This window comes from Hemiscyllium ocellatum, chromosome 1 (assembly GCF_020745735.1).
Source record: "Hemiscyllium ocellatum isolate sHemOce1 chromosome 1, sHemOce1.pat.X.cur, whole genome shotgun sequence".
NCBI lineage: Eukaryota > Metazoa > Chordata > Chondrichthyes > Orectolobiformes > Hemiscylliidae > Hemiscyllium > Hemiscyllium ocellatum.
In genome coordinates, this window is record NC_083401.1 from 107,532,845 (window position 1) to 107,677,023 (window position 144,179).

Genomic DNA, 144,179 nt, shown 5'->3' on the forward strand with positions numbered 1-144,179 from the left:
TATAAATAGAGAAGCGAGACATACCACCAGCACTTCACCGGAGACTCTCACTGATGGTGTTACCTAGTATGGTGAGCTACAAATCTTTTCAAAAATCACTAACAGAGTTAACGTTTCACATTTAAAACTTTTAATTTTGTTTTTAGTTAAGATTTCTAGCATCTGGAGCATTTGCTTTTATAAATAGAATAACATTTTGAAGTCCAATGACTGTTTGTGCAAATGCAAAAGAAAAGCATTCCAAGGGAACTATCCACTTTAATCTGAATAATATCGAGATCATTCCCAACTATCTGAATCACTAGACAAAATGGATGTGACCTTGATTTACTTTTGAATCTTATAGGGGTCTGGATGATATGTGCTCTGGCAGGAAATCTGATAGCGTCATGTGAGAAATCCAATGAGACCTTTCTTGACGCCAAGAGAAACTCATTACATTTTTTCAACTAAGTGCTGAATGTCATGACAAACTTATCAGGCAGTAGTATTAAGGGATGTTGCTTGTTATAAATTTGACTAGAATTAGACTAGGGGCGCACTGTAGGGGCAGGGTAAGTCATTAATGAGGCGAATTTGGTAAGCTATAGCAACTAAACTCACCTCTCAGGGAAAATTCCTCCATGAAACTCCACAAAATCGACAGTTAGCCAAAGAAAGTAAGATTCAGCCCTTCGGAATCAGCTGATCCAGCGTCTGAGCTGTGACAGAGATTTTCTTAACATAAAATTTAGGAACACAATCAAGGGTAAAAAATGGTAATGAATAAAATGAAATTGAGATTGTAGCTGTGGTACAGTGAGTGGCATCATTATGTGGTTAAATAGAATCACTTGACTATAAATATTTTAAAAATCATGGTACCCATCCCTTACATTGCAACTTATTCAAAGGCAATGGTTGAAATTAAAACCAATCCCTTTGTAAGATACATGTGGAAGACCAAGCAAAAAATTGATTTCAAAAATATTGTTACATTGAATATGTCTGGAGATGCAGTTGGAAAAAACATCCACCTTCTGAGTAGAAATTGAGAGATGGACAATGTAAATTTTTGTCATCCCTGTTTAGGCAGCAACCTGGCAAAGCAATTATTCCCCATTACATTCATGTCCAATTTTTATCCCATTGAAAACAGTATACTTCTTTCCAATATTTTACCTTTTTTGTTTTCATTCATTCACAGGATTTAGACCCGGCTTGTTCAGCCTACATTTGTTCCCCATCCCTAATTACCTATGAGAAGGTGATGGCAAGTTGCCTTTTTGAAACCCTGCAGCATATCTGGTGTGGTACACCATATGTGCCATTTTGGATGGAGTTCCAGTATTTTGATCTGGTGATAATGAAAGGATGATAGTGAAGTTCCATGTCAGGACCATGTTTCTTAGATGGGATTCTGCAGTTGTTGGTGGTGGTGTTCTCATGTACTTGCTATTCTTGTTCTTCAAGATAGTAGAGGTCGTAGATTTGGAAGGCATTGTTGAAGAAGACTTAATGAATTGTCAAAGTTCATTTGGCAAATGGTACACAATATTTTCACTGTGGTGGAGGAAGTAAATGTTTAAAATGATGGATGGGCATGCCAAATAAACAGGCTGAATTTTTTCCAGATTGAAGAATGAAAAGCTTATTTCCAAGATTTTATTGAATAAAGAAAGATGACTTTTTTAAAAATCACTTTCGTGTTATGTATGTGTTTGGGTGTATGCTGCCACTTTAAGAGGGCAGGTCAGGTAACTCTGGGGTAGGAGCTGAAGGGAACAGTCCAAAACCGGGTGGGGAACTGAGTCCTAAGTAAAGTATTCCTTATTCAAGTTTCTCCTCATTATCTATTTAAGGTTCTACCAAACCTCAAACATAATAAAAAATAGTCACAAATAAATTATTTTGTGATAAATCTCTTTAAACAGAAAGCTGGAATGATAAACTCACTGCTGTGGAACAAATTGAATGGTTGGGAGAAATTGTGTCGACACGTTTAAAAAGAAGCTAGATGAAAATATGAGAAGGTCCTTGATATTTATTTGGAAGCAGGGAGGAAGAAGAGGCGTGACATAAGGAAACTCAAAAGATTGGATAGCCAACAATTCCTGACATTTTCAATTACAGATTGCTTTTTAATTTTGATCCTTGTTCATAAACAGGCTGTCGGGCTTTTGACACCACACATGCATTCAGAGAGTGGAGAGTCAGGAGGGAGAGCGAGGTTGGAGGTCTTTGGATGAGAGGGGAGAGATTGGAAGAGCCTTCCAGAGATTAGACAGGCTGTGAACAGATCAGAAAATTGCACGATATTCTGTGCTGAGGAAATACAAATGCTTTGAGGGAGTGGTTAGGAGGATCTGAGATCAGAGGATCTTAATGACTCTTAACAATGTCAGAAATGACATTTTAGAGTCATGGAGTCATTGAACTAGTTTCATTTGCTTGTGTTTGGCCCATATCCCTCTAAACCTTTCCAATCCATGTACTGTCTGTGTCCAAATGTCTTTTAAATGGTTAAAAATCACACAACACCAGGTTATAGACCAGCTAGTTGATTTGGAAGCACTAGCTTTCGAAATGCCACTTCTTCAGTTGGTTAGAACATAGAACACAGAAAAATTCAGCACAGTACTGGCCCTTCGGCCCTCGATGTTGCGCCGACCGAAGCCTACCTAACCTACACTAGCCCAATAACCTCCATATGCTTATCTAATGCCCGCTTGAATGACCGTAAAGAGGGAGAGTCCACCACTGATACTGGCAGGGCATTCCATGAACTCACAACCTGCTGAGTAAAGAATCTACCCCTAACATCTGTCCTATACCAACCCCCCCCTTAATTTAAAGCTGTGTCCCCTAGTAACAGCTGACTCCATACACGGAAAAAGGTTCTCACTGTCAACCCTATCTAAACCCCTAATCATCTTGTACACCTCTATCAAATCTCCCCTGAACCTTCTTTTCTCCAATGAAAACAGCCCCAAGTGCCTCAGCCTTTCCTCATACGATCTTCCTACCATGCCAGGCAACATCCTGGTAAACCTCCTCTGCACCCATTCCAGTGCCTCCACATCCTATAGTATGGCGACCAAAACTGCACACAATACTCCAGATAAGGCCGCACCAGAGTCTTATACAACTGCAACATGACCTCAGGACTCTAGAACTCAATTCCTCTACCAATAAAGCCCAGCACGCCATATGCCTTCTTCACAGCACTATTTACCTGGGTGGCAACTTTCAGAGATCTGTGTACATGGACACCAAGATCCCTCTGCTCATCCACACTACCAAGTAGCCTACCATTAGCCCAGTAATCCATCTTCTTGTTACTCCTACCAAAGTGAATGACTTCACACTTAGCTACATTGAACTCCATTTGCCACCTTTCTGCCCAGCTCTGCAACTTATCTATATCCCGCTGTAACCTGCCACATCCTTCTTCGCTGTCCACCACTCCACCGACTTTCGTGGAGGTTAAGATCATGCTCACAGAATTTATAGGAGAAAGTGAGGACTGCAAATGCTGGAGATCAGAGCTGAAAATGTGTTGTTGGAAAGGCGCAGCAGGTCAGGCAGCATCCAAGGAGCAGGAGAATCCATGTTTCGGGCATGAGCCCTTCTTCCTGAAACGTCGATTCTCCTGCTCCTTGGATGCTGCCTCATGGAATTTATAGCAAAGGAGTCGGCCTTGGACCTTTGGGTGATCATCCTCCTAGACATTCTTTGGGACAAACAACAACGCAGAGTAACTGAGCAGAAGCTGATAGCACAGTTCGGTACCCATGGGAATGGCCTCAACTGGGACCTTGGGTTCATGTCAAACAATAGGTGACCCCATTGCATGAGGTACTCTCTCTCACTCTCACACATACATCCATGCAGGCCCTCCCTCACATACACGCTCTGTCTCATATGCGCACACACACACGCCCCACACTCAACACCAACACAGTACCCTCTCACACATACCCCATCATACTCAGACATACACTTGACCAAACTTACACACTATCATGTGCACTCACACCCACACGCACACACTTGCACACATACTCAATCTGTCACTCCTGCATACACACACAATAGCTTATGGGGTGAATTTGTTTTTGCAGGATTACATTTTATTTTGCTCAAAAACTACATGAATCCATGTAAATCTCTGTAAAACTATATAGAGAGCTTGTCAGTTTGACATAGCATTGGAACACAGTCAGACTTCACACCTATTGTTTGAAAAGCTGAAAAATGCAGAAAAAAAGTATTAAAAAAGATGAAAGTTTTAATCTAAGATTGTTTACTGTATCATGTCTCGATAACACTGGACTCCTTTGGCTATAAATTCTGTAATTATGATCTTAACCTCCACAATCACCTGATGAAGGAGCGGTGCTCCAAAAGCTAGTGCTTCCAAATAAACTTGTTGGACTATCACCTGGTATTGTGTCCACCCCAGTCCAACACAGGCAGCTCCAAGTAATGGCGACTTTTAAATAGTGTAATTGTAGCCACCTACACCACTTCCTCTGGCAGCTCATTCCATATATGCACCACCCTCTATGAGAAAAAGTTGCCCCTCAGATTCTTCTTAAATCTTTCTCTCACCATTAAACCTATGCACTATAGATTTGGACTGCCTACTCTGGGGAAAAGGCCTTGGCTAATCACTTCATCGATTTTATAAAACTCAATAAAGTCACCCGCTCAGTCTCTGATGCTCCAGGGAAAAAAGTCCCAGCCTATACTTATAGTTCAAATCTTCCAGTCTAAGGTACATCCTTGTAAATCTTTGTAGAACCCTTCCTGGTTCAAAAACATCCATACTGTAGCAGGGCGACCAGAATTGTTCGGAGTACTACAGAGGTGGCCTTACCAATGTCTTGTACACCTACAACATGATGTTCCAACTCCTGCACTTTGTGCTCTGACCAATGAAGGCAAGAATGCCAAACATCTTTAACACCCTATCTATCTGTCACAACAATTTTATGTGATTGTGAGTCAGTCAGTCTACAACTTCTAATACAGTTGAGTGTACTAACCTCATCCAAAACCTTTCCACTGTTATCTAGCTGGTGGCTCTGCACTCACCTGGTTCAATGCTCATCCATCTAGTTGGAGCTAGATTATCAACTGCAATGGCTTTTCTTCTTGTTCCTGCACAACTACCTGTGGTGCCTAATTTTTTCCTCTTATTTCTCATTTACATCTTCCTCCTGATGGTGTTATCTGTCAACATAACATCAGCTTTCATATGAATGTTGATGACACCTAGCTCTACCAAACCTAAGTAGAAACCTCAATAGCTTTTTTTTGCATAATATCTCATTATGTAATTAAATATCCCAAGCTACCTCACAGGAGTTTTATAAAGTAAAATATGACAAAAACGAAATAAACTTAATCTAACTAAATATTATGAAGTTTTGCCACAAACTGTTTCTGAAATGCTGACTCTATTCCTCAGCCTGATAGCTGTCTCCATCTGCGGTCCATACTGTTTGGAATCTTGTGATCACATTTGTGCCCACAATTTACTAGATACTCTTGCCATCAGTAAAATTATGTAGTTCCACCTCTGTAGCATTGCCCAATGTGTCTTTGTCTCAATTCACCTGCTGCAGAAATTCTCAATCATGTTTTCGTTAACTTCACAGTCCAGGCTTGATTATTCCAACTTGTCGTCCGCAGTTTACCTTCCTTAAACTTGAAATCATCCAAACTCTGTGTACTGAGTCCTAACTTACAGAAAGCCTTGTTCCCCAGTCATCCTGTATACGTCCTGACCTCCCTTTGATTGCACGTTTCGATTTTGAAATTCTCACCACCGTTTTCGAAACCTTATATTGCATCATCCATCCTATGTTTACAATTCCCTGTCGTCCTACAACCCTCCGGGAGAAATACATTAACTCCTCCAATTCTAATCTTTTATGCATGCCCCAATGTACAGTTGTGCCATCGGTGGGGTGGGCTTGACTTCAGCTGCCTGGAAGTCCCACCCGAAATCACTCTTCCCTCCTGGAAAGATGCTGTTTTTAAAAGCTAGCCCTTCCGGATACCTGACCTTTTATGCGGTTCAGTCGTGTTGAATCTCGACCGATGAGGCTCCTGTTGAGTGTCCGGGAAACCTTTTGAGCAACCTGCTGATGTTGTGAGGAGGAGACGCTGCTGGGTTGCAGGAGGAGTCGGGAGAGTGTAACCCCGCCTCTGGTGGATCCTCACTTTCCGGCTGCTCTCCCTGGGAGGGAGGCGCGAGCGGGATCCGTTGGAGTTTGTAAAGAGAGGAGCGCGTGCGGCTGTGGTCCGGGCGCGCGTGGAGATGGGTGAGTAGTTGGGGGGGAGGCCGTGGTCACTGTTTCCGGGAAGCTGCAGGGGATCGGGCCGGTAGTGCCCCCATCCCGGTCGGTTTGCTGCTCCCTTTTAAATGGATTACCGTCAGGAACGGGATGGTGCTCGCGGCTCCGGACGGGGAGGGAGTGGGGAATGTCCCTGGCGCGACTTCTGCTCACCCGGGTTTAACTCGGTGGCGGCGGCGGCGAACCCGGAGTGTGGCCCTTTAACTGCGCGGGAGGGGATAGGACGCCTCCCACTTTCAGATCAACACCAACGTTTGCCAAATGGTTATCTTGGAGTTTGCTGCAGCGTTTGTTATTACTCCGGACTTTTACATGCAGCATCCGCAAAGTAAAAGGACAGTATTTTATAAATTCTTAACTCAGTTTGTGATCACGTTTCTGGTTTGGAACAAAAACAGAAATTACTGGAGAAACTCAGCAAGTTTGGCACCAAACGTACGGAGAGAAACAGACCTGCAGAATTAGACCCGAAATGTAAACTATGCGCGCACCCGCAGTTACTTTCGGGTTGTTTTCTGGTTTGGAGTACTGAGGGGATGAAAGCAGCAATGTTCATTTTATCCTGTTAGCAGAGTTTTACAGGTCTGGATATAAATTTGTCGGAAAATTAATGTATAATTTATGTAACTTGGGTAGGCTGGGATTTAAGGGAGCAGTAGGGAACAAACTGGAAGTTTCTAAAGTAAATGTTTCTCATCGTGCTAGAAGGGCCAAAATCACAAGTTTTAGTTTTTTATGTTTTGCAAGTTTCCACAGGTTGATAAAGTGAAATGTCTGTCATCTACCTTTGGTTTATTCCAAAAGTTTGATGCATTAGGTCTGAATCTTTGGTTTTATTGCTCATGATTATATTTAATAGTTTGAAAATGTATTAGCTGTGCAGTCCAGGTAATGACAGTTGAAAATAAAAGTTGCTGTTTGTAATCTTAGGTCCAGCTGTGTGTTTTGGGGAATATTTAGCTGTTTAACAATTAATGCTCCATAATGATCTGTTTTACTGAGGGATGCCAGTAGTGTCAGCTGCTGAGTAATTGTTGAGGAGGAGAGACAATAGAGATGTTCATATTGATTTTCTGCTTGGAGAGATTAAAAAGCTAGTCAGAGTCTATGGTTGTGATAAATTAGTCATTGCCCATTGCTTGGAACTGCGCATTTATGGATATCTGATAATGGCATTTTATTAGGTTTGGCTGTAGTGATGCTTATCTATACAATCAGATGACGCACTGCCAACTTTTATACTTCTGTGAAGATTTAATGTCCGTACCATGAATCCGTAAATTTGAAAATGGACTTCAGTCATGGCAAAAATAAATAAATGACTGAATCAAGATTCAGTGCATGTAATTTAACCTGATTTTATTTTTGTACACAATTCAGTGCATAATAACGTGCATAAATGCAAACCAAAGCAGTTTTAGTTGCATTGCTTTTTCTACAGTTGATTTGCCAGCTTAATCGAGATTGTGTTCTGTAATTTAAAATATAAATTAGTCTGACCGAATACGTATATAACAGTCAGATGTCTGTCATTTTCCTTATGTGACAACACTTAGTTCACGCTGAAAGTTCTAGTTGTATAACGTAGAATCATAATCACAATTACAGTTATAGGTTAAACAGCTTAAAATGATTCCTATGGGAAGCCAAATGATATATATTAAAGCTGGGTTCCTTTGGATGTTTCTGACCAGAAACAAAATACTGTATGTGTATAATACTGTTATTCTTACTGAAATAACTTACAAAGCAATGAATATAAAAGAGATAAGATATTTTAAAAAAAATTTTTACTGTTCAGTCAGAGTCATGGAGATGTACAGCGCAGAAACAGGCCCTTCGGTCCAACTCGTCCATGCCGACCAGATATCCTAACCCAATCTGGTCCCATCTGCCAGTACCTGGCTCGTATCCCTCCAAACCCTTCCCATTCATACACCCATCCAGATGCCTTTTAAATGTTGCAATTGTACTCGCCTCCACCACTTCCTCTGGCAGCTCATCCCATTCACGTACCACCCTCTGAGTGAAAGAGTTGCCCTTAAGTCTCTTTTGTATCTTTCTCCTCTCACCCTAAACCTATGCCCCCTAGTTGGGACACCCCCAACCCAGGGAAAATACTTTGTCTATTTATCCTATCCATGCCCCTCATGATTTTATAAACCTCAACAAGGTCACCCCTCAGCTTCCGACAATCCAGGGAAAACAGCTCCAGCCTATACAACCTCTCCCTATAGCTCAAATCCTCCAAACCTGGCAGCATCCTTGTAGATATTTTCTGAAACCTTTCAAGTTTCACAACATCTTTGCGATGGGAAGGAGACGAGAATTAAATACAATATTCCAACAGTGGCCTAACCAATGTCCTGTACAGTCTCAACATGACCTCTCGACTCCTGTACTCAATACTCTGACCAATAAAGGAAAGCATACCAAACGCCGCCTTCATTATCCTATCTGCCTGCGACCCTGTTTTCAAGCAGCTATGAACCTGCACTCCAAGGTTTCTTCAGCAACACTCCCCAGGACCTTACCATTAAGTGTATAAGTCCTGCTAAGATTTGCTTTCCCAAAATGCAGCACCTTCCATGTATCTAAATTAAACTCTATCTGCCACTTCTCAGCCCATTGGCCCATCTGATCAAGATCCCATCGTAATCGGAGATAACCTTCTTCACTGTCCACTATACCTTCAATTTTGGTGTCATAAGTAAACTTACTAACTTACATCTCTAATGCTCACATGCAAATTATTTACATAAATGATGAAAAGTAGTGGACCCAGCAGCGATCCTTGTGGCACTGCACTGGTCACAGGCCTCCAGTTTGAAAAGCAACCTTCCACCACCACCGTTTGTCTTCTACCTTTGAACCAGCTCTGTATTCAAATGGCGAGTTCTCCCTGTATTCCATGAGATCTAACCTTGCTCACCAGTCTCCCATGGGGAATCTTGTTGAATGCCGTATTGAAGTCCATATAGGTCACATCTACCACTCTGCCCTTTATCAAACCTCTGAGTTTTTTGAAGTAGTAACAATCAAGTTTTATGAGACATGATTTCCCACACACAAGGCCATGTTGACGTTCCCGAATCAGTCCTTGCCTTTCCAAATACATGTACATTCTGTCCCTCAGGATTCTCTCCAACAACTTGCCCACCACCGATGCCAGGCTCACTGGTCTATAGTTCCCTGGCTTGTCCTTACCACCCTTCTTAAACAGTGGTTAGCCAACCTCCAGTCTTCCAGCACCTCACCTGTGACTATCGATGATACAAATATCTCAGTAAGAGGCGCAGCAAACACTTCCCTAGCTTCCCACAGAGTTCTAGGGTACACCTGATCAGGTCTTGGGATTTATCCACTTTTATTTATTTCAAGACATCCAGCACTTCCTCCTCTGTAATTTGGACTTCTTCCAAGATGTCATCATCTACTTCCCTACATTCTATATCGTCCATATACTTTCTCACAGTAAATACTGATGCAAAATACTTACTTAGTATCTGCCCCATCTCCTGCGGCTCCACACAAAATTTGCCTTGCTGAATTCTGGTGGACCCTGTTCTCTCCCTAGTTACCCATTTTTGTCCTTAATGTATTTGTTAAAACCCTTTGGCAAATAGAGTTAAGGAGAATACAAAGTAATGTCATGTCCCCTTTTTACCCTCCTAATTTTTCTCGAGTATACTGCTGCTGCCTTTATGCTCTTCTTAAGGATTCATTCGATCTCTCTTGTCTATACCTGACATATGCTTTCTTCGTTTTCTTAACCAAACCCTCAATTTCTTTAGTCATCAATCATTCCCTATACCTACCAGCCTTTCCTTTCAACCTAACAGGAATATACTTTCTCTGGATTCTTGTTCTCTCATTTCTGAAGGCTTCCCATTTTCCAGCCATTCCTTTACCTGTGAACATCTGCGCTCAATCAGCTTTTGAAAGTTCTTGCCTAATACCGTCAAAATTGGCCTTCCTCCAATTTAGAACTTCAGCTTTTAGATCTGGTCAATCCTTTTCCATCACTATTTTAAAACTAATAGAATTATTGTCACTGGCCCCAAAGTGTTCCCCCACTGACACCACAGTCACCTGCCCTGCCTTAATTCCCAAAAGTAGGTCAAGTTTTGCAACTTCTCTAGTAGGTGCATCCACATACTGAATCAGAAAATTTTCTTGTATGCACTTAACAAATTCCTCTCCATCTAAACCCTTAACAGTATGGCAGTCCCAGTCTATGTTTGAAATGTTAAAATCCCCTACCATAACCACCCTATTATTTGTACAGATAGCTGGGATCTCCTGACAAGTTTGTTTCTCAGTTTCCTTCTGACTGTTAGGAGGTCTATAATACAATCCCAATAAGGTAATCATCCCTTTCTTATTTTTCCGTTCCACCCAAATAGAACATAGAACAATATAGCACAGAACAGGCCCTTTGGCCCACGATGGTGTGCCGAACATTTGTCCAAGCTTAAGCACCAATCCATGTACTTATCCAATTGCTGCTTAAAGGTCACCAATGATTCTGACTCTGCTTTTCCCACAGGCAGCGCATTTCATGCCCCCACCACTCTCTGGGTAAAGAACCTACCCCTGACATCCCCCCATACCTTCCACCCTTCACCTTAAATTTATGTCCCCTTGTAACACTGTGTTGTACCCGGGGAAAAAGTCTCTGACTGTCTACTCTATCTATTCCCCTGATCATCTTATAAACCTCTATCAAATCACCCCTCATCCTTCGCCGTTCCAATGAGAAAAGGCCCAGCACACTCAACCTATCCTCGTACGACCTATTGTCCATTCCAGGCAACATCCTGGTAAATCTCCTCTGCACTCTCTCCAAAGCTTCCACATCTTTCCTAAAGTGAGGTGACCAGAACTGCACACAGTACTCCAAACGTGGCCTTACCAAGGTCCTGTAAAGCTGCAACATCACCTCACGACTCTTGAATTCAATCCCTCTGCTAATGAACACTAATACACCATAGGCCTTCTTACAAGCTCTATCCACCTGAGTGGCAACTTTCAAAGAGCTATGAACATAGACCCCAAAATCCCTCTGCTCCTCCACCTTACTAAGAACCCTACTGTTAACCCTGTATTCCGCATTCTTATTTGTACTTCTAAAATGGACAACCTCACACTTGACAGGATTGAATTCCATCTGCCACTCCTCAGCCCAGCTCTGCATCATATCTATGTCCCTTTGCAGCTGACAACAGCCCTCCTCACTATCCACAACTCCACCAATCTTTGTATCATCTGCAAATTTACTGGCCCACCCTTCGACACCCTCTTCCAAGTCATTAATAAAAATTACAAACAGCAGAGGACCCAGAACTGATCCCTGTGGAAGTCCACTTGTAACTGGGGTCCAGGCTGAATATTTACAATCTACCACCACTCACTGACTTCGATCGGTTAGCCACTTCTCTATCCAACTGGCCAAATTTCCCACTATCCCATGCCTCCTGACTTTCCACATAAGCCTACCATGGCGAACCTTATCAAATGCCTTACTAAAATCCATGTACACTACATCCACTGCTCTACCCTCATCCACATGCTTGGTCACCTCCTCAAAGAATTCAGTAAGACTTGTAAGGCAAGACCTACCCCTCACAAATCCGTGCTGGCTGTCCGTAATCAAGCAGCATCTTTCCAGATACTCATAAATCCTATCCCTCAGTACCCTTTCTATTACTTTGCCTACCACCAAAGTAAGACTAACTGGCCTGTAATTCCTGGGGTTATCCCTATTCCCTTTTTTGAACAGGGGCACAACATTCGCCACTCTCCAGTCCCCTGGTACCACCCCCGTTGACAGTGAAGACGAAAAGATCATTGCCGACTGTTTTGCAATTTCCTCTCTTGCTTCCCACATAATCCTAGGATATATCCCGTCAGGCCCGGGGGCCTTGTCTATCCTCAAGTTTTCCAAAATGCCCAACACATCTTCCTTCCTAACAAATATCTCCTCTAGTTTACCAGTCCATTTCATACTCTTCTCTTCAACAATACGGTCCCTCTCATTTGTAAATACTGAAGAAAAGTACTCATTCGAGACCTCTCCTATCTCTTCTGACTCAATACACAGTCTCCCACTACTGTCCTTGATCGGACTCTCGTTCTCGTCATTCTCATGTTTCTCACGTACGCATAAAAGGCCTTGGGGTTATCCTTGATCCTACCCGCCAAAGATTTTTCATGCACTCTCTTAGCTCTCCTAATCTCTTTCTTCAGCTCCCTCCTGGCTATCCTGTATCCCTCCAACATTCTGTCTGAACTTGTTTCCTCAACCTTATGTAAGCCTCCTTCTTCCTCTTTACTAGACATTCAACCTCCCTCGTCAACCAAGGTTCCCTCACACGACCATCTCTTTCCTGCCTGACAGGTACATACATAGCTTCCCTGGATGTATTTTCAGGAATATCCTCCCTGCTATCCCTTATCAAAAACGCCACTTCCCCCTCCTCTCTTGCTTCCCTTCCTGTCCTTCCTGTAGCATTTGTATCCTGGAACATTAAGCTGCCAGTCCTGTCCATCCCTGAGCTACGTTTCTGTAATTGCTATGATATCCCAGTCCCACGTTCCAAACCATGCCTCGAGTTCATCTGCCTTCCCCGTTAGATCTCTTGCATTGAAATAAATGCTGTTTAAATGATCAATACTACCTTATTCTCTGCTTTGTCTCTGCCTGCCCTGACTGTTTGACTCACCTTTATTCTCAACTGTACCAGTCTCGGACTGAAATCTTTCCTCACTATCTCCCAGAGCCCCACCTAAATTGCACCAATTTAGGTGCAATCTGTTCTTCTTGTACAGGTCACTTATACCCCAAAACAGCTTCCAATGATCCAAAAATGTGAATCCTTCTCCCATATACCAGCTCCTCAACCATGTATTCATCTGATCTATCCTCCTATTCATGCCCTCACTAGCTCGTAGTATCGAGAGTAATCCAGATATTACTACTCTTGAGGACCTCCTTTTTCAATTCCTGCATAACTCTCTCTCATCTCCCTTCAGAATGTCATCCTTTTCCCTTCCTATGTTGTTAGTTCCAATGTGTACAATGAACTGCTGGCCCCTCTTTCCTCCTTGGGAATAGTCTGCACCCTCTCCTTGATCCTGGCACCAGGGAAGCAACCCACCATTCTGATTTTTTTGCTGCTGGCCACAGAAACGTCTGTCTGTACCTCGGACTAGAGAGTTTGCTAATGCAATCAATTGCTTGGAACCCGACGTACCTCTCATTACATTAGAGCCAGTCTCAATATCAGAAACTTGGCTGTTCATGATACATTCCCCTGAGAATCCGTCACCCCCTACATTTTCCAAAATAGTATACTTGTTTGAAATGGGGATAGCCACAGAAGACCCCTGCACTGCCTACTTACCTACCTACCTTACCTTTGGTGGAGTTAACCCATCTATGTGACTGTATCTGAGACTTTTTTTCTCCTCTTCCTATAATTGCTATCCATTACATCCCCTTGCTCTTGTAAATTCCTCATGACCCGTATCTGCGTCTCCAACTGATCCATTCAATCTGATAGGATTCACAACCGTCAGCGTTTATTGCAGGTATAATCTTCAGTACCCTGTAAACTCCCCCTAATCTCCCACATCAGACAAGAAGAGCTTATCACTCTACTGAGGGCCATTTTTGCTTCTTTCAGTTTACAGATCCAGAAAATAACACTCTCTTATTCCTCTACAAAACACTGTGCCAGGTTAAATTAATACTGATGGCTTATATGTAGCGCCGCGACATACGAATGACCCGGTTCATGAACAAATTGGTTTACGAACAGGATTGTAGGTAAAATTTTGCTTCAACGTACGTATGAAATTCAAGGTACGAGTGAAGGTACGAATGCAAAAAGCCCGTGTGCGACCACGTGGTTTCATTGTTCTGCTTTGCTACGCGTTTGTTGAACGCAAAAGCTCTCGGGGCCCCGCATGATCTCATGCAGTTCGTCTTTGGCGCGTGCGCTGTGAGCAGCGTTCGTTGCTGCGTCCAAGCATTCTTACATTATCCGAACAATGGGAAAAACTGATTCAGTTCGCGAGCTTTTCGGTTCGTGAACTGGGTCCCGGAACAGATTGAGTTCATAAGTTGAGGCGCTACTGTATTTAAAGTTTAATCAAGAGACATATCTCAAAAGACATATAATCAAGAAAGAACCCACTCTACTCACTACTGCAGACTTATTTTAAGGTCACACTTAAAATCCATTTATCTGTTTCTGTGTTGTGACCGCTCCCAGACTGGTTCCTCCAAGATCAGTTGTGAAGTTTAGTGTTTTTTAATTTTCCCAGATGTACTCCGATATCCAGCGATACACGAGTCCTGTTAAGTTCACTGGTTTCAATCTAATGGCAAGAGTTGGTGCAAAGAGCAATTGGACTCCCAGACTGACTTGGACCCTACTTTTATTACTAGATGGAGCCCAAAGTATCAATGAGCGTTTGGGAGGGGAGCTGGTAAACATGAAAACATTAAAGTCTAGCCATGATTTGGAGATGCTGGTGTTGGACTGGGGTGTACAAAGTTAAAAATCGCACAACACCAGGTTATAGTCCAACAGGTTTAATTGGAAGCACACTAGCTTTCGGAGCGTCACTCCTGATGAAGACAATCTCCTGATGAAGGAGCGTCACTCCGAAAGCTAGTGTGCTTCCAATTAAACCTGTTGGATTATAACCTGGTGTTGTGTGATTTTTAACTTAAAGTCTAGCATAGGAATAGTGAATGAGAAGCAAGACCATGGTTGAAAGGGAAAGCAAGACCCAAGGTGAGACATAGCCAGGATTCAAAGCTGGGTGAGAAGCTAAAATCCGTGCCCGATGCAAGGGTGGGATTGTGGTAACTTTCAGTGAGGACTTGGTGTAAATGTCTAGTCTCAGGCAAGTAAAACTGTCCTGTCATGTATTTGAATGTTCATTGTGCAATGATATTATGACTTTAAACGTATTTTGTTATAGGTTTTATTTTAATGAAGAAAGGTTGAGATCAGCGGTACTGAGAAGTCTGCTTCAAAGCTCATAAAGTCATCAGTTTGTGAGGCCTTGGGGTTTGTTTTCTAAGGTTGAGACAATAGAAACGGCCTGATTGGGTGGGGTCCAGCTACCCTAGACCTAAGATTTTTAGCTTTAATTTTTCAGTAGTACCTATTGGAGTTGTGAACCTGCAGTACGTTATTCCCTATTACTGAGTTTTCTCTTAATGTTTTTCCTCCTGGACTGGAGACTTGTATGTAAGATAATTTATTTTTCTGAACTTGTTTTTGCTAAGTGTGTGTTTATGGGATGTTAGCATATTGGTACAATTATTGTTTAGTAGTTAAGTAATCTATTACTTTGTTCAGTTTTCCAAAAACGTAGTTGAACCAATTTTTTTCTTTTGTTATATTTTAGCTGTAGTGTATAAATAAAGTATATTTTGCTTCAAATCTGATAGCTTGACCAATTGAATTGCATCTTACACACCTTTAAAATAAGAAACAATAGGGTTTAGACTATCTTAATATGTTTTTGGGTGTTTGGTCTGGTCCATAACAACTGATTTTTCTACTGCAGTGGTACACGTTTAAAAAAATGCAAGGTGTATTTTATCACACTACAAACTTAAAAACATTTTGCTTTCCCTCCTGGGAAAGGGGAACTGAGTTGAATGCCCCCAAACCCTGTAATTATACAAGGAATTGTGAGGATTGCAGTATTCCCCCAAAATATTTTCACATTTCAGAACATCAATGCAAGATTGTTAAGTGCACAATTTAAAACTTGATCTCAAAATCAATAGCCTGGCTAAACGGGTATTTTTATCACTGAAATTGTAGCCAAGCGCGAGTATCTTTTGAAAGCAGGGAAATTTGGGAGAGTGGGTGCAGCTTAGGAATAAAGTTGGATAAGAAATGTACTTCGTAATTGCTTGTGGAATGCATTGTCATTTTCCAGTATTGAAATATTGAGATTGCTGTATTAATCATTCAGACACAATGTTTTTGATTGTTTATGCCTATTTGTGTGCAAGATGAAATGCAAGTACTTTCTTTTGCACTTTAATATGGTGTCTTCTAACAACTTTAGGGTGTTTAAAATTGCTTTGCATATGATACATGTTTTAATCAGGTGTGAGCAGTCAGAGGATTCCACCTTGTTTGCAAAAGATGGTATCCGTTTATTTACCTGAGCTGACTATTTTGTGTCGTTATGACTGATAAAAGAACTGTCACAACCATGCAAGGATAGCTGAGGGGGATAAGTTGCTGAAACACTAAATTAAGGTCTGCATTTATGTAATGGTAATTAATGTTTTTTGCTTTATACAAAATGTGTTTCGCAATATATGGCTTCCAGGGGATGATTTTAGCTTTGTGCTGATTTAACGAGATCCATAGAATTTAAGAACTTTCTTGGTCAAGCTGTACCCTGCTTATGGGTGTTTACGCAATTCAAATACTGCATATTTGCTAGTCATTATTCCATTAAAGCCAGATTCATGATTTAAAAACTATATTAAAGACAATTGAGAGGACACAGCATTTTAAACTTCATTTAACGTATACTTGTCTAATATGGTAAGGTCCTAGGGAGTGTTGCTGAACAAAGAGACCTTGGAGTGCAGGTTCATAGCTCCTTGAAAATGGAGTTGCAGGTAGATAGGATAGTGAAGAAGGCATTTGGTATGCTTTCCTTTATTGGTCAGAGTATTGAGTACAGGAGTTGGGAGGTCATGTTGCGGCTGTACAGGACATTGGTTAGGCCACTGTTGGAATATTGCGTGCAGTTCTGGTCTCCTTCCTATCGGAAAGATGTTGTGAAACTTGAAAGGGTTCAGAAAAGATTTACAAGGATGTTGCCAGGGTTGGAGAATTTGAGTTATAGGGAGAGGCTGAACAGGCTGGAGCTGTTTTCCCTGGAATATCGGATGTTGAGGGGTGAGCTTATAGAAGTTTACAAAATTATGAGGGGCATGGATAGAATAAATAGACAAAGTCTTTTCCCTGCTATTGGGGAATCCAGAACTAGAGGGCCTAGGTTTACGGTGAGAGGAGAAGGATATAAAAGAGACCTAAGGGGCAACCTTTTCATGCAGAGGGTGGTACATGTATGAAACGAGCTGCCAGAGGATGTGGTGGAGGCTGGTACAATTGCAACATTTAAGAGGCATTTGGATGGGTATATGAATAGGAAGGGTTTGGAGGGATATGGGCCGTGTGCTGGCCGGGACTAGGCTGGGTTGGGATATCTGGTCGGTGTGGACAGGTTGGACCGAAGGGTCTGTTTCCATGCTGTACGTCTCTGTGACTCTTTTGAACTTTTGCCTTAAATTTTAATTATGTGGTTAGAACAACAGTTACAAGGTGGGCTGTAATTGAAGAAAACTCTGTGCGCTGTTATTCATCACTAGGGTCATGCACTGGAAATCAGACTAATCACAAAAATTAAATTTTGAAAAGCATTCCAAATTCCTCCAGTTTACCTTTCTTTCGGATCCATAAAATTCTGACCCCTATAGCCCCCCCCTTACTCATATATATGGACATAGACCTACTCAACAAAATGAAAAAGATTTTATGGTTGGGGTGAACGACTGGGCAGCTATTTAATGGTTCTTGTTCATTGGGTTTGCTGTACTTATCCTTTTAGCTTGTCAAGACATGCGGCTGGATGATCTTTCTCCTCTAGCCATTTACTTGAAGGAAATAGTTCGTGGCTGGTTCACACTTGTAAAATCTCTGGTTTACTGGTTAAAAGCCACAGCTTGCATAGCAGCTTGCTTTGGATGTTTTTCACTGCAGAGGAGAGTAAGTTTTTTGGAGATCTGATGACATCTCTCTACTCGTTTACAGCCATAGCCTAGTCAACTACCCCACAATCACATGCTTATTGTAGGGCTGAAAGCCTTTGTTGTTAAGACAGTAATTGGTCACTTGTCCACAGACTAATCAGCTACTTGTTGCTGACCAAAGCTGCATTCATGTACGCCCTGTGGTTTCAACTCACCTGTGATTGAACAAGAAGTTGTGTAAACAATGAGTGTCAGCTTACTTGATTGTATAAAGTGCAGTGTAATAGTGTTTCATAACAGAGTCTTTTTCCTATTTCAGTCCATGATCAAAAATACAGAAAAATGAAAAAACACAGTCTTTATAGGCATTTTATTGTCTGCTTTAATGCTTAAGTTTCTAGTCAAAATGGTTAGTATTTGTAATTGTGTTGTTGAATGTTTACGTAACAGACCAAATGCACATTAGAAGCTAAAATGGAGCCAGGATGAAGGATTTTAAAGTCAAGATGCTAATTATTTTCATGAGCTTCCATTTTCTGTCTGTTGCTTACTTAAGCTTCATGCTTTAATTATAGTTGGTAAATTGTTAACATTGTATAACTAGCAATTTATCAAACTGCACAATGGAAATAAAAACAAAGTTATGTGAATCACAAATTCATTCCCGGGATGAGGGCATTGTTGGGCAAGCCAGCATTTATCGCCTATTGCTAATCACCCAGAGGATTTTTTCCAACGATCAACAGTGGATTCACGGTCACCATTAAATTTTCCAGATTTTACTGAGTTCACATGATACCAACTGCTGTAGTGGGGTTCGAACCTGGGTCCCTAGACCATTACCTGGGTCTCTAGATTAACAGTTCAGCAATTATACCACGATTCCATTGCCTCCCTGTCTTTTGAAGAGAAATGGTTATGACATGTTTGTATTTTTAGCTTCAAGATCTCAAGGCATGATAATTGGTCTTTTCTCATTGCACACCTCTTCATCTCTAGCATCAGTTCATCTAATGACAACTGCATGCTAAAGTGAGGTGTTATCAACTCGATCCATGCTAGAATTGGGTTAATTGAGAGAATATGGGTTCATTTATGTTAGTAAGTTTATCTGAAAAAAGGTATGTAAACAACCACCCATGACCATCAGCTGCTTGTATGTTCAGTTTTATGGTAAAACACTTAAAACTCCCCCTCCCACTCTGCTAAAGACATGCAAATCCTGTGCCTTCTGTTGAGACGGAAACCGAATGGTCTCGTCTCTACGTGTTTGTTGGAAGGAGAGATCAAACCGGCTAGAGTTTGGAGCAAAAACACCGTTTATTACAGAATCAAGACTGGCAAACTGTACAACGAATTCAAAAGCATGCAAATTCGTTGGAGAAGGCGTTCTGTCTCTCCCTTCGGATCTGGTGCAGTTATACTTCGCGCTCCCTCGAGTTCCCGGTCAGGTTCCCCTTGTTCGGCTCTTTCATTGGTCGGTTCACCTGTCTGTGAAGGGATTAGTGTCTCTATTGGCTGCCCCGAGATACCTGTCCCACTCCTGCTGTGCCGAACAATGGGTAGACATCCTGGGTTCGGCAGTTTCTGATCTTGTAAATTAAAAGTTTATTGTTGGAAGGGTTTCCTCATTGCCATGCGTCTGGCTGTCTGGGCGTTCACAATAGTTCTCCATAGTTGAATATACAGATATTATCATTTAACATAGGACCCGAATGAGTTTGACGTCAGCGGAGGCATTAGCAAGTACTTTATCAATCAAGTGTGGTATCGGTGCGATTTACACTATCCGATAGTTACCGGTTTCCTTTATTAACAATGAGATTGTAACAGGATGATCTGAAACTGACGGACATGTTCTAATCCCCAAGGAATGTGGCCTCAGGCAGTCAGTCCTGCAGTGGCTGGGTTTACTTTACATGGCTGTGTTTTAGCTGGTACCTGACAGTGTCTGCTTTAATAATGGTGCTCCCCTCCCTAGCCCCAATGTAGGTACCCCGATAGCAGATTATCCCCAACACTTCTCCACTGCAAAATCTTAGCTACCTGACAACTGGAGGAAAAACACCTCATCTTCCACCTTGGGACCCTCCAACCATATGGAATCAATGTTGATTTTCACCAGTTTCCTCATCTTCCCTCCCCTTCGACCTTATCCCAGATCCAACCCTCCAACTCGGCACCGCCCTCTTGAACTGTCCTACCTGTCCATCTTCCTTCCTACCTATCCACTCCACCCTCCACTCAGACCTATCACCTTCATCCACCTATTGCATTTCCTAGCTATTCCCTCCCACCTTCAGCCCCACCCCACTCCCATTTATAAGCCACCCCCCTTGAGCAACCCCCCAATTCTTGATGAAGAGCTTATGCTCGAAATGTCGAGTCTCTCGCTCTTTGGATGCTGCCTGACTGGCTGTGCTTTTCCAGCACCATATGTTTTGACTCTGATCTCCAACATCTGCAGTCCTCACTGTCTCCTGGTAAAACATTGGTGGTCTGTGAAAATCCGATTTTTGTTTTCAACTGTTGTTTCTTTGATTATTTGTAATGTCTTCTAACTGTGGTCTTATGCAAATTAGGCATCTCTACATGAATGCTTCACATGCCTTAGCACCTTCTGAGCTATCCTGTGTAAAGTTTGCATGTAGTATTCTGGTTTGGGAGCTATACTTCAAAACATTACTGTCTAAAACTCATTAACTGCACAACAGCCCAAATCATTACATTTTTCTTTATTTTGTGCTTTTGATTCAAGGTGATTTGATGTCATCTTGGTTTGGTGAGTTCTGAGTTGTTTGATAACTCTAATTTGTAATCTCCAGACTCTGCTATGCGTGTCACATTCTGTTTGAAGGATCAGTTAGGTAGTTTGTTTCGATGTATGTGCACTTACTTCAACAGCTTACTTCACTTCTATACATTCTTGGCAAAGCCCTTCATTGTATTTGGTGCTTTTCCTGAATGAGCTTTATCCATTTTGGTTGGTCGTAAGCCAGAGACTGGTGTGTAAGTTTGAAGTTTATCCCACTTCTTGTAAAATTTGAAATCTCAAATGTAAACAGATTTTGGAGGAATGAACAGCCTGTTTTTGTTGTTTTGATATGCAGATCACCAAATAAGCACATTAGATGCCTGAGTAAATTTAAGAAGGAGTTAGACAGATTTTTAATTGTTCATGGGTTGAAGGGTTGAATGGCCTAATTCTACTCCTATGTCTTTTGAACAGGAAGAGGCCATTATTGCTCCTTTAAATTATCTTTACCATTCATCCAACTTATTTAAGTTTCTTACAAAATAAAGTTGATGTCATCATACAATGTATTGTGATTTAATTAAATGATTTATCCTGAAAGCGCTTCTTCAAAATACAGGTAGTATACATTTGAAGTTGTGATTGCAAAGATGATGTAGCAAGGATGATACTAGAAATGCATGGGTGCACGTACCAGAAATGGATTGATTGATAGGTTTGGGTTCTTTCTTCTCTTGGGTGTGGGAGTGTGTGTTGTGCGGTGGAACAAATGGCTGCAAAGTGACCTTCAAACTTATGGAAGGTTTAATAGAGTCAACACAGAATGATTCCTCTTGTGTGGGAGAGCATAACTAGAGGTCATTGTCATAAGATAATTACCACCAAAATGTCGAATAGTGAATTCAGGAGAAATTTATTTGCCTAATGGTGGCGAAGGTATCAAACCCACCACGACTGGGAAGAAAATAGTGTATTCAACGGGAAAATAGACAGATAGTCATGAAGGTTTAAATAAAAAATGATGGGAGGAGGCTCAAGTGGAGCATGGACTAGTTATAACAAGTGGGCTGTTTCTGTGCCATACTTGCTGTATAGTCCTAAACACGTGGGTGGCACAGTGGTTAGCACTGTTGCCTAACAGCGCCAGAGACCCGGGTTCAATGCCCGCCTCAGGCAACTCTCTGTGTGGAGTGTGCACATTCTCCCCGTGTCTACGTGGGTTTCTTCCGGGTGCTCCGGTTTCCTCCCATAATCCAAAAATATGCAGGTTAGGTGAATTGGCCATGCTAAATTGTTCGTAGTGTTAGGTGAAGGGGTAAATGTAGGGGACTGGGTCTGGGTGGGTTGCGCTTCAGCGGGTCGGTGTGGACTAGTTGGGCCGAAGGGCCTGTTTCCACGTTGTAAGTTATCTAATCTAATCACTTAGATTCAAGTGGCGCATAAGTAGCTATGCAGTGATTTCAATGCATAAAGCACAACAGTATGATTTAGCCATCTCAAGATATTTTTTGATGATTTGACCTGTCAGTCCACTGTGATGTTTTGTGCCTCGTAACATTTAAGCTTGCTATTGTTGCATGTAACTGCTGTGGTCTCTTCCCATTACTACTTACCAGTGATTGTGATGGAGAGAAAAAAGAATGAAAAGCAAGTCAAGTGTCATGACTCTGCATCATCTATATTGCACTATTAATCATGACAACAGGGCAGACAGCTAAAATGGCTGAGAATGTGAATTCTGAGCAATGTGATTCAATGACCATCTGGAATGAGAGTGTGAATTATCCTCTGCCTCAAGACGGACCTAGGAATGTAACACCTGATTTGAAAAAAAGCTTCAATGAAAGGGCTTCAGAAGGAAGAAATGCACTGCACTGCAAACTGAATTATAATATCTGGTGAATATGTGCTTTGAACACATAGGGTGAAAAGAGAGCAGTCTGGGAGAGAGACAGGTTGGATTTTCTCCTTTTTTAAAGAATGCTTAACAATTTAAAAGCCAGTTCAGCTTCTGTCTGTGTGCTCGTGGTTGAAGGTGTGTGCTCGTGGGTCACGGATGAGAAAACCCATGTTCTACTTGAGAAAAGAAAGAAAGTCACACTCTTTTTCTGGAAACTAGGAAGCAAATAGAGCTGCAGTTGAACAGGACAAAGACCCAAACCCAAAACCAGATCTTGAAATCAATAGTTACTGACCAAAGTCAGTGCAACCGCTATCACCCAAGAAACCAATCACAGCATCCCATTATGTGCATTTTACTGAACCCTTTTTTTTAGCTTTCGTCTTTTTAACTCATCTTTTGTTTCTAATCTGCGTAAGTGTTTTATTATTATTTCTTCTCACATTTAGTAACTAGTAAACTCACTTGTTAACTCAAGCCTGGTTAAAACGTAAACTTGGTCTGGGAGAAAGGATCCATAAAGGAAGGGATACTTTTAAAAAGTAAGTGTTAGGACTAACCAGTTCATTCTGTCTCCTGGGACCTTAGCAATGTTGGGTATTGTGCCTGGAATTGTAATAAGTTGGGGAACCTTGGGTGGATGGGTGGTAGTTGAAAATGTGTTGCTGGTTAAAGCACAGCAGGTCAGGCAGCATCCAAGGAACAGGAAATTCGACGTTTCGGGCATAAGCCCTTCATCAGGAATGAGGAGAGGGTGCCAGGCAGGCTAAGATAAAAGGTAGGGAGGAGGGACTTGGGGGAGGGGCGATGGAGATGTGATAGGTGGAAGGAGGTCGAGGTGAGGGTGATAGGCCGGAGTGGGGTGGGGGCGGGGCGGAGAGGTTAGGAAGAAGATTGCAGGTTAGGATGGGTGGTATGCTGGTTGCAACACAAGCTTCCTATAGCTTGATATCAGAGGTTCAAAATGTGCAATGATTAGTAAGAAACTAATCTACTTCCTACTGCTGTGGTACGTTGCATGGGATATAGCATGGATGCTCACCGTGTTTTTCTGGCTGCTCCAAAATGTGCTAAATATCATCCTATTGGATTATCACATTCAGCTAATAAACACGCTTATGTATAAATTAATTGTCCCAAGAAACGAGCCTCCAACTGTTCGCACCCGGTAAGGTTATGACTTGAACAACCAGCCTGTGCTTGCATAACTGCAGAGTCCAACAGTGATTCTGCAATTGGACAACATTTGATCAACATTTCTGAATGTGCAAAAAGCCACTTTGGGATTATCAGTCTGGCTTGCAATGAAACGCACTTCTGTTTGCATAGGAACCTGTTCTTTGCATGCAGAAATAACATACACGTGCAGTATGTTTCAACTAGACGAGTGGCAGCCTATGTTAACTATCTGTTTCTTAGTGCCATGCTCAGACCAAACTAATCAGTCAATCTGGTTGGCTTAAAATTTAAACAAACCTGTCAGTTAAATATCAAGCAGCATTAATGGGCAAATTCTCCATGGCAACAAAGTGGAAGCCAATTTCCAACCAAATAGCACTTCCTGAATTTCTGGAAATATAGGCAATCCTGAGTTGCAAAGCGTTCTATTCTTAAATATGTTTGCAAGTCTATTTGGATACAAATCTGTCACAATGCTGAACTATATAAAATAGCCATTCGTAAACACAGGAAATGTTCATATATTGGATCTTTAAAATTGCACCCTGTATGAGATGCATTTGTAAATATGAGCGTTCATGTGTCAGATGTTTCTAAATTTGGTGCCCTCTGCCTAATCCATGATGATTTTCAGTTTATAGTATATTTTTACTTTATTTTTTTAGTTTGTAATAGACAAATAGCTTTTCCCTTTGAACAAAACACTAGATTTAACTAACTAACTAATCACACCAATTGTAACAAAAACTAGATTTAAATTGAAGATTGGGGCCACAGCTGTTCACGTTATATATTAATGATCTGGATGAAGGGACTGGGGGCATTCTCGCGAAGTTTGCCGATGATACGAAGTTAGGTGGACTGGCAGGTAGTACTGAGGAAGTGGGGAGGCTGCAGAAGGATCTAGACCGTTTGGGAGAGTGGTCTAGGAAATGGCTGATGGAATTCAACGTGAGCAAATGCAGGGTCTTGCACTTTTGGGAAAAAAGAATAAAAGCATAGACTGTAGGGAAAGCATACGTTCTAAACGGTGAAGAAATTCGTAAAGCCAAAGTACAAAGGGATCTGGGAGTGCTAGTCGAGGATTCTCTAAAGGTAAACATGCAGGTTGAGTCCATGATTAAGAAAGCGAATGCAATGTTGTCACTTATCTCAAGAGGGTTGGAATGTAAAAGCACCGTTGTGTTGCTAAGACTTTATAAAGCTCTGGTTAGGCCCCATTTAGAGTACTGTGTCCAGTTTTGGGCCCCACACCTCAGGAAGGACATACTGGCACTGGAGCGTGTCCAGCGGAGATTCACACGGATGATCCCTGGAATGGTTGGTTTAACATACGAGGAATGGCTGATGATCCTGGGATTGTATTCATTGGAGTTTAGAAGATTTAAGGGGAGACTTAATAGAAACTTACAAGATAATACATGGCTTGGAAAGGGTGGATGCTAGGAAATTGTTTCCGTTAGGTGAGGAGACTAGGACCCGTGGACACAGCCTTAGAATTAGAGGGGTCAATTCAGAACAGAAATGAGACATTTCTTCAGCCAGAGGGTGGTGGGCCTGTGGAATTCATTGCCGCAGAGTGCAGTGGAGGCTGGGACGCTAAATGTCTTCAAGGCAGAGATTGATAGATTCTTGATGTCACAAGGAATTAAGGGCTACGGGGAGAATGTGGGTAAGTGGAGTTGAAATACCCATCAGCCATGATTGAATGGTGGAGTGGACTCGATGGGTGAATGGCCTTACTTCCACTCCTGTGTCTGATGGTCTTATGGTCTTATGACTTGTCTTTACCGCCCTTCTTAAATAGTGGCACCACGTTTGCCAACCTCCAGTCTACCGGCACCTCACTTGTGACTATCGATGATACAAATATCTCAGCAAGAGGCCCAGCAATAATTTCTTTAGCTTCGCACAGAGTTCTTGGGTACACCTGATCAGGTCCTGGGGATTTATCCACCCTTAACCGTTTCAAGGCATCCAGCAATTCCTCTTCTGTAATATGGACATTTTGCAAGATGTCACCATCTGTTTCCCTACAGTCTATATCTTCCATATCCTTTTCCACAGTAAATACTGATGCAAAAAAGTCATTTAATATCTTCCCCCATTTTCTGTGGCTCCACACAAAGGCTGCCTTGCTGATCTTTGAGGGGTCCTATCTCTCCTAGTTACCCTTTTGTCCTTAATATATTTGTAAAAGCCCTTTGGATTCTCCTTGATTGTATTTGCCAATGCTATCTCATGTCCTTGTTTGCCCTCCTGATTTCTCTCTTAAGTATACTCCTACTTCCTTTGTACTCTTCTAAGGATTCACTCAATCTATCCTGTCTATACCTGACATATGCTTCCTTGCTTTTCTTAACCAAACCCTCAATTTCTTTAGTCATCCAGCATTCCCCATATCTACCAGCCTTCCCTTTAACCCTGACAGGAATATACTTTCTCTGGATTCTTGTTATCTCATTTCTGAAGGCGTCCCATTTTCTAGCTGTCCCTTTACCTGTGAACATCTGCGTCCAATCAGCTTTTGAAAGTTCTTGCCTAATACCATCAAAATTGGCCTTTCTCCAATTTAGAACTTCAACTTTTAGATCTGGTCTATCCTTTTTCATCACTATTTTAAAACGAATAGAATTATTGTTGCTGGCCCCAAAGTGCTCTCCCACTGACACCTCAGTCACCTGCCTTCTTTCCCAAGAGTAGGTCAAGTTTTGCACCTTCTCTAGTAGGTACATCCACATACTGAATCAGAAAATTGTCTTGCATGCACTTAAGAAATTCCTCTCCGTATAAACCTTTAACATTATTGCAGTCCCAGTCAATGTTTGGAAAGTTAAAATCGCTTACCATAACTACCCTATTATTCTTACAGCTAGCTGAGATCTCCTGACAAGTTTGTTTCTCAATTTCCCTCTGACTATTGGGGCATCTATAATACAATCCCAATAAGGTGATCATCCCTTTCTTATTTTCCAGTTCTACCCAAATAACTTCCCTGGATGTATTTCCGGGAATATCCTCCCTCAGCACAGCTGTAAAGCTATTCCTTATCAAAAATGTCACTCCCCCTCCTCTCTTACCTCTCTTTCTATCCTTCCTGCAGCATTTGTATACTGGAACATTAAGCTGCCAGTGCTGCCCATCCCTGAGCCATGTTTCCGTAATTGCTATGATATCCCAGTCCCATGTTCCTAACTGTGTCCTGAGTTCATCTGCCTTCCCTGTTAAGCCCCTTGCATTAAAACAAATGCAGTTCAATTTGTTAGTTCCACCTTGTCCCTGCCTGCCCTGACTGTTTGAGTCACTTCTGTTCTCAACTGTACCTGCCTCAGATTGATCTTTTTCCTCACCATGTCCCTGGCTCGCTCTCTCTCTCCTCCCTCCTGCCCCCCCCCCCTCCCCCACCTTACTCGTTTAAATCCTCCCAAACAGCTCTAGCAAATTTCCCTCCCAGTATATTGTTCCCCTTCCAATTTAGGTGCAATCCATCCTTCTTGTACAGGTCACTTTTACCCCAAAAGAGATACCAATGATCCAAAAATGTGAATCCTTCTCCCATACACCAACTCCTCAGCCATGCATTCATTTGCTCTATCCTCCTATTCCTGCCCTCACTAGCTCGTAGCACTGGGAGTAATCCAGATATTACTACCCTTGAGGACCTCCTTTTAAAATTTCTGCCTAACTCTCTCTAATCTACCTTCAGAGTCTCAACCTTTTCCCTTCCAATGTCGTTGGTTCCAGTATGGACAATGACCTCCTGCTGGATCCTCTCCCTGGTGAGAACATTCCGAACCCTCGCTGAGACATCCTTGATCCTGGCACCAGGGAAACAACACACCATTCTGCTCTCTCTCTGCTGGCCACAGAAACGTCTGTCTGTACCTCGGACTACAGAATCCCCTAACACAATTGATCTCTTGGAAGCCGACGTACCCTTCGTTGCATTAAAGCTAATCTCAATACTAGAAACTTGGCTGTTTGTGCTACATTCTCCTGAGTATCCATCGACCCCTACAATTTCCAAAACAGCATACCTGTTTGAAATGGGTATATCCACAAAAGACTCCTGCACTAGCTGCCTACCTCTCTTACCCTTTCTGGAGTTAACCCATCCATGTGACTGTATCTGAGACTTTCCTCCCTTCCTATAACAGCCATCCATCACATGCTGTTGCAAATTCCTCATCGCTTCTATCTGACTTTCCAACCGATCCACTCAATCTGATAAGATTCGCATTCTAACAGATTTATGGCAGATATAATCCGCAGTGACCCTTAAACTCTCTTTAAACTCCCACATCTGAAAAGAAACACTTGCAATAAGTGAGGGAGGGTAAGGACTGGATGGTCCAAAAGACATTTCGCTGTGCTGTAGATCTCTGTGACTTTTAAGTAATGGGTTAGCTGCACAGTGCTTTGAGGTAGTATGAGGATTCATAAAGCACAATCTGATTGCTTTAATATTTTCCTGCTGTCGGTGGTCTACAGACTTCTGGATGACTCTCGGCCAAACTCAGTAGACAAGGAAGTGAATCAGATTTCTATTTACTGACTATGGAGATTTATTTCTTGGATTGCTTAGTAATGTTAATGTTGAGGTGGATATTGATAGTCTAAGTGTGTGATCATGCTGTATCAGGTGTTACAGAGTCCTCTTCAGTATTCATTAACGGAGAAAAATTGAAACTGCTGAAAGTAGATCTGTAATTGAGTTGGTAAAAACAATGACTGCAGATGCTGGAAACCAGATTCTGGATTAGTGGTGCTGGAAGAGCACAGCAGTTCGGGCAGCATCCGAGGAGCAGTAAAATCAATGTTTCGGGCAAAAACCCTTCATCAGGAATAAAGGCAGAGAGTCTGAAGCGTGGAGAGATAAGCTAGAGGAGGCGGGGGTGGGGAGAAAGTAGCATAGAGTACTATAGGTGAATGGAGGAGGGGATGAAGGTGATTGGTCAGGGAGGAGGGTGGAGTGGATAGGTGGAAAAGAAGATAGGCAGGTAGGACAAGTCATGGGGACAGTGCTGAGCTGGAAGTTTGGAACTAGGGTGAGGTGGGGGAAGGGGAAATGAGGAAACTGTTGAAGTCCACATTGATGCCCTGGGGTTGAAGTGTTATGAGGCGGAAGATGAGGTGTTCTTCCTCCAGGCGTCTGGTGGTGAGGGAGCAGCGTTGAAGGAGGCCCAGGACCTCCCTGTCCTTGGCACAGTGGGAGGGGGAGTTGAAATGTTGGGCCACATGGTGTTGTGGTTGATTGTTGCGGGTGTCCCGGAGATGTTCCCTAATGTGCTCTGCTAGGAGGCGTCCAGTCTCCCCAATGTAGAGGAGACTGCATCGGGAGCAACGGATACAATAAATGATATTAGTGGATGTGCAGGTAAAACTTTGATGGATGTGGAAGGCTCCTTTAGGGCCTTGGATGGAGGTGAGGGAGGAGGTGTGGGTGCAGGTTTTGCAGTTCCTGCAGTGGCAGGGGAAGGTGCCAGGATGGGAGAGTGGGTTGTAGGGGGGCATGGACCTGACCAGGTAGTCACGGTCAGAAAGGTCTTTGCGGAAGGCGGAAAGGGGTGGGGAGGGAAATATATCCCTGGTGGTGGGGTCTTTTTGGAGGTGGCGGAAATGTTGGCATGTGATTTGGTTTATACGAAGGTTTGTAGGGTGGAAGGTGAGCACCAGGGGCGTTCTGTCCCTGTTACAGTTGGAGGGGTGGGGTCTGAGGGCAGAGGTGTGAGATGTAGACGAGATGCGTTGGAAGGCATCTTTAACCACGTGGGAAGGGAAATTGCGGTCTCTAAAGAAGGAGGCCATCTGGCGTGTTCTGTGGTAGAACTGGTCCTTCTGGTAGCAGATACGGCGGAGGCGGAGGAATTGGGAATACGGGATGGCATTTTTGCAAGAGGTAGGGTGGGAAGAGGTGTAATCTAGATAGCTGTGGGAGTTGGTGGGTTTGTGAAAAATGTGTGTCAAGTTGGTCGTCATTAATGGAGATGGAGGGGTCCAGGAAGGGGAGGGAGGTGTCCGAGATGGTCCAGGTAAATTTAAGGTCAGGGTGCAATATGTTGGTGAAGTTGATGAATTGCTCAACTTCTTTGCGGGAGCACAAGGTGGCGCCAATGCAGTCATCAATGTAGCGAGGGAAGAGGTGGGGAGTGGTGCCAGTGTAATTACAGAAGATCGACTGGTCTATGTAGCCAACAAAGAGACGGGCATAGCTGGAGCCCATATGTGTGACCATGGCTACCCCTTTTGGTCTGGAGCAAGTTGGAGGATTCAAAGGAGAAGTAAGGGTGAGGACCAGTTTGGCCACTGTTGGGGACTTCGGGAGAGGCAAAAACGGAGGGCATGGAGGCCCTGGTCATGGTGGATGGAGGTGTGGAGGGATTGGATATCCATGGTGAAGATGAGGCATTGGGGGCCGGGGAAACGGAAGTCTTGGAGGAGGTGGAGGGTGTGAATGGTGTCTTGAACGTATGTGGGGAGTTCCTGGACTGGGGGGGTTAGGACAGTGTCGAGGTAGGTAGAGATGAGTTCAGTGGGGCAGGAGCATGCTGAGACAATGGGTCGGCCAGGGCCGTCAGGCTTGTGGATCTTGGGAAGGAGATAGAACCAGGCAGTGCGGGGTTTCCGGACGATTAGGTTGGAAGCTGTGGGTGGGAGATCTCCTGAGGTGATGTATGGTCTGGGAGGTGATGGTTTGGTGATGGGGTGGGGTCATGGTCGAGGGGGGCGGTAGGAAGAGGTGTCCTCGAGTTGGCATTTGGCTTCAGTGGTGTAGATGTCAGTGCGCCAGACTACCACTGCGCCCCTTTTATCTGCTGGCTTGATGGTGAGATTGGGATTGGAGCAGAGGGATTGGAGGGCTGCGTATTGTGAGGGTGAGAGGTTGGAGTGGGGGAAGGGGGTAGACAGGTTGAGGCGGTTAATGTCCCGGCGGCAGTTGGAAATGAAGAGGTCGAGGGCAGCTACTCGGCCAGCGCGGGGGTGTCCAGGTGGATGCATTGTGTTGGAGGTGGGCGACGTTATTGAGTTGGTCATATGGAGTGAAACAACAAGTTCCTAAACTGACTTGTCACCTGATCTGATCATTTCAGTGCCACACACCCAAGTGTTAATTGTTCATATAAGGTAGATTATTTCATAGAAATTTCATAGAATCCCTACATTGTAGAAACATGCAACTTGGCCCAACAAGTCCACACCGAACCTCTGAAGAGTTACCCACCCAGATGCATTCCTCTGACTAATTCTCCTACACATCCCTGTACATTGTGGGCAATTTAGCATGACCAATTCATCTAACCTGCACATCTTTGGACAATGGGCAGAAAGCTGAGCACCCGGAGCAAACCCATTCAGACACTGGGGGAATGTATAAACTTCGCACAGATCGTCGCCTATGTATTGGTGAAAACTTGGCACACTGTTAGGACCATATTTATTGTCTTAACAAAATCTTGTTTCTTGAGCATGACTTTCTTTGGATATCGTAGGAATGATCATAAGAGGGACCAAGATAATTTTATTTTGTTGGTTCCTTTTGATTTTCAGGAGCTCCTGATTAAAACTATTTCTAGCTCATGCAGTCACGCCGTAACATTGTCTTCTACATTTATGTTGATTTTTATTTGGCATTTCCTTCTTTAAATGGCACGAATATCAAATACAACATTGAAAGACTTGTATCCAATCCTGAACGAAGGATTAATCAGATCAAAGTATTATTGGTGTAATACTTTAAAGAAATAAGAATGTGTAGAGTAACAATAAATGTCAAATATCTAGTCATGCTGTATCACTATGACTCTGACTCTATATCGTATCAGTGATTTGAGCTCTTGTGACTTTTTCCTTTCAACCTTGAAATCAATTGAAACCTAAATGAGGGAGTTGTGTAGAGATGAGATGTTTCGCACTTGATTGTCTGCCAAACTCAAATGTGAGTAGCCAAGTGCATGAAAAATATAACTGCAAGAAATTAAGTATCAAATTCCGAGACTTTGAGAGTGATGAGTTGGGGCAAAGCAGGCCTGTGGAAAGGGAGAAAGACTGTTTCCCTAAAATTAATACTTCATTTAGCTGATTTGGTCAGGTGTTGGCATTGCTTTTAAAATTAGCAAGATAAAGTTTATATTGTGTTATCAGGTATCATGGTGTACATTCAACTGACCAACTATGATAAATGTTAGTATACAATATTGAATTTCAGCGCCAACAAAAAAAAGAGTTCAGCTTATCATTTACTACTTTAAGGAAGCTCTGTATATGATTTTAAAAATGGCATAATAAACTTTTCCATTCGATTGCCTAACTTCAGTCCTATTAGAAATCTGAATAGCATAGTTTAGGCATGCTCTCTTGAGTTGCGACTAATTGTGACACCACCCAACATGGCAGAAGGCTGAGTCACTTCCCCTTTGTAAACAAGGTGGAGCTTGTAAGGATCATATTACTTGCACTATTTGAAAGATTGTGATTTGCTGTCTTTTTTTTAAGATTACTATATTTGTTATATTGTGGCTCAATATTTGAAATGAGATTTTCATATTGTTACATGAATACTAATTACAATCGGAAATACAAGTCATGTTCCATGTATGATGAATAACTGGAGCATTTCGATATTCTGCTTTTTTTGTTTTCCATGTGGAAATATTATCTCTTACTGGATGAATGTGATATATTTATATTTGAGGCCCCACTTGTTTCTGCCCATTACATGTGTAGAATGTGATTATCTCGCAAAGATTTTGCCTTGTTTTTGCAGATTATTGACTAGCTACAAATTACAACTCCAAATCAATGTATAAATCTTATACCAAGTTAAAGTTGTTATTTGATAAGTTTGATTACTTTCCTTAAAATTAATTAAAACCTTAATTGCACAAATGAGATTAAACAGATGAAAAACATACATGTATAGGCTGTTCATAAGTAAATTAACATTGTTTTGTCTATTTTAACTTGCAGCTTTTGATTTTAAATATCAATTGTGAATTGACCTGCTTATGAATGTCATTGAGTATGTGACAAGCATTTGCTCAGGTATCAGCAATGTAATAGGTAAATGCTGAAGCATAGGGACCATCCGTTCAGTCTCTTTTTGTCTTTTTAGCTGATGCCTCAGCTGCCATAAATAGAAACCTGTCCCCTGTCCATGTTACATCTCCAATGCTTTGGAACCTCCTGTGAAGTGCTGCTGTACTGAGTCTTGAGGAATTTATTTGATTCCGTTCCTGCTGCTTCTGGTTGCTGATCCTAATTATTTGTTGTAATGGTGTGTATATTGGGTCTAGGTCAGTGTGTTTGTTGATGGAGTCCATGGATGAGTGCCATGCTCCTAGAAATTCTCTGGCTGTCCCCTGTTTATTTTATCCTGTTATTGTTGTATTGTCTCAGTTGAAGTTGTGGTCCTGGATGTGATGGTGTGAAGATACAACAAGAGCGTACAGAAAAGCTACACATGGACCAGATCCTGAACTACAAACACAACCACCCAAACACACAAGAGAAGCTGCATTAGGACCTTGTTCGAAAAGCCTAGGACATACTTCAGCACTCTCGACCTGTGAAAAGAAGAATACAAAGTCTTTGCCAAGAATGGATATCCCCACAACCTCATCCACAAATGCCTGCTAGACAAACAACGCAACGGGAACATGTCACGACCTAACACACTGGCCACACTACCTGATGTAAAATAAAGCTCTGACTGGACAGCCATACTTCTCCCAGCATTCAGATTCATGACAGCCCATAAACCGACAGCCATATTCAGACGACAACTCACCAGGCCAAAAGACCCAACAGTCATCGCGTGCAACACAAACGTAGTTTACAAGATTCCATGCAAAGACTGCATGAACCACTGTGTAGGGCAAACAGGCAGACAGCTAGCAATCCCCATTCATGAAAACCAACTAGCCATTAAATGCCACAGCCAGCTGTCCTTAGTAGCCATATGCACTGATGGCAAGGACCACAAATTTGACTGAGACAACACAATGACAATAGGACAAGCTAAACAGAGGACAGCCAGAGAATTCTTAGAAGCATGGCACTCATCCATAGACTCCATCAACAAACACATTGATCTAAACCCAATATACTGACCACAACAATGAACAACCGGAACTGGCAACCAGAAACAGCAGGAACAGAACTAAATACATTCCAGAAGACGCAGTGCTTCACAGGACACTCAAAGCATGGAAGATGTCACCTAGACGGGTTAAAACGTCTGCAGGTCAGCCAACATACCCACAACTACGGCACCTGAGCTACAAATCTTTAAACAAGGTTTGCATATAAACTCTTCCAGACCTTTTACACGCATTTAATTGGCATGTTGGTGATCTATGATAATCTTCTTCATCTGAGTGAGCTGTTTCAAATACATGCCAGAAACAAATAGGCAGATGATGTGAGCCATTCTAGTTTGATGTAAGCATCTGTTACCTAGGGCAATATATGGATAGATCCTCCATGGGAGACTTTGCATCCCATAAAGTTTATTTAATGCTGTTAATGAATCGATTTTAAGCTGTAACAACATTATAGCAAAGTACTCTTTGAAAATGCACGGTCTAGAGATTCTTATGATGTGGAGCAAGATAGATACAGAAAAAAAAATTTGTATTCATGGATGACCTTCGATCACTGGTTGCCCCAAAGTGGTTTTCAACAACTGAAGTACCTTGGAAATATAGTTGTTGTTGTCATATGAGGAAATATGGCAGCTAATTTGCACATAGCAAGCTCCCAGTAATGGTAATGTGGTACTGATTTTATTTCTGATAAATGTCATAAACAACTTATCCTATTTTGTTTGTAAAATGGCACCATGGGATCTTTTACATCCCTCTGAGGGGGCAAACTGGGCATCTGTTCAACATCTTGCCTGAAAGATAGTGTTATGGCCAGACCCCCTCCAAACATTACAAGAAGATAACCCAGATCCTAATGTTTTTGAACAGGTGTACAGTGGATATTCTAGGAGTGATGCAGCTGGTCGAAATCCTTCAGTTTTAAGCTAAGCAGAATTTATTTACAATGTATTGAATGAAACACAAATAAAAGAGAACAGAATAACTTAACTAATCCGAAAACCCAACAGACTACCCAACTTAATGATGCTGTTCCAAATTCCTACAACAATCCCCATAAATGCCCCTTGGCAAAAAAGGTAAAATCAAACACAGAGTCTGACAGGAGAGAGAGAGGTGGCAGAGAGATTCAGCATGGAACACCTTCTTCCATTTAGCTGTTTTTTTTGGATTCCCAGCTAACCACTGACAAGCAGCTCTGAACAGTCAGCCTGCTAAAAACCAAACCAAACTAAACCAAACCAGACCAGAGTAAGGCTGAGCTGGGAGCACTGGCCACTTCCCTTTCATTATACAAGTTTTTTTTAAAACTTGAAAGCCTTTTTGCCTGAGGCAGTGTCTGTAAACAATAAACAAATTGGCCCTAAAACCCATCTGAACTAGACCCCCGGAACGTCTGTTTTTGTTTGAGGGCTTGTAAATGCAAAGATAACATAACCTTCGTCACGATAGTAGTATCTCTGGTGCCAAATTAAGTACATCACTGAAGCATGAGCATAGATTTTGTGCTGAAGTCATGAAGTGGGATTTGAAACCTCAGCATTCTGACTTGCAGGAGAGAGCATCTATTGTGCCAACTAATAAACATACCAGGTAAAAATAAAACTGTTGAATTGGAAAGTGAGCACTTACTAGACTATAATGCACTCTAAGCTTAATTCCTTTTGCTATAAAAGATCGCATGTAATTTGACATTGTTTGTGGAAAGGAATGTTATTGTTTGGAGATCAATAATTTAAGCCCAAGGGCACCTCTGCAGATATTCCTAAGGTTAGTAGGCCCAACCGCCTTCAGCTGCTTCATCAATGGCCTTCCCTCCATCATAGGGTCAGAAGTGGAGATATTTGATGATTTCACAATGTTCAGCAAATCCTCAAGATACCGAAATGATCCATAGCCATATGCAGCAACATCTGGACAGTCATGGCCACTGATTCAGAACCTCAAAGTACTCGTGGATGTTTTTAATTTGTACTTCCACGATGTGTTTTTTAAAAGAGGGTTGATAAAGCCAAAAATAGCTGCAGATGCAAATTCGATGGCTTTCTGGGAAGAGAGAACCACCTACTGATGCAAATGGAATTTCAAGCGACAGCTTTCCAAAGGGGTATTGTAGGGAAGGGATGGTAGTGGTTGGGGTGGGGGGGGGTGCTAGGGAGAGGCAAGAGAATAGACTAGGCTATGATCTCTTGTTGGCAGAAGTGGGTACTGCAGATGCTGGAGATTAGAGTCAAGATTAGAGTGATGCTGGAAAGGCTCAGCACATCTGGCAACGTCTGAGGAGCAGGAAAATTGATGTTTCGGGCAAAAGCCCTTTATCAAGAATGAGGCTGAGACTCTCGGAGGTGGAGAGATAAATGGCAGGGGTGGGGCTGAGTAGAAGATAGCTGAGTGTGCAATAGGTGGATGGAGGTGGGGGTAAAGGTGATAGGTCGGAGAGGAGGATGGAGCAGGTAGGTGGGAAAGAAGATTGACAGGTGGGACAGATCACGAGGACCGTGTTGAGCTAGAGGGTTGGAACTGGGGTAAGGTTGGGGGAGGGGAAATGAGGAAACTGGTGAAGTCCACATTGATACCATGGGGTTGAAGAGTCCCAAGGCGGAAGGTGAGGCATTCTTCCTTCAGGCATTGGGTGGTGAGGGAGTGGCAGTGGAGGAGGTCCAGGACCTGCATGTCCTCTGCAGAGTGGGAGGGGGAATTGAAATGTTCGGCTATGGGGCGGTGGGGTTGATTAGCGCGGGTGTCCTGGAGATAGCATCCATCGAAGTTTCACCTATACTTTCACACATTATTTATCGTATCTGTTGCTCCCGATGTGGTCCCTTTACATTGGGGATACTGGACGCCTTCTCACAGAGCGCTTCAGAGAACATCTGTATAGAATTAAGTTTTACTTTGCTCAAAAACTGCATGAATCCATGTAAGATTCTGTAAATCCATTTTTTTAGATTTAGAATCAGTCTGAACATTGTGGCACAGCCCACACAGGGAAGCTAACACCTTCAATACATTATCTCGGCCGACATGACGACAACAATTGTTAATGTTCACTTGGCAATGTAACTTTTAAAAAAAGGTTTTTCAATTTACATATGAAAGAACTGAAACCAACATGGTCATTCTAAAAGATGAGTGACTTAATAAACAATCCACGTCTTTTTCAAAATATAATTTCAGTTATGTCGCACTGTAAACTTTTGCTATAAATTCTGTGTCTTGCAATCTTATGTTCACAACCACACGATGAAGAAGCAGCACTCCGAAAGCTAATGCTTCCAAATAAACCTGTTGGACTATAACCTGGCGTTGTGTGTTTGCGAACACTCTTATTTATGATCTCTGACAGAAGATTTTAAATACAAATACTTAGGAATAGCAGTTTTATGTTGTCCTGCTTGTGTTCTGACTTGTGTGAAAATTGACTTGTGAACAGAGCCTGTTTAACAATCCCTCCCCACCCCTTTCCGCCTTCCGCAAAGACCGTTCCCTCCATGACTACCTGGTCAGGTCCATGCCCCCCTACGACCCACCCTCCCACTTTCCCCTGCCACCGCTGGAACTGTAAAACCTGTGCCCACACCTCCTCCCTCACCTCTATCCATGCCCTAAAGGAGCCTTCCACATCCATCAAAGTTTTACCTGCACATCCACTAATGTCATTTATTGTATCCGTTGCTCCCCGATGCGGTCTCCTCTACATTGGGGAGACTGGGCGCCTCCTAGCAGAGCGCTTTAGGGAACATCTCCGAGTCGCCCGCACCAATCAACCACACCGCCCCATGGCCCAACATTTCAACTCCCCCTCCCACTCTGCCGAGGACATGGAGGTCCTGGGTCTCCTTCACCGCCGCTCCCTCACCACCAGACGCCTGGAGGAAGAACACCTCATCTTCCGCCTCGGAACACTTCAACCCCAGGGCATCAATGTGGACTTCAACAGCTTCCTCATTTCCCCTTCCCCCACCTCATCCTAGTTTCAAACTTCCAGCTCAGCACTGTCCCCATGACTTGTTCGACCTACCTAGCTCCTTTTCCACCTATCCACTCCACCCTCTCCTCCCTGACCTATCACCTTCATCTCCTCCCCCACTCACCCATTGTACTCTATGCTACTCTCTCCCCACCCCCACCCTCCCCTAGCTTTTCTCTCCATGCTTCCGGCTCACTGCCTTTATTCCTGATGAAGGGCTTTTGCCCGAAACGTCGATTTCGCTGCTCGTTGGATGCTGCCTGTCTTTCAGCACCACTGATCCAGAATCTAACAATCCCCAGGGACTGCTTGCATACTGACAGCAAATAACCTCGCTGCTGAACTTTGTCCAGAGCTTTTATAGTCTGTATGCAGGGAAAAAGTACAAATGCAAATGTTTTGGCATTATGTCTCATTGCGTTGTCTGTCATGTTATGTAACAATTTTAAATGCACTGATTTTTTTTATCTCGATAAACTTATATTGAGCAATGCATGGCAGTGATGGCTTATGTCAAAAGTATTGATCAACTGAGCCAATCCGACTTTGCAGGACCCGATGTAGTTCTGTTAAATTGTTTTCAGTTGTTGCATTATCTTGCTCCTGCTCCTGCTTCTTTGTTCCTTACTTACAATATCTTGACTTAAAACATTCTCACTCAGCCTTCCAAATCGCACTGTGGTCTTGCTCCTCTCTATCTCTAATCTCCTCCAACCCCCACGTGACATTGGAGATATCCGCATTTCTCTAATACTGGCCTCTTATGCATTCCCAATTAAATTTGCTGTGCCATTGGTGTCCATGTCATCAGTTGCCTAAGCTCCGATCCCTGGAATTTCCTCTGTGTAACACTTCATCTCCCTACTTCGCTTTCTACCTATATGGCACTACTTGAAAACTACTCCTTTGATTAAATTTTTAGCTTGTATCCCTTAGTATCCTCCAAGGTTCCTTGAAACATTTTGTTATATTAAAAGTGCTATATAAATATGTTGTTGAATAGTTAAATGATATAATTACCACCATTATGTTGCACAACAACATTTCAGCTCTGGGAATTGGATCTTGCTCAATGTGATGAGGATGGCTGATGGGAAGTGGGAACTTTTCTGTCATTGAGGATAGCAACTTGCTTCTCGTACACTAATGACTACATCAACGTCACTTCCTACTCTCATCTGGAACCGGATAATCAATTTTACATCCAACTTCTACCCTTCTCTCATCTTCACCTGGCTCATCTGCATCTTTTCCCTTTCTTGAATTTTCTGTCTTTAATTGCAGGGATGGCCTATGTATTAATATCCACTAAAAACTTATCAATTTCTATAGCCACCTCAACTACACTTCCTCCCCCACCCTCCTCTAGCTTATCTCTCCACGCTTCAGGCTCACTGCCTTTATTCCCGATGAAGGCTTTTGCCCGAAACGTTGATTTCGCTGCACTTGGGATGTTGCCTGAACTGCTGTGCTCTTCCAGTAACACTAATCGGGAATACACTTCCTCATACTCTGTTTCCATAAGAATGCAATTCCATTCTTCCCATTTCTGTAAGTCCATCACATTTGCTATGATATTACTTTTTATAGTTGTGTTTCTGACATGTTTTCCTTTTTTTCAAATTTGGAATTTCCTCCCATTGTGGTGGACAGAGTCCTCAACAATTTCTGACCTAATTCTCTCATTCCTGCCTTTATCCTTTTCTCACAAAACTGTGATTAGTATTACATTTATCCTCAGTTCCCACTCCACTAGATTCCAATTTCAAAGGTCAAAGTGAGAACTGCAGATGCTGGAGATGAGTCGAGAGTGTGGTTACAGGGAGAAATGCCCTAATGAAGGGCTTTTGCCCAAAACGTCAATTTTCCTGCTCCTTGGATGCTGCCTGACCTGCTGTGCTTTTCCAGCATCACACTCTCTACTCCAATTTCAAAGGATCATGCTCCATCATTTCTGCCAGCTCCAGCATGATGTCATCACTAAACATGTCCTCTCCACCCCGTCAGCATTCCAGAGAGGCCATTCTCTATTCATGACAACTTGGTCAATTAAGGTGCCCCAGAACCTCATCCCTCTTCCATAGCACATTCCCATTCCCATAAAGGAGGTATAATGCTTGCCCTCTTTGCCCCTTCACGCTCCATGGCAAGAAACACCTCTTCCAGGTGAATCAATGTATTTCTTTCAATCTAGTCAAATGTATTTGTACTCTTAATGTGATCTCCTCAACACTGGGGAGACAAAACACAAGCTGGCTGACCATTTTGTGTAGCGCCCCTGCTCATTCTGTGCACGTGAGCTGGACCTGCCAGTCATTTGCTATTTCAAGACAATATCTTGGTCTCATGCTCACATTACTGTCCTAATCTCGCTGCAGTATTCCAGTGAAACCCAATACAAGCTGGAGGAACAATAATTAATTTTCCTTCTAGGAAATTTAGAGTCTTCTAGTATTAACACCGAAGTCATCAACTTCAGATCAGGAATTCTGTCCTCCATTTTGCTTCATGCCCAGCAACTGTGGTTTGCTTGGTTTTGTTTTGGTAGACTGACAGACTGTTAGTAGCTACTGTTAAAACGTACTCTGGATTTGTTTCTCCTCTAAAATTTTCACACAAGCCTCTTTTTAACATTTTCCAAAGATGAAAAAAAACTGCCTACAGTGTCATTGGCAATGCAGCCAATAACTTTGTCAATCAAGCCTATTTGATATTTTAAATATCGCCTACTTTTTAAAAACAATTCAGCAAGTTTGAAAATACTGAGTAAAAACAATAAGCAATGCAGTCGGAACAGAAACCGATTGGGTCTAAAATGGAATCACTTGGAATCAAATATAAGCTCAGAAGATATAGAAAGCAGAAAGTAGGCCATTCAGCCCATCGTGTCTGCTCTGCTATTCAATCATGGCTGATGGGGTTGAAAAGTCTATTTTCCCACTTTCTCCCTGTAACCTTGGATCCCTTTGACAATCAAGTACTTAACTATCTCTGTTTTAAGTCTACTCAATGACCTGGCCTGGACAGCCTTCTTTGGCAATGAATTCCACAGATTCACCACTCTCTGGCTAAAGAAATCTCTTCTTATCTCCATTCTAAAAAGTCTTCCCTTTACTGTAAGACTGTACCCTCAGGTCTTTGTTTCTCCTGCCAATGGAAATATTTTCCCAATGTCCACTCTGTCCAGGCCATTCAGTATTCTGAAAGTTTCATCAGATCTGCCCCTCATCCTTCTCAACTCCAGTCCCAGCATCCTCCAATGCTCCTCATGTTAAGCCTTTCATTTGAGTGATTATCAGGAAATGTGAGATTGCCAACTTTGAAATGAAGGCAGACAACTGGAATATTTCTATCTGATGAAAACTGTGAATAAGTAAAGAAAGATTTCTGATCTGGGCACCAAACGTCGTGAAGATTACTTTGTCCTTTTGTGGGGGTGTTCGGTCCAGACTGACTTAAGTTTTAACTGTTATATATGAGGACAGGTTATGCACTAAGCTGATTGTGTTCCATTGAGTATAGAAAAGAGAGACATTATCTAACCAAGGGTTTTAAAAATTATAAAAGAATTTGATGGCAATAGGTAAAGAGAAACCATTTCCTCTGGTGAGAGGATTCAATTCAAGAAGTATGAATCAACAAATTAAAGCAGGCAGGTAAGGGTTGAAAATTTGGAACCAGTAAATACATATCTCACAGTGGCAGAAATCTGAAACTTTTTTCCAGTCTCTCCCCTTTTGGAGCTTGAGTCAGTTGTTAGTTTCAAGACTAATCGCTAGGTTTTCTTCTTTACTTTAGGCATTGAAAGATATAAAGCAGAGTTGTAGATGAGTTCAGATTCTAATCTGTTTCCAAGATCTAATTGAAGAAAGTTAAAATCTTGCAGACTCTAACCTTACACCTTTAATGCATTGTCTGAGCTGAAATATCACTTTTATGAAATTTTAAGTTATCTCAGGAATGTGATTTGAAAGAAATTCTGGGATTTACTTATTAATGAATCGACATCTGCAACCCATTCTAAAAATTGAAAAACTTAACAGCAATCTAGGTTTGTTCAATATATCGCATCAGTTGTGTGACACTATGATCTTTTGCTATAAACTTTGTGTCCTATGATCCTACTCCACCAGCTACCTGATGAAGGAGCAGTGCTCCGAAAGCTTGTACTTCCAAATAAACCTGTTTGGCTGGTGTTGTCTTTTTTAACTTTGTCCACCCCAGTCCAACACTGGCACCTCCACATCATAATTGGTGAAGCAAGCTTGAGGGGCAAATTTTTACATTTTTTTAAATGTAACCTCACTTTTGATCCATATCCAAGACCACAGTTCAAAAATACATGAATCCCTCAGTGAGAACAGCATGTTGTTTGGCTGTTTTTTTTCCCCTAAATTGTATTTCTCCCTTTTCTTCTTGTAGCTAAGCTGCTTCCAGCGTAGGTTGTCTTTACTAATAGCTGAATGAGATAAAAGGATCAAGGGAAGAGGTAATGGTGAAATAAGATATTTAACTCAATGATTAGGGATGGTCATAATGAATGGTGAAGCAGGCTTGTGGGACCTACTTGTGCTCCTATCTTTGTTCCATGGATTAGACATTTGGTGGAGGAAGAGAAAAAAGGGCAGACATGGATAATACAACAGAGATGAAAGAAGTTGATCAGAATGAATGATACCCACACAAGCCTATCCAGCCGCAGGTGGGAAAGCAGTTGTGGAACACCGAGGATAGGAAGAAAATAGGCAACTTAATCATAGAAATAATATTTGATATTTTACTGAGATACTTGCCCCTTTTTTTTGTAGAATCCCAAAGCTCTGGGCAAGGGATGAACCAAACTGGATCAAACAATATACATCCAGAGTACATCGCACTTGGATTGGTACCTGTCTTCTTTCTCACAGGACTTCTGGGAATATTTATCTGCCACATTCTGACCAAAAAAGGTTATCGATGTACAACAGATAGAGAGTCAGAATGTGGTGAAAAGGTTGCTGACACTCAGATGGGTAAGAGTAGCAATTTATAAGGTAACTACTAAAACTCGTTAGTCTTGGACTAAGTAGTTCAACAATGTAAAATATATTGGTTATTAATGGACACTTCATTTGAACTGTTTTGTCTTTCAATGAAAGTGAAAAGATAATTTCTTCCATCCAGTCATTATGTTTAGATGGGAACTTTAAGACGGACTCTGGGATTTAAAGTAAACTATGGAAACTGTTTCTGACAGTATGTCGTGACTTCAGCATTGGAGTGATGGGCTATTTCCTTTTATATATTTACAAGTTATAGTGGGCAACATCATGAAGCAGATTTAGTGGAATTGAAATTAATATTTAGAAATATTTGGAAAGGCAAATCAGAGCAGAACTTGTACACTTAATGGCAAGGTCCTGGGAAGTGTTGCTGCACAAAGAGACCTTGTAGCACAGGTTCATTGTTCCTTGAAAATGGAGTTGCAGCGAGATAGGATGGTGAAGAAGGCATTTGGTATGCTTACTTTTATTGGTCAGTGCGTTGTATATAGGAGTTAGGAGATCATGTTGAGGACGTTGGTTAGGCCACCTTTTGGAGTACTATGTGCAGTTTTGATCTCCTACTTTAAGATGGATGTTGTGAAACTTGAAAGGATTCAGAAAAAATTTACAAGTCTCTTGCCAGGGTTGGAGGGTTTGCGCTATAGGGGGCGGCTAATTATGCTGAGGCTATTTTCCCTGGAGCGTTGGAGGCTGAGGTGTGACCTTTATAGAGATTTGTAAAATTGTGGAGGGAATGGATAGGCTAAATAGACAAGGTCTTTTCACCAGGGTAGGGCAGTCCAAAACTAGAGGGCATAGATTTAAATGAGAAGGGAAAGATCTAAAAGGGACCATAGGGGCAACTTTTAAAGAGGGTGGTGTGTATATGGAATGAGCTGCCACAGGAAATGGTGTAGATAGCTACAATTACACTATTTAAAAGGCATCTGGATGGGTAAATGGTTTAGAGGGATGTGGACCAATGCTGGCAAATGGGACTAGATTAATTTAGCCTAAATTCTAGTCAGCCTGGATGACTTGGACTGAAGAATCAGTTTCTATGCTGTACATCTCTTTAGCTCTATGACTCTAAATGCATACAGATCATCCAAACTGGGAAAGGCATACAGAAAATCTGTAATTAGCTTAGAAAAATTATTGCTGTGGACAATTTTAAATTGTTCACTTTAAGCAGTGAGCAAGTAGGGAACAGGGATTGAACTACCTAATATAAAAACATGAAGAGCTAGAGAAACTCAGCAGTCTGACGTTCATGTTATTTTACTTATCTTTGTTTTCTATTATATTGGTCCTTAGATTTCTGTGATAGTAATGAGTGCAATGCTGACACAGTTGGACAAATGGTGCATTATATTATGAAAAATCCAGGTAAGCCTTTGTTATAAAAATGTATTTGTTACATACAAGCAGAAGTGAACTATCATGGTCCTGTAGACTATATTCATTTGAGATTGTGGTTGGACTGCAGCAATTCTACAGGGGGAAAGATGAAATATTTCTTGATGGGATCACTAATAGGAATATGCCAAAGGCTGTTCTAGTGGTGCTCAAAATGTCAAAGAGAAACCTGGTAATAAGGCATTTCTCTGTTGAAATGCTTCCTACCATGCCTTACCAAGAAGAGTGAATATCCCCACCTTTAGCCCATTTCTCTTAATATCTTTAGTTAGCAAAACTGTACTGATGACTGGCCTTGAAGCATTAACTATTTTTCTCTCTACAGATGCTGCCACACCTTCTGAGTTTCTCCAGCATTTTTTTTGGGATTTCCAGCACCTGCAGTTCTTTGTTTTATTTTGGAGTGACTACTCAAAAAGAAGCACCTCACTTTCTAATCTGTAAAAAAAAATTGTGAAAAGTGGTGTAACTCGCTTCTCAGCAACTTCTTGTTGGTTAAATAAAATAAATCCCTGACATTCACTTTAAAATCAACAAGTAACAATTTATTTATCTAGCTGTAACAATGAACAAATTAACTAAACTATTAACAAACCGAATAAATATTTTCTGACTACTACCTAGTCCTGAATACATCAAGATTCTAATGGTATGTTGTTCCAATAAATATAACTCCCACCTTCAACCTATTGTCTAGCTATCACCATTGTTAGCAGTTAACCCGAGAATGCAACTTTAAAAAGAAGGGTTTTGTGATTTACACACGAAAGAAGTGAAACTATCACTGTATTCTAACAGATGAAAGGCTTAACAGACAATTAGTTTTTCAATGTATAATTTCAGTTACATCACACTGCAAATTTTTGCTATAAATTCTGTGTTACGATCGAACCCTCCATAATCGCCTGATGAAGGAGTGTCGCTCCGAAAGCTCGTGTGCTTCCAATTAAACCTGTTGGACTATAACCTGGTGTTGTGATTTTTAACTTTGAACTCCCACTTATCTTTTAAAAAAAATAGAATTTAGTCTTTTGAAATTACAGCCATGTATTCACTTCCAGAATGTTCTGTGTCGCCTTCCGTCGAATCCTCCAGGAACAACACCTCCAATTCTTCTATCAAGAGCGCCTTTTTCCATAGTTTCTTTGTCATTGCTATCATTATTAATACATAGGTAACTATGAGAGCCATGTTCTCGAGAGAGAGCTGTTAACACTGACAGGATGGCAGTGAACTTTGCTGATTTTCCAGTTGCCCTCTTCTTTTATACCCTTGATAACATACCATTATTTTGACAATCCGATTGGTCCTAGGTTACCAAAACGATCTGATTTAAATTTGATAGGTTTTTGGTAGCTAAGGACCTGATTTAAATTGATTGGCCAAATTTAAAATCAGTTGTTTTGATAAAACAGCTGCTTGGCCTTGCAACTCAAAATGTTTCTATTCAGGTGCTCCGTGTACTTGCAAACTCTCGCTGCTGCCAGATATTCATTTTTAACTCTGAGCAGAGGAAAAAAAAAGTCCATCTTTCAAAGGCTCCACGCAATACTTTCCCCATTTTACAATTTTACAAAGACCAACAGGAGATTGAAGGGTGATCTGGTAGATAATGTAGATACAGATAGCCATTCTCATCAGCTGATCATCCAATTATTTAATATTCACAACCAGAAATACAGGGGAGATGAGAAGAATAACTGTTTTATAAGGTGTGACCAATGACTTGACTCTTGCTGCTTATGAGAGTGATGGAAATGTAGACAATTAACCATTCCAAAAATAAAATGGGTGATATTTGAGAGAATTTATGCTGCTGGGTCAGAGAGAGAGCGCCATGGAATGGACCTGTCTAGTTTGCTGTATGAAGAGCAAGCATGGGCTTGATGGACCAAATTACCCCCGCCCTTGCCATAATAATGACATTATAAAAGATTGGTGTTTGTGTCAAGTCACTAATTTTGTGATTGCATTTTCAAAATTTACACTGTGCAGCCTGTTTCACTGACGTCACCCTCCCAAGTTTGTGCGTTCTTGTCAATTTTATACAGTAACGACAGTAATTACAATTAATTTAATAATTACAGTTGCTATTTCAAGGCTTCTCTATTTGTGCAAACTATGTTTGGACTATGTGGCCCCGAAATAGTTTCTTTTCTTGATGCTGTCACTGTTTGTATTGTACATTTGAATTTCTCGCTCAAGCTTGTTTGAAATAAACCACCACTTCAAAAATGAGCACTCTTTCGCTCCCATTGTAGCCTTGTCTCTTTTTATACTTTAATCTAGGTTTTAATTTTCCTTTGTTAGGATTTTGTTCAATTTCAAAGTCAACTTTGTGATAAAATTTTGTAGTATTAGACTGAGAAAATGTAGATGAATTTGAGCAAGCCATCAAAAGTAATTAGATTTGAATTGTAAAGTTTCAAATATCCATAATTCAGTTTGGGACTGAATGTTGTTTTTACTCCCTTGCAGCTAATGCTGAAGCATTACACGCTATGTTAGACCATCATACAGAAAGGTAAGCTTGCCTTCAAAGGCTTTTTATTAATAATACAACAATAATACAATAATAGTGGAAGCTAAAACCATCAGTCCACACAGATGGTTGGCTTATGTAGTTTTAGAGGGACAAACCTAAATTTTATATTTGGGTGATGCTATATTTAAGAGCTAGGTTTCAGAGGACAAAACAGTTTGTCCTAGGAACTGATCAGATAACTAAATTACCTGGGAGATAAACAATAGAGAAGGAAATAGTGACTAAGAATCTTATTGTACGAAACATCTCATCAATGCAGTTTAGAACAAACTTAAATGCGTGGAATATTCTCTTTGGCAGAATTTAGCTGAAATTCTTTGCTGGCTAAAAGCATTTAAGATCCTCAGTAACTTAAGGATTTTATTAAGTGTGTTGGAATAGGTTAACTGAGAAAATAGACAATTGCCACATCATAGCTAAAGAACATTGGGACAAGGAAAGCTCTGACTCAAGGTGGCTCTGCTTAAGACTCCATCCACTGCATTGAATTGGCATCTATAACCATGGGAATGGTTGGAAGAAATTTGAAGGGAATATTTTGTTGGAAGTAAGTGACTGGCACAAGAAATCTCCATCTGCTGAATCTTTGATTCACCTTCCAGTTTCTGTTGAGTATCTGCCTTAGGTTTTTCTGGGGCATAAGCCAGATGAGTGTGGAAAGAGGCTTCAGTTGAGAAGTTTCGGTTACAGTTTAAATAATTATAATGTACCTTCCTTGTTAAGAACAGATATAATTATTATACTTCCATGTTCTTTTGATGTTTGGACATAAATTACTTTGGTTCTAAAAATGAACCTTGTAACTTCGTTCCTTCAGTAAATACTTGCATTTTCAGATTTCAGAAACATAGTAAATCACATTGGCATGTTTTGTGCCTGCCATTGCTTAGTTAGTAACGTTCTTGCTCCTGAGTCAGAAAGGAGTAGATTCATGTCCCACTTTCTGAGTGCAGTGTAGTTCTGAGGAGACATTGTACTGTTGGAGGCAGAGGTGCCTTTGGAGGAGAGATTAACTGCAGCCCCACACAACCTATTTGGATAGATGTGTCAGATCAAATGGCACTCTTTTGAAGAAGAGAGGGATGTTTTCCCTGGTAACTGTCCCATCAGCATTACAAACACAAATGATCTGATTGTCACTTGCAGTAAGATGGCAGTGGAGTAGGGCTTCTGAGCCCAGGGCTTGTCTACTTTTCTTTTTGTTTTGTTTCATCTCTTTTTTTTTCTCTCTCTCTCTTCTTCTATTTTGTTTTACTTACCTCTTGGTGAAGAATTCTATTGTAGGATGGCATTGGCAATGAGTAGGCCTAGCAGCGTGGACTTGTAGCAGCATTGGAGTTGAGTTTGGTTCTCAGCGACATCTGCATCCAGCACCGACACATGGAGGTGCTGGGAGTTTGAACCCAGTATGAGACCCGGTGGCATCAGCTGCAGCTGCATCAGTGATGTGGCCTGAAGCAGACTCGTGACTGTAGTGAAGTTTCATTTGGATTGATGTGGTACCCAGCAGCATTAGTGGTGCCTGCATTGTTGAGGTCCAATGAGGACTCGTAGTGGCAAGAGAGTCGGTGGTGTGAGAGTGCCAAATAGTGGTGACTTTCATTCCAGTGGCAGCACAGCAAAGGAGACTCATGCCTGGCTACCAGGGCTGTGGCCCATGATGGAGCACTTAACGAGAAGGACTGTAAACTTGGATACTCTCTTTATTTCTTCCTTTTTCTGCCTTTATAGTCTATGTTTTGGTTTATTTATCTGTGTTTTTAAGCTGGCGCCAGAAAGTGACGACACTATGCAACACTTTTCACTATTTTGTAACAAGATACACTTGACAATAAATATATCAAGCTAAATCAAATAATTCTGCTGTTTGTATGAACTTCCTGTGCACAAATTAACTGCTTTTCCACACTGTATCAATGACTATACTTCAGAAGTACTCCAGTGGCTGTATTGCTTCAGGACATCTGGCTGATGTGGAAGACTCAAATAACTGTCTGTTTTATGTTTTAGTGGGAATCTTAAGAAAGCATTGAAAATGAGGGTTATGGAGTCATACTGGATTCCGTGGATTTGTGAACTATGACTCTGTATTAGATAAAGGGGTTAGTGAAGTCCATCTGTAAAAGTTGACAAAGCAAAGGAACCTATGGCCTAAAATCCAGCATAGGGTAAGTATTCCTGGTGTTTTTGAGGGAGCATGTAAAGAACTATTTGGAGAATTGAGTCAGCATAGCTTATATTCGGCGTTCCTGATAGCCTTGTAGATAACATAGTTTAGGGAGCTGGGATGTGGATCACTCCCCTCATGTTTCCTGACATCTGAATTGCTTTTGTATCCACATGTTTGTTTATTTTATCATTGGAAAAGCCATTATTTATTGCCCACTCCTAATTGCACTTGCAAAGGTGGTAGTGAGTTGTTGCCTTGAATTGCTGGAGTCTGTTGGGAAGGTATCCCAAAGTAGTTTGTGCCCCAGTATTGAAGGTACAGTAATGTATTTCCATATCAGGCTGGTGTTAGACTTGGAGGAGAACTTGAAGGTAGTTTCTGTGGCCCTTGTTATGGGTATGGGAGATGAATTGTTGCAGTGTATCAAGCAGTTGGTACACAGTATACCAGTGTGTCAAGCAGTTGTCACCTAGGTGATATCCCACTCATTTCCTGTACCAAAGACAATCTGCAGGAGTGCTTTGTGCATGGTGTTGGAGCTGTGTGAATTTGGGCAAGTGGAGCATATCTCATCATACACCAAAACAAAAAGTGCTGCAGAATCTCAGCAGGTCTGGCAGTAACTGGGTAGTAACTGTTTCTCTCCACATGGATGCTGCCAGGCCTGCTGAGTTTCTCCGGTGCTTTGGTTAAAATTCAGATCTCGAGCATCTGCAGAACTTTGCTTGATGTTCCACCACATTCATGACTTGTGCTTTGCAGGTTTGGCAAGTCAGGTGATAAGTTACCACAGAATGTCAACCCTTAGACCTGATGTTGTGACCATTGTATTTATCTGGCTAGTCCAGCCAAGTTTCTAGATAATGCTATCTCCACGATGTTGATGGTGAGGGATTTGACCACAGCACTACTATTGAAGAAAGATGTCTAGTTTCCCTCCTTGTTCGAAATCATCATGAGTAGCAAATAACATCAGCACCACTACTTGGTAAAAGTTTGAAAATTATTGCACTTTTGCTGCATGCTCTGCTTCATTATGGGGAGTCGCAAATTGGGCTGAATGCCATTCAATCATCATGGAGCATCCAAAATTCTGACGTTGTATGATGGAGGAAGGTCCTTTTTTTTAATGAAGTAGCTGAAGATGGTTGTTATTGGGCTCTGTCCGCAATAATTTCCTGCACAATGTCCTCCTCAGAGGTTTCTTCTCAACTAATAGTATAGTTTAGTCAGCAAGGGATTTATTGATTCCGGTTGACTTAGATTTTACTGCAAATGATCGATGGTAGACTCTGTAAAGTGCTACTTTGGTAACAAGGACAGTCATTTTCACCACATCTCTGGAATTCAGCTCTTTGGCCAAACTTTAATATTTGATTTGGAAAGAGGAAACTATGATGCGATTGGACATGAGTTAGGAAGCGTGGACTGGGAGCAATTTTTCCATGATAAAGGCACGATAGTCATGTGGAGACTGTTTAAGGAACAGTTGTTGAGAGTGATGAATAAATATGTCCCTCTGAGACAGACAAGAAGGGGTAAGATAAAGGAACCATGGATGATGAGAGCGGTGGACTTCTCGCCAAAAGGAAGAAGGTAGCTTTCATAATGTGGAGGAAGCTAGGGTCAAGCTCCGCTCTAGAGGATTACAGGCAGGCGAGGAAGGAGCTCAAAAATGGTCTGAGGAGAGCCAGGAGAGGGCACGAGAAAGGCTTGGCAGAATGAATTAGGGAGAACACACTTGTGTGAGGAATAAGAGAATGGTCAAAGAAAGAGTAGGGCCGATCAGGGATAGCATAGGGAACTTGTGTGTGGAGTCTGAGGAAGTAGGGGAAGCTCTAAATGAGTTTTTTGCTTCTGTCTTTACAAAAGAAATAAACTTTGTAGTGAATGAAACCTTTGAAGAGCAGGTGTGCATGCTGGAATGGATAGAGATAGAGGAAGCTGATGTGCTGAAAATTTTGTCAAACATTAAGATTGACCAGTCGCCAGCCTGGACCAGATTTGTCCTCGGCTGCTTTGGGAAACGAGAAATGCAATTGCTCCGTCACTTGCGAAGATCTTTGCAACCTCGCTCCTCACTGGAGTCGTACCTGAGGACTGGAGAGAGGCAAATGTAATTCTTCTCTTCAAGAAAGGAAATAGGGAAATCCCCGACAATTACAGACCAGTAAGTCTTACGTCTGTCGTCTGCAAGGTATTAGAAAGGATTCTGAGGGGTAGGATTTCTGACCATCTGGAAGAGCATGGCTTGATTAAATGCAGTCAACACGGCTTTGTGAGGGGCAGGTCATGCCTTGCAAACCTTATCGAGTTCTTTGAGGGTGTGACCAGAAAAGTTGATGAGGGTCGAGCTGTGGATGTTCTGTATATGGAATTCAGTAAGGCATTTGATAAGGTTCCCCACGGTAAGCTCATTCAGAAGGTCAGGAGGAATGAGATACAGGGGAACTTAGCTGTCTGGATACAGAATTGGCTGGCCAACAGAAGACAGTGAGTGGTAGTAGAAGGAAAATATTCTGCCTGGAAGTCAGTGGTGAGTGGTGTTCCACAGGGTTCTGTCCTTGGGCCTCTACTGTTTGTAATTTTTATTAATGACTTGGATGGGTCAGCAAGTTTGCAGACGACACAAAGGTTGGAGGTGTCGTTGACAGTATAGAGGGCTGTTGTAGGCTGCAGTGGGACATTGACAGGATGCAGAGATGGGCTGAGAGGTGGCAGATGGAGTTCAACCTGGATAAATGTGAGGTGATGCATTTTGGAAGGTCGAATTTGAAAGCTGAGTACAGGATTAAGGATAGGATTCTTGGCAGTGTGGAGGAACAGACGGATCTTGATATGCAGGTACATAGATCCCTTAAAATGGCCACCCAAGTGGACAGGGTTGTTAAGGAAGCATATGGTGTTTTGGCTTTCATTAACAGGAGGATTGAGTTTGAGTCGTGAGACCTTGTTGCAGTTCTCTAAAACTTTGGTTAGACTGCACTTGGAATACTGTGTCCAGTTCTGGTCGCCCTATTATAGGAAAGATGTGGATACTTTGGAGAGGGTTCAGAGGAGGTTTAACAGGATGCTGCCTAGACTGGAGGGTTTATCTTATGAAGAGAGGTTGACTGAGCTTGGACTTTTTTCATTGGAGAAAAGGAGGAGGAGAGGGGTCCTAATTGAGGTATACAAGATAATGAGAGGCATAGATAGAGTCGATAGCCAGAGACTATTTCACAGGGCAGAAATGGCGAACACGAGGGGTCATAGTTTAAGCTGGTTGGAGGAAAGTATAGTGGGGATGTTGGGTTCTTTACACCGAGAGTTGTGAGACCATGGAATGCATTACCAGCAGCAGTTGTGGAAGCAAGGTCATTGGGGACACTTAAGAGACTGCTGGACATGCATATGGTCACAGAAATTTGAGGGTGCGTACATGAGGATCAATGGTCAGCACAACATTGTGGGCTGAAGGGCTTGTTCTATGCTGTACTGTTCTATGTTCTAACTTAAACTAATGAGACCTGGGTCCTGCCAACATTGAAGATGGTAATATGTTACAACTGAGAGGAGGAGTGTGATGTCAATCAATCCTTGCTATTTCATCAGTTGTACTGGTTGTGAAAATTAGTTGATTGAATTATCAAAATGGCAAATTGCTTCTCTTTAGTACTACTATCCAGAATGAGACATGTCCGCAGATGACTTTTTAAAAAAAAATTAATTATTTTGAGCCATGAAACAAAACTTGACTCTTAAAAAAGTTGCAAGTACTGATTAACATCTAAGATGAGATCCAAAATTGGAAAATATCCCTTTAATCCCATATGCACATGTGCCAACACAGTGCAAACAAGACAAGTCTTTGCAGAGATGAGAACTTTTCTTTTTAAAAAAGTAAAAGAGTAATAATGCCTGTGGGCCAAGGCTCCACTTTCCCTCATAACTGAAGTTCCTTGTCTCAGTTTTGAAGAGGGGTCTTGAAGCGTAAACTCTGAGTCTTCTCACCACAGATGCTGCCAGACCTGCTGCGTTTCTCTGGCAATTTCTGTTTTTGTATACTCATTCTTGGGAATGTTCTCAAGTCTAACTGTACCAACTCTTAAAATTTTATATCCTTCCCTAAGGTGTAGCATTTGACACACATTTTATGCCCCATTTGTGGTTTATAAATGTTGAGTAAAGGTTTTGCCTCCTTTTCTCATTAGCTTGTCAAAAATCTCAATGTCCACTTTTCAGTAAAGGACTTGGGTGTTTAGTTACCTTCAAAATCTCAATAAATGCAACCTGTTGAGGCTGAAATTACTTGGGTTCATCTACTTCCATCCATGAGCTTCTGCATCAACTGCTAACGGTTGACAAATACCCGAAGAATAGTTCGGTAATTAAAATTACAGACAACATGATGTCATTAATAAATCAAGTTGTGAAATTAGTTTGTCTCTAGGCTCAGTTTCCATATTTTAGATTACCACTGCAGTGTTAATTGGGAGAATGATGAATTGCAGCTTTGCATATTTATCAGAGTGTAGTCCTTGCATTCTTGGAACTAATCAGATATGATTCAGAGAAATTGCAGAAATGCTGACAATGGGAAAGAAATAAAAATGCAGAATGTGAGATCATGCTTTCAAACACAGTAAAAATTCACCCCATATTTTTACCTTTTGGAATTTGATTTTACTGCATCCTCAAATTAAGCTGAGTGGGTATTTTATTCATTTTGATTTACAATACTCCTAATTAGTTGACTTTAAATTCTCACTCTGCAACACACTTTTTGCAAAAGGTAGGTTTATTTTTATTCTTTAATGGGATGTGACCACTAATAGCAAGGCCAGTTACCCATCCTAATTGCTCTCGATTGGTTCTGGTGAGTGTTTCAGTGGCAAGATTGTACAGGTTGTTCAGGCCACTTCAAAGGATAATTGAATCCCACTCACCTTCACAAGGGAAAAATAACAGATTTCCTTCCACAGAGGACAGTAGTCAGATGTGTTTTTATGACAAATAATGTTCATTTCATGGTCGTTATTATGAAGATTAATTTTCAATTTCAGATTGTATAAATTACTTTTAACTTCACGAGCTATCATGGCAGTTTTTGAACCTATGTTATCAGGATACTGGCCCATGCCTCTGGATTATTGTAAAGAATCTAACTTGAACTAATGAGACCTGGGTCCTGCCAACATTGAAGATGGTAATATGTTACAACTGAGAGGAGGGGTGTGATGTCAATCAATCCTTGCTATTTCATCAGTTGTACTGGTTGTGAAAATTAGTTGATTGAATTATCAAAATGGCAAATTGCCATTATCAAAATGCTGGAGATCTGAAATACAAAGTAGCAGTGAAAAAACACAGCATGTCAAGCAGTATTTAAAAGGAGAGAAACAAAGTTGATAATTCCAATATGACTTCTTCAGTGGTATATTCATAGCCCACTGACATAACCAGGGAAGATGGTTGTGCGATGATAATGACCATATGGCATGACATTCTTGAATGTTCTGCTTGAAGGCCATAATCTCTACCATGGTTATAACGAGGTCCCATATCTACCCTTACTGGAAAGGAGACCTAACTCTTGCTGTTGGCACCAGAGTGATCACAAGACCATTCAACAACTCAACTAAGACCCCCTCCGTTTGTCTAAACTTCTGCGGCATGTTGTAGCCTGGATCTGTGGGTAGTGATGGTAAATCTTCCAATTTATTTCCATCACATGGCTAACCATCTTGTGGTTCCTTCCTGCTCCTTGGATGCTGCCTGACCTGCTGCGCTTTTCCACCAACACATTTTCAGCTCTAACCACGTTGTGCTCAAGCTGTTAAGATTTCAAGTCGATACCTGTTTGGCCACAATATAAACACACTTTCCTTGTTCATCAAGTCCAAGAGTGAGACCTGAAATCGGTGATCCTGTCTCAGACACAGGGATAGCGCTCACTATACCACAAGCTGTGAACAGAGATTGCAGTTTTACTAAACAGAAACTTAAAATGCTGGAGTTAGAATTTCCGATCAACAGTAAACACTAATTCCAATCAGCTGTAATTATTATGAGCACTTTAAATACAGTTGAATCGCTGTCAGCCTAGCCTTGTTACACTTAGCCAATCACTTGGATATCAGATGGTATTAACACAGCCTGAGGAGGACATTGCAGCAAAGAGCATGAGTCAAGGTGCTATGTTGTTTGCCTGGTGCTAGGATTCCAGGTATCTGCACTGGACTAGAGTTGCTGTGTGATGGTGCAGATCTATTGTTGTGGTCCATATAAGTGATATAGGTATAACTATGAAAAAGCGGAGTAAGGCACCAGAATAGAAAAGAACCATGATGAAGAGTCCGAGATGACTTAATTGAAGCATATAAGGTTCTGAGGGACTTGACATTGGTGGATGTGGAAAGGATGTTTCCTCTTGTGGGAGAATCCAGAACTAAGGATCATAGTTTAAAAACAAGGGAGCATGGATGTAAGACTGGAGAGTGTGGTGGGGAATAAAAATAAAGTGCACTCAGGAGGATTATGAGAGTTGCAGAATCTTAGATTCTTGATTATCAAGGGGATGAAAATATTTGATCAGGGATATACAGGAATACCAAGGGTAAAATCAGATGAGCTGTGACCTTATTGAACAACAGAGCAAGCTCGAAGGGCTGAATGGCCTACTTTTGTTCCTTGTATGTGTTTCCAGCCTGTACACTTAGTTAAATGAATAATTAATGTAGAGGATGTTTGTAAGAAAAATAGAACCTTTTAGAAGATTTATATTTTTTCTTCAGTTGGAGCTGTCCAAAAGGTTGATAGATTTTCCTTTTGCCTAAATACAAAAATAGTTGCATGTGAGTAGTTTTTCTGCAGCTTAATAGCCTAAATTTACAGTTTATTAGAATACAAAATGTGTTCTTGATTAACTTCCTGCTGCTTGTCCACCAAAAATTGCCACACCCAATATGACTTTGACTTGCATCTTTACTTCTGGGGTCAATTTCTAAGAATTTTCAAATTTCTTTGCACCCTGCTTCAATTGTTTTTACCAGTAAAGGGAGGTTGCCTTAATTGGAAGATTTGACTGATCAATGGTGCTTTGGAATTCTGCAAACTTAATTTATCTCACCAAGGAATAATCTGACACCCTTTCAATAATGCTCTAAGCCCCTAATGGTGGGCTGGGAAGCCCAGAGTGGAACACTTTCAGCGGCATGGTGTGGGCTGGGAATCTGGTGGCGCAATGCTGTAGCAGTGGAGAAGGAAAAGCTGGAATCTCTTAATTATCTTTGAAAAAAATTTATTCTAAGTTAATGTGAATGACGCCAATGTACAGAGACAGTATACAGTTTTCACTGTATTTTATATTTAATACACACTATAATATATTCTAACTAAAGCCCCAAATCCCATGCTCACTATGTTTTATTATCATATGTTTAACCTTCAATAATCTATGCTTGCATGCTCTCTGTTTTTCACATCCTTTAGAAGTGTACCATTTATTATTTTCTCATTCTCCTATCAAATGTATCACACCAGTTTGCTGAGTTGAAGCTCTTTGTTATATTGTCTTGTCTCTGTCTTGTTGGAGCCTCCTGGTATCATCTTCATTGTTCTTTGCAGTTCTTGGCTTTGTGTCCTCTTTAGATTTTGAAATTGTGCCTCAATTCCCCATGTCGACTTCACTAATATTATATCAAAAACACCAATGGTCTTAGTGGAAATCCCCAAGATTTAATACTGTATGCCTGACTCCCATCCAAATGAACAGTCATCCTGTAAAGCGCTGATTTTTATTTTCTGTTCTTTGACCAACTTTGGGTTCATTCTGCTACTGCCATTTTCATCTGTGGTCTTCAGTTTTGATAATCAGTCTACTAATGTTTTCCTTTGTTATTTTGAAATCCCAATTTGCATTTCTTTACTTGAAATACAAGGTGATTGGAAAAGTGTTGGGTTTTATGTTGCAGTCAAAGGTGGGGGAAAAACATGCAATAGATGGTAACAGTGTCTCAGAACAGAAATTAAAGGGGCTGCTAATGGCAGCAGAGAAAAAATGTAGCTGAAGGGCATGTGTTAATAGCAGCAAACCAGTCAGTTCTGCTGAGAGTAAACACATGAAAATGGGCATTTGGTTCATGGAGAGAGCATGCCGTTAGTCAGACCCTGCCTTCCACTATGATATTTTCCTTTTTTTAACCTCAGCCAAGGATGTCTCCTTACCAAGAATGCCAGGGTACTCAGCATGTCTTACCCATTTCTTGCTCTTCTGCCTTCACTTCATCCCCTCTCCTACAATAATGACAGGGTTCTCCTTGCCCTCACTATCTACCCCAGTAGTCTCCATGTTCAAAGGATCATCTGTTGCCATAACCGCCACTTCAAGCAGCATGCCACCACTGAACATGCCTTACGCTTCACTCCCACTCTCAACATTCCATATGGAGCATTCCCCCATCATACCCTAGTCCACTCCTTTGTCACTTTCAACATCTCTTCAGCTCCCAAGATACCTTTCCATGCCATCACAGAATTTGCTATGCTTGCCCTATTATCTCCTGTCTCCTCACTGTCCACAACTACACCTTCCAGGTGAAGTAGAAATTTACTTGTACTTCTTTCAGTCTTGTCTACAAACTGTGTTTGCTGCTCACAATGTGGTCTCCTCTTTGCTGACTAGACTATATGTACACTGTATGAATGCTTCGCAGAACACTGCTCCCCAATAAGAATGACCCCAATCTTCTGGTCACTTACCATTTCATTACACCATTTTACTCTTGTGCTTATGTTGCTGTCCTAGTCCTGCTGCAGTATAACAGCAAATTCCAACATCAGCTGGATGAACGACACCTCCTTTTCCACTTCAGTACTTTCACATCCTTCAGGACTACACATTGAGCTCAGTAACTTCAGACTATGAACTCTGTCATCCAGTTTCATATCCACCGTTTACATTGCACTGTCCTGACGCATCTTCCCAAATGAATCAAACTGCTCTCACCTCTGTTGTGAGTGCTTCCTTCTGATCTGGTGGATGGATTGTAGGATGTTTGCAGCTGTCCCTTCATTCTACTTTAGAAATCTAAGAAAAAGGTGATATTTTAAATAATCATGAGTTTGGGTTGGTTCTGTTTTAATGTCTTAAATTGGTTTTATTTTTCTGCTAATGCCTCAGTGAAATCACCAAAGACTAATTATTTATTTAAGTGAAACAAGAATCTTTGAAATAACTAATCATAAAGAAGCTGAATATAATATTTTGTAATACTTCACCTTGGTACCGAGGCTTAATATTCTTGGGTTCTGCAGCTTCAGACCTTTTTGAATTGGTTTTGAAAATCTATCTTTCACTCCACCAAGTTCCTGCTATCACTGTTGTCACTCTGTATCTATACTAATAATAATTGACCTAGTTCTGTGTGCAAGTTTGTCTAACCACAGTATTAATTTGATTGTTTAATCAAGACTGCTTGCAGGATATTTGGAGAGAAATAAAATCTATTAAAACCTGTAATTTATCGTTTGATTTCCCATGCAGAAGAAATGGAAAGAAAATGTATGTTTGTAAATTTAGGTGTTTTGTCGCCCTCTAGTGATGGTTGTAGATGGCTATCTTGTAAAAGAACAATTTGAAATGTTTTCTTTGTAGTTGACCAATGTGCCAAATTTGTAAGTAATGGTTTATGTAGTGGTTCTGACGAAATCAAGTCTTTTAATGAATGAACATGGTGGTGAATGGATGACTGTATTGGGCGGTCAAGTTGGGGGGAGCTGATTTAGGAGATTTGTTGTATTGGTTCATTCAGTTGTGTTGGTTAGTCTCTTGAATTAGATGACGTGTTAACCAGTATAGCATTCCCATGAAGAGTATGTTGCTAATCCCTGCAAATCGAATCTAAATCTTCAATCTTGAGGTTAGGATTGAAGACCTTCGTGCAAAGTGTTGTCCAGTGTAAATCAGGGCATCAAGAAACTTGGCTGGGCAATTACAGCACTGTGCACATGCAAAGGTCCACTAGAAATAGGGTCATTAGAAATAGGAACAGGCTATTTGGCCTCTTGGGCATGCACCACCATTCAAGAGAATCATGGTTGATCTGACATTCCTCACATCCACTTTCCTGCTCTTCCCTATAAACCTTGATTCCCCTTGTAATGAAGAATGTATCTATTTTAGCCTTAAACATTCACAAGAATTCTGCACCATAGTTCTCTGTGGCAAGGAGTTCCAAAGAGAGAGAACCCTCTGAGAGAAGGAATTCCTCCTTCTCAATTTTAAATTGACGCCTCTTTACTCTGAGACTGTGCCCTCTGATCCTAAACTCTATCATGAGGAATCCTTTCAGCATTTATCCTGTCAAGCCTCATAAGAATCTGATATGTTTCAATTAGATCATCTCTTGTTCTTCTGAACTCCAATGAGTACGTTGGATTTACATGTGTTTGGAAAGGCAAATACTGATTAGGGATAGTCAACATGGCTTTGTGTGTGGGAAATCATGTCTCACTAAGTTGATTGAGTTTTTTGAAGAGGTTACGAAGATTATTGATAAGGGTGGAGTGGTGGACGTGATCTATATGGACTTCAGTAAGCCATTTGACAAGGTTCCTCATGGTAGAGTGGCTAACAAGATTGGTTAGATCACATGGAATATAGGGAGAATACAGAGAAAATTAACTCAAACGTAGAATTCAGAGGGATGGTGGTAGAGGGTTGCTTTTCAGGCTGGAGGTCTGTGACAAGCAGTGTATGCAAGGATCTGACTGGTCTTCTGCTTTTCATAATTTATGTAAATGATTTGGAGGTATGGTTAGTAAGTTTGCAGATGACACCAAAATTGAAGATATAGTGGACAATGAAGAAGATTTTTTCTCAGAGTATAAGGGGATTTTGATCAGATGAGCAAATGGGCTGAGGAGCAGCAGATGGAGTTTAATTTCATTATGAGATGCTGCATTTTGGTGGGACAAATCAGGGCAGGACTTAGACACTTAATGGTAATGTCCTGGGGAGTGCTAGTGAACAAAGATCTTGGAGTACAAGTTCATAGTTCCTTGAAAGCAACATCGTAGATAGAGAGAGTAGTGAAGAAAGCATTTGGCACACTAGCCTTTATTGGTCAGAGCATTGAGGGTAAGAGTTGGCAGGTCCTGTTGTGGCTGTCTAGGACATAATTACTCCACTTTTGGAATGCTGCATTCAATTCTGGTCTCCCTGGTGTAGGAGAGATGTTGTTAAACTTGAAAGGTTCAGAAAAGATCTACAAGGGTGTTGCCAGAACTGGAGAGTTTGAGGTGTACAGAGAGGCTGTTTTCCTTGGAGAATCTGAGGGGTCACCTTACAGAAGGGCCAGAGGCAAAGAGCACAGTTTATAAATTCATGAGTGTGGATAGGGTGAACAGCCAAGGTATTTTTCCACAGGTAGAGGAATCCAAAACTAGAGTTTAAGATGAGATGAGAAAGATTTAAAAGGGACCTAAGGGGAAATGTTTTCACAGTGGTGAGTGTATAGAATGAGCTGCCAGAGAATGTTGTGGAGTCAAGTCCTGAAGAAGGGTTACACTCGAAGAATTAACTTCTCCACCTCTTGATGCTGCCTGGCGGTTCTTCCAGTCTCCTGTTTGTCTGCAGAGGAAGTGGTGGAGGCTGGTACAATTACAACATTTAAATGGCATTTGGAGAGGTATATATTAGCAAGTGTTTAGAGGGATAGGAGTCAAATGGTCAATATGGACAAGTTGGACCAAAGGGTCTGTTTTTGTGCTGTATATCTTTGAGTAGAATTTAGCCTTTGCTCATAAGCAATTGCTTTATACCAGGGATCCTCCCTACTAGTTCTCTGAACTTCCACCAATGAAATGTTACTTCCTTAATAATTGTTTGTAGTACTTTTTCAACAGTAGTTGTTAAGGTAATCAGCTTATAATTGTGTTTTTTTTGCCTCTGGCCCTTTTTGAGAACTGCCGTCACATTAGCAGTTTTCCAGTATTTCCCCAGAGTCTAAGAATTTTTGGAATATTGAAACCAATGCATGCACTTTCTCTTTTTAATTATCCCTTTTAGGATCCTAGGATGCAAGCCATCAGGACCAGGGGACTTATTTGCCTTTACCCCCATTGGTTATTCTAATACTACTACTTTAGTGGTGGTGATGGTACTTAATTCCATCCCTGTATTCTTTAGTACTAATGGGAAGTTTAAAGTATCTTCCACCATAAAGACTGATGCAAAACTCTGTTTAACTTCCCCATAACTATCTCCCCAGATTCATTTTCTAAGGGGCATATGTTAACTTTCACCCCACTCTTCATTTTTATTTATTTAATAAAAGGCCTTCTTGTCAGTTTTTGTGTTTCTTGGTAGTTTGCTCTCATAGTTTATTTTCTATCTTTGTTATCTTTTTAGTGTTTCTTGCTTAGTTCTGAATTTATCCATTACTTTGGGACTATCACTGGCTTTTGCCTTCTTGGATGCTTTTCCTTTCAACTTAAGACTCTCCTTAACTTCCTTGGTTAGCCATGGTTGGTTTATCCCTCTCTTAGAAACTTTTCTTTTTACTGGGACAGATTTTTAAGAATCCTGAATTATCCCCCTTAAATATTTGCCACTGCTTGCGAACTGTCATTCCTGTTAATCAATCTGCCTATTTCACTTCAGTTAACCTCATCCTCATTTCATTGTAATTCCCTTTATTTAAGATAAACTCAGCTGTTTCCAATCCAGGTTTCTCCCTCTTGAACTGAATATTTAAGTCTGTCACGTTATGATCATTACTTCCTAGGTGACCATTTAATCTGAGGTCATTTTTTAAACCTATCTCATTATCCATTATCGGATCCAGAGGTTGGCTCCATGATGTAATGCTCTCAATGATCCACTTTGAACTGTCAGTTATGCTAGTTCCAAGTGCTTTAATAGAGTTATACTATATTATACCGAAAGAAGTCTATGAATTTGTTGTTGTAGCTACCCTTTCCAATTTGATTAATCCAATCAACATTAAGATTACAGTCACCCATAATTATTGTCCTGTTCTTTTTATGCGCTCCTATTATTGGTTAATTTGTAGCCTTTCCTACAGAGTAGCTATTATTTGGAATTCTGTATACTGCTTTTATAAATGTCGTCTTCTCTTGTTTGTTTTAACCTCTGTCCAAATGAAGTCTGCTTCGTCCAAACCTCAGTTGTCTCTCACAACTCTCATTTCATCTCTTATCAACCGTGCTATCCCACCATCTTTTCCATCCCTACTGTCTCCCTGAATGGCATCAAAGAGTATGGAGATAGTGCAAGAAAATGATACTGAGGTTGATAATCAGTGATGATCTAATTGAATGGTAAAAGTGGGGGGGGGAAGGTTTACAGGAGATGTCGGATGCAAGTTTTTTTTATACAGAGCTGAATGTGAAGACTAGAATACAATAGCACCATTTAAGAGGAAGTGAATAGAGAGATAAAAATTATCATGTCGCGTTAAGATACAAAGTCTTCTAAATTTGTTCTGTTATTGAGTCTCCATGCACTTTTATGGTTCCTTGGTACATTATGACATTCACCCATTTTGTCCCTTTCTTCTATTTTCCAGTAACAATTAGCCCCATCACGAACCTGCTTCCTTCCTTCTTCCTTACCTTTGACTTTCTAATTCTCCATGCAACTGAACACCCCCGACTAATTAGATTAAGGCCTTAGAATCTTTGTATCTTTATGTCCCAGTGTGCAACACCCAAATCCAGATTTTGTTCCCCTGGACATTGGAAAATTTGTACCCATATTTAGTATTCTTTAGCTTCTGGAAATTCAGCTTTGTCTTCCATTGTTTTTGTTTCCTTCTGTTTCACTGTCTCCCTTGTCTCTCTTTATCTGCAAATGTTTGAGCTTGCGTGCAGTTTCTGATTTAACAAACTCAAAAATAAATGTTTGTAGAAAACGTCTGTGGAATTTATTCTCTAGCATGTCTTTGGCTACCTTTCAAACTAAACCAATAGATTTTACTGAACCTCCAAGAGAGGCATCTGACTAGTGGAAATGCTATGGTGGCATCTTAGTGAAGTATGTGAACTAGGCAGCTCAAACTGCTGGATGCCTACACTGGGCATGATTGTTTCTCTGGGCAAACAATCTATTTAGCCATCAGATTTTCAAGCAAACTCTTTAATAAAGATATTAAAGGATATATCAGTTATACTGCTCCTACTTCTGGCAGTGGTGTTGCGGTATTTCTGTTGTGGTGGGGATGAGTGCTAGAAATAGTAATTCCTAGTTATATGTAACACCCAACTGAATGAGCCATTAAAAATTCAACTTTAAAAATTAATGCATGAATTTCTCATTAAGAAATGTAACCAAGTAAGCAGAAAATACTTTTAATATAGCAAATGCTGATATTCACCTCAGTGTATAATTGGATAAGTGATGGGTCAAAGAACAGTATTTTTCCAAGATTACCATATTAACATGGAGCTGGAGGGTTCAAATATGAAAATAATTCAGAGATTAACTGTAACATAATTGTATAAAGCACTTGGAACTAGCATAGCTGACAGTTCAAAGCGTCTCTTTCAACAGATTCACATTTCCTCCTTGGTCCCCGACAGAAATTGAATTTACTGATAATTCATGACATTGGTTTGAAGAGTACTTTTTTGTTTGAGAAGATAGGAGATGGAATTTTCAGTATTCTGAGTATGCAGATCTGGTATATGCTGTTACCAAATATGGAGAGACTGTGTTATGAGGCGAGTGTGTACACAGGATTGGTGCTCATTTATTGAAACATACAAGATGCTTACAAGGCTTGACTGGGTAGATGCAAGAAAGTTGTTTTCCCCTTGGGGGAGAGTTTCGGACCAGAGGACACAATCTCAAAATAAGCGGATGCACATTTAAGAGAGAGACAGCGATCAATCGCCAATGTGTCGAATCCTTTAGCATAGAGACCTCTTGAGGCTGGATCACTTAGTATATTTAAGGCTGAATACTTAACCCGCAATTCCCTCACTGATTATGTGGAAAGGGCAGGACAGTTGAGTTAAGGATCAGTCTGGATCTCATCAGGAGTGGACCAGACTGTGGGCTGAATGGGCTGTTTCTATTTCTTATGGTTTTACAATGAGGAAGTTGTAGGTTCTCTCTGACGTTTGCTATTTTTCCCCACATGCTCTGTCCAAAAGAGTCTCTGGGGACCATTGACTCTCCTTTTATTGTCATTTGTGTTGTTTCAGATTTATGCCAGCAAAATATTTGTTGTTCCCTTCTGCAGCATGGCTAACAAGGAGAGTCCTGTTCTTACCACCTGCAGTTAGGCATATTGAAAGATGATTGAAAGAAACAGGTTCATAATTGACCTGTTTAGGCACATTATAAACACACCTTCCTCAGTCATAAGTGGGAGTCAAACCAAAAACTTCTGAGACAAAGGCAAAGTGTCACAAAGCTGGTCCCTTTTTTTTCTAAAAGCTGTTCCTTTTCTCAAGGAGACAGTGTCCTTGGTTTTTTTCAGAGGGGTCGTAAACAGCTTCCAGTTCCGATTAGACTGGTTTGGTACAGAGATTAAAGGGTATTGAAGCCTTTTTGTTTATATGTGAACAGGTGAGACTTCAGGCCAAAGTGGTCATGTTTTAGAAGTGACCTGTATGATGAAAAGGGAGTGGTCAGCTCTCTAGCTGAGCAGTTCAATCCAGAACCAGTTAGGAGTTCAACAGTGATCTGTGAAAAGGCTGCAAAAGTTCTCTCTCTCTTTCTGCCCTTCTAACTTCAACCTATAAGCATTTGTTCTCTTTTTTTATTTTTTTTAAAATCGTGTTTGCTTATTGGAACAGTTGTGTATATTCGGAACAGAATAATTAAGTCTAGTTTGAATAGACTGAGTTCTTTAGGGGTTCTCTGTTCTTTGCATTTCATTGTGTAATTTTGTGAATACATTTTTCTGTTTTAAAACCTGGAAGTCAACCTAGCTAACTTAGGGTAATTTTCATTGTACACTTACTGAAAAAAATTGCAAAGTAATGGTCTGGGCTGCCTGCTTAAGAATGTTTTGAGTGATCTGGCCTAGTCCATAACAAAGGAATGTTACCTTTGTGCCACAGAACCTCTGCTAGTCAACTTTACTCTGTCCAAACAATATTCATCCCAAATTTCATAAGGGAATACCTGACCACACTGTTCATTTCCTCAGTAGTCATTCATGTTGTCCTAGTGGCTACTTTTGTTTTGAAGGATATATCTTCAAAGTATATATATGTTAAAAAAAACTAAACCGATTTTCTTATAGGGTTTATGTAATTGGAAAACCAAGGACAATTTATTTCCATTACTCGAGTTAGTTTTGAACTTAAGTTCTAAAGTTGGAAGTCTGTATCTGACAGAATTGTTTAATTCACAAAGCGTATTATTTCCAAAGATGTTATTTAAATGCATTTGAAATAGTTAGAAAATGAATTGTTAAAGTTAATTATTGAAGCTAATAGATGCTAATAGATTCATAGTATTATGAATATTTTCAGTCTTATCCATTGAGCATTAATTTCATTCGATTGTTTTTCTATGTCAAGCCCTACAAGCCCCAGCAGTCCCAATGGTCCTCCCAGCCCTGTTACTCCTGACAGTCCTACCAGCCCTGTATCACCAGCTGGAAGCCTAACAAATCACTCTGCACATGAACATCATCTGCATACTGTTGGTGGAATTGCAGGGAAAAGTACGTGCTCACGTTGCAGCCGTCGAAAATCGAAGCGGTCAAAGGACTTCAGAAAGAGTCGAGCTGGAGAGGTCACAGTATTTGCTGTGGGAAGGTAAAATGAATTGTGGAAAACTAAAATTATGATGAATGGTTTGCATTTCATTTGTCCTGTGTAAGCAAACAATCGGCTGGTAGATAACCAGTTTGAGTTCTAAAGCTTTCTGTTTGCAATTTATGCTTTTGGTTTAATAGTTAAACACTTTCAGCCTTACCTCATTTTAATGCTGTAAAGAAGTTAATAGAATGTCATCACACTGTTGGAAATCTACTTCAATATTTTATATGTGGAAACTAACTGGAGAATGTTAAGAACTGGGTGAAAGCTGAATCTACTGAATGGAATACAAAAACAGAAGTTACCGAAATAACTCAGCAGGTCTGGCAGCATCTGTGAAGGGAATTCAAAATTAACATTTTGGTCTGGTGACCGTTCCTCACATTTTGAGAGGGTCACCAGACCAGAAATATTAACAATGATTTCCCTTTATAGATGCTGCCAGAACTGTTCAGCTTTTACAGCAACTTCTGTTTTTGATTTACAGCATACACAGTTCTTTCAGTTTTTACTGCTAAATAGCGTGCTTGCTAAACAAAGTGAATGGGCAGTGAAGGAGGTACAAAGTGTTTTAAACAGAAGGCCGTCAAAATTAAGAAAGTATAAATAATCAGAGTAATTTATACAATTTAAAGAGGTATGAGTATTAAAATAATCCAAATGGTATTAGATATGATGTGCATAAGTAATGAACAAGAGTTGCAAGGTGCTAAAATAGAACATGATAATTAACAGTGAGGATTATGGAGAAATTTTGTAGGAATAATTTTGTACTACAATGTTAAAGGGGGGGTACACAAATCTGAAAAGGCAGCAGGAGAGGCTGATTAAGGCTGCTTTAAAACATGACTAATGGGGACTTGGCCTTGCTAAGCAGAGTCATGAAGTACAGAAGCAAGGAAGCTCTGCTAAACCTTTATGCAGATTGGTTATTCCTGAGCTGGAGTATTGTGTTCAGTTCTGGGATCCATGTTTGAAGGAAAATGTGTCATTTTGTTCAAGACTCCCCAAACTAGAGGCACCTGCCCTGTGTCTATCCTGTCCAGCCCCTTAATAATTTTGCATGTATAAATGTCTCATTCTTAACCTCAAGAGAATAGACCCAACTTACTCCACCTCTTATCATAGACAATCCTCTCATCCCAGGGACCAATCTTGTGAACTTTTGTTGTACTGCTTCCAATATAAATACACGTTTCTCTCTCATTGTTAAATTTGAAAGGATTTGATTGCAGCATTGAATTTATAACACCCAAGCATTCTCTAATTCATAAAGCTATTGTTGAAATAACACATCATGCTTCATAAATTGGCAGTTTACATGGCAATCCAAATATTTAGCATGTTACTAATGAGTAGTAGGAGGCAGGATAGGCCTTTCGTCAAAGGAGGTATTGTGTGTTTTGTAGTACAGAGCATGGTGGATTGGATAATAAGTAAAACAACTATAGAAAATGCTGGAGAATTTCAGCAGATTTAGTAGTATCTATTGAGAGAAAAACAGAGTTAATATTTTATGTTTGTGAGTCCTTCTACAGATTCAGTATCTTGAGAAAGATTTCCTCCTCTGTCTGAAAAGGGCCACCCCTTCCTCTAAGGTTATGCCTTTTGGTCCTAGACTTTCTCACAAGAAGACAGAACCTTTCTGCACCTACCCTGTCAGGATCTGTAAAAACATGATGTGTTTCAAACAAATCACCTCTCGTTCTTCTAATCCACCAATGGGTATAAGCCCACTCTACTCCAAAAGCAGGAATAATAACCCACTAGAGAAAGATTAGGGCCAATCAAGGATAGTAGTGGGAAATTGTGCGTGGAGTTCGAGGAGACAGGGGAAGCGCTAAATGAATATTTTTCGGCAGTATTCACACCGGAAAAAGGAAATGTTGTCGAGGTGAATACTGTGATACAGGCTAGATATGATTGTGGTTCACAAGGAGGAGGTGTTAATAATCCTGGATAGTGTGAAAATAGGTAAGTCCCCTGGGCTGGATGGGATTTATCCTAGGATTCTTTGGGAAGCCATGGAGGAGATTGCAGAGCCTTTGGCTTTGATCTTTATGTTGTCGTTGTCTACAGGAATAGTACCAGAAGACTGGAGAATGGCAAATGTTGCCCCCTTGTTCAAGATGGAGAGTAGAGACAACACTGGTAATTATAGGCCAGTGAGCCTTACTTCAGTTATAGAGTCATAGAGACGTACAGCATGGAAACAGACCCTTCGGTCCAACTCGTCCATGCTGACGAGTTATCCCAACCCAGTCTAGTCCCAACTGCCAGCACCCAGCCCATATCCCTCCAAACCCTTCCAGTTCATTTACCCATCCAAATGCCTTTTAAATGTACCAGCCTCAACCACTTCCTTTGGCAACTCATTCCATACATGTACCACCCTCTGCGTGAAAAAGCTGCCTCTTAGGTCTCTTTTATATCTTTCCCCCCTCACCCTAAACCTATTCCCTCTAGTTCTGGACTCCCTGAACCCAGGGAAAAGATTTTGTCTATTTACCCTATCTGTGTCTCTCGTGATTTTATAAACCTCTATAAGGGGTGCCTCAGCCTTTGACGCTTCAGGGAAAACAACCCTAGCCTAGTCAACCTCTCCCCATAGCTCAAATCCTCCAACCCTGGCAACATCCTTGTAAATCTTTTCTGAACCCTTTCAAGTTTCACAACACCTTTCCGACAGGAAGGAGACCAGATCGCGCACAATATTCCAAAACTGGCCTAACCAATGTTGCGGCTGTACAGGACATGATCTCCCAACTCCTGTACTCAATATTCTGATCAATAAAGGAAAGCATACACTATCCTATCTACCTGCAACTCCATTTTCAAGGAGCAATGAACCTATACTCCAAGGTCTCTTTATTCAGCAACACTCCCTAGGACCTTACCATTAAGTGTATAAGTCCTGCTAAGATTTGCTTTCCCAAAATGCAGCACCTCACATTTATCTGGATTAAACTCTATCTGCTACTTCTCAGCCCATTGGCCCATCTGATCAAGATCCTGTTGTAATCTATGGTGACCTTCTTCGTTGTCTGCAATTGTTGGAAAAGGTTATAAATCATCTTGAGAGGAATAAGTTGATTAGGGATAGTCAACGTGGTTTTGTGAAGGGTAGGTTGTGCCTCACAAACCTTACTGACTTCTTTTGAGTTAGTGACCAAACAGGTGAATGAGGGTGAAGCAGTTCATGTGGTGAGTATGGATTTCAGTGAGGCATGTGACAAGGTTCCCCACAGTAGGCTTTTGTAAAAAATACGAAGGTACTGGATTGAGGTGATTTAACAGTTTGGATCAGAAATTGGCTGGCTGAAAGAAGACAGAGTTGATGAGAAATGTTCATCCTGGATTTCAGCTACTAGTGGTGGACTGCAGGGATCTGATTTGGGGCCATTGCTGTTTGTCACTTTTATAATTGACCTAGATGAGAGCGTAGAAGGATATGTTAGTAAATTTGCAGATGGCACTCAGGTTGGTGGAATTATGGATAATGCTGAAGGATGTTGCATGTTAGAGAGGGACATAGATAAGCTGTAGAGCTGGGCTGAGAGATGGCAAATGGAGTTTAGTGCAGAAAAGTGTGAGGTGATTCACTTTGGAAGGAGTAACAGGAATAAAGAGTACAGGGTTAATGATAAGATTCTTGGTAGTGTAGAAGAGCAGAAAGAGATCTGTGTCCATGTACATAGATCCCTGAAAGTTGCCACTCAAGTTGAAAGGGTTTTTAAGAAGTCATACAGTAGAGGGATTGAGCTTCGAAGCCATGAGGTCATGCTGCAGCTGTACAAAACTCTGGTGCAACTGCACTTGGCGTATTGTGTACCGTTCTGGTCACATAGGAAGGATGTGAAAGCTTTGGACAGGGTTCAAAGGGGACTAACTAGGATGTTGCCTGGTGGGAGGGTAGGTCTGATGAGGAAAGGCTGAGGGACTTGAGGCTGGTTTTGTTGGACAGAAGAAGGTTGAGAGGTGACTTAATATAGACATATAAGATAATCAGAGAGTTAAATAGGGTGGACAGTGAGAGTCTTTTTCCACCGATGGTGATGCTAGCATGAGGGGACATAACTATAAATTGAAGAGTAATAGATATTGGACAGATGTCAGAGATTGGTTTCTTTACTCAGTAGTAGGGGCCTGGAATACATTGCCTGCAACAGTAGTAGACTTGCCAACTTTAAGGGCATTTAAATGGTCACTGGATAAACATATGGATGGAAGTGAAATAGTGTAAGATAGATAGGCTTCAGATTGGTTCCACAGGTCAGCGTAACGTCGAGGGCCGAAGGGCCTGTATTGCTTTAATGTTCTGTTTTATTCTATCTTTTCTGAGAACATACACCATTTTCCTGCACTATCCCTGAATGCCTTGTTAAAATCTTGAAATCTATCAAGCTCTCCCTTGAATATACTTAACAACTTAAGTATAAACAGCTCTCTGAGGCTAAGAAATTCAAAGGTGAACCACCCTCTGGGTAGAGAGCTTGTTCCCCGTCTCTGACCTAAGTATCTGCCCTTGTTATTGACACTCCAGCCAGGAATCAAGTTAGAGAATCTCTCTGCCTCCAATAGATAAGGGACCCAAAACTGTTCACAGCATTTCAGCTGTGATCTGATTAAGTACCTTGTGTAGTTTTAGCTAAATCTTTTTTTATATACAGGTTGTTCTGTTGTAATGCATGTATCGTTAATGCACATTTGCTATAGCATGATTGACAAATTGGAGACACTGTTTCTAAAGTGTGAAGTTTTATTGGTTAACACACAATTCCAGCCCCATTAATTTAAATGGTGCCGCTATTATGCGATTCTCTTGTAACAAGGGATTGCATGAGAACGGAACTACTGCATTATAGCAGAACCGATTGTACCTCATTCCCTTTGAAATAAAGGCTAATGGTTCATTTATCTTTCCTATTGCCCACTGAATTTGGATGATTCTTGTGATTCCTGCATAAGGATCCCAAAGTCTCTCTGGGCTACAGCTTTCTACAGTCTTTCTCTATTTAAATAATAATCTTCTCTTCCTGCAAAAATGCATTACTTTGCATTTCATGCAATCTGCCAGTGCTTTGCCTCACCTGTCGATATCCCTGTGTGGACTCTGTTATCCTCACTATTTGAGCAGCGGGCTTTTGCCCAAAACGTCGATTCTCCTGCTCCTTGGATGCTGCCTGACCTGCTGCGCTTTTCCAGCAACACATTTTCAGCTCTGATCTCCAGCATCTGCAGTCCTCGCTTTCTCCTATCCTCACTATTTGCCTTCCCACCTATTTTTGTTGCATTTTCAAACTTGATGATAGTACATTCATTTGCCTCATCCAAGTCATTAATGTATTTTGTAAATAATTCTAGTTCCCCTGTGGTACTGCACTAGTTTCAGATTGCCATCCTGCTGATGTTCCCTTTATCCCAACTCCTAATCCTACACCAATGCCGTGAGTTCTTCCCGTATTAAGTAGCCTTACATGCAATACATATTGAACATTTGTTGGCAATCCAGATATCCACTGATTATGACATTTGGAGTGTTGTGTATGCTTGTATCAGGAAAGAGAGACTTGCCATGGAGGAAATTGAATACATGTTTACCAAACTAGGATGGAAGGATTATCCTATGAGGAAATCTTAAATATACTGGGCCTTTATTCTCTGGCATTTGGAAGATTGAGAGGTGATCTTGTTCGAATGTGCAAAATTCTTTTAGGACTTGACCAGAGTAGATGCAGGAAGGAATTTTCTCCTGGAGGCAAGTCTATGACAAGGGAAAGGTATTTATGACCGACTAGGAACAATCTCTTTAATCTGAGTAGTTTATCTTTGAAATTCTTAGCCTCAGAGAGCTGTGGAGGCTAAGCCATTGAATATGTTCAAGGCAGAGCTTGACAGATTTCTATATTTAGCTCTAAATGAGGGATTCTGAGATAGTGCAGGAAAATGGTGTTGATACAGAAGTTAACTGTGGGCAGGGTAACTACAGGCCAATTTAGTCTCCCGTTTATTGTCAGAAAAATGTTGGAATCAATTCTTAGATTTGGAATGAAGGATATTTGGAAAATAATAGTCCAATCAAGCAGAGTCCGCATGGCTCCGTGAAAGGGAAATTGTATCTGACTTTTTTTAAAGAGGTTTTTGAAGAAATTTGAACCAGTGTGGATAGAGGAGATGTGCTGTATTTTGATTTCCAGAAGGTCTTCGAAAAGATACCTCACAAAAGATTAGCCATGACCTATTGAATAGTGGAGCAGATTTGAGGGGTGAAATAACCAATTGCTGTTCCTATTTCTTATGGTCTTATTATCTAAGATCAGTATTCACTGAGATCATGGCTGAAGTGAGTTGTTGGGGGTGGGGATGGGTGGGGGGTGGTGGCCTGTTTCTATCTCTTATCATCTTAAAATACATTTCTATACCAGTAAGCTGAGCACTGTTACAACGTGAGAGTTCTCTGTTGTGACAAGTTCTGAATTTTAGTTGTTTAAACTCTCATCTTCAGGAGGCACTATATCAAGAGTGGAACAGTGAACTAAGTGTGAGTTTTCTTTTGAGAGAGTTATGTATATTGAGCAATTAATGTCTTGGTGGAAAGAGAGATGAACTAAGGTGTAAATATTAATCCAGCATTATTTGTATAATGCTTGTGTAGATGACCTATTCTCACTGGTTTGTCCTCCTAGGTTTCGTGTTACACATGTTGATCCTAAATCTCATTCTAATCATCAAAAGGTGTTGATTGCTGAACCTCCAGATGATATGTGTAATGAGGCAAATACAGACAACCAAGAAATTCCAAACCCACCAGGAAAATTGGATGCAAAAGAGGTGAGTGAAACAATTCACTGAAGACACAATTGTTTCCTGCTGAAAATGTGTTGCTGGTTAAAGCACAGCAGGTTAGGCAGCATCCAAGGAATAGGAAATTCGACGTTTCGGGCATAAGCCCTTCATTCCTGATGAAGGGCTTATGCCTGAAACGTCGAATTTCCTATTCCTTGGATGCTGCCTAACCTGCTGTGCTTTAACCAGCAACACATTTTCAGCTGTGATCTCCAGCATCTGCAGACCTCATTTTTTACCCGACAATTGTTTCCTGCCCAATAAGAAAATAGAACCATTCCTGAGTTTCATGTAAATTTTGCGCTTTTCGGTTGTCAGTCATCAGTTTTATTTCCAACTTTTAAGGAACCACCTATTCTGCCCCTGTTTCAGCTGCAGAAACTCTTATTTGTGTCTTTATTACATCTTAAGTTTGAAATTCTGATGCTCTAGTGAATTGCGGTCTCTATAAATTTAAGGTCATTCAAAGTTCAGCACTCCTTTCCTTAACTTGCCTTAGGTCGTATTCACATAGCAACCATGTGCTCACTGACTTACACTGGCTCCTATCAAGCTACTTGATGTTAAAGTTGGTTGCAAATCTTTTCATGGTGTTGCTCCTTTCTCTAATTCCCTCCAGCTTCACTCACTATCTTTTGAGATATCTGCACCAAACTAATGCAGGCTTCCTAATGGTCCCAATATTAATTGTTCCACCATCGGTTTCTGTGAATTGAACATGGTCCCTGAGGATTGCAGGGAAGTTGGTGGTAAAGATTGAAATAAACAGATTTTGTTCTGTGTGAAAGCTATCCAGTGGGTGCAGTGGTAAGGGGAACCTACAATTCACGCACTTTAATGGATGTAAGGTTGCAAGAACCATTTGCTATCAGCAAACCTCCTGCTTTGATTGCTCTGCATTTTGGGCCGTTGTTTAGAGTCTTATTTCAAGAACAGAATTCTGATCAGCGTTTCAGGTCTGTGACCCTTTATCAGCCAGGAACAAGGCAATAAGTTTGATTCTACTGAGGATTATCAAAGTCTGAAAGTATTTTCAAGCCTCTTGTTTAGTTGCACTGCTAAATTCTCTTTAGTTGCACTGCTAAATTCTTGTTTTCAGGAGTACATTCACTTTAAATCCTTCTATAATATCATCTTTTCAGGAAACTTTGCAGGAAACTAAGGATTTGCAGTGAATTTGTGATTTGGTAAGATATTTTCTCATATTTCTAGAAATTTAAAATTATGGAATTGTGTTCATTATTTTGATTAATTTATCCTTTTATGTGCCAAGAGAAATCTTGACTTTCATGTTTGGTTGAATGCCTACTCTTTTGTTTGTCTTGTTGAAGAGAGGAGTGGTTGAGGGCTTGCATTCATGGTTGGGGTTTAGGTCCAAATAGCTGTTTCTCTCCCATCTCAATCAATGTGTTATAAAATTTTAGGATTTGAGTTTAATTGATAAAATGCATCTCATTAGCTAATCAAGTTCCTGGTTTGGAACTTGAACCTATTAGTGTCCGAACTGAGACAACAATGTTACTTGAGCCATGGCTAACACTCCTAACTCACTCAAAAATCTTGAAAATCCCAGAAAACAAACACCTTGTGTGGATTGTATGTGGTCTGGTTCTATGCTCCATATCTCAAGTAATTTCCTCATTTATATGAAGACTAATTGTGACTTACTGAAAATGTTACAGCATTCTTTCATGGCCTGTAGACATCACTGATTAAGCCAGCATTTCTTAACTCTGTCTGCAATTTAACATGCTGGTGAGCCACCAGGTTAGATTCAGTACAGTCCATTTGTGTACACACAATACTATTAAGAAGGGAATGCCTGGATCTTGACCCAGTGAAGGAATTTTGGTGCATTCCAAATCGGGATGGTGTATGGCTAGGAGGGGAACTTGCAAGAGGTGGCGATGTTCCTTTGGTGTCCTCTGCCTTTATTCTTTTAGATGGTGGAGATTGCAAGTTTGGAAGGTTCTATTGAAGGAGACTTGGTGGGTTGCTGCAGTGCACCTCATATGTAGGCCACACTGCTAGCACTATGCATCAAATAGGCAGGTAGTGCATTACCCTCGGACAGGTTCATGGTTTTTTTGTGGGGGGATGACCTCGGGAAAGCAGCAGTCAGGTCAGTGACACCACGATTGGGACTGTTGTACAGCAGGGAGAGTTAGAGTTGGAGAGCAATAGTGATACGGGACTCCATAGTCAAGGGCATAGATAGGCATTTCTGTTGCCGCAAGTGATTCTCGGGGTCTGGCAGGGTCAAGCATGTCTGAATGGGAACAGAATTTCCTGAAGGAGGAGGGTGAGCAGCTGGAGGTTGTGATCCATATTGGTAGGAACAACATGGGCAGAAAGAGTGATGAGGTCCTGCAAATGGAGTTGTGTATGAAGTTGACAACTAGAGCCTCTAGGATTGTAATCTTGAAAGTACTCCATGTGCCAGTGAGGCAAGGAACAGGAAGATAGTACAGTTACATACATGGTAAAGAACAGGTGTACGAGGAAGGGCTAGAGGTATGCAGGTAATTGGAATGTCTTCTGGGACAGGAGGGACCTTTACAAGACAGGCAGGTTGCACCTAAACTGGAGGGGAGGTTTGCGAGTGCCACGTGGGAGGGCTTAAACTAAAGTGGAAGGGGAGCAGGAACCAGAGCAGTAGGCCAGCAAGTGAAATGACCGAGGAGTCTGAGACTAAGGCCAGTAGGACTAAGGCGAAGAACAGACTGGGAAAGGTTACTAAACACCACAGGATTGGTGCTCTGAAGTTTATTTGTTTTAACATTAGGAGTATGACAGCTAAGGCAGTTGAAATTGGTACATATAATTATGGTGTTTTAGTTATTACAGAGACTTGGTTGAGAGACAGACAAGACTGACAGCTTAATGTTTTGAGATTTAGATGTTTTGGGCATGAAGGAGGTGGAGGAATAGGAAGAGTGCAATCATTTGAGGATTGTACTACAGGCCTCCAAACAGCCAGTGGAAGATCAAGGAACAGCTATACGGATGTATCATGGATAAGCATAAAACACAAGGGTTGGTGTGATAGGTAATTTTAACTTCACCTATATTGACTAGAAATTTCTTACTGCAGGGGCTTGGATGAGGGCGAATTTGTTAGGTGTGTCCAGGATGGTTTGTTCTGAAATAGTGTGTAAATAGCCCAATTAGGGAAGGCCCACACTAGACCTGATATTGAGGAATGAGCCCAGCTAGGTGATTAATGTTTTAGTGGAGGAGCATTTCTGGGACAGTGATCATAACTCCTTAAGCTTCAAGTTACTTATGGATAAGAAGAGTGACAAGGTTATATCCCATGTAATGCAGGAGAACTACCATATAGATACAAAATTGGCTCTGGTAGGTGACTGAGTGTTGGTGAAGGGTTGCTTTGTGGACAGGAGACCTGTGACCAGTGGTGTTCCACAAGAATGCTGGGTCCACTGCTTTTTGTAATTCATATAAATGATTTGGATGTGAATGTAGGAGGTATGATAAGTGAGCTTGCAGATGTCACCAAAATTGCTGGTGTAGTGGACAGTGAAGAAGGATTTGTTGTCCATGCTAATTGCTCTTGATTTGAGTGGCTTGCTAGATCATTTTAAACAGCAATTCAAGATTCATCTACATTGCTGAGAATTTGAAGTCACATGTAGGTTGGACCAGGTAAGGATGGCAGTTTTCTTCCCTGAAGGCTTGGAACCAGATGGGTTTTTCCAATAATCGACAATGGTTTCACGGTCACCATTAGATTGTTTCATTCCAGACCTTTTTTTTTAAATGGAGTACTGCTTTTACAGTATATGTGTGCCTTTTGGGTGTCAGACCTATCGCTAGATCCAGCCTCTGATCAAAATGTATCAATATACAACAGTCCACTTGTTTCTTGCTGTCTGTTGCACTTGTTTGACAGACTGATATCCTAATGTTGAATTAGGCCGCAAAAGACTTAGCAATGTAGAAGGGTTTTATTGTAAATCAACTCGGAGAAAGTGAGGACTGCAGATGCTGGGGATCAGAGCTTAAAATGTGTTGCTGGAAAAGCGCAGCAGCCCGAAACGTCGATTCTCCTTCTCCTTTGATGCTGCCTGACCTGCTGCGCTTTTCCAGCAACATATTTTTAAGCTTTTATTGTAAATCTATAGTTGAAACACCAGATTCCATCTTTGTTTTCTGTACCTCTTTTCCCCATCCAGAAGCCAACTCCCCACTGGGGACGAGCCCACTTTTTTTTATTTAAAAAGAATCCTTTACCAATTAAACTGAATCCCAGTTAACAAGTTGTAGCAAAAGCTGTCCAACAGTGGAATTAGAGCATTAGCAAAAATCAAGACTGAGAGGAAGCAAGTGGGAGATTAAATCAAAATGGTGTTACTGGGAAGATGATCCATTCTAAAGTTTGAAGTTGCTGGTTGACAATGTGCTTTCTGTCCAAGGTCCTATAGGAACAGATATAGCTGAGAAACACTGTTCTTAATCAGTTAACGCCCTTTTTGTGTTCATTGGAATTTAGGTGCTTTGTTTTTGGACTATTTGATTTGATTTATTGTAGTCACATGTACCTATGTACAACAAAAAGCTTTTTTTGTGAGCAGTACAGGCATATCATAGCAAACAAAAATATACAGATCATAGAGCACTTAGAGCAAGGCATTTGGGTTACAACAGCAGAGGGGGTGCACAAAGCAAGATCAACATTAGTAAGATCAACATTATTTGAAGTTTGAGAGTTCTAACTTTTCATCAGTCTATTAACAACAGGGAATAAGCTGTTCTTGAGCCTGTTGGTGCGTGTGTTCAAACTTCAGCATCTTCTACCTGACAAGATGTTGCAAGAGAGTATCACTGGGGTGGGAGGGGTCTTTGGTGATGTTAGCAGCCTTTCCGAGAAGTTTAAATGGGATCCATGGATGGGAGTTTGGCTTCTGTAATGGTCTGGGCTGTGCACACAGCCTTCTATAGTTTCTTAGTTCTGGGCAGAGAAGTTACTGTACCAGGCTATTATGCATTCAGGTAATATGCTTTTGATGGTGCATCTGTAAAACTGGTGAGAGTCCTTATGGACATGCCAAATTTCCTAAGCCGTTTGAAAAAGAAGAGATGGTGGTGTACCTTCTTGACTGTCGCATCTGTGTGGGAGGTCCAGGACAGATTGTCGGTTATTGTCACTGCTAGGAACCTGATGTTCTTAACCCTCTCCGCTTCTGCTCATTGATGTAGTTGGGGTGTGTCCTCCTTCTTTCTTCCTGAAGTCAATGATCAGTTCTTTTATTTTACTGAGGACCGTAGGGCTGTTGGTTAAACTGCCATGGCAATTGCGATGACTTTCTGTCAATACACAGTTTCACCATTCCCCCTCGCCCCCAAACCTCATTGAAAAGAAATGCCATACACCTCTTATTCTGATGTGAGTATACCCCCACCACACACTAACCTCTGGCTCCATTCCTAGAGGTCCATCGCTGTGGCATTGTCCTGCCAAATGCTCCTACTTTGGATAGAAGTTTGGGTCATTTTATTCAAATACAGTTTGGTATTAGAACTAGAAAATCTTCCACATCCCTGATCTTGCAGTGTTCATCATCCAGTAAAAGGCTTTCATGTACACCCTGCTGTCCCCAGTCAGTTAGTTTTCTTAAAACCAGATGGAAGCTTTGGGTCTGACTCCTGTTCAAAGGAAATGAAAAGGGGCTAAAAATTGTAATATTGAAGCAAGATGGCGATTGATTCCAAATATTTTATATTGTTGTTCTTCTAGTTTGACATTTAATGAAAATGTTTTCAAATGGAATGAGCATTTCAGTGTTGAGCAATATTCTGTTTAATTGTCAGTTATAATGAAACTGAATGTCTTCCCTGTTGTTTTCTATAACAATGAATCTTTTGTACCTTAGCAGGGGAGAAATAAAACACCTCCATCAAGAACAGATTGAGGAGTGATGGATATTTCTGAATGAAAACCAAAGTATGAGATTGACATTTGCATCGATGAGTGTATGATGGATTTTTTCAAATGTCTTTTGTTATATTTTTACAATGTGTTTATAAATGGGAATTCAAAGATAAACTAGTAATGACCAAATCATATTAATTTAATTTTCTTCTTTGAACTTTGAATCAATATATTGGGACAGATGGTCAACACAATTGGTTTTAAAAAAAAATCTGCCTTCACTGCCGTCTCCCTCTTGTCATATCTAACTTTGTGCCTCATAGTTGCATTCCTTTTCCCTGTAAATTTCTAATAATGTTCTAATTCCTCGCCTGAATTTCAAAAATAAGAAATAATCTAAAACTGATTCAACTTTACAGGATTTTAATGATGTGAATGCCCTTAATTACACCCATTGGAAATGGGCTGCCCATCTCAGAAAATATCTGCTGATCAGAAATCTTTAGGGACCTTTTTTGGTGTTCTTCTTCATTACTGTGTACATATTGCATTTGTGGAATTGGCATGGTATAAGTTAGCAATAAGAAGGGTTTTATTCTTTGTAATGCTATGACTGTAGGTGTATGAATGGTAGAATTCTAGATAATGTCTTAACCTTTGTCCCCAAATATATTCAGCTGATAAAATGTACACAATTGGATAGATCCTATTAGTTTTGTTTCCTTTGCAGCAGTAAAGTATGCAGTCATACTATCATACTATTTTAAGGCAGTTTCTTTTGATATTCGGGAGGGGAAAGTGTGACCTGAGTGTGAAAGAATTTGTGGTTCATAGAAGGAAGTCTTTTCCTGTTACTTAATGTTCACATCATGGTATTAAATGGTTTGAGAACAAAGATACCGAAGTAATTGGACAGGTTTTATGATAAAAATGCTTAACCTAGAAATAAATTTGTTACTTAAGCTAAATTTTTAAAATAATTTCAAGATCTAATTTTTGTATCCCAAAGGCCCTGGATATGATTCCTACTGTGTGATAAATTCTGACAGCTCTTGAGATGTTACAATTGGCTATTGTGTGATAGAACAAAAAAATCCTGGAAGGATTCTCTCTCTTGTCCAGGAGAGAAATGTCCCTGCATGGAGATGAAGTAAAGCCATTATGGTTAGTTGTATTGCCCACCATTTTCCAGGAACCTCCTGACTTACTCAGTGGGGTATCCTGATTGGGAAAAGCCACTTAAAGTGAGGTGCAGAATGGCATCCTCCTCCCACAAGTTATTCCAAATTTGCACTCCTGAGATGAGAAGATTGCAGAAGAAGGGTGTAACTAAGCATAAATAGACATGCTCCATTGTGTCCAGTTGCTTTACAAAGATGTAAATTCTGCAAGTATGCATTGATGTTTGAAATGAATGCAATATGGTGATTTGGCCTAATCATTACAGAAAATAGCTAATTTAACTAATGTAGATTGCAGAAGCTTAATTTCTTTGCGATTTTTCTGTGCAGTGATATCTTTCATACCTGTTCAAACAATGCATATGTATCTCGATCAAAAATTGAGACAGAGGTATCTGCCTACATCTGAGTTGTAATTTTCCACGAGAGTGGTGTCTTTAGTTATAAATGCAGTATGTTTTTTGTGGTTGATTTTGTACCCCTAATGCCAAATATGGTAGGTCTCGAAGCCTCCCTGTGAGAGGAAAGTTAATTCATTTTTATTCGCAAATTTACATGACTACAAAAATGAGAATCAACCTGCATAAATGAATGCAGTGATACTTGTTTCAGGACCAAACTGACATTACATTAGGAATTGTATACAAGTGCCAATTGATGCAGTATTTGTAAACACACTTTTGTAAAGGAAAACGACATAGCTGTGTTTGAAAAAAAAAACTACTGTAAAATATAATTATAAATATAACTTTTCAAGCCAGCTTAATGGATATTGGCATTCTCCACTGTGTCTTATAAATTAGAAGACTGGAAGTTTGCTTTGTGTGCACGAGCAAGGTTGTTGTCATTCATTTATTATCCAACAATCCTTGTTGGAAAGTGTACTTAACTGGATGGGAAATGAAAGCACCATCAAGGTGAGCTAGAATATGCTGCTGCATGATGAATAACCTTATTGCAGTAATAGTCTGTGTTCACATGAAGAATGTGCTCTATGCTTTTTCCTTCCAGAAACCTTTTTAACACTATAACAATAAATGTTTACTGAGCATTGACCAGAACAGTAAATTGTTACCAAGATTTGTTTTGTAATGTTTACATTGTAATTATGTGCAATAATGCTTCTTTAACAAATGAGACACAACTACGTATATACTTGTGATGAAAACTGTCTTATTCCAATATTATGCTAATTAATGTTCTTGCAGGTGTATTTGTTCTTTTGAGTAGGCATCAGGGAAAATGGAACCACTGAGGCTTCAAGTTGTGTGAATATTTAGTTATGGGTTCTGCTGACTTTACTCCTGTGTTGAAGAGCTGCCAACAAAATTTTGTTTAAAGGGGTAATTAAGCTGACTGAGGAAACCTTTTTGTGTTGACCCTAGGCATAGTAACACTCACGGATGTTCCATCAGCTCCTCGTCTAGGAATCCCAATTCAAAACCTATATACTTGGGAGTAGTCCGTTGTGAGTGCAATCAATTATTAGTTAAAACAAATGTGGTATTCTGCAGCAAATGAAATTGCTTTATAGGAAATGTTGCAACCGCTTATTCTGAGTAATGTGAAGCATTTAATACTTAAGGCCCCTTTTGTATGTAGGTGGTGCACTTTAAAAAGCAATAGCCATAAATGGCATCTATTCTAGAAATGTTATTTTGTGCAGTATTCATATTTTAAACTCTAAGTCTTTGAAGTAATGTCAGGTTTTCAGTCGTAATTTCCTTCATGTGAATATGTATACATTTTGGAATTTTATCATTTTATAGATGTATGTTATCTGTATATCTTTCTCCTTTATAAATGCTACACCTTTGGAAGGATGTATTTTTTTTATTGAACCGCTTGTTTGTGTAGACATCTTCAGATTGCAACATATGTTTTGAATAATACTCAAATTGAGGAAAATATTTCATTCAAATCTGGAAATTTAATCCATAGTACCTGTATTTGAGTTTCAACAAACAACTGCTATTGCTTCCATTTATATAATGCTGCAAATTTACATTTCAAACATTTAACAAGAAATGTGAGTTAAGCAGATCAACATTTAAATAAAATATCTTTCGATATGCAGTTACTGTTGCCTACGTGGATATTGTCTTTCAAACTGGCACATTAATCATTCACTGTATTTACAATAGTTATCAAATTTGTAACATTTTGAATAAAATCTTGAAATATGATCAATTTTGTAAAACTTTGCTTTCAGTGGAGTTCTGCTATGCCTCTGACATGATGTTTAAGACTAGAGTAATTTAACAGTGGTATGTACATAAAAATGTGTATGTGTGTGTCCTATGTATGTGGCAAATATGAGTTAAAAGACAAACTGTGGTTAGAAAACTGTAGAGGACATCAAATAACAAATGTGGTCAGGACAGCCCCCATGAATTACCCAATGACTCTTGTAATGTGGTGGGGGGAGGAGATTGTTTTCAAAGAGTAAAACCCTTTTACTTAAAACCAAATCCTTCATTTATGATAACAGGGCTTGCTGTCGTGCTTAACATGATGAGGTATGAATAACACATCTTTATAAATGAAGTAGAATTTATGCAAAATTTTATGTATATGTGACAAGCAGTGAGGATAATAGTTTTCTTTTAAATTGGCATCCAATGTAAAAAATTTTTATCCCAACTAAATTTTAATTCTGAACCTAAAGCAAATGCACAGCACTTCACAAATCATGCTTTAATTCTCAAAGTATGAAACTCAACTACTTCCTTTCTTATTACCTCATTAATTCTCATGTGGATTGCTTGAATAACACAGAAATGTTCTTAGAATTTCCAATTCTATGCAAGACATTTTTTTGCTCCATGATTTCATTTTTTATGATGTTATAAATTCTGGACAGGTTCCTGCTGATTGGTGGATGACAATGTAACCTCACTACTTGAGAAAACAAGGAAGAATGGAGGATTACAGATCTTTGGCTTGATAGAAAAGAGATTGTTAGAATCTGTTATAAAAGATATATGAGAACTGAACATTTAGAAAATAATGGTGAAATTAGGCAGAGTTGCTGCATATTTATGAAAGGAAAATTGTGTTTGTAAAACCTGTTGAAACTTTTTGAGGATGTTTCTTCCATACCAATGACCATTAGCATCTACAAGGAAAGGACAGCAAGTACATGCAGGTATAGCAAGCAAATAGGAAGGGAAATGGTATATTGGCCTTCCTTTCAAGGAGGTGAGAGTATAGGAGTAAAAGTGTCTTGCAGTTGGACAAAGCCATGGTGAGACAACAACTGCAATATAATAAGTGCTTTAGTCTCATTTAAGGAAGATATAGTTCACTAGATTAATTCATGGGATGGCAGAGAAATGACAAATGATCCTTTTCACTTAATCTTAACAATAAATCAATCAACTGTATTTTAGTCAGGTGAGATACAGTGAAAAGTTGTTTTGTGTGCTATACAGTTAGATCAAATCATAGTGCTGACACAATTTGACCAACCGATGCTTTTTAAACAACATAACCAGAGCATAGGGGGTTTACCAACTTTTAAATAACAGACAGAGTTTTGGAAATGCAAAGACATCGAAAGAATTACTTCTCAATAAAGTACAGGAGCAGCAACATATGTTTAAGTTTTCCTTTCACATATCACACTGAATTTTAAATCTATGTACCTTCCAATTTAACCTTAGCTTCAAGTTTTATTTTGTCTTTTGCCTTCTCTGTATACACAATAAATAGCTACAGCTGCAGAACTGATCAGTTTAAATGTGCAATTGACTTTTAGCTCTTTATTCTGCTCCGAATCAATGTCAAAATGCACTCCAATTGATCTCTAACCTCAAGTAAAAACAGAATGGGCTGGAGAAACTCAGCAGTGTTGAGCAGCACTATCGATGGAAAATACTGTTTCAAGTTCGGTGCCCCTTTGTCAGAATTGGGTATTTATCTTGGAGTCATGAAAGCATATACTTAAAGTCATGAAAATTACATGTTCCGACCAGTTTTCCATGGGCAGTTTAAAAACACATGTTATCTCTGCACTATCATAACACCTCTCTGATCTACTTACTGTATATATCTGTGCATTAATGCTTCGGACCACAGCACCAATTGTCATTGCAATGCTGTTACAAAGACAAATAATGTGCAGGGATAGGCTCCACTCCCAGACTGGACCAGCTTGCATCTCAGGCCTGCTCAGTGGCTCCCTCAACTTACACCTACTTGATAGCTCACAGCGTCTCGCCCTTGCCCTTGCCTTTGCCTTACCCTACGTTTTAACGCAGGCACTAAAACAGGCTGCTTATCAGCAGTCATCAGTCCACATAGTGGATATATTGCTGCATGTCACTCTGTTGTATCTATAGTACACCTGCACCACATGCCAGCAGAGTATGTGAAAAACACACTGCATGTGCTTCAACCAAATGACCACATCCCAAAGTTGGAAGGAGTAGTGCTGAATCACATTTGGACAGACCGCATCTGATATCAGCCCAGTGATTTGGACACTGCTATTTATAAAAACTTCCTCGACTTCAGGAAGGAAGGAGGAGGGCACAACCCTATCTACAGCATTGGAGCGGAGATAAAGAGGGTCGAGTATGTCAAGTTCCTAGGAGTGACAATAACTGGCAATCTGTCCTGGACTTTACACGTACATGCAACTGTTAAGGCACAGCAATGTCCCTTCAACTTACTTAGGAATTCGGTAAACCCATAAGGACCCCACCAACCTTTACAGATACACCATAGCAACACACTATCTGTGAGCATAATGGCTTGGTACGGCAACTGCCCTATCCAAGACTGTAAGAAACTACAAAAGGTTGTGTGCAAAGCATTGACCATCACGAAAACCAACCTCCCATCCATGGACTCCAATTGCACTTCTTATTGTCACGGAAAGGCTGCCAACATCATCAAAGACCCCTCCAACCCTGGCATTGTTCTCTTTTAACTTCTTCAGTCAGGCAGAAGATACAGAAACTTGATCGCATGCACCAACAGGTTCAAGAACAGCTTCTTCCCTCCCGTTATTAGACTGATGAATGGACCTCTCTAATTTCAGATAATGTTGATCTTGCTTTGTGCACCTACTGTGCAGCTGTAATTTTGTATGCCTCACTCTTTCTAAGTGCTCTATCATTTGTATGTCCTTATTTGCTACAATCTGCCTCTGCTACTCCCAAAACACAGCTTTTCACTTAGGTGCATGTGACTGCAACGAATTAAATCAAATCCAAACACGAATGTTGAAAAATAGGGACATGAGTAAACCATTTGGCCCTTTGAGCCTGCTGTGCCATTCAATATGTTCATGATCTTTAAAAAGATTTGATTGTGAGATGTGAGCATTGCTGGTTGGCCAGCATTTATTGCCCAACCATATTTGCCCTTAAGAAGGTGAAACTGAGCTGCCTTCTTGAACCCCTACAATTCATGTGCTGTAGGTCAACCCACAATCATCTGATCATCCAACTCAATACCATGTTCTCGCTTTTTCCTTTATAACATTTGATCCCTTTAGTCCGAAGAATTATATCTAACTTCTTCTTGAAATCATTCAATGCTTTGGCATCAACCACTTTATGTGCCTGAAATTTCCACAGGCTCACCCCTCTCTGGGTGCAGAGATTTCTCCTCTTTACTACTCAGCTGTTTTGGTGGTCAGGGTGAGGGCCCTCATAAGCATGAGGAGCTGAATGTTAGGTGTCCCACCACCACATTTTGGTCTATTCTGGAATATTCTGTCCTGTACTGAGAAAAAGGGAGGGATTGATTAAGAGCAAAATGGGTGGTGCAGCTGTCAGTACTGGTGTAGTTGGGAGTGAGGTGTTGAGCTGGCTGGATTGAGTGGGTGTGTCAACACAGAGCACACACAGGGCTAGTGGTGTTGGAGTTCAGGGTTTGTGAGAAGAAGAAACAAAACTGTTGGAGGCAATAGTGAGTGGTACCTTGGTGGGTGCAGTAACAGAGAGTGAATGTGAGGGAGAGAAGATGGTGGCCAAGTGGAGAAGGAGATTGGTCTTTGTCCTGCACAGCTGGGCATTCCTCCATATGGCTGAAACTGCACAGACCTGGGCAGCACTACCAGCTGATCAAGCATGATTCAATGTTGTGACCTCATCAGCCAGTCCTGGTAGAAAAAGATATCCCCCCTCTGCAGCACACTATCCAACATGAACTCCAGTCTTTGTCCACAAACCGGGCACAAAGTTTCCCTTCTCTACCAAGTCTGCCGTGAACTGTACAGGACAGCACTGGATTGACAGTGCTTGTCTGACGGAAAACAGCCTTTTAAAGATGGCACCAGTGCTAGGGATGACAGTCTATTCTGGGATATCCCAGTGGTGGCAAGTGATAGAATTGGGCTAACATTGGATGAAAGGGGTGAGGCATATTGAGACCTGTTTTGGATCATTGTGCAAGAAAGCTCACTAGGCCTTGCATAGAGAAAACTCTCATTATCTGAGTCATCACTGGTTATTTTGAGTTATGGCATGGAGGTCAAGATTTCAATAAATGTATAACTTGTGTAGATCATGTCAAGGCGTCCGGATGAGTATATGAATAGGAGGGTTTGGAGGGTTATGGGCCAGGTGCTGGCAGGTGGGACTAGATTAGGTTGGGATAGACTGGTCGGCATGGACGAGTTGGACCAAAGGGTCTGTTTCCATGCTGTACATCTCTATGACTCTATGTCAGCAAAGAACTCACAAACTTAAGAAAAATAAGATACCAATGAATTGATGAGATAATGGAAGAGTAAGATCTAGTCCTTTGGGAAACTGGGAGATGTTTGTTTCAATGGTTTAAGTAACTCTCATAAGATTTAAACATATCTTTATAGATTAAATGTGCAAAGATGAAGTAAAAGTTAGTTGAACAATGAAGAAACTTAGATTCTGTTTTAACCCAGCATGGATCCAAACAAATAAAAATAAAAGAAAGAATAATCTTTTAAGGAATAAATGAATAAGCCAAGTTAACGCCTGGAATCAGATTGTTTGATTCTTGAAAGAAGTAAATGCTATTCTTGTTGTAGTGGACATTAAAGTTTATTCAACATGTATGAGTGCTACCCATAAATAACTCCTGGGATGTGTTAATTGTCAGAAGAAAGAAAAAGTGAGTGTAGGAGATGAAAACACATGGTAAAAAATTGGGATTGGATATTATGGGTACGATCTGGTATCCAACTAAGTTTAGTTAGAGTCAGAAAAGTGGACATTAGGTCAATAATTTGATCATTTTCTCTTGATAATGTTTGAGGATTCTTTTAAGGAGAACTGTATTGCAATTGATCTGCTGACCATCATCCCAAGTGTTGAGACCACGAAGGGGACTCTAAAGTAAATAAGCAATTTGTCTAAAAGAAATACAACCGTATGTAAATACTTTGATCTTAGAATAAGATAAAGTCCAGAAATAGCAAATTGATATTGGGATCCCAATTTGAGTGTGCAGTTATAATTGAACAAAATAAATCATAACTGTGTCACAAAAACATGGAGTGACCAGCATGTGAAAGTGACGTGACATGGTCAGTTTGTTAGAACTTTTTTGATTATCAAGAGATTGGCATATACAGAGAAACAGGTTTATAATAATTGGAGTAAAACTTAATAGAAGGGTAGAGAGAATAAAACAAAACTAAATGAGTTTGTATTAGAAAATAATAAGGAGCATACAAAATGGATACTAGCATGGGAGGAACCGGAGAACTGGGAGGAGAACTTTGGGTTTGAAGTCAGATCAGACTAAAATAGGAAAAGGGATTAAAAGCAATTTTTGGAAGAAGTTTTCTTGGACTCTACTTGAATATTTGAAAGTTATAATTGGCTGCATATGGTGAATTAATAAGGTGCCACTCGAATATGTGGAATCAAATGCTCAGGCATTTTTCAACCTTATGGTGCCAACTGTATGTTTGAGCAATTTTTGATTATTAATGATATTGAAGATCAAATAAGTGATGAATTATATTACATTCTATTTAATAGTGGTTAGTTGTTATAGGGAAGAAACTAAATGAGGCTGAAAGTATAAGGTTTTCTTGCTGCTTTATGTTCAAGTTATGTCAATTTAGATTGACAAATATGAAAGATGCTGTTGATGTGGATGCAACTATCAATCAAAAACACAACTAAGGTTTTAAAATAGTTTGGTTTTGCAATTAATTATGTAACAGGCCTATGAGATAGATAAATATATATGTATGTACTTATTTATACCTATATTATGTTGAAAATAGGTTTTGTAGTAAGTCATGTAGATTTTTTGATCTTTTTGGATGTATCAGTTTTAATGGTTTGGAATGACAGTTAATCAATAGGAGGTAACATTACATATTACAAACAGGTGGATAAATTGTTCATTGGTGCCATGTTATTTTGGCATAGATGCATGGAATTATTAAAATAAGAGACAAGCTGTTCTAAAAAGGATAATCTTAAAAAATATTGATCATATGAAAGAATGAATCAGACGACTGTAGTAAATGATTTCACTGAGATGATGATGATGACTTTTAAAGAAACCATTCAGGAATTGAGCATGTATTGTTTAACCAATCCAAGATTGACAATGAGGAATATGAATTAGTAATCCAATTAGAGTTCAGGGGGTAGTGGTTAGCAAAAGCTAATAAACCAGGGTGTTAGCCTAATGTAGAAGAAGATTGACAGAAGGAGAGCTTCAACCAAATGAACAGAATTAGAGACTTGGACCCATTCAAGCAGTATCACAAACAGGTATTCTGAAGTGATTGACTGTAAAACCATGGCTTTTATTAAGAATGTTTGAAATACTTGTTATGATAAACTTAATAAGTTCTGTAAAATTAGTGAAAGCCTACTTCTTACTGGAATGGATCTTGTTAACTAATTGGAGCTGGTAAACATTTCGATTGGCTCTCTCGAAGTCAATCGATAACTGTTTTACATACATTATGTTTTTGACAAGACCCAATTGTTAGTAGATTTTTCTTGGTGTGGACATTACAATCACCCATTTGTTCCATTCCCTCCTCAATGTAAAATTCAGTTGAGATTTGTGTTGAAAATAGAAGAACTACTAAAGATTGCAGATTGTTTTATGTATCTTATTTGAATTGGAAATGGTGATTTTAGCCTATTGTTAAATGAATGTTTTCTGATATTTAAAACTGTTTTGTTTGTTTAATTATCGAATTGTAATAGGCATTCCATTGCTTGTCCTGAAAGCAAAAAAAAAGTATGTGGATTTTCAGTTATTCTGTTTCACTATCCCAGTGTGGATGTAAGTTGTGTAGTGGAATCCTGTCCATAGCAGACTCTGAAGGAATTGCCCAGAAAATTGAAGATTCTGCTGCGCAACTTCTCTACTCCTGAAACCTTCTGCAAGTATCCATTTAAATCAAAGAATGTGGATCACTTTCTGATGAAATTACATAAATAATTAAGCAGAAAATATTTAAACTTCGGACAAACTATTCAACTGACTCCATATTTACCTCACACCTTCAACTACATCTCCCCCAGGGCTTTCCCTCTTCCTCCCCCCACCCCTTTTCCCCCAACTCCAAGACCAGAAACCCACTTGCATCATTGCCTGCACCAAACCAGCCACTCCCTTCCCCATTCCCCCCTTCTCTTAAGCTGAAACCTCTTCATTCCTCAGGGCCTGACCCCATTTCTCCCTGCAGCCCCAATTCTTCAAATTCCCATCTCATTCCAGATCTGGTCTGCCTTGAACCATCCCACCCACCCCAAGTACCTGGGCCTTCGTTCATCAGCTCTGGACCAGATCTGCTTCTGTTGTCCCCTTGCCACTGCCTCAGGATCCCCCCTCTCCCCAACCTCCTGACAGACCCAGCCCCCAAGAGGTCCTGACACTTCCTTCTGTCCTCTGCTAAATCCAATTTCTCCTACCCTCCCTGAACCACTAGAAACATTACATTGCTTACCTGATAGGATATCAGTGGGTAGACTATCCTGTTGACGTTCTACTCGCATGGCACCCTATTTTCATGATAACGTACTTACACAGCCAAGGTTGCAAGAGGGACACAAGTAGTTTACAGAGAGATAATGATATAGAGGGAAGAAGTTTGCAAATGGAGTATAATGTGGGAAAATATGAAGTTCATTTTGGAAGAGAGAACAAAAGGGCTATTGTTTATATGGAGAAAAACTGCAGAATCTCCAACACAGAGACTTGGGGTACTTGTACATGATACATAGAAAACAGGTGTCACAGGCCCAGCAGGTAATCAGGAAGGCTAATGGACTGTTGGCCCGATTTCAAGGGGTAGAGAGTAGGGAAGTCTTACTGTAACTATACAAGATGCTGGTGAGACAGCATCTGGAGTACTATAAGCAGTTTTTGGCTGTGAGAAATAAAGCTCACTGTTCAATAATTTCAGTCCAAGTCAAATTCTGAAGCAGCAGTTTTATTAAAGTGTTCTTGCAAGAGCGGGTGTCCAACAAGTAGGCACACCGATTAGAAGGTTACATTACGATTTATACGGTTTAGTTGAGTCTCTCAGCACTCCCCTTTTACCCTGTTGGTTGCTTTTTCTATTGGGCATAGCCTATCGCAAGCTCTAGCTTCACACCGCCTCTGTTTACATCTCCCATTCCTCTAAGCCTGTCACCTCCCCCCCCACCCCCGCCACCCCCACTCATTTATTTTATGCCTTATTTGGTTATCTTGTTCATACTAACTCCCTATGTGCATGACAATTGCAACTGTCATGTCAATACATCTGTTTCTACCCGTCGACCACCTCCCTTTTCGGTTAGTTATTTCTTGGTATGCACCCTCATGATTCCACCTTGCGATTTCTGCAGAAGCAAGATGCGGCCACTTGTAGCTGTTTGTGCAAGCATATCTAGCTTAAGATTCACGCCCCTCATGATTCAGCCTTGTGATTTTTGCAGAAACAACAACATTTGCAAGCGCCTCTCACAATTCCCCCTTTTTTAAAATAAATGTTTTCTGCATTTCCCTCACATGTCGCCCCCACATTTGCAAACATCATACCCGAGGCTTTATTCATCTTAGCCTCAAGGTCACTCATCCCCTCATTGTTCAAGAGGTAGAGTTCCTCTGCCTGATTACCTTTTAGGGACATCTGTTTTGCCAAAGCTGTCTCAATCAGCCATTGGGTTAGTTCCCATACGCAAGGTATGATACAACAGCCAATTGCTACCAGTACCCCTGCTACCACTATCAGGGAGGTGAGGATGGAGACTACCACTCCCTTCCATTTCCCAAACCATGATTCCAGCCATCCCGTGAGTGATGTGTCTACTCCATAATTCTCAGCCATTCTTCCGCTGAGGTGGTCAATCCTGGCAAGGCATGAGTGATTGACCTGTCAGGTGTTGTAATTTTTGGAATAAAAGTACAACAGCTCCCTCCTAACATCACAACATATGCCCCCTTTTTCAGCTAAGATCATATCTAAGGCCATTCTGTTTTCTCAGGCCATTCTACTGGTTGCATCAAGCTGTTCTGTTATGCCTTTGACTGCATCCCTAGTATAATTGATGAATCTTTGCTGATTATAGAAAATATAGTTTATCCAGTCCACATTCTTGTTGACCATTACCCGCCAGAATAGAGCCGATTCAAAACCTGCTGTAATCTGGTTGCAAGCCTTGTACTCATCCGGTACCCCTCCAGGAACTCCTATAGAGTCCTATCATCAAAAGAGGTGTCTAATAATGATTTTTTACTCCTTCCCCTTTTTGTTGCTATCTTCTCCTTTTCAAATGCCAAGGTGAATGGGATTGCCAATTGTACAATTGCACATATCCCTCTCCAATCTGGAGGTAGGGTGGATCTCAATATTTTGCCTCCACGGTACCACCACAGATTCGCTTGGGGAACCTTCAGTGCTGAGTAGTTCTCTCCCTTGTCCGTTTCGGTGACATTCTCAATTTCTATACATGATTTCAGCTCCCCCAAGTCCCTGGACCGATTTGTAGCTTGCCTATGCACACACGATGTGTGATTTCCGACTGCGGCTGAAAACATAGGGGAGGCTTTTAAGTCTTTCTTCTCCAAGAGAGGGAACGTTAGAGATGAGGAGGTACAGTTCCTATCATTCCATGCAGTTTTAGCCTGATACAGGGCTATCATACATTTCATGTCCTTCCTGTCTTGCTTCCAGCCGAGCAGAAAGGGGACGACCTGAGCCACTGGTCTACCGGAGGCACATGCATAGCAATTGCTCTTATTCGGACTTTTTACAGTATAGTTTACCCATTCAACCCAGGCATTTGCATCTTTGTATCCAGTTTCTATTTCAATGGTCTGTTTCAAGACCTTCGCCTCTATAATTGTTACCACCTTAGGGTCATTGGGAGGGGTGAAAGCTGATATTATCCAGTTGTTCTGCCCATTTTCCCTTTCCTACGTTAATTCGGAAACAACAGCCTGAGAAATCCTTCTCGTTTTGTTTTCATTTCTATCTCAAATGTTTCATTTGATTGTACCTGATAGGTCTCCCCCCACCCCCCGATAGGTCTTCTCCCCCCCCCCCCCAGAATTGCTCCGTGTCATGTGGTCTTCTTTATTGTTAAGTATATTGGGTTACACTTTTTTTATCAGGACAATCGAGAGCTGGTCGGAAGGGGGCCTGGTGTACTGTGACAAGGCCAGTATACCAAGTACTATCCCCATAGGACTTTAGATGTATCTCTGACCTGCTGTACTGTCTCTGATTATCTACATTCCCACAATTTACTAAGCTGCATGCATCAGTGAGTATTACTTGCATATTATCAGACTCCGGGACCGTTAATAACAAGCATGAAGACGATTTTTGACAAAATCCCAATACTAAGAGAGCTAATATCACAACCCTAAGCATTCCCAACATTCTACAATATTATTGAAGCACTGAGACACTTTACATGCAATCTATATAAAAAAAAATCCAGCGCTCGCGTTACCACAGTATAATCAGTCCCTTAAAGTCTATTTAGCCTGAGTTTCAGTGGTTCTTGTGTTGATTCGGCCGTCCAGACTTCTTTTTCAACCAGGGATTTCACTGGTCCCTTAATTCTGGTGTAATGAGTCCAGCCTTTCTCTGCCGCTCTTATCGCCGTTTTGGTAGTCAAAAGAGCCTGGTACGGTCCCTCCCAATCTGGCTGCAATTTAGTTTCTGTCCATGACTTAATTAGGACCCAATCTCCCAGCCAGATGGGATGAATGGTGAATTCAAGGGGCAGAGCCTGTGCCAATAAACCCAGTTTCCTGAGGAAAGACAAAGAGGAGGACAAGCCCAGTATATACTTCTTTAAGAACAAATCTTTAGTTTCTGGGATTGGCTGTTCCCCTTTTGTTCCCAAGTAGGGCAGGCCAAATAATATCTCATAAGGGGACAGCCCCAAATTTTTCCTTGGGGCCTTTCACACTCTCAAGAGGGCTATAGCTAAACACTTAGTCAAAGGGAGTCTGGTTTCTATTATTAATTTAGATAACTGCCCCTTGAGTGTCTGGTTCATTCTCTCAACCTTTCCTAATGAAGGTGGATGCCAAGGAGTATGGAACTCCCAGGAGATTCCTAGCCCCTTCATCGTTCCCTGGAGTACCTTGGAAGTAAAGTGAGTTACTTGATCCAAATCTATGCACTCCACTATCCCGTATCTGAGAACTGTGTGTTCAAGTATCATCTTGGACACCCCACTTGCGGTGGCAGTGGCCAGAGGATATGCTCCACCCATCCTGATAAATGATCAATTATTACCCACATATATCTCAGTCTTCCCACTCTGGGTAATTCAGTATAATCTACCTGGATGCTCTGGAATGGTCTTAGCCCAGGTTCTCTCCCTCCTGGGACTTGTTTCCTTAGTACCTTTTTGTTTACCTTTCTGCATGTTATACATCCCTCACATATCTGTTTGGCTATCATATATATCCCTTTGCATCCATATGTCCTTAAGATTAAATCACACATCGCTTACACTCCCCAATGACTCCCCTGATGTAGGACAGCCATAATCTCTCGCATCATCATTTTATTCACCATCTCCCTCCCATTGGGTAACATCCAGCACACAACCACTGTCTTTGCGGCCCCTAAGTTTTTTAGTTCCTCTTCCTCCTTTGCAGTAAACAATGGGGTACCCTGAAGATCTGGCATTACAGGTGTTAGAGAGTATATTGCTGCTCCTTGTGGATTTAGGGCTGCTTCTTTAGCTACCTCATCGGCCAGTCTATTTCCTCTTACTTCTGAATCATTCCCCTTCTGATGTCCATTTACATGAACTATCGCTATTTCCCTCGGCAGTAACGGGGATTCTAGTACTCATTCTATCAGTTCCTCATGTGCTAGTTATTTTCCTTGACAATTTATTAGTCCTCTTTTTTGCCAAATTTTTCCAAAGGTGTGCACCACTCCAAATGCATATTTGGAGTCTGTGTACACTGTTCCTTCCTTGTCTTCTAAGGTTCTGAGAGCTCTTTCTAGTGCATAGAGTTCACAAGTTTGGGCTGACCAGCCATTCGGCAGTCTTCCGGCCTCGATAACGTTTCCCTCTATTACAGCATAACCATTATGTCTCTCGCTCTCAATCATCCGGGACGACCTGTTGATAAACAAACAAGCTCCCGCATAGAGAGAGATGTCCCTTAGGTCCATCTGCACTTTTGTCTGATATTCATAATATCAAGGCAGTCATGTTCTGGATTACCAGGGGCCTCCCCGTCTCCCCGCCACAGGAATGTGGCCGGATTTAAGCAACTATCTGTGACTAACACAAGGTCATCCTTCTCTATTAAAATTGCCTCATATTTCAGGATCCTAGAGTCTGTGAGCCATCGTCCTGCTTTCTGATTTAATGTGGTCCGTACCTGGTGTGGAGTGCTGACTATTAGGGCTCCCCCAAAAGTAAGTTTCTGACTTTCTTCAACTAATAAGGCTGTTGCTGCCACTGCCTGCTCATACTCTGGCCACCCCCTTGAGACCGGATCTAGCAATTTAGATGACTAGGCAACCGGTTGTTTCATTTGCCCCCATCGCTGGGTTAGGACCCCTGGAGCCATTCCCCTACCCACTGTGGAAGGGCTTGTCTAGGGAGGGTAATGCAAGGATAGGGGCATGGATCAGGCTCTTCTTTAGTTCTTCAACCAATTCCCTCTCCATCTGTCCAATTCAATAATTTAGGTTCTTCCTCCAATAGTTTCAGATATAATTTCTTAGTTTTCTGTGCATATGAGTCTATCTATAATCTACAGCACCCTGTTAGCCCCAAGAATTTTTGCAACTCCCTTTTGGTTTTGGGCAGTGGCATTTCCACGATTCCCTTTATTCTTTCTGGGCTTATTTTTCGTTTTCCTTTACTGATTAGCTGTTCCGAATACTTAACTTCCTTTTCTACATACTGCAATTTCTTCTTGGAGACCCTCGATCCTTGTCCCAGCAAGTTTAGTAATTTGTGGCCATTATTGCTTTGTCTCTCCTTTTGCCTGTTACCAGAAGATCATCTACATATTGTAACAGAGTAGTCCCTTTGGGACTACTGAATTCCTCAAAGACTTGTTCCAACACCTGACCAAAGAGATTCAGGGATTCAGTGAATCCTTGTGGGAGTACTGTCCACCTGTACTATTGTTTTTGTCCTGTCTTTGGATCTTCCCATTCAAAGGTAAACATATTCCTACTTCCTTATGCCACTGGATATGCCCAGAAGGCATCTTTTAGATCCACTACACTGAACCATTTATGGTCATGGGGAGTCTTACTCAATAGTGTATAGGGGTTAGGGACCACAGGGTGGCGGATTTGTACCATTTGGTTCAATGCCCTCAGGTCTTGTACCAGACGTCTGATTTCTTTCCTGGAAGAATAGGGGTATTGTAAGGGGACATGCAGGGTTCCAATAATCCATCCTCAATCAACCCCTCAATTACCGGCTGCAATCCCCTGCGTCCCTCTGTTGAAATTGGATACTGTCTTTCGCATACTACGTCTCCCTCTCTCTCTAAACTGATCTCTAAAGGAGGTATTTGTAATCCTCCACGATTCCCTTCCCGAGCCCATACCGTGGGTTCTATTTCTTTCTTCTCTTCCTCGGTCAGGATGGCCATTTGAATCACTAATCTTTGGTCTCATACTCCAATTTTCCAGAGTATGATTAATTCCTCCTCAATAAATTACTTCCAGTATCAGGGATATATAACAGTTCAGCTTCAACTATCTCTTCTTCACTTTCAGATTTTGTCCTTAATGTATTTGTAAAATCCCTTTGGATTCTCCTTAACCAGTTCAGGAGCCAGTTCAGTAAATGTTCTCTTCACTCTGTTGAGGACTTCAATATTATTCCAAAACTGTGATGACCAGAACTGGATGTAATATCTATTTCTGCCCTGACAGAAGCTTTTTACAGGTTTGGCAATATTTCCCTGTTTCCTCACCCAATATCTTATATCCTAGATCCCATATTACTAATTACCCATTCATTACGCCACATCAACTTCAAAATCTATAAACAATAAGGTACCCTGAATTGTGGTGTTACAACTATATTGCCTCATCTCATTCATCTTACCCTTTCTGAGAGGCTTGTCAAACGCACTGAATATTTCTTTGTGTGTATCCATCAGATTGCGTCTACATACTGCTCCATCAAAATGTCGTTGGATGCTGCACATGGCCGAATAACTGGCAGAGAGTGCAAGATGTAATCGTAAGCCTTGTTACAATGCACATTTTGTAATGGTGAGATGATATTATGAACGTAAGGCATGATTTGTGGTTGATGCAGATTGTTATTAAGTGAGTACTGGGGGTGCAATGCATTGAACTCAATAATGCTGAATGTGCAACTTTTAGGATTAGGTATTTGAAGATTCATTGACAGATTTTCACTGCTTGTGAGATCATTAAATCTCTTGAGACACTGCGCCTAGGCTCCTGGGGTTAGACTGCTAGCATCAACTGCATGGTTTTGTGGCATCACTGCTGTTTATCCTCCGGAAGGCCTCCTGGTGGATAGGGAAATCACTCCTGCTTGCATCAAGGCTTCCAGTACACTATTGGAGAAATTTAGAGCAAGTCCTTTGTCACATGGAGGCTTTTAAAAATAATTGTTGTTCTCCGTTCCAATTCACTTCTAAAATGAATGCCAACATTGGTTTGAGTTATCTGCTGACTTTAAGGAATACAAACTGGTTTGAATCCCTTGGGCCATTGCTCAATAGTATACATAGTCCTGCACACATGCCACAGTTGTGCAAATGCTGAAATAATGTATGGGTTCCTGTTTCAGAATCAAGGGCATGGTTTGATCACAAATTGTGATCCCTGTGCCCATTTTCAGGAGCTACCAAAGTGTGCCTGAGTCTACTGTTTCTAGGTGAGATAATTAAGCAAGATGCCTCATAGTTTGTCCTGTTGTTAATGAAGGATGCACAACTTTGGAAGCATTGCAGTGTTGTCAATATGTTTGGATGTGTCACAGGAAAGTGACAATATCTAGAGCCAAAATGACCCATGACCTTTCCTGAAGGAAATTCAAAGGAAATCATTTGTTCACATTCTTATGGTATCACATGAGCAATGCATAGAGACTGAACTCTAGTGTAATGCTTGTCTGAATTTGATGTCTACAGTAAATGCCTGAATACTAAATTGAACACGTATTGGAAAATATGACGAAGAAATTCTAAGTGTGACCAAGCAGGAAATCGAGATATGCACGCTGACCATGCTTTCACTCTTTCGAAAACTCTTGCTAATTTGCCTCTGCTCCATATTTACAAAGAGGAGCATTATAAAATTTATAATGTAATAGAGTATTGTCATTTGTAACAAATATTTTATTGTAGTCCACATAAAATATTCAGAAAGAAAACTGTTAATAATATTCATGATATTTCTTTATATAAGTTAATATTATCCACATTTTGAAATGGGAAAGTGATAGTTCATTTTTTTGATGCAGCTTCAATTGTTATTAACTAACGTGCTGCATATCAAGTTTCATATAAAGCATTGACAGTTATAGAAAAGCTTCACAATTGATAAAACAATTCAATTTACAATATTGAACATGAATATATTTTGTACAGAACTTCCAAACAAGCCCTCCTGAGGCTTGTTACTCCAGAATGCTCTCACTTCTTCTGAGATTATCGCAATAAGTGATAAGTGCTTTCATTCACAGTCAGTACATTGGCTTTTTGCAATATATACAGTACATTCATCACTCTAGCTGTCTGGACAATCATTTTTATGGCAGTTTTTTGTGATTGCATTTGACCTCTTCCCGACCACTTAAAACACACAAGTTTCAACAGCCAGATAGTAAAATAAACATCAGCTTCTTCCTGTTAACACCAATTTCAAAGATGTTGGCTGTATTTAGATGTACTTTTATGTTGGTTGCTTCCTTGCCAATTTGCTTTGCATACAAAAAATGCTTTTTATTTAGTTACATTTCTGTCCATTAGTAAAGTTTCAGCTACAGGTACCTTTACCACATATTGCAGCATAAATGTTCACTTTTTCTCTGCAGGGATTTATTGTGTAATTTTTAGAAAATAGACCATTATGCATGTTCTGCATTAACTTGTTTGCCAAAGATATATGTGGCTCAGCGTATTTGTCAACAAACAAGAGTGTGCCACTGCTAAGTGTTCATAAAGTGTATGGCACTACAACAGTTTTATTGTGTTTAAATCGGCCATCACACAGTGGGCAAATATACACTTGCTAAAAGCAGTGAGGACTGACTTCCTATTTCCAGTTAAGAGCTGGAATAAGGAACTATGACTAAGTCATTCAAAGGACGAGATGTGTGAAACTAAGTTCCCTGGAAGTAAGTCAGCGAGCAGAGAAGGTGTGATAAGGTAAAACCAAGCTTGTATCAACAACCAAAATTCAATACTACAGACAGCCAGGAGGTTGTAAAAAAAAATGAAGAGGTGAAACTAAAAGCAAAGAGAGGGCTTTATAAAGTAATGGAAAGTAGCATCAAGAAATATCTAAATATGTTTAAGAAAGAGTTAATAAACAGGAAGGTAACTAAGAAAAGTGCCAATTAATGACCAAGTGAAGATAGAAGACACGGTCTTAGTTCTAATGAATATTTTGTTTTTACGGAATATGGGAATAATGCATACATTGTAGTTTAAAAAGGAGTGTATTGGGATAAGGAATGTGAGAGAGCAAATATTGAAGTGTTTAGTATCTTTTAGAAGTAGTAAACTCATTATGCCTAAAATGTACCCCATGCAGCTGAAAGAAACAAGGAAGGAAGTATTGGAGGCTCCGAGGTGTTCTGAGGTTGCAGTTGTGGCGACAACATTGTTTAAAAAGAGAGACTGGCATTACTCGAGTAATTACAGGACCCTCAACCCAAATTACTAGAAAAAATTCAGAGGAATAATGTTTGTTGTTTAGAAAAATGTGGATTAATCAAGGATAGTCAACATGGATTTGTGAAGGAAAGGTTTTATCTAATGGCTGCAAATTTTGAAGAAGTAATAAAGTGGGTGAATCAGCGTAGTTTGTTTGATGTAGTTTCCGTGGGATTTAGGAAGGCTTTTAACAAGGTCCCCAAGTGCAGACTCATCTGAAAAGGAAAAGGACCAATGGGAAAGTGGCAGACTGGATTGAAAGTGGCACATCACACTGGCCAGGAGTTACTTCCATAACTTCCATTGAGTTTATGTGCTGGGTCTCTTGATTTTCATTCGAAATGTCAGCAATTTAGGTTTGAATATAAAACAGGCACTGAAACTCACTCTGTGAAAAGCTACAAGCGACCGAACACCCCATCACATTGAAAAGATACTGTTTAATGTTGAAGCCTATTGGTGTAGAAAATGGAATTAGTCTAGATTACTCTTTTTGGCCACCAGAGATATAACGGACTGAATGGTCTTCTTCTGGATTATGAAGTTTCTACGTTACAGGGAGCTGCTCATAAAGAGCAATGATCAAGGGGGGTGAGCAAAAGAATGGGAATAAACATTGAAAGGCTCAAAGAAAAATACAATGACAGACTTAATGAACCAGTGGTACTTTTTCTGCACTATACCAGGCACAAAGTACCACATGACAGCATTGGTAAAGATTAATTGAAAAGATAGTGACCCTACAAATTCTCAGAGACCCAGCATGTTGAAAAGTTGGGTGTGCTGATAAAAGGGACTTGCAAGAGTTTCCATCATGCTCGGAACAAGCACAAGTTTGACCTGTCCCATTCAGATTATATGAAATACTAGGAAATCAAGCCAATGAGACGACTCTTCCAGAGTTACTGCAGCTCCTGGCTCGTCTTGTTCTTTGATCTCAATGCGAGAGAAGAACAATTATCCATGATTTGGAGATGCCGGTGTTGAACTGGGGTGTACAAAGTTAAAAATCACACAACAGCAGGTTACAGTCCAACAGGTTTAATTGGAAGCACACTAGCTTTCGTAGCGACGCTCCTTCACCTGAATCACCTGATGAAGGAGCGTCGCTCCGAAAGCTAGTGTGTTTCCAATTAGACCTGTAGGGCTTTTGCCCGAAACATCAAATTTCCTGTTCCTTGGATGCTGCCTGACCTGCTGCGCTTTAACCAGCAACACATTTTCAGCTCTGATCTCCAGCATCTGCAGACCTCACTTTTTACTGTTGGACTATAACCTGGTGTTGTGTGATTTTTAACAATTATCCAGGAATTGTAGTGCATTTGGGAATCTAAGCTTCCAAGACACTAGAACTGATTTGAGCATTTTGATTCACTCACTTGCACATTATCTGAGCCCTTTTCCGAATGCCCCCATCCCACCTTCCAATGAGAACTCTTATTGTTCCCAAATTGGCATGGGTTGCCTGCCAGAAAATATCTAAGCGAAGTGACCCATGTCCTGGTCCTTTTATCTTTTAGATTTTTTTTCAGTTTAGAAACAGTAACTGGTTTGCATTATGTTAATCAGAAACCATTGTCTAAGGAAGCCAACTGAAATCCAAAAATACATTTAATGCTTAACATAATTGTGTTTCAGTAAGTCCCATGTTGTTAAGTGCATTCTAATCCTCCAGGTCATCATCCTCTCCTGCTGTTGCTGCTTCCAGTGCTGCAAGTGCAGCAGCCACCTCTGGATCTTCCCCATCAATCCTGAGTTTCACTTCTTCAAACAAATCGACACTGAGTTCTTCATCAGTAGTAATAGGAGGAGTATTTCCTAGATCTTCATGCCCATTTATGGTATACATTTCTGTATCGGAAGATTGGTTGGAAGAAGTTTTGATTTCATCCGTGTCAGTTTCCAGATTGTATTGATTTAATTCAGCATTTTGTACATGCAACAATAAACCGTTATTTGGGAAGTCAATTTCTTTGTTGTCAATTGTTTCCTCTCCTCCTTCATGGACGTGACATGCTTTGTCCATGTTTTCTGCTTCAGTGGGATGTTCTGTGGATGGCCCATTAACTTTATGACAATCACTTTCTGTTTCTGGGTCATGGTGCTGTGCCAGTTCATCTTTAGATGCATCTTTTAAATTATTGTTTAAGGAACAGTTCTCTGTATTAGCGTTTTGAACTATTTCATCATGTTCTGCAACTGTGTAAGATTCTGGATGTAGAAGTTTATTATTCAGTGTGTGTATTTCATCTTTGTCAGTGTTGTGTTCAATACCTTCCACTGTTTTCTCTTCTGCACGTGTTAAATTCTTTTCTGATACATTAATTTCCTTCCTTATGATTTCTATATTTTGTTCTTCCAAGTTTATCACTTTGTCCAAAGTTGAAGTGACAATATTGTTGGTTTTGATGTTCCTGTTGTGAAATGAGGTCTCATGTTTAATGTCATTGTTTCTATAATTTTTTTCGTTTTTCACACTGTTTGGTGGTAGTTCTCTTATAATAGTCGGTCCAAAGATGTACCTGAAACAACAAGAAATAACGTTACCACATGCCTTTGTTTTGTTAAGTGTTAAGAACAGATGATGTGATTGAGGGCATTATCATACTGTCCTTCCACTTCACAGAAAGGCTGGTAGGATCAAAGTTTCCCTTTCTGCTTTTTGCTCAATAAAGGGTTTCAATGGGATTGAGAATGGCACCAAAGCATTGGGTGATATTGTGACAGTAGAAATACATCATGATGGATAGCATTTAGAGTTTGAGTTCAGACCTGCGCAAGAAAAGAATGCTAGGATGTTGTGTAGCCTGAGCCAGCAAAGTCATTGAACATCATCTTAAGTGTTGAATCTAAAACTTTTCTCACCTTCTTATCATTCTGCAGCATCTGCACCCCATCTGAGCAGTTGTAGTTGTAATCCTAGGAGAAACGAGCTGTGTAAAATTTTGAAAAAAAAAACACATTGACATCATGAAATGATTAAATACAATTACAATTAGACATAAAATAAAACAAAGAACTGTGGATGCTAGAACTTTGAAACAAAAACATAAAATGCTAGAGAAACTCACCTGGTCTGGCAACATCAATGAGAGGAAAACAGACGAAGTGTTTCGGAACAGTGATGTCTCATCCGAACTTTGTTTATCACTCAACCAATGCTGCCATACCTGCTGAGTTTCTCCAGCATTTTCATGTTGTTTTGTGACAGTCAGACATTTTCTGTCCCAATACCTGCAACTATGATGAGATATAAAAACAGAAATTGCTGAACGGGTTCAGCAGGCCTGGCAGCATCTGTGGAGAGAAATCAGAGTTAATGTCTTGTGCCCTAACCTTTCCTCATAACTGCTTTTTTGGTTTTTGTGATGTTAAGAATTCTGTAAGATTTCTTCAAAGGCAACAGAAGAAATTCATGATCTTAGCCAAAAAAGTGATTTCTCATTGGAGTAAAATGGAAGTAAGAATTAATAAAAAAATCAATAAAGTAAAATATTTTACTGTTGAGCATCTTCTTTCCCAGCTGTATTGAGAAGTGTTGCAGCTAGGACTGAACAATATGCTACTTAAGGGATTGTATAATTCAGTAGCAAAAGGCAAAGAAGTGAAAAACAAGAAGGAGAATTTAGTAGTCGGAAAAAATTGGAAGGAATTGGTTGCCTAATGAACATGGAAGAGAGAAAGACAGAATCGATCATTTAATAACAATGTCAGATGATGTACTAGCTTGGATGATGAAGTATTTAACTATCAAAGTCCCAGGTTTGCAACTAAGGAACAATTAGCAGAAAAACTTTACAGGGCGAACTAAATAAGTCTGAGTAATGGGAAGAAATTGAATTCTTGTCTGATTTCAGATTTGTAATTTGTTATCTGTGAATTCCCATCTACAGAATGGAACACAATAAACATAACAGCACTATTTCATGTTTTCGTACATAAGTTATGCCTTTAGAACAAACGCAGAACAAAGGAAATTACAGCACAGGAACAGGCCCTTCAGCCCTCCAAGCCTGCACAGATCCAGATCCTTTATCTAAACCTGTCACCTATTTTCTAAGGATCTGTATCCCTCTACTTCCTGTCCATTCATGTATCTGTCTAGATGCATCTTAAATGACACTATCATACCCACCTCTATCACCTCCGCTGGCAACGCATTCCAGGCACCCACCACCCTCTGCGTAAAGAATTTTCCATGCTTATCTTCCTTAAACTTTTCCCCTCTCACCTTGAGCTTGTAACCCCTAGTAATTGAGTCCCCACTCTGGGAAAAAGCTTCTTGCTCTCCACCCTATCTCTCTCATGATTTTGTATTCCTCAATCAAGTACCCCCCCCCCCCCCAAACCTTTTGTCTTTCTAATGAAAATAATCCTAATCTATTCAACCTCTCTTCATAGCTAGCGCCCTCCATGCCAGGCAACATCCTGGTGAACCTCCTCTGCACCCTCTCCAAAGCATCCACATCCTTTTGGTAATGTAGCGACTAGAACTGTATGCAGTATTCCAAAAGTCCTATGCAACTTTAACATGACCTGTCAACATTTGTGCTCAATGCCCCATTCAATGAATGAAAGCATGTCGTACGCCATCTTGGCCCTTCTATCGTCCTGCGTTGCCACCTTCAGGGTACAATGGACCTGAACACCCAGATCTCTCTGGACATCAATTTTCCCCAGGGAGTTTCCATTTACCTCTTGAATTAGATCTTCCAAAATGCATCATCTCACATTTGCCCGGATTGAACTCCATCTGCCATTTCTCCGCCCAACTCTCCAATCTCTCTGTATTCTGCTGTACTCTCTGACAGTCCCCATCACTATCTGCTACTCCACCAATCTTAGTGTCATCTGAAAACTTGCTAATCAGACCACCTATACCATCCTCCAGATCATTTATGTATATCACAAACAACAGTGGTCCCAACATGGATCCCTGTGAAACACCACTGGTCACAGTTCTCCATTTTGAGAAACTCTCTTCTACAACTACTCTCTATCTCCTGTTGCCCAGCCAGTTCTCTAGCTACTACACTCTGGACCCCACGCGACTTCACTTTCTTCATCAGCCTAACATGGGGAACCTTATCAAACACTTCACTGAAGTCCATGTACATGATATCGACAGCCCTTACCACATCAATCAAATTTGTCACTTCCTCAAAGAATTCTAATAAATTGGCAAGACATGACCTTCTCTGCGAAAAAAAAACATGCTGCCTATTGCTGATAAGCCCATTTTCTTCCAAATGTAAATAGATCCTATCCCTCAGTATCTTCTCCAACAGCTTCCTTACTACTGATGTCAGGCTCACCTGTCTATAATTATCTAGATTATCCTTGCTACCCTTCTTAAACATGGAGGCAACATTAAAAATTTTCCAGTCCTGCGGGACCTCACCCTTTTTCAAGGATGCTGCAAAGATATCTGTTAAGAACCAGCTATTTCCTCTCTCGCTTCTCTCAGTAATCCAGGATAGATCCCATGTGGACCTGGGGACTTGTCCACCTTAATGCCTTTTTGAATACCCAACACTTCCTCCCTCCTTATGTCGACTTGACCTAGAGTAACCAAACATCTATCCCTAACCTCAACATCTGTCATGTTGCTCCCCTCGGTGAATACTGACACAAAGTACTCATTAAGAATCTCACCTATTTTCTTTGACTCCACGCATAACTTTCCTCCTTTATCCTTGAGTGGGCAAACCCTTTCTCTAGTTACCCTCTTGCTCCTTTTTTATATAGGTATTTTTATTGAAAGAAAAAAGATTTTTTTAAACATTTTTACAAAATTGCAAAGTAATACAAACAAATATAAGCACTAATATAAAATTAAATGTATATATATAAAAAAAACCCAAAATACAACAAAAGAAAAAAAAGAGAAAAAAACTAATCTAACTACTAAACTATCCTACAAACAACCAAAGCATAAAATAAGATATCTTACATTACAAGTAAGAAATAATATAATAATTAAATATTTAAATACGAACTCAAAATGGATTAATATCAAGTTGTAATAAAACCCATGTTTATATGGGATTCCTCATTTACGAATAAAAGGCTTTGGGGTTTTCCTTAACTCTGTTTGCTAAAGATATTTCATGACCCCTTTTAGCCCTCTTAATTTCTCATTTCAGAGAGTCCTACTTTCCTGATATTCTTCCGAAGCTTTGTTTGTTTTCATTTGCCTAAACCTTATGTATACCTCCTTTTTCCTCTTAGCTAGTCTCGGAATTTCACCTGTCATCCATAGTTCCCTAATCTTGCCATTTCTATCCCTCATTTTCATAGGGACGTGTCTGTCTTGCACTCTAATCAACCTCTCTTTAAAAGTCTCCCACATGTCAAATATGGATCTGCCCTCAAACAGTTGCTCCCAATCCACATTCCCCAGCTCCTGTGAATTTTGATATAGTTGCCCTTCCCCAGTTTAAAGTGAGGTCTGCAGATGCTGGAGATCAGAGCTGAAAATCAGGACTGAAGAAGGACTTATGCCCGATTGGTCGAATCTCCTGTTCCTTGGATGCTGCCTGACCTGCTGCGCTTTTCCAGCAACACATTTTCAGCTATCTTCCCCCAGTTTAGCATTCTTCCTTTAGTTCCACTCTTATCTTTGTCCATGAGTATTCTAAAACTTAAGCAATCCCCTACTGAAACTTCAACCACCTGCCTGGGCTCATCCCCCAATACCAGGTCCACTATAGCATTTATGTACTGCGCTACAAAACCCTCCTGGATGCTCCTTACAAATTCTGCTCCATCTAAACCTCTGACACTAAGTGAATCTCAGTCAATGTTGGGAAAATTAAAATCTCCTATCACCACCTCCCTGTTGCTCTGACACCTTTCTACAATTTCTCTACATATTTGGACCTCTATCTCACGTTCACCATTGGGAGGCCTGTAGTACAATCCCAACATTGTTACCACACACTTTCTATTTCTGAGCTCTGCCCATACTGCCTCACTGCTCGAGTCCTCCATAGTGCCCTCCTTCAGCACAGCTGTGATATACACTTTGACCAGTAATGCAACTCCTTCACCCCTTTTACCACTTCGCCATCCCGCTTGAAGCATCGATATCCTGGGATATTTCATTGCCAATCTTGCTCTTCCTTTAACCAAGTCTCAGTAATAGCACTAACATAATACTCCCAGGTACTAATCCAAGCCCTAAGTTCATCTGCCTTACCTACTACACTTGTCACATTAAAACAAATGCACTTCAGACCACCAGTCCTGCTGCATTTGTCTTCCCCTTAGTCACACTGACTTCATTATCTAGTTTCTTACAGGCTTTAGCTACTACCTCCTTCCTGTCCACTAACTTCCTCATTTGGTCCCTAACCCCCTGCCACATTAATTTAAACCCTTTCCAATAGCATTAGCAAAAGCAACCTCAAGGACACTGGTTCTAGGTGGCCCAGATGTAGACTATCCAATTTATAATAGTCCCACCTCCCCCAGAACCGATCCCAAAGTCCCAAAAATCTGAATCTCTCCCTGCGGCACCATCTTTCAAGCCACTCATTCATCCTGGCTATTCTTTCATTTCTACTCTGATGAGCACGTGGCACTGGTAGCAATCCTGATTTTACTACCTCTGAGTTCCTACTTTTTAATTTGGATCCTAACCTCCTAAATTCTGCTTGTAGGACATCATCCCATTTATTACTGATATCATTGGTGCCTATATGCACCACGACAGCTAGCTGTTCACCCTCCGCCTTCAGAATGTCCTGCAGCTGATCTGAGGGATCCCTGACCCGTGCACCTAGGGGGCAACATACCATTCAGGAGTCCTGTTTTCAACGACAGAAACGCCTATCTGCTCCCCTTACAATTGAATCCCCTATGACTTTTGCCCTTCCACTCTTTTTCCAACCCTTCTATACAGCAGAGCCAGCCACAGTGCCATGAATCTGGCTACAGCTGCCTTTCCCTGTGAGCCATCTCCCCTGACAGTATCCAAAATGGGGACACTTGAACTTTAGCTCTTCTGAGACCATGTTGAATGAATCAGAAAGTGAATTTGCAATCCTATTTTAACGTGCATTTTGTATTTTGCTAAACAGTGCTAATGGAGATCTCTAACAAAAACTAGTCTGACTTTTTTCTTTGGTAACTATGACATTCTAAACTTCCACCCTCATAGAGATCAGCTAATTTAGCAGATGCTGGAAATCGAGGCTTGGGCTTGCAGACCTTAGTGCTGCACCAGGCAGTGGTTTTATCCAATGACCACACTAGAGTAGCTGAAAGATGCAACTTAACGAGGAACCCCAAGCATTTGTCAATGGGGATAATTTACTTTGGAGCCATAAAACAAATTATTGCCTGTGCAGCAAATCAAAATATTCCAGAGGATAGAAATCTGAAATAAAAACAGAAAGTTTTGGAAATACTCAATAGGTCAGATCGCATCTTGGAGAGAGATCAACCTGAAAATGTTAGTTCTGTTTCTCTCTCTCCCTATCAGAGCTACAACCATTTCTATTAATAATAACTATTTAGGTTGGTGTATGAATGTTCAGGTAGAAGGGAGACAGACATGAGCTGCAACTGACAGGGTACCCTTCGTTGTCCAGTACTTCCCAGCAGCCGAAAAACTACACCATGTTCTTCATTGTCCGCAACACATTGTCAGTGAGGATGAGCACCTTGCCAAGACCTTCCTCACACCTCCACTTCTCATCTTTAAAGAGCCACCAAACCTCAAACAGATCATTGTTCGTAGCAAACTGCTGCTTTCAGAACAATGCCATACAACCTTGGCACGGTTGGCGCTGCAAGACGTGTCAGAGTTTTGACATGGATACCACTATTAAGCGTGGGGATACCTCCCGCCATGTATGTGGCTGGTACTCATGCGACTCAACCAACATTGTCTACCTCATACGCTGCAGGCAAGGATGCCCTGAGGCATGGTACATTGGCGAGATCAAACAGAGGGTATGTAATGGATGAATGGACACTGCAGAACAATCAACAGACAGGAGTGTGCCTCCCAGTCAGAGAACACTTCAGCGGGCTGGGACATTCAACCTCGGACCTTTGGGTGATCGTCCTCCAAGGTGGACTTCGGTACAGGCAACAACGAAAAGTGGCTTAGCAGAGGCTGATAGCCAAGTTCGGTATCCATGGGGATGGCCTCAACTGGGACCTTGGGTTCATGTCACACTACAGGTGACCACACACACAGACATGCACTCCTACGTGCATGCGCGCGCGCGCGCACACACACACACACACTCAGACCCTCTCGCATAGACTCAAACATACACTCCCATACTCACTCACTCTCACAGACTTACACCCCTGTACACTCATGCACATACACATCCTCTCACAGGCACTCATAACCCCACCCCCCACCCCAACACACACACACACACACACACACGACTTTTTGGGGTGAATTTGTACTTGCAGAATTACATTTTACTTTGCTCAAAAACTGCATGAATCCATGTAAGATTCTGTAAATCCATTTTTAAAATTAAAATCAGTCTGACCATTGTGGCACAGACACCTCACAGGGAGCTAACATCTTCAGTACACTATCTTGGCCAACATGACACCAATTATTAAACTTCACTTGAGAATGTAACTTTAAAAAAAGGTTTTGTGATTTACATATGAAAGAACTGAAACCAACATGGTCAATCTAAAAGATGAGAGATTTAACAAACAATCCAGGTGTTTTTCAATATATCATTACAGTTCCATCACCCTGTAAACTTCTATTATAAATTCTGTCTCTCACGATCTTATTCTCCACAATCACCTGATAAAGGAGCAGCACTCTGAAAGCTAGTGCTTCCAAATAAACCTGTTGGACTATAAGCTGGTGTTGTGTGATTATTAACCAGGTAGAAGGATATTTCTTTATTTTCTAGGATGGCCAGGAGTCACACTCCTCAATGAGGCCTGACTCTCGCTGCTTCCTCCAAATGCTACAGACTGATTGACAAAATGTCATAAGAGGGAAAATGATCAGCATGATTCCACATGGATGGATGTATTCCTCAACAACAAAAAGACAAAAAAGCATTTCAAGTGGCTCAAGTAATTGTCATGTTCTGCACCAAAAGCCTTGCCTTTATTTGTGACAGTTAGTCATATCCTGTCCCAGTGCCTACAAATGTGATGACATATATATCTGTTACAAATTCTGTAAGGTTTCTTTGGGGAAAGGAAGAAATGAATGACCTTAGTCAAAAAGGTGATATCTTGTTGGAGTAAAATGGGAGTGAAAACTAATAAAATTACAGAAGATGCATTTTCTGTTGCATGTCTTATTTCTCAGCTGAATTGGGAAGTGTTGCAGCTACGAATGAACAATATGTTATTTAGAGATTGTATAATTGAGTAGTGGTACGCATGGAAGTGAAAAAAAGAAGAATTTATCGGTCACAACAAATTGGAAGAAATTGGTTACCTAATATGCATGGAAGAGGAACAGGAAATAGATAATTCAATAACATTGCCAGATGGTGCAATGTGTGTTATGAGTTTACCAACGATTGATAAAGTAGCAAGGAAAGGAAGGCCTCTGTAGGTGAGCAATGCCTCCTCAGTGATGGCTTCATGCTGCAGAAGAATATCATTGCTAGACATTCAAACCTGCTAATTAGCAATTCCAAACACAACATGTCCCTGCACCTATCCTTTCAAGACCAGCAGCTACAACTCTCAGCAGTATTTCTCCTCCAACCCTGAAGGCTAGCCCAGCTGACAAACATATATTCGACACAGATCTCTGAACTCATCCAGAATGCCCCTCCTAAGGACAACATTGTCATTGGTGGTGATTTCAATGCCAGAGTTGGTTGTGACAGTCTGACATGCAGGAGAGTGCTCAGAAGCTTTGTATTGTATTTGGAAACAGATGCTTTCAGCAACAAGCAAACCCATGTCCCACGGAAGCTGTAACCATATATTGAAGGTTTCAATAAATATTGATCAATGATTAGATAATTAATGTCAGATTTAGCATCCCTACTAGAAAAGAGCAATGCAAAGTCATCTTGGATTCCAACGTCTCATACCCTGACTCAAAAATATGCATATATACTTGAATAGGGTAGTCTTACTAGTGATTTTCCTGAATAAGCTAATTAAGCCTTAATGTCTATGCTGAAGCAAATCAGTTTAAGAGAAAGAAGAGAATTTTGCTTTAGTTGTCTGAGATCGATTCAAACTTAACCTCCGTGAGTGACAAATTCACAAGACTAGATGGCTCCCAATCCTCAGTTTAAAGAAAATAGTGAGAACATTGCAAGTGCCCTAATGATAACCTTCCACAGTGCTCTTGATTTGTGCATATTGCACCACTATTTAAGAAAGGGGAAAGGGACAAGTAGGAATTATAAACCAGCTAGTATAACATCTATCAGTGGGAAATTATGAGTCTATAATTAAAGTGAAGGTAGACATCTTGAATAGTTTCAGCTGATCAGGGACGGAGTTAGCATGAAGGTGTAAAGGGGGAGGGAGTGCCTGATGAACCGATTCAAAATATCCAACAAGAAAATGTGTATGGATCAAAACAGAAATTGCTGGTGAAACTCAGCAACTCTGGCAGCATGTGTGGGGAAAGAGCAGCCAGACCCAGCAATTTACATTTTTGCTTCAGATCTCCAGCATCTGCAGTTCTTTGTTTCATTTAAATGTCTAAGTAAGTTATCTATATCAACTGCCATGGTTGTGATAAATTCCTTCAAACGAGTTTGAATTTGATTTATTATGGTCTCATGGACTGAGATACAGTGAAAAGTGTTGTTTTATGTGCTATCCTGTCAGATTGTACCATACAAAGTGCATGACAGGAACAGAACAGAGTGCAGAATACAGTGTTACAGCCACAGAGAAGGTACGGAGAGAGAGAGAGAGAGAGAGAGATCGGCATTAACATTTGAAACATTTTAGTTAACATTGAAGTGAAGGAATATCTGTGTATTGCTAAACCAAAGGCACATTTTCTTGAAGCTTTTTGTGTTGCACTTATCAGGAAATTTGTAAGAAAGACAAATGGAAAGCTTATATTTCATCAAGCCTCCTGGAACTGAAGGAATAAGTAACAGTTCGGCTTCAGCTTGACAAAGGCCTGATTAGATGCAATGGTTTTTTTGCCTGGAAGCAGTAACAGCAAGGACAAATTGAACTAGTTTTATAGAATGTTTGGGGACCTGTAGTTGTTCTTTTAAAATTTTTTGAAAAGATGCTTTAAATGTTTGAATCAATTGTAAAGGAATTAGTTATAATTTTAAAAATGCAAACTTGCTCTATGTGACCTGGTGACTCTGGGAGCAGCACCAAATGGAAGGACGTTAAAATACTGAGGTCAGCTAGCACACAGGCATAAAGGGTAACAGGACAGTTAAATGATATCTATAGACAATCAGCTGAACTCTTCAAAGAAAGGAACCAAATTCTGCTTGGAAGGACTAACTAAAACTGGGGCCTTAGAGTTGGGTTAGGCTGCTATTAACATCATGGCATAATCTTTGGTTTAGCTGTTATTGTATATGTAATTTTTACTTTGATCTGACTGTGATGTCTGTTAATTATACTTAATTTATGATAATACAGAATAGTGTTAAAGTAAATCTCAATTGGTAATGTATTCATTTAGGGGTTGTTCAGTAAGTTTTGATCTTTTGGTTTATGGATTCCCTTGTAGCAAATCAGTATTTACAATTCATCATGGATTTCAGCTAAGTGACTGACAAGCTACCTTAGGAGATAATTGTCATGGTGACAATTGTTTGGATTTTATGATCTGGAGAGAAGGTGGTTGAATGTTGATGGATGTTAGTGGATGGGAGTAGAAGTGGGTTCATGTAGAGAGAAGAGGTCCCTAACAATAGAAGTCCTATTAGTAGCTGTCTTCAAGTGATCAGTACCGGAGAGAAATCCTGAGTTGCTTCGAGGTCAGTGGGAAGAATCCTCCAGTAGCAGATATATCAAAGTGGAAGACAATCTATGAGCCCATGTTAAATAATATGTGAGCTGGGTTAGCAGTTTGTCTTGGGGAGAAATAGAAGAATTGATTTTAATATATTGCAATTTTCTGAAAAAGAAATTAATTACAGCTGTGGCAGCTGAGTAAGAAGCATTATCATGGAAATAGGGGTAAGTATTCACTGAGATTTGACTGTCAATAAGGGATATGCTGAGATAAGAAGGATGAATTTCTTTTCCTGAATTTGTATTGAGATCATGTCGGTAGATTTTTTTTCTATTGTAACATAGTGTGTTTTTTGTTTCTTTTGTGTAATAATCTTTAGTATTCCTTTATTAAAAGCACAATAACATCCTCTAATGAATACATTTAGTAGTCATGGTGAGTGAAAAGAAAAATAAGCCAGGTCCTATTCTTGGATCTGCCTTGTCCAGTGTTACCATCAGCTTAGATCACCACACTATTCTCCTATTCAATTGATGTAACATGTTCTGCTGTAAAACAGTGTAGACTAGAAATCTGTTCTAATGCAGTGCAGCTAAAGTAGACTTGATATCACACACTTCCGCATTCATTGTGAGACTGAAAGGCTTGCATTTAGGTAAATATTCATTATCTCATGAATTTACCACCTCGTTTGTATTTCCATTTGCAGACCTGGGGAAAATGGCATTTGATGGTCTACTGGAGAAGATTGCGACCTCAGCCTTTTAACAAATATACTCAACTAAATAGAAGCAGGCTGGAATTGTTAAACTCAGTGTTGTGTCCAGAAAGCTGTAAAGTCAAAGGCCCAATCAATAAGTCAGCCACAATGGAAAGAAATTCTCTGCTGAAGAAAAAGGAAGACATGTTGGAATGTGGCCTCATCAGAACAAACAAGATGAAAATTAAGATACTGAGAGATCAGAATAGAGTCCTTTCACAAACCATTGATTCTCCTGCTCATCGGATGCTGCCTGACCTGCTGTGCTTTTCCAGCGCTACACTTTTTGATTCCTTTCAAAGCATACACAATGTAGCCATGGGAGGTTAGAATTATAAAATCATACAGTCTTCCGCCCATTGAGTCTGTCCTGCCAAAAATACACTCCTACCTACACCTAGTCCCACTTTCCCTCACTAAAGCCATAGCCTTGAAATCCACAGGCAGCACAGCCTTGTGGATATTGGTTGTTAGCCTCTCCATCAGAATCAGGGCAAACCAAGCTAGAAGGGGGGAGAATTTGAGGTGGACTGTGTGGAAAGCAAGAAAAGGATGGAAATTAGAAGATAAGTTTGTTGCAATTATTCAGTTTGAAGGAAGAACAGGAAATGGCATCAGTACAGAAAAAAAAGTCAGAGCACCTGGCCAAACATGTTCCATGTCATTGATGACATAGATATATGAACTAGGATTTTCTATCCTATTTTGGTTAGTAGGAGAATATGGGACAATACCATGATCAATTTTCAAAGCATCACATTGCTCCTGACCATTCTTTTTCTCTCTATAAACTATAAAAATACATCGTGTAGTTTTGATATCCCTTGCTAGATTTTCATGCTTACGTTTTCATGCTTACTTGAGCGTTTTCACACTTTGCAGTTCTTTGTTTTATTTCTTATGTGCCAGGATGTGTTCCACTGTTTGCTTTCTGTATCCTATTTCTTTCTATTTTGTTTTGTCCCTCAATTAATCTTTTGACAAATCATTTCTATTTAGAAGTAGAGGTCTTGCTGTTTGGGGTGATAAACTTCTTCCATATCACCTTACATTCTATTTGAACACCTCCCATTAATAATCTGTCACAGATTTGGTCAGACAGCTGTGGACCCTTTCTGTTTCATTCAACTGAAATCAGCCTCAGAAACTCAAGAATCTTATGAGATTATGAGATATTTTGGGATTTTTCCTTTTCAAACTCTGGGCTGGATTTGGCATGACCCCACTGGCTATGTTTTCCATGGATGAGGCTGGGGGAGGGGAGGGGAGATTGCGGGGGGCAAGTAAAATAGGTTAATGGTGCACCCGATTTCTTTATTCACACTCCTAAGCATAGCCCCAGGCCAGCCCAGCACCCAGCCACTATATGTAAGTGAATAATTAAAGGTCAATTAGGCTTGTTGGCAGAGTCATCTGCATATTGAGCTGCACACAACATAATCAAGCTGCCATGGATGGTCAAGTAGGCCATTCTTTCTGACCTAGATGAGAAGAAGTTGTGAAAGAAGATGGAAGTCATAATAAGCAGGGAGTGCCCTGTCTGCATTAGGGGCACTGCCACCAACATTTCACCTTTCCCCTTCCTTCTGCACCACCCATCCTTGGGTTCCAGGATCATTCCTCTCCTTAAAATGGAAGACACCCTTCAGCCCATTGAGAACACACTGCCAAAAATACGCTACTACCTGCATCTAGTCCCACTCCAGGGTCATTCGTCTCCAGTAATTATCTTTCTGGAGCAGAGAACTTCTCTTTGCTTCTATCTGTAGTTCTAACCGCGTCCAGATCGAGCCCAGTAAAATTGGCTAGCATCTCCTGAGGGGACTGTATCTGCACAGTGAAAGGCCAAAAGACCACTCCTAACCGATTACATTTTGGCTTATTACTCATTATCAAATCTAACTTGGGCTCGTCACATAAGTAAAATGACTGCAAGGGCAGGCCAGAGGCTTGGAATCCTGTAAAGATTAACTTGTTTCTGAACTCCCCAAAGCTTGTTCACCACCTACAAGGCACAAGTATACAATGTGATGAAATACTCCCCACTTGCCTGAATGGGCACAGCTCCAACAACATTCAAGATGCTTCACACCATCCATGGCAAAGCAGCCCACTTGATTGACAAGCATCCACTCCCTTTACTACCGATGCTCAGTAGCCACAGTATGTATTATCTAGAAGATGTTCTGCTGAAATTCAGCAATGAAAGATCCTTAGGCAGCACCTTTCAAACCAACAACGCTTCTCCCAAGCAAATCCATGGGAACACCATTGCATGCAGGTTCCTCTCCAAGCCACTGACCATCCTGATTTGGAAATAGACCATTGTTCCTTCATTGATGTTGGGTCAAAATCCTGGAATTTCTTCCCTAATGGCTTTGTGGGTCTACCAAAAGCAAATAGAACTGCAGGAGTTTAAGAAGGCTGCTCACCATCACTTTCTCAAGAGCAACTATGGATGTCTGATAAATAGTGCTAGCCAGCAATATCCACATCCCATGAGAGAATTTTTAGAAAATGTGTTTTGCCAACGGGGACAAAGATAGTCACTGGCATGTTCAGATCACGGAAGAGTGACAAATCCTTCTGGCCGCTTCTGTCATGAGAAAGTTCTTTGGCTGCTGCCTTCCCCAATCTCTCCTCATGTGAATGTGGGCCACGTCCCTTACTGCATCACTCAACACTGTGGCCTCTTTCCGAGTGTGCAGTTTGCTATGCCACCTAGTGGTACACTGGAATTAATGCAGCCATCTCATATATTGCGCATTTTTAATACAATATCTCCAGTGCCTGCTTATACTTTCTCATATCCAAAACAAGCAGCCAAAAGTGAAATTAGACTTCTAAACCTTTTTCCATGGCAAAGTTGCTTGGCTGCAGCTAAATGTGTTCCCAACCTTGAAGAGTGATATTACCAATGATGTGTATGGGGTTAGCCCCTCTTTGTAAACATAGAATTCAACATGCTTTTTCTAACCCACTACTTCTTAAAACATTTCTGAACATTTAACACTCTGTTCTGCTATTTTTAAAGTTTTACCAATTATTTGCCTTCCTTTTCCTTCTACTCAAAATTTGTAAGTGGCAATTAAATTTAATGTCATATATGTGCCAGGCAATAACCATCTCCAACAGGGGAAAATCTACCCATTTTTGATATCTATCAGAATTCCCATTCCTGATTTTCCACACACCATCATGATCCTGAGAGATATAATTGACGAGAAACTTAACTGGACCAACCATACAAATAGTGTAGGAGAATATTACAGCAGATGCTGGAATCTGTACTAAAAACAAAAAATGCTGAAGATCACAATGGGTCAGGCAGCATCCATGGGGAGAGAGCAAGCTAATGTTTCAAGTCTAGATGACTCTCTATCAGAGCTTCACTTCAGTTCTGATGAGGCACCATTGAGACTGGAAACACTAGTTTGCTTTCTCTCCATGGATGCTGCCTGACCCACTGTGATCTCCAGCACTTTTTTTTTCTCTATACAAGCAGTGTGATAACATGAACAGGTCAGAGTCTGATAATTCTATGACAAGTAACTTGCCTTCTAACTCTTCAAATCCTATCCATCATCTATGAGATACAAATCAGGAGTGTAATCAAATACTCTGCACTGGGCTGGATGATGAAACTGAAACAATATTCAAAATGTTTAACACTGTGCAAGGCAGATCATTACCCATCGACCATCTGGAACATTCACGCTTGCAGATTACCATATACTGTCCTTCCTTGGCAGATGAATCATTACTCTTCCGTGTTGAAGAACACTTGGAGGAAGTACTGAGGGTGGAAAAGTGTGGGGGACTTTATATGTCCCCTGCTAAGAGTGGCTTGGCAGCAGCATTATTATTCTAAAGGACAGAGCTGCTGGACTCGGTCTGTGGAAAGCAGTGATGGAACCAATAAGAGGCAGAAACATTTTTTTACCTCAACCTCACTAATCGGCTGACTGCAGATGTACTGGTAAGAGTGACCACTGCACAGTCTTTATGGAGACAAAGTCCAGACTTCACATTGAGAATACCCTCTATTGTGTTGTGTGGAATGACCACCATGTTAAATGGGATAGATTTCAAAAAGATCCACCAAGTCAAAAGTGACACCCACGAGGCACTGTGGACCATCACCAACAGCAGAGTCATACTCCAATGCAATCTGGAGCCTGGCACTTCCACCACTCTACCATTACCATTAGGCCAGGGGCCAACCCAACTTCAATGAAAAGTGCAGGAGGGCATGTCAGGAGCCTTACCAGGCATACCTAAAAATATGGTGTCGCCCTGGTGAAGTCACCAAACTGGACTATTCGTGTGCCAAATAGCATAAACAGCAAATAATGGACAGAGTTAAGTGATCCCATAAACAACAGATCATATCTGAGCTCCACAGTCCTGCCACATCCGTGAATGGTGGTGGACAATGCATCAACTCACTGAAGAAGGAGGCTCCACCAACATCTCCATTCTCAACACGGAGAAGCCCAACACGGAAGTGCAAAAGATAAGGCTGAAGCTGTCTCAGTAATTGTCAGCCAGAAGAGCCGAGTGGATGATGCATTTTGGCCTCCCCTGAGTGTTCCCAGCATCACAAACCATTTTTCAGCCAATTTGTTTCACTCCATGTGATATCAAGAGATGATTGAAGGCACTGGATACTGCAAAGGCTATGGGCCTTGACAACATTCTGAAAATAGTGTTGAACACTTGTGCTCCATAATTTGCTTCACCCCTAGCCAAGCTATTCTAGTACAGTTACAACACTGGTATCTACACAACAATATGGAAAACATCGCAGGTATGTCCTGTACACAAAAGGTAGGACAAATCCAACCCCAGAGAAATTGATTCCTAATGAAGGGCTTATGCCTAAAATGTTGATTCTCCAGTTCCTCGGATGCTGCCTGACCTGCTATGCTTTCCCAACAATACATTCTCAACTCAAATCCAACCCAGCTAATTCACATCCTATTGGTCTACTCTTGATCATTAGTAAAGTGATGAAAGATGTCATCAATACTTGCTCAGCAATGACTTGCTCAGTAACACCCAGTTTGGGTTCCGTCAGGGCTACTCAACTCCAGACCTCATTATAGACTTGGCTCAATGAGAGAAAACTTCATGGAAATAGTAATCATGAGCATGATAAAACAGCAGAGCTGACTTTAATATGTGGTTTCACGTCATTTTTCAAACTTCTATAAATTCTGCAATGTGCCTGTAGACTGGAAGATTGCAAATGTAAGCTCACTCTCAGGATGGAGAGAGAAAACGTGGATTTACAGATTGGTTAAGGTCAGATCAGCAATAATAAAATAATTAGAATCTATTATAAAGTTTATGATGAATGGATATTTAGCATATAATTGTCTAATTGGACAGTCAACAAGAATTGATAAATAAGAAATAATGTTTGATAAATAAGATGGGAATTTTCCGAGGATGTTGATGGCATAGTCAATCAATATGAAATATTTGGATTCTCAAAAAAATTTAGAAAAACTGGAAGTTAGTAAACAACATTAAAGCATGTAGGATTGGGGCTAATACACAAAAATGGATAATAGGCAGGAAGCAGAGGCTAGGAATAAGTGGGTCACCCTCAGGTTGGCAGGCAAGACCAGTGGGTACCACAAAAATCACTGCCTGCCCCTAGCTCTTCACAATCTATGCCAATGATTTGAATGTGGTTGAAATGTAATATTTCAAAGTTTGTGAATGATACAGAAGTTGTTGGGAATATGAGTTGTGAAGAGGATGTAAAGTAGCTTCATGGAGAATTAGACACGCTGGATGAGTGGAAAAGAGTATGCTAGATAGAATATAATTGGGTAAGTGTGAGGTTGTCTACTTTGTTAGGAGGAACAAAGGTACAGAGTACTTATGTGGTGAGAGATTAGCAGGTGTTGATGCTCAAAGGGACATGGATGGCTTTGTTCATAAGTCACTTAAAGTTGAGCATGATGGTCCAGCAGTCTTTTGCTCATGGAGGCTAAACCTCTGCAGTTGGTAAGGTTCCAGGAACTTTGTACAGAATTAAATGAGTGATAATTTCGAAAGACTTTAATGAGTTTTGGATGGACAATTCAGATTTGTAAGAGTCAAATCATGCCTAACAAACACATGTTCAGCATCTCCAGTATTTTTTTGTTCATGCCTAACAAACTTGTTCTTCAAGAAATCAAAAATGGTTTCCTATTTATCAATCCTTGTTGACTCTGTCCAGTGTGCTGAGTGTGCTCAGAGTGTGCTAAATATCCATCAATCATAACCTTTATAATAGATTCTAATTTTTAAAAATTTCTTTAATTCACAGGATGTGGACATTGCTGGCTAGACTAGTGTTTACTGCCCAGCCCTAGTTGCTCATCAGAAGATGGTGATGAACTGCCTTCTTTAATCTCAGCAGTCCATGTGTTGTGGGTTGACCCACAATGCTTTCGGAAGTAAGTTCCAGGAGGTTGACCTGGAAACATAGGAAGAACTGTGATTTATTTCCAAGTCAGGATGGTGAGTGGTTTGGAGAGGGAATTGTAGGCAGTGGTGTTCCCACGTATCCGCTGTCTTTGTTCTCCTAGATGGTAGTGGTTGAGAGTTGGGAAGATGCTGCCTAAGGAGCCTTGATGAATTTCTGCAGCACATTTTGAAAATGGTAAATATTGCTGCTGCTGAGCAATATTTGCCAATCAAGCAGCCTGATTTGACTAGGATGATCTTGAGCTTCCTGAACGTTGATGGAACTACACCCATCCAGGCAAATGGGGAATATTTCATCACAAACATGACCTGTGGCTCATAGAATCTTGGACAGACTTTGGAAGTCAGGAGGTATGTTATTCACTGCAAGCTTCCTAACCACAGATCTGTTCTTGTAGCCACTGTGCTTCTGTGAATCATCCAATTTCTGGTTAATAATAATTCCCAGGATATTGATAATGAGCTTAGAATTGATGGGAAATACCTTCACTATAATGATTTCAGTTATGGTGGAAAAGATATTTTCAAACTGAATCCTTAACAATTCCACTTGTTTGTGCAACATACTCCCAACAATGAGATATGGCTCTTTCTTGTCTCTATTATTTAAATGCTGTTCATCTGCAGCCAGTTTCAACTCTCATGTGACTTAAAACACTAACTTTGATTCCCACTCCTCAGATAACAACTAGTTTTACATGTTTCCAGCATCACTGGCAAGATTTCAATTCTCAGCATTCATAGGACTTTAGTTTACCTGAAGCAAACGAACATGTTAGGCTAATAAAGCCTGCTCGAAGATTCAAGATGATCATGGTCTTTTATCCTGAACTCCAACTTTCCACGTTATTCCCCAATATCCCCTAGTCCCCTTAGTATGCAAAAAATCTATTCATCTCTTTAATGTATTCAATTTCAGTTCTGAATATCCTCAACTTTTTGACTGAAGAATTCTCTTCATCTTTTTAAATGGCTGACTCTTATTCTGCTCTCAAATTGCTCCCAAATCTCTGGTCAATGATCCATCTCAGTTTCGACCTGATCAAGTTAAATTTCAATGAAGTCACCTCTCGTTCTCTGAAATTCTAGGGTATATAGGTCTCGTCCACTCAACTTCTCATAGTTCAATCACCAAATCCCCCGATTCAATCTGCCGAATGTTTATGGCTCCCACTCAGAAAGATTACTCCTCCTTAGTTGAGGAAATCAAAGTTACTCAGGCAAAATCAGGATTTTGTTTCAGATTTCCAGCAGTTTTTTGGTTTCAAAGTTACTCAAGTATGGGCTCACCAAGGCTTTGTGCAATTATTAATTATTTAATGGTATTTCTTCCAGAATTTTGGTTACATTCTGAAGCATTGCAAATATTTTAGTGCAGTCTTATTACACTTTACAAGATCCTGGCTTGTTTGCTCATAGTGCACCTTTCTCAGGCTTATCTGATTATTGCTGATGATCATGTTACATAAGCCAGCTGGAAGGTAACTGGGTCTGTTGTAAATACATGTATACAAAGTACCTCTGCAGGCTGAGGCAGTGACTTCCAGCAGCAGTTCTCACCTCCTCGACTGAAAACAGGTTTGATGATTTAATGACTTCTAATTCTGCCTCACTCTCTGTGTGTCTGCTATTGAATGACGTTTGGTTTTTCTTTGACCCTCAACATAACATTGAGACAAAATAAGTGCACTTCCTTTAATTCTCCCACAGTCAGCAGTTCATGGGATATCTTTCTTGACATTGTTCATCCTACCCACAACCCTCATATATTGTTATTATCTGTTTGATGGGCTTCAGTCACACCTCTTTAATTGAAGCATGGATTGCACATAAGTTCTCTATAGTTCTAATATATATTTTAACCCTTAAGCTCTTCAGTGTTTCAGCATTTTGCTAAACGTAAATCTGGTTCACTAAGGAAGCTCTCCCTCACATGTAATTTGTGAATTTCAAGCTGCAGATAACTTCTTAAATCAATTTCAGTTAACTGGCAGAACTTCACAGTTATGCTGTTAGCAGTTGGGTCACAATCAATGCTTGAAAGTTCAATTATGTTTAAAGTCATTGGACTCTCATTAAACATTTGCATTAAACACCTTGCATTACTGCTGCAAATGCAGATTCTTCTGTAACTCCAGAGATACTTATCCTGTAAACTTGGCTGCCCTGAAGACATGTTAACAACCAAAATATTTTCATGTTCTTGCTTGAACACATGACTGAAGAACTGGTGTAGGAGGGAGGGCATCAGTTGCCTGAAGCACTGGGACTGGTTCTGGGGCAGCCTGGATAACATGAATTGATTATACCTTAACAGAACTAGTCTTTGTGGGGAGATTTGCTAGCACTGTTGAGGAAGGTTTAAACTCATTTGTCAGGTGGATGGGATCCTTCAGGGATAACTCAGTTCAGAAGGCAATAAAACTGGTAACAGAAGGTAGAAAAGTGGCAAGTGAAATTAGAAGGCAGGTGAAATGCAGACAAGCATCAACTAAGCTTAGAATGGGAATGGTGTCAAAAAGACCATGTTAAGGGCATCTGCATGGATCCATGCAGCATTCTTAACAAGATAAATGATTCAAAATAACAAATTAAGGTAAATTAGAATGGTCAAATTGCCATCATAGAAACATGTCTGCAAGGTGACTAGGACTGTGAACTGAATATTCTTGTCAATTTGACATTTAGGAAGTGCTAGAAAAAAAGGTGGCGAACCACTGTTAGTAAGAGATAAGATCAGTACATTAATATAGAAACATCTCAGAGTGAAAATGTGGAAGCTCTTTAGGTGAAATTAAAAAACAGTAAAGGGCAAACTTTAGTAGGCCTTCGTTGTTTAAAGGCCAACAAACAGAAATGGTAGTATGGAGCATGATATCAATCAGATTAGAGAAGCATGTAACATGGGTATTTTCCAGTAACCATGGGCGACTTCCATCTGTGTACAGACTTGGTAAACCTAATGATCACAAATGCTGTTAATCAGTGTCTGCTGTGTGTGGGGATGGTATTCCAGAGTAGTATGGTGGGGAACTGATGAGAGAATGTATATTTTGATCTAATGTTACACAATGAAAAAGATTAAACACCAGGGAGAACTATCCATTTGGATACAGAACTGGCTTGATGGTAGAAGACAGAGGGTGGTAGTGCTTTTCAGACTAGAGACCTGTGACCTGTGGTGTACCACAAGTCCTCTGGTTTTTGTTACTTATATAAATGATTTGGATATCAATGTAGAAGGTATACGTAGCAAGTTTGCAGATGACACCAAAATTGATGGTGTTGTGGACAGCGAAGAAGGTTAACTCAGAGTACAATGGCACTTTGTTCAGATAGGGCAATAGGCTGAGGAGTAGCAGGTGGCGTTTAATTTAGTATTTGTGAGTTGCAGGTAGAGAGGATAATGAAGAAGGCATTTGGTATGCTTTCCTTTATTGGTCAGTGCATTGAGTATCCAAGTTGGGAGATCATGTTGCATCTGTACAGGACATTGATTAGGTCACTTTTGGAATACTGCATGCAAATCTGGTCTCCTGAACATAGGAAAAATGTTGTGATACTTGAAAGGGTTCTGAAAGGTTCAGGTAAGATTTACAAGAATAGTGCAAGGGTTGGAGGGTTTGAGCTATAGGGAGAGGCTGAATAGACGGGGGCAACTTTCCCTGAAGTGTCAGAGACTGAAGGGTGACCTTATAGGGATTTATAAAATTATGAGGGGATTGGAGATATAGGAGAAATAGACAAAGTCTTTTCCCCAGGGTGAGGGAGTCCTTTCATGCAGAGGGTGGTTTGTGTATAGAACGAGCTGCCAGAGGAAATGGTGGAGGCTGGTACAATTGTGACATTAAAAAGGCAACTGGATGAGTACATGAATAAGAAGGGTTTAGAGGGGTATGGGCCAAACACTGGCAAATGGGACTAAATTAATTTTGGATATCTGGTTGGCATGGATGAGTTGGACAGAAGGATCTGTTTCCATGCTGTACATCTCTATGACTTTTTCACTCTAATAATCTTGTTGTAAAACAAATTTGGAAGTGAGGTCATTCAGTCTGAAGCCAGGGTGTTAAATCTGAAAATTGGAAATTCTGGAAGTATGAAGGCAAACTATCTGAGTTGGATTGTAACAATATATTAACAGATGTGTCGATACATTGGCAATGGATAGCCTTTAAAGCCTTGAAATCCCCCATCCCAGGGAAAAGACAACCACCATTAACCCTATCTCTACCTCTCATTATTTTATAAGCTTCTATAAGATCACCTCTCAACCACCGTCCTTCCAGTGAAAAGAATTCCAGCCTATCCAACCTTTCTTTATAACTCAAATCTTCCAAACTCAGCTGTTTATATCTATTCCGCCTTCAAAGAATTATTACATAGTTTACAGCAAATGTGCAATCCTTCAAAGCATGAAATTCAAAAGAATGCTGTCAACTGTGACTAAAAAGGAAGTAAAGGGTTAGGTAAGATTAAAGGGAAAAGGCTTATTAAGTTACCAGAAGTAATAGGACACCAGCGGGTGGAAAGTACTGCAAAGGAGCACCAAGGAACTAATAAAAAAAGGGAGGAAAGAATATTAATCTATACTAGCAAAAAAAAATTATTAAATTGACTATGAAAATCCCAAGAAGTGAATGAACATGAAAGGCCGAGATACATTTTGGTCTATAACAGGCAGAGTCAGGAGAATTTATAATGGGAAATTGAGAAATGGTAGTGAAGCTAACAGATTACTTTGTGTCTGCCTTCACTGATGAAGATACAAGAGACTGCCCACTATTAAAGAGACAAAGGGCAATGGAAAATGAGGAATGGAAGGAAATGATTAATTGTAAGGTTGTGTGGGAGAAATTAATGTGACTGAAGTTGAAAAGTCCTGGGACCTGAGATTATATGCTCCCAGAGTGTTGAAAGAGGTTGCTGTGGAGGTAGTCGATGATAATCTTTGAAAGTTCTATAGGTTCTGGAATTAGTGTCTGTAAATTTGAAACTAGCAATTGTTACTCAACTATTTAAGAAGTGATGGAGAGTGAGAAAAAGAGAAACTATAGACCAGCTAGCCCTACATCAGTGATAGGGAAAATATTAGAACTGATGTTATCTAAAAGATGTAATAAATATATACTTCTGAGGAAGAATCATATTAAACTCAAACACTAACTCTGTGTGTATCTCAACAGATGCTGCCAAACCTGCTGAATTTTTCTAGTAATTTCTGTTTTTATTCCATATCGCCAGCATCTGCAGAACTTTGCTTTTATTTATTTATGATAAATGGACACTATGATCATAATGATCTGATTGGATAGTCAGATAGATTTATGAACAGAAAATCATCTTCCACAAACCTGGTTGGGGTTTCTTGAGGATATTACTAATAGAATTGTTGATAGAATGTCTGCATACGTGGCTTTGAAAAGTACCTTACAGGAGATTGATGACAAAATTAAAGCACGTGGAGTTGGAGGTAGTATACTGACATGGATTAAGGATTGGCTAACAGACAGAAAAAAATGTAGGAAATTGGGTAATTCTTACATTGGTATTGTGACTAGTGGTGTACTGCGACGATCAGCATTTGGACCCCTGATGTTCACAGTACATACCAATGGTTTGGATTTGGAGACCAATGATAATGTTCCCAAGTTTTCACTTGGTATAAAACCATGTGGAATGTCTGCTGTAACACACTGCAAAGTGGCTTCAAGAGAATTTGGACACACCTGATGAATAGACAGATGTAACATTAGGTGGAAAAATGAGAAGTTTCCTACTTTATCAGGATGAGTCGTAGTGCAGATTATTTCCCTTATGGTAAAAGGTTAGAAAGTATAGAAGTACAAAAGCACCTATATGTATTTATCAATAAGTCATTGAGGGCTAATGATCAGCAAATAATTCAGAAAGGTAATACATTCACCTTGATCACAAAAGGATTTGAGTACTGTATTGGTTTGCTTCAATTGTAGAGGATCTTTACCTTTATCGACAACAACTGGAGTACTACGTACTGTTTTTGTCCCCTTATCTGAGGAAGACTGTTATTTTCATGGAGAGGGTGCAATGATAGTTCATCGGTCTTGCTCACTGGAGAACAGGACTATCCTGTTTGGGGAAACTGGGTCAGTATTCTGCAGGGATTTGAAGAATGAGATACTTATTGGAACCTACAAAGCACATGAGGGGATAGACAGGGTAGTGACAGTTAAGATGTTTCTAGTAGGTGGGGAGTCTAGAACCAGCGGACCCAATATCAGTGTAAGGAGGAAGTCACTTAAAACAGAAATGCAGAAATTTTTCTTCCATTTACGTTGGGTTGTGAATCTTTAGAAGTCTCTACCCCAGAGGGCTCTGGACAATCAATTATTGAATATGAATATAATAGAAATCCTAACCACCAATAATGCAAAGGAATATGAGGGTAGTGTAGGAAAAAAGGTATTAAAATGTATGATCAGCCTTGATTGTACTGAATGGAAAGGCAAATCAGGATTTATACACTTTGTGGTGAGAGTGTGGTGCTGGAAAAGCACAACAGGTCAAGTAGCATCCGAGGAGCAGGAGAGTCAATGTTTCGGGCAAAAGCCCTTCATCAGGAATGAAGGGCCTTTGCCCGAAACATCAACTTTCCTGCTCCTCGGATGCTGCCTGACCTGCTGTTCTTTTCCAGCATCACACTCTCGATTCTAATCTCCAGCATCTGCAGTCCTCACTTTTGCTTTATACACTTAATGGTAAGGTCCAACGGAGTGTTGCTGAACAAAAAGACCTTGGAGTGCAGGTTCATAGTTCCTTGAAAGTGGAGTCGCAGGTAGGTAGAAGGTGTTTGGTATGCTTTCCTTTATTGGTCAGAGCGCTGAGTAATAGAGTTGGAAGGTCATATTGTGGTTGTGCAAGACATTTGTTAGGCCATTTTAGGAATATTGTGTGCAATTCTAGTCTACAGGAAAGATGTTGTGAAACTTGAAAGTGTTCAGAAATGATTTATAAGGATGTTGTCAGGGTTGGAGGGTTGAGCTATTCGGAAAGGCTGAATAGGCTGGGACTGTTTGCTCTGGAGTGTCAGAGGCTGAGGGGTGACCTTGTAGAGGTTTTATAAAATCATGAGGGGCAGAGATAGGATAAATAGACAAGGTCTCCAAAACTAGAGGGGATAGGTTTAGGGTGAGAGGAGAAAAATTTAAAAGGAACCTAAAAGGCAATGTTTTCACACAGAGCGTGGCGCGTGTATGGAATCAGCTGCCAGAGAAAGTGGTGGAGTCTAGTACAATTACAGCATTTAAAAGGCATCTGGAAGGGTATATGAAAAGGAATAGTTTAGAGTGTTATGGGCCATGTGCTGGCAAACTGGACTGGATTAATTTAGGATATCTGGTTGGCCTGGATGAGTTGGACCAAAAGATCTGTTGCTGTGCATCTCTATGTCTCTGTAAGACTCTGTACTGAATAGCCTATTCCGCTACTATGTTCGTATCTTTTGCAGAATTCCTGTGACATTTCGAAGGCCAAAAAATTATTTCCAACTTTTTTTCCATTTTTAAGTCTTACATAACAATTTACTTTAGCTATACTGTTGTACTGGTTCTATCAATCTTTCCAGCTTTTAGCTGACTAATATAGACTCATTTCATTTCCGACATATCTTACTTGGCTAGATCATTACAGCACTGAGAAGTCATAGACCTTGAAATTTTGCTAGGGTAAAAACTGAAAATGTTCTTTCAGAGGTTCACTGCTAGCATAATTTTTTTTAACAAGGGTATATTCACCAGGAATGACCATAGGATACTCTTCTTAACTCTTAGAATAAAAGCCCTGGTGGAAGTCGCAGAGATATGCCAGGAAGTGTTTTACGAATGCGTCTTTCTGGTTTTCCAAGATCTTCCAACAAAACTATGTCAGGGACTGGGACAATTTCTGCGTCTATCCTATTTTGTTTTGCTATGAGGGCCTGCTCCTCAGCACGCACGACCGTAAGTGCCATTTTGCTACAGATGGCTTTTCAGCAACTGCTGGCATTCCAGAGGTCTGTAAGAAAATCCACTTCCAGTTGTTGGCATGTAACAATCCACTCTATTGTACTTAAAGCAATATTGCTTTTTTATTGCAAGGTAAAAGTTAAAAATTAAAGTTAAATAATAAACAAAAAGAAGATTGTAATGGGTTAAGTTTAATGCTCGGTTTTTGCATTCTGTGCTGCATTCAAATGAGCCATAGTACAATAATGGGCATTCGGCACAATGAGAGCTCTATGCTCTGCAGAGAGAAGCGCCAGACTACAGGAGACTGACAGTGGTTTGACAGAACTCTCCCTGTGCACTCATACCCTGTGTGGTGGTGGAGGAGAGAAAGAACCTCTTGAAATATTTTTTGACAGATCTAGTTAATGAAGTATAACATGACCAAATCTATGATCTAATGCCCTTCATAAACTTCTGTGTGCTTCAAATCAACATTAATGTGTAAGAAAGACCTGAAAAACCTGCTTGCCTGACACATTAATTGTGAGCCATACCTTAAAGCAAACATTATGGCTAGCAGAAATAGTCTAACTGTACCTGGCTAAGGAAGGTAATATTTTAAATAAAAATGCTAAAGAATTATAAGTTATAAAATACATTAATTATTAGATCAAATGGGCATGTGTTTGGATTTACATTCATTGCCTCTGTATTTAGCATCAGATCACAATTACAGGAAGCTATCTTGCTGGATATTAGTTTCATAATTGTCTCGCGATTAATTGTGAACAATTGCATGGAAAACCAGACTGACTACACCAGAGCCCTTAATCCTTCACGTTCAGTGATTGATGTTGTATGTGTAAACAACAAAGCATGGGAATGGCAGATAGCCAAATAAAAGGCAGTTTACTAGATTAAAAAAAAACAAAACCCATCTCATACTTTTTTCTGTATATGAGTGTTGCATCTGGTAAACTGTTCCATTGTTCATAAGATATGCACCAGATCTGAAAAGGTTGTTTCCATAGACACAAAGCACTTTGAATCATATAATCCCTACAGTGTGGAAAGAAGCCATTCAGCCCATTGAGTTATACTGACCCACTGAAGAGCGTCCCACCCAGATCCGGTTCCTACACTATCCCCATAATCCCACATTTACCATGGCTAATTCACCGAGCCTGTGGCTCACTTGATACTACAGGGCAAGTTAGCATGGTCAATCCACCTAACCTGCACATCATTGGACTGTGGGAGGAAAAGAGAGCACTCAGAGGAAACCCACACAGACACAGGGAGAACATGCGAACTCCACATAGACAGTCACCCAAGTTTAGAATCAAATCTAAGTTCCTGATTCCGTGAGGTAGCAGTGCTAACCCCGGAGCCACCGTGCCACCTGTGTTTTTAAAAGCAATGGATGCTGATTATCTAAATTCATTAATTTTGATTTTTGAAAATCCTTTAGATGTGGAAGGTTTATAGAATTATAGAATCCCTACAATGCAGATAGAGGTTGTTCAGCCTACTGAGGTGCAGAAAATAGCAAATACAATTAATTTCAAAGCACTGAAATATCTCTGATTATGTTGTGATCATCGAAAAGAGGATTTGGGATCCTTGAATAGGTTACTGGGATGTCTAAAGCATCCATAGGGACATGCTTGCAAAACTGGCAGCTTCACAATACTCATTTTATTTGGCACATAACATGGCTAAGTGAAAGGTCTCACCAATAGAAATTTTTGGAGGCCACACTCAGTAGAAGTAAGTAAATGATTTTCTAAACTTGCCTTTATGTGGAGCTGAGTCAAAAAGTGTGGTGTTGGAAAAGCACAGCTGGTCAAGCAGCATCCGAGGGGCAGGAGAGTCGACATTTCGAGCATAAGCTCTTCATCAGGAATGTTTATGCGCAGCTGGAGTTGGGCAGGAACACATCATTTAATGCTGTATGAACTCCCGAAGGCCATTTTCAAATTATGGTTCCTCTCTTACTTAGATTTAGATTACTTACAGTGTGGAAACAGGCCCTTCGGCCCAACAAGTGCACACCGACCAGCCGAAGCACAATCCACCCACGCCCCTACATTTACCCCTTCACCTAACACTATGGGCAATTTAGCATGGCCAATTCATCTAACCTGCACATTTTTGGACTGTGGGAGGAAACCAGGGTACCTGGAGGAAACCCACGCAGACACGGAGAGAATGTGCAAACTCCACACAATCAGTCGCATGAGGCAGGAATTGAACCCTGGTCTCTGGCGTTTTGAGGCAGCAGTTCTAACCACTGTGCCACCGTGCCGTCCACTCTCATTCTTCTTCCACAACCTAACTGACAGCCTTTGTCAAAATGGCAACTGGACCCAACGTGGTCCTTGTCAAAGAAGTGAGCTGCTTCAAAATGTTCAGTTGGGATTCACAGTTCACTGGCAATTCCTGATCAGGGCCATGTACCGCCCTGGATATCAATTACTATCCTAGCTCCATTGGCCATCACTGACAATATTTTCTTGAAAATCAAACCGCATGGATTCCCTTTGTATGCTAACACATGAATATTGTAATAACATTTCTAATGTAATAATGAACTAATAAAAACTGAAATAAAGCACAAATCGCTATCATTTACTATAACATTGATCTACGTCAACATCACTTCTCTTGTTCCCTTCCTGGAATCTATTTTTGATTGCCAGCCAGCCTGATCTTCCTGTTCCACATCCATTATTGACTGTTCTGAAATAATGTAAACATTTACAGTACACATCACCCCTACCAACTGCACTTGTGGTGGGGAGGCAACCAGACACCATATCAGATAGAACAGTGCAAAATTCAAACTCCACTCCCCTAAAACATGCCAGCTCACATTTTCTAATTGGGATGAATTTACTGCTGCTCACAATATCTCCATGACTGATTATAATCATTTTCATTATAACTAGATATTCTAAAATCATGTCTGGTTCTTCGCAATTGGTCTCAAAAATATATCGATCAATCAGAATACTTTACAGATGATCAGTAAACGTTTTGCACAGCATTCTACAAATGCAACCCCACACTGCAAAAGTTAAAATGCAAAAGTATATTTCTGCTCATTGAGCAGTATTTGCATTTTTTTTTCACCAATGGCAGCATGAGAGACCTATATAATTAAGTGGGGTTGATCTTTGGAGTGGACCACTGCCTTTCCTTTGAAGAACCGAAGACTTTTCTTTGCATGGATTTCGTTCGGGCGAGGATCAGGTGATTCCACAACAGGTGAAGGTTCCACTCCGGTAGATTTCTCCCCAGGTGCTGAAGTTGACAGAGAGTCTGTTTGTGTTGTACAGTACAGTACACCTGTCGTATACTCATGTATTCTCCAACCAATTAAGAAGCACCATACAAAACCTTTTACAGGTATTATTAATAAAAATGATATAATATTTTCATTTATGTCTCTATTATAACTAAACAATACATCCTCCTAATTACCACAGGCCTTACCACTAAATATTGCGAAGCATGAGGTTAATAAAAAAAGTTACATTTAAGCTGTAGAGTGAGTTCAAGTCTGTAATAGTTTATCATGTTTGAGAAAAGCATAGTTAAAAAGTGACCAATCCACATCTTATATCCAAACCCCTTACAATGAAAATAGTCTAAAGTATTTGTAAATAATAATATCAACTCAATGTGAAGAGCAAAGGTTAATCAACAAACGAAACCATACTTCAACTTCTACAGAACTGGTTCTACAGAACCTAGTTTTTAGCACAATGGATGTCCAGAGACTGGGTAATAATGTGGCAGAAAATAATGTGGATTTTCAGAAATAAACCTGCTATTAACTTATACATTTCATCAGGGTGTGGCCCTAACACAAATCACATGCTGGTTCTTTATAAATCCGATTATTTGCATTTACCAGGATGTGTAGCTATAGTCACTAACTAAAAGTGTATTGAATGCCACTAGCACAATGTATGGCATTGGAATTCACTGTCTCCATATAATTCCCCTTGGTGTAACTTTAACACCTATCAGAGCTACAATTTTTCATCTGAATCAGAAATCTGTTTACGCTGACCAATAAAATGGAACAAATTTAAGACTAAGCTGCACACTAAAAGTTACATTCAAACTTTTACCTTGGTTCCACGTTCACGAACTGCTTCTCACTAAAATAAATACATGTCTAAAGTCCACAACACTGCAGAAAACATAATTCATTTGTGAAGCATATCCTGATTCTTGGTTCACTATCTGTGGAACTAAACTTGTCCATTAAACAGCCTAAGGTGCTACTCACGTGTACTTCAAACGTAAGTGTGTACTCATAAAGAACAGTTCAGTGAAGCAAATCCATTACAGGAGAAGGTTTTTTCCATGGGAAGAGTCAAATAGAACTGATCATTTGTTAGTACTTCAGAAGGTGACAACAGCATCTTTCATTAGGCAGCTTGGAGAAGTAGGAGTGTCGCCTTGTTCTAATAGTCTATTTGTTTAATTGTAGTGAAACAAAGGAGCATTTCATCCACCAGAAAAGGTGCTGCATCACGCATTAATTATTAAACCAGCTGAAATTTTTCACTTGATGGCCCAAGTTAAAGGAAGGGAATAATATCTGTACCTGAGGCTTACCCTTGTTGAGTCAAAGAAATGCTGCTTTAGTTATAATCTCCCATGGTTCAGTTTCCTGCACACAACCTGCATTTGAATTTAAAATATATGTTTCAGACTATTTAACACTGGATTTGCATGACCTCTCATAGTGCTACATTTAACAGAAGCCATTGGTTATTAAAGCACCACGTGACTGGAAATCAAAATATGTTTGCACACTCACCAACCAGCAAGTCCTTTAACTCTTTACTGGTCTCTTTCTCTGGGGAATGTTTTGATGAATGCAAAATACTTGTTCAGTAAATGATTCATTATTATGTTTAGTTCAGGGTCAGGATATAATTTGAGCTTTCTCTTGATTGGAGTTAATTTAAGTTTACAGCAAAATATAATGTTTTCCCAAATGAACTTACATCATATATCAACTGGAATCTTATATGTGAATTGAATGATAATAGTTTGTCACAAGACTAACAATTATATTTTTATCAGCTTAAGCATTTGTAGAAAAAATAGACTGTCCATGAATGTTCTCCTGTTTACTTTGGAAGATGGCACAGACCATATTGTTTGATGACACGATTCAGACTGTAATTTATGTGGAAGCAGGAGGCACCTAGCAATTAATGAATAAATATATGCATTAAAATGCTCGAAAAAACATTAGACCAATATCACCGTACTTCTCTGTTAAGTTTTCAAAAAACATTGTTGAAATGATCTGAAAATGATAATACCCCCTTCACACCTTGAAATAGATATTCAAGACAGTTGCTGAAGTCTTCACAGAAAACTTAAGCTCAGAGATAACTTCCGAAAGAACGTAATCTAGAGTTCAGACTTCTGAGTAACTTGTTACATGTTTTAGAGTCCTATGACAACCCAAAATAAAGTTTATTGGAACTTGATTATTGTAACATGCTGTTAATGTTAATGGACTTACAAACAACAAATCCTGCTCTTATCCTAAAACAATTACATAGAATCCCTTTCATATGGAAGCTCACTCACCAACCAGCAAGTTCTTTAGCTTTTCAGCCTATTGAATCTACACTGACCTTCTGAAGAGAATCCCACCCAGAAGCACCTCCCTACCCCCTGTAACCATGCTAATGAAGATTATGGGCAATTTAACATGGTTAATCCACCTAAAATGCATATCTTTGGACTGTGGGAAGAAACTCATATAGACAATATGCAAACCTCCCACAGAGACTCACCTGAGGGTGGAATTGAACCCAAGTCCCTGACGCTGTGAGTCAATATTGTTAGCTACTGAGCCACCATGCTGGCGGGATGCATGGGAGAATTATTTGCTGAATTTCATTGGAATTCCTGGGATAAGATAATAGTATATTATTAACCAGTGCCTATACCACAATTGATGCATCTGAGGAAATCCACTTGGATGTTGCGTTGCCAGGAGTAATGGGAGCTTTGAAGTTCAGGAATACATAAGTAGTAACAACACAACCAATAAGTCAGAATAAAAATAGCAGTAAAGTAATGGAATGCACACTGTATACATCCAGCTACTTTCGGGATATGGACTTTACACAGCATGGCCATTATCACTACCAAATCCTGAATGTTTGTATGTTACGGGTTCACATTACATTGAAAGTGACAAAAAGAGAAATATAAAAGATCAGCATCTAGAATTTGGACACAAGAACAGAAGATGGAGGATTGGAGAAATTGAGTACTACCATGCTTTGTCCATCCCTATTATGTGTGGGTTCATTGAAGTGACTTAGTGTGGATTGGGATATCTACCTTGCTGCTCCAACAAGAAGAGTCTTGATGAGTAAGCAAATTAATTCCATCTATGCAGCAATTTACAGATTGTAGAGAATGGTTTACTTTACTACAGAGAGTAGCCTCAGGTATGTCAGGTATATACAACATCTCCTTCCAAATCTTTCTTCTTTATATTATTTTAAAATTATTATGTTGTTGTGCATTTGCTTATTTACTTACATTTATCATGACCCTATGTTCCCCAAACCTTTGAATTTACAAATTCAGGTGATCTGGAGGTTTCACTACTCTCCCCAAATGTGATTTCTTTCTTTTCTCTTGAAAGAATGGTAGGGTGTTGGATGGAAGGTAGTTGTCTGAGACTGAGAATGCTGGAGAAAATCAGCACGTCTGGCAGGATTTGTGGAGACAGAAACTGAGTTAACATTTTGAATAAAACTTCTTAAGAACTGCTCTCTCTGAACTCTGAAATTCTCTCTTGAATTACATTTTTTTTAACATCTTGTATTTATGAAATTAGAATAAATAAGATTACTTACAATGTGGAAACAGGCCCTTCGGCCCAACAAGTCCACACTGACCCTCCGAAGAGCAACCCACTCAGAGCCATTCCACAATATTTACCCTTTTACCTCACACTATGGGCAATTTAGCATGGCCAATTCACCTAACCTGCACATTTTTGTACTGTGGGAGGAAACCGGAGCACCCAGAGGAAACCCATGCAGACACGGGGAGAATGTGGAAACTCCACACAGAGAGTTGCCTAAGGCGGGATATGGAAATGTATTCTTTACAGCTATTGATCTGGTCCTGTTACAGCAGGCAATTTATTTCTTTACAGTATCTTGGATCTTATTCTCTTCTTAATAATGTCTTATGTGGATTTATATGCATAACATCCTTTATCATATGCTAAATGTCAATTAGATGTAAGTTGAGTGTATTGTCAACCAAGGCTCTCTATCTGAGAATACTTTGGCACATGTTCCAGTGTCTAAGGGTATGATGCACATTGATGTAAATGTCTGCATCCTAAAATGATATGAGCTAGTTACTAATTTCCCTTAGAAAATCTTTGGCTTTATTTTCCTCTGGAGGTTGTTCTATCTCAACTCTCTGTTTCTGTGGGTAATTCTTTAATCTTTTGCTTTTCTGTGGCTGTCACCTGCATTGATGGATTTCTGAAAGTGACCTACTTTCTTACAAAAAAAAGCACTCATTGGCTTTGAAAGCTAGACACTGTTCATGACTCTGAGATTTCTTCACTGTACCAAATTAGCAAAGACGTCTAGTGTCTGTTCTCTCATCTATCCTCTATTTTGGCTTATTGAGTCTGTTTTTTGAGGTTCTTTTTAACTATAAGAAACAAGAACGATTCTGGAGATCTGTATCAACTTTTATCTCTTCTTTTGAGTCATCTGTTTATTTCTAGACCCCTGCTTCACTCACCAGCTGAATGGCTTTCCCATGTTCCAAAACCTCACTATGACTCCTGCTGTGTTTTCCTTGCCTTCTGAAAATTTCCCACTTCTCTACTTTGAATGGCCTGTTTAGTGATTTCCCTGGTCCTCTGTTCCTACAATATACAAGGTTTCTCTTGTGGTTCCATTTTCCAAGCCCATGTTACCTGCATGTCAGATCAGGTGGTCTCTCCTGATTGATGCCACAATTTTAAAAAAAATTACCCATTCTACCTAAATGAATGCACCATTTAAGATTTGCCTTTCTACACAAGGAACTTTTGGTGGTGACTCATTCAGTCCTTGATGTCAGGTTGACTCAACAGCTCACCTTGGACTTAAAACCAATTTCACATTCCGCTGTCTCATGATATTACCTGTGACTCTAACCTGGAGCTGCTGATTTCCTCTTTTCCAGCCTGTCAGGAGTGATGTGATTTCTGTGTCATTCTCTGAATTTTTCTTTTGTGTTGAGTGCTGTCACAAGGTTTGCAGTATTCACTGTCATCAGCAATCAGCAATATCTGCTTCTCTCGATGTCTTCAGGGTCACCAGGATGACTTTTGTTTCCACTTGTTTTTTTGTTTGAAGCCCTAATTTCTAATTTTTCTTCATTGGCATTATTTAGAAGTAGTTTGGGTCACCACTGCTCACTGTATTATGATAGGGCTCACCATTGCAAGCATATTGTGTGTGGGTTCCTTCAAGTCTGAAGCAGTCTAATGGGGATCAGAATGTCCATGTTTCTGATCTAAGAACTCAGTCTTGTTGACTAAACAATATGAAGTTTGTATACAGATTGCATGAAAGTGCCTTACGTTAAAACACACACTATTCAGAGCACAGATCTGTTTCCCACAAGCTTCTTCTTTACTCGAATCGTATTCCTGTGATGTCTTGACAGTGGGCAGTGTTTACTGATCTTAATTAAATATTAACCCTTTCATATAACATTCCCTATCCCCTTTAATAACTCAATTGCTTCACCAACAACAGCAAGAACGTTTGAGATGAATAGTTTTGATACAGGCATTCACATTTCAGATTCATGCCCTGCTTTAACCTCTTTAATAATAGACTCAAACCTTTTCCCTGTGACAGACAACAAGCTAATCTGCGCGTTGTTTACTAATTTCTTTCTCCCTCTCTTTTTTATGGAGACTGTCTTCCATAAGTCTCTTTCTAATGGAAGACTTACATTGGTTGTCTTCCAATCTAATGGGACCTGTCCCAAATCTAAGGAATTTTGGAAAATTAAAACCCAACACCGATTTATTTTAAAACCCTCAGATGAAGTCCATTGTGATCTGAATACTTGTCAGCCTGCACCTCCAATGATTTATCCAGTGCCCCTTCTCTGGTGATTGTGACCTTCCTGAGTGGCTCGCTCTCTTACATTTCTGGATTTATAGCTGCTTCTGTGGTTGGGCACCACCAATGAAGCTGGAGAAAGGGTCACCATCACCTTTTCAAATTCAACTGGAGTTGGACACTAAATACAGCTTTGCCACTTAAACATTAGGTAAATAAAAACAAAGAGATAAAATCCCAATCTGACAACAATTCTTTGTATTATCACATCTCATTGGGACCATTGGGCTTGGACATCCAGGCTAATGCAATGTGAGTAGTGAATGTGAAACCGAACTGCAAGTCTCTACACAATAGTTACCAAGTTTCTTTAACACCTAAATTTGACTTAAATTATGTGGCTGCCCCAGAGCTCTTCCTCCTCATGACAGAAATAATTAAATCAAATAATTCATATCAGTTAACAGTTAAATCAGTTAAATTCAAAGTAATCAGGCAGAGTCAATGTAGTTTCATTCCAATTGTCTGGGCAAATGGACAGTCTGCCCATTATGTCAGCGAGTTCAATGTACTGTTTATTACAAAGTCTACTTTTGTATAAAAATTATTCGGAACCATAAATATAAGATAGTTACCAATAAATTTGACAGGGAATTCAGGAAAAACATCTTGAACTGGTGACTGGTTTGAGTTTATAACTCAGCTACCACTGAGTGTGGTTGAGAGGAAGGAGGAATTAATATTTAAGGTGATGATAGAGCTACACACAAAAGAGAAGGGAATAGAAGGACTTATTGAAAGGTTGAGATAAAGAAGGTGCAGGAACAAAAAAGGTGCAGCATAATGCCAGCATAGACCAGTTGGACCAATAGTCTGCTTTTGTAATTTCTATGAATTTCCAAACAATTCATTTTAACTTCCCCTGTTATGGTAATCTTGATGGTGGGGGTAGGTAAGTTGTGTGTTCTTTTATGGCGCACTCAGGAACGTCTTTCATTTCTTTCTGTTGACCATCAACTTGTTAGTCCAATACCATAAGAAAGCATTACTAGATTCTCATTTAAGTTCCCGGAGTGACCCTCTTTGTCAAACAATAGTTTCATTTATAATCCTGGTATGCTGCAAATAGGTGAGTCACATTTTCCTGTCTATTAGAGGTCATTTACCAAATTAACAGCTTAAAAATATGTAGTGAGATTTTAAGCAAGCTGTTCAAGTGGCATTTTCTCATTTGCAAGTATTTTCCTTTCCAACTAGCAAGCTTACATCTTCTTACATATTTTAACTGGTTACACAGCTTTTCAAGCCAACAGTATAATTTGTGTGCTCTTCCCAAGCTTTTAAAGTGAATCATTTGCATCCTCACTTGGTTTTGTGCTGAATTTTCACTAACAGAGACTTGCCATCTCATCCCTGGTACTGTGGTTGGGCGAGTGAAACAGAAAATGACTGAGCATTTTGTGAAAGAGACACTGTGAGGAGTAACTGACACTTCAGAAGTAAGCTAATATATCCCCAAGGGCAAGAGAGGAAAACTGTACAAAACATCATAAAAATCACTAAAGGAAAGAAAGAGAAATCTCAAAAATCAGCATTGCCACTAATGTGATTAGGTTGCACAAGACACAACTACTTCTGAAAGGACCCAAAAGTAATTTATACCAGCATTATAAGTGTCAGGAAGGCCACAGAATTTATTTAAGACAAAAAAAAGCAAATCTGGGGAAAAAGTCTCGTAGAAGTAGCAAGACCAGAAGAAATTTAAGACTTAAAATGACCAGGACTCAGTAATTAAACCATGGTTTTGGGGGAGGATTTATAAAGGCTGTGGGCAGAGAACTATATCTAAAAATGTGCACAGAATAAAATGTATTGTGTTTGCCTGGGAAAAGCAGGAAAGCTCTATCTTGGCTACAGAGGCAGAAAGCCCTGAAAAAGGCTGGGAGCCAACATTTTGACAATTTAAAAAGATGGTAGAACAGAGGCGCAGTATTGCAAGGAAACAGAATTTAAAAGTTTAAAGCAGTAGATCACTATAAAATAATATTTAACTGAATTTATTGCAAGAATTTAATGCAATTCTGCAAAGAAGTAACAAAGTTAAAAGATTGGCAGACAAACATCGCCACAATATAGAGTCTAGCAAACTGTGTAGCAATAGAACTTAACATAGTTGTGACGGATGTAAGAATAAAAGCTTAAAAAACATAACCAGTATTGAGATGTATCAGGTTCAAAACAGTTTTGCAGGAGTAAGACTGAATCTTACTGAATATTGAAAAGAAAAGGTAAATTATATTTCTACAAAGATTTATTGTCAGGGTGGACCAAATAGGCCACAAGGTGGACCATACCATTGGGACATCTTGCAGAAGACATTTCTGAAGATACAGATTTGCTTCAAATTTAAACACTACTGTACTTGGTTGCATATTTGCCAAAATATTAAAGAAACTACAGATATGTTTGAGGAAGTTTCAAAAGCCTTAGATGATTGCTTTAATCTGAGAATTAAAAAAAATTGAACAAGCAAGATTGAACTGAAGAATTCAGGGAATATTTAGATAATTTACTTAATGAACACCACAAATTAATGGAAAACCATAACTGTAAAGCTTCAAAATTAGAATTCATAAGATATAGAAGCATTTTTTGACTTCTTTCTGAAACTTCATCAGATTTCTTATAGTGGAAAGCAGGTTTAACTTGGCAGAAAGTTGATTCGTGCACTAGGACACCCTGAGCACTCTGCATCTCAGAACTCTCCAATCTCACAGCCTTTTGGCAATACACTTCTATTTTATTAATCATGCCACTATGGAAAAAATTGCCTCCTTCAGTCAATTGTTTAATTGTCCGTCACCATTCATGACTGAATGTGTTGAGGCAGCAGAGCTTAGCTCTGATCCATTGGTTGTAGGATTGCTTAGCTTTATGTTTCACTTGCAACGTTTACTGTTTGCCATGCAAGTGGTCCTGTGTTGTGGCCTCATCAAGTTGACAGGCATTGCGGTATGTTTTGTATTGCTCTTGGCATACCCTTCTGCACTCTTCATTGAACCAGGGTTGATCTCCTGGATTGATGATAATGGTATCGTAGGGGAGTGCCAGGCCATGAGACTGCAGGTCATGTTACAGTATAATTCTGCTGCTGATGATGGCACACTGCATCTACTGGAGGCCAAGTGTTAGTTTCTTGATCTGTTCAAAATTTATCCCACTTTACACAGTGAGAGACACAATCAACAAACGGTATCCGAAATGCGATGATGGGACTTATCCCCATGAGAACTATGAGGTGGTCACTCAGAGAGTCATAGAGTCAGAGAGATGTACAGCACAGAAACAGACACTTCAGCCCAACTTATCGATGCCAACCAGATAAGCTAACCTGACCTAGTCCTGTTTGCCAGCATTTGGCCCATATCCCTCTACACCCTTCCTATTCATATACCCAACCAGAAGCCTCTTCATAGAATCAAAGAATCCCAACTGTGTGGAAACAGGTCATTTGGACCAAATAGTCCACACTGGACACCTTGCAAAATGTCCATATTACAGAGGAGGAAGTGCTGAATGTCTTGAAATGCATAAAGGTGGATAAATCTCCAGGACCTGATCAGGTGTACCCTAGAATTCTGTGGGAAGCTAGAGAAGTGATTGCTGGGCCTCTTGCTGAGATATTTGTATTATCGATAGTCACAAGTGAGAGACCGGAAGATGGAGGTAGGCTAACGTGGTGCCACTGTTTAAGAAGGGTGGTAAGGACAAGCCAGGGAACAATTGACCAGTGAGCCTGACGTCAGTGGTGGGCAAGTTGTTGGAGGGAATCCTGAGGAACAGGATGTACGTGTATTTGGAAAGGCAAGGATTGATTCGGGATAGTCAACATGGCTTTATGTGTGGGAAATCATGTCTCACAAACTTGATTGAGTTTTTTGAAGATGCAACAAAGAGGATTGATGAGGGCAGAGCAGTAGATATGATCTATATGGATTTCAGTAAGGTGTTCAACAAGATTCCCCCTGGGATACAGGGAGAACTAGCCATTTGGATACAGAGCTGGCTCAAAGGTAGAAGACAGAGGGTAGTGGTGGAGGGTTGTTTTTCAGACTGGAGGTCTGTGACCAGTGGAGTGCCACAAGGATCGGTGCTGGGCCCTCTACTTTTTGTCATTTACATAAATGATTTGGATGCGTGTATAAGAGGTACAGTTAGCAAGTTTGCAGATGATATCAAAATTGGAGGTGTAGTGGACACCAAAGAGGGTTATCTCAGATTACAACAGGATCTGGACCAGATGGGCCAATGGGCAGAGAAGTGGAGATGGAGTTTAATTCAGGTAAATGCGAGGTGCTGCATTTTAGGAAAGCAAATCTTAGGAGGACATATACACTAAATGGTAAGATCCTAGGGAGTGTTGCTGATCAAAGAGACTTTGGAGTGCAGGTTCATAGCTCCTTGAAAGTGGAGTCGCAGGTAGATAGGATAGTGAAGAAGGCGTTTGATATGCTCTCCTTTATTGGTCAGAATATTGAGTACAGGAGTTGGGAGGTCATGTTGTGGCTGTACAGGACATTGGTTAGGCCACTGTTGGAATAAAAAGTGCAATTCTGGTCTCCTTCCTATCGGAAAGATGTTGTGAAACTTGAAAGGGTTCAGAAAAGATTTACAGGGATGTTGCCAGGGTTGGAGGATTTGAGCCACAGGGAGAGGCTGAACAGGCTGGGGCTGTTTTCCCTGGAGCGTCGGAGGTGACCTTATAGAAGTTTACAAAATTATGAGGGGCATGGATAGGGTTAATAGGCAAAGTATTTTCCTGGGGTGGGGGAGTCCAGAACTAGAGGGCATAGGTTTAGGTTGAGAGGGGAAAGATATAAAAGAGACCTAAGGGGCAACTTTTTCACGCAGAGGGTGGTACGTGTATGGAATGAGCTGCCAGAGGAAGTGGTGGAGGCTGGTACAATTGCAACATTTAAGAGGCATTTGGATGAGTATATGAATAGGAAGGGTTTGGAGGGATATGGGCCGGATGCTGGCAGGTGGGACTAAATTGGGTTGGGATATCTGGTCGGCATGGACGGATTGGACCGAAGGATCTGTTTCCATGCTGTACATCTCTATGATTTTATAATCCTCCAGAGAATATCCCACCCAGCCGCATTCCCTTACCTCATTACTTTACATTTCCCCTGACTAATGCAACTAACCTATACATCCCTGAGTACTATGGGCAATTTAGCATGGCTAATCCATCTAATCTGCGCATCTTTGGACTGTGGGAGCAAACCAGAGCACCTGGAGGAAACCCACACAGTCACAGGGAGAATGTGCAGACTCCACACAGACAGTCGCCTGAGGCTGGAATCGACCCTGGGTCCCTGCCACTGTGAGGCAGCAGTGCTCACCACTAAGCCACTGTTGTAATTATTCCACCCTTCACCACTTCCTCTGGCACCTCATTCCATATATGCACCACCCACTGTGTGAAAACGTTGCCCCTTAGGTCTCTTTTATATCTGTCCTGTCTCACCCTAAACCTATACCCTCTGGTTCTGGACTCTCCCACCCCAGGGAAATGACCTGTCTATTTATTCCAACAATGCCCCTCATAATTTTATAAACCTCTAAAAGGTCAACCCTCAGCCTCTGATGCTCCAGAGAAAACAGCCTCAGCCTATTCAGCTTCTCCCCGTAGCTCAAATCTTCCAATCCTGGCAACATCCTTGTAAATCATTTCTAAACCCTTTTAAGCTTCACAACATCCTTCTGATAGGAGAGAGACCAGAATTGCAAACAATATTCAAAAAGTGACTTAACCAACATTCTGTACAGCTGCAACATGATCTCTCAGCTCCTACACTCAGTATTCTGTCCAATAGAGGAAAGCATACCAAACGCCTTCTTCACTATCCTATCTACCTGTGATTCCATTTTCAAGCAATGATGAACCTGTACTCCAAGGTCTCTTTATTCAGCAACACTCCCCAGGACCTTATCATGAGGTGTATAAATCCTGCTCTGATTTGCCTTTCCAAAATGCAGCACCTCACATTTATCTAAATTAAACTCCATCTGCCATTGGCTTGGGGGTGTGTGGGTGTGTATGCAAATAGTGGCAATCAGCAGGGGAATTCCTTGGCCATGTTTGACATCATGACGTGAAACCTCATGGGGTTTGGAGTTAATATTGAGGAACCCTCAGCAATTCCTTCTTAACTGTATACCCACAGTGCCATGGTGAAAGGCTGATGCATTCACAATAATATTCAGTCAGAAGTGCCGAGTAGATAGTCCATCTCAGCCTCCTGCAGAGATCACATCATCGCAGGTCTTCAGCCAATTTGATTCCCTCCACATGATATTAAGGAACGGTTGAAGGCATTGGATGCTGCAAAGGCTAAGGGCTCTGACAACGTTCCAGCAAGAGTATTGAAGACTTCTGCTTCATAACTTGTTGCATCCCCTAGCCAAGCTCTTCCAGTACAGTTACAATGCTGGTATCTACCTGACAATGTCAAAACTTACTCAGGTTTGTATTGTACATAGAAAGCAGGGCAAATCCACTTAGCCAATTACTGCCCTATCATTCTACTTTTGATCATCAGTAACATGATGGAAGGGGTCATCAATAGTGCTATCAAACAGCATTTGCTTCATAACAAACTGTTCATTGATTGGTTTTGGGTTTCGCCAGGGCCTCTCAGCTCCTGATCTCATTCCAGTCTTGGTTCAAACATGGACAAAAGAGCTGAATTTCAGAGATGAGGTGAGAGTGACATCCCTTGATGTCAAGGCTGCATTTGATGGAGTGTGGCATCAAGGATCCCTAAAAAATCAGGAATTAATGGAATCTAGGAGGACAATAGCTGGTTGAGTCATATCTGGTGTAAAGGAGGGTGGTTGTGGTTGTTCACAGACAGCCGGTCATCTCAGCTCCAGGATTTCTCTGCAGGAGTTCCTCAGAGTAATGTCCTAGGTCCAAACATCTTCAGCTGCTTCTTCAATGACCTTCCCTCCATCATGAGGTCAGAAGCGGGGTTTCAGGACTTCCTGCATCATAGCTGGTGCTAACTGGTTTAATTTTTTGGGGTGCCAATCTTTTGATTGGTTTAAAGGGGGAGATTTGCCCATGTCCACCTCATTAAGCTGCCAGTCAGTCAGAGGTAGGCAATTCTGCACACTGGCAATGCCAAGCAGGAGCAGTGGCCTCTGCTAAAACTGGCAGTAGACCAAGAAGGTGGGGTTCTGTTTTGGGGCGGGACAACCAAATAAATTAGAGTTCTAACTGGGACCAGACTGAACGACATTAGTGAAGGCAGTGAGGGGCATGTTGGACAGGGTAGAGGGGAATGTGAGCATAGGAAGACAAAACCTTGGGTAGGGGCTTCTGATCAATAGATTAGGCTTAGGATCAATGATCTTTCATCAGAACATGCTCCATGATCTACTGAATATTTCCAGCAATTATTGTTTTAATTTACTCTTATTGTTTATTTTAAGTGAATTCTAGTTGTGTGCTGAAATTATCAGTCTATACTGAGTTGACTGAAGTTGCCCATTGTCAGGGATAATTTTGTGATTCAATGCTGCTTCTTGTATCTTTCTCATCAATCCCATTCATG

The 144,179-nt window shown here is 40.5% G+C and overlaps 2 protein-coding genes across 9 annotated transcripts; one reads left to right on the forward strand and one right to left on the reverse strand.

The window, feature by feature from the left end:
- The first annotated feature begins 6,183 nt into the window (after positions 1 to 6,183).
- Positions 6,184 to 81,944, forward strand: LOC132819622 (RELT-like protein 1). 2 transcript variants are annotated; one of them, XM_060831215.1, is made up of 8 exons: positions 6,184 to 6,314; positions 42,872 to 43,075; positions 44,405 to 44,476; positions 46,985 to 47,030; positions 65,764 to 66,003; positions 72,693 to 72,837; positions 73,995 to 74,039; positions 78,750 to 81,944. In XM_060831215.1, the coding sequence occupies exons 1-7, from the start codon at positions 6,311 to 6,313 to the stop codon at positions 74,025 to 74,027; spliced, it is 744 nt and encodes a 247-aa protein (XP_060687198.1). In that variant the 5' UTR covers positions 6,184 to 6,310; the 3' UTR covers positions 74,028 to 74,039; positions 78,750 to 81,944. The 2 variants fall into 2 exon arrangements, with proteins under 2 accessions (XP_060687198.1, XP_060687192.1); XM_060831209.1 differs by having other exon boundaries at positions 6,185 to 6,314; positions 78,747 to 81,944.
- Positions 81,945 to 97,753: 15,809 nt separating this feature from the next.
- Positions 97,754 to 132,130, reverse strand: LOC132819636 (uncharacterized). Of its 7 annotated transcripts, none has more exons than XM_060831246.1 (5): positions 132,038 to 132,130; positions 104,920 to 104,999; positions 102,336 to 102,561; positions 102,130 to 102,197; positions 97,754 to 101,786 (listed from the first exon to the last, which is right to left on the reverse strand). In XM_060831246.1, exons 3-5 carry the CDS (start codon positions 102,348 to 102,350, stop codon positions 100,928 to 100,930), a joined length of 942 nt encoding a protein of 313 aa, XP_060687229.1. In that variant the 5' UTR covers positions 102,351 to 102,561; positions 104,920 to 104,999; positions 132,038 to 132,130; the 3' UTR covers positions 97,754 to 100,927. The 7 variants fall into 7 exon arrangements, with proteins under 7 accessions (XP_060687229.1, XP_060687211.1, XP_060687238.1 ...); XM_060831228.1 differs by having other exon boundaries at positions 132,027 to 132,130; XM_060831255.1 differs by lacking the exon at positions 104,920 to 104,999.
- Positions 132,131 to 144,179: the final 12,049 nt, after the last annotated feature.

Bases quoted from the DNA above. Each gene is read 5' to 3' on its own strand.
- LOC132819622 (XM_060831215.1), top strand. The intron at 66,004-72,692 runs GTAAAATGAATT...TTGTCCTCCTAG, and splicing joins ACAGTATTTGCTGTGGGAAG to GTTTCGTGTTACACATGTTG. The intron at 72,838-73,994 runs GTGAGTGAAACA...TCATCTTTTCAG, and splicing joins GAAAATTGGATGCAAAAGAG to GAAACTTTGCAGGAAACTAA.
- LOC132819636 (XM_060831255.1), bottom strand. The intron at 101,787-102,129 runs GTGAGAAAAGTT...TTGTTGTTTCAG, and splicing joins TGCTGCAGAATGATAAGAAG to GTACATCTTTGGACCGACTA.